Consider the following 124,386-nt stretch of genomic DNA (forward strand, 5'->3'; position numbering starts at 1 on the left):
GCTTGAGGGTTGAGCTTGATCAAGGTCGAGTTTTCCGAAATTCTCTCGCAAAGTTCGACAAAACTTTCGATTTAAGTTCGACAATTATGTGTATGCGAGAAACTTAAGAATCAGCGCTGACGCCACCTGGTGAATGAGGAGTGAAATTTTTGGTGGGAATATGAAAGCATGAAATGCTTTGCAACGGAGCCCCCAATTCCAAATCTTTGCCAGTCCGTCCGTGTTTTAACCGCTACATTTGGCAGGGTGACTGACGTCACGTGACACGGGGTCTCGTGACCTATATGCCTATTTAGTCTACTCGCTAAATTCACCTGGAAAACTGATGTAACGTACCTATACATCAATTCAGTTTCCGAGCTAAGTTTAGCGGGAAAATTGATATCACGTGACTTGACCTCAGGAGACCGTTACACCAATTGACCCTTGTGGGTGATGGCGCTGCAACATGGCGCTGTGCTCCAACCAAGCCATTGCTAGGACCGTTGTTTTTGCAAATACACGGGGGCTTGACGTGAGGCTATATTTCTTTGTGATAGGAAAGGAAATATTTGCTTTTTGTGAGCGTTGTTTCTTCTGAATACCTAACCACGAAGACATTTTCTATCGTCTGAGAGACATACAGCAATGATAAATGCCTAGAATAAGGTTTCACAGCCGGTTTGCCTCTTTATATGGGGTATAGCCAGTATATAAAAACGCAAACGAAAACAATATTCTTTCTTAAATATTTTAATTTAGATGGAATGGCTGCACAGTGGATCCAGTAGACGCTAGACAGGAAACCGTTTACCAAGCTGGCCTTGTATTGTACCGTTACGCGTAACATTTTTGGGGAATCGCAGTCGTTATCCTCGCACCGGACACGCCAGAGTCTACCACAAATCAGCTGAAGTAAAAATGCAGGACAGGTTTGCGGGTCAACACAGTACAGAACTTCGAGAATTTAAAGTATTCTTACATGCACTGCCTGAAAGCTCAGAAAAAGGGTCTCTCAAGCCCAGCGTTGAAGAGACGATGGAAATGCTCTTCCACTAAAAAAACTGCCAGAGCCTTCTGTGCAATGAACGACGCCACAAACTTCACAAGAACAAAACAAATAAAAGAAGCACGCGGCGTCGCTGTTTTGGGAGAGCGCAATATTTGAGATATATATAAGCGTGATAAGGAAAAGAGGCGCTTTCGTGCTCGCATGAACCTAAGCGGGAGGTTCGCGCGCGTAGGTTCATGTTCTTTTCCTTTTGCGCTATCGCATATTTAACCCGTACGTTGTTGATCACGCCCTCCCCCCCCCTACCCCCCCCCCCCCCCAAAAAAAAAAGAAGAAAAAAAAGAAGCCGATTATTTTTTTTGGGGGGTTGCCTTCATGCTTGTACGAAGAAAAATCACGTTTATTCTTGATCACGTGGTGCTTAAAGCGTCAGTCAAGTCGCAGAGACGTTCTTTCACGCGTAAAACTGGTGGTTAGCCTGCGGTTAAGCGTAAAAATGTTTAGAGTATAGCGTCCTTAGACAAAGCCTTGTAGCGTGTTCATGACTAGGGCGGGACGTAGCCACTCACCCACATTGCTGGTTGTAACCACGGCCTCCGTTGTGAGTCCCCAACCTCCCGAAAAGAAGGAAGGATAGGGACGACAGTCAGGAGGCGAGGAAAGCAGTCCTGTTTGCGTGGGTAATGTTCTCACTTAATGAGGACGCGCGCCAAAGCTTGTAGGGTTCTCGTCCGATTTCCCAGGCCCCTGGCTCCGGATGAACGTGACACAGCAAACGCATAGCTCTCGGCAGAAGGGGTTTATTCCACTCACATTCTGCTGGGGGTTTCGGGATCGGGAGAAGTGATCGAGGAGGCCTGGAGGGGGTGCGCCGCCACTGTATGCTGCATGCTGATCGTCCGTGCGGTGCTAGTCCACACCGCATCCTGTGGACGTCGCCGTCGAGGGTCAAATCCGGGGTCTAAGTCCGGACCATGTCACCGGGCCGTCGCCCGAGCCGGCGGCGCGGTCGCCACCAGCGCGAACGTCCGTCGTGGCCCGTTTCCCGCGCAAGAGTCCGCTTCCTATTCCCCGTCGTCCGAGCCCTCCCCGCCGTTCCCGCCGTCACCGCGTACCAGACCGACCGGAGCCTCTTCTTTTCCATCTTGGGCGGTCTGGCTCTGCCGCGGCACGAGCAGGGCCTCGGGCGCCGACGCTGTCCGGGAGGGGGGTCCTATGATGTCCACCGCCGACACCGCCAATGTCTTCAAGATGGGTCCCGTGCGAGGAGGCGCTCGGGAACCAAACCTCAAAGGCGCCGTCCTTGCCACGGAAGGGACCGAAAACGAGTCTCCAGGCGCCGGCGTCCGGTTGTCGACCAGAAGGGGGCTGACGGGACCCCACAAGCTTGCACTTTTTTTTATAGAAAATTGGACACTTTTTGTTGTCGTTGTGCACAGCAAAAACGTGTCCAGTTTTTAACCATCTACTATACTTGTTTTCACCTCACGAAAAAAGAAAGTTTTGCGCCATGTTCATAGGCCGCGCGAAGTAAGTCGTACAATATGTGCTTGTCGGAGGAAGAAGCGATGCTTATGGCGTTTGAAGTGTGTATGTGTTCAGAAGATGACATCTCTCTAATCTACAATCCACCTACATATGTCTTATCTCTCCGCGTAAAGGGGGGAATTGATAGTACTGCGCGTGGAACCGGACTCTATTCCCTACCGTTCTTGAGGAGAACACGAGTTTAAGGGTGACGCTAATTTGCCACTCGTGGTGATCTACGTGTTCGATTTTTTTTTAAACTTCCGGCTGGAAGTTTGACAAGTTTTTGTCAGAACTTCGATTATTTTGTGTACGCACGTACATTGGGAACGACCTGGTGTCTCTTGGCCGAGATGGGGTACAGAATTTTTAGAAAAAAATAATTATGCAAGCTTTTTCGAGATTGTAGTGTGTAAAGATTGATAGTTATTGCCTAACCTGCCGTTTTGTCCCATGTATTGCAAACAAGTTCTTCTCATGCGAAGAGCAGAAGGCTTATTATTTTTCTTTGGGATGTTGAAAATAATACACAGGACAAACGAGCAGGTGCATCAACCATGCACCGACTCCGCGAGCACCAACTGGAAGTTTCAAAAGCTTCGGCAAACTCTTTCACCCCATTGTCGTTCACTACCTCGTGTGCAGTGGCTGTGCTCCGAGTCGGCGAGCAAACGAGGTTTTTGGGAGGGAACATTAACAGGTTTCGCAGAGAAATTATAGATTCCTGCAGCATGAATTCAGTTAATAACAGTATTTCGGCGCCTTGGATCATTTTAACTAATGATGAAATAGGATTCCTCACTCCGGAATTGGCATAATTGCGTTTCATCTTCCATCCGACATTGCACTTTTTCTGACACACTTTTTCTGTCCCCTCTCTCCTGTATTAACTATATCACTTTCTTTTTTTTTTTTTTTTTTCTGGGGAACGGTGGGCAGAAAAGTGCTCAGCTAGAAGACTCACGGTATCTTTTTTGTTGCGAGTTGAAGGAAGAAGTGTCCGTCGTCCCTTTGTCTTAAGTGTGTTATTCTTTCTGTAGTTTTTGTCAATAGCCAACACGCTCCCAAGTTTATATTTTAATTTATATTGTGCAAACAAATGTACTATTTAAAATACTTAGAAAAAAACATTTCGAGCCAACTTTTTATTGCAATAAAACTGAAAACCGATTTCGCGGCGAAATTTTAAAGCCTTTGCTGGGTTTCTTTTTAAGCTGCACAAAGATTATTGAGTCGGTATGTGGGTACTAACACCAAGTAGAATAATCGAAGCGTGTGAACAACTTCCTAATGCTCTTCGAGTAACACCATACTTTTCGAGTGTCACCACACTTGACATACTAACGTCACGTTGATACAGCAATTAATTGCAAATGTTCAAGCGAGCTGGACAAGAATGGCGAAAGACCAGGCGTATTTCTTCGGTCGCGCACCAGTCATGTACCTGTCTTTGGAGATTTGTGTGTGTTCTTTGTCCCCCCGTGTTCCCCTTCTCCAGGGTTTATTTTCGTCAATAGCGTTACGTGACAGCGTGACTTCGCGGGATGTCACGTTGTCTCGCTGCCCACGCGTATATGTCGCCAATGCATTCTGCATTTGTGACGCCTGGGCGGAAGATTGAAGGACCCTCTTAATTTTTGTTTCTATTGTACACAGTGCCGGATGCTCGCAACGGGACATTTCGGTTCAAACCGATAAGCCCGCGCTTTCTGGCTATCTCCATTACCTCTCCCGATGAGCACGGCGCCTCTCACCCCCCCCCCCCCCCCCCCCCGCCCCCCTCCCTCCCCGTTCCTCCTGCAGAGCACGCTCGCGCGAAAGCGAAAGGAGGAAAAAGCCGACGTTTGTTTCAAGAGCGTGTCCGCTATCCCGTTCTGCGGAGCGAGATCGGCACGGGCGGGCAGCCACCGCCCCCTCGTCACGCGACCTCCAGGCCGGCATAGCGGGCCGGTCCATCCCGGCCTCGTCCCGTGGACTACGTAGTCGAGCACGTCGCAGCGACGCCCGTGCTTGGGGAGTTGCTAACGTCCTCCAGCTACTTCTCTCTCTCTCCAGTAGTGCCGTCAACCATACTACAGAGAGGTTGCTCTTCGTTTCGCGGAGCTGTGGAGGCGACTTGACGCTCGACAACTTGTTGCGGAGTGTTGTGTGGCCACGCGTCTACGGGGTCATGGAACTCGGGACGTTGAGGCACCACGTGGTGCATTTCTTCTGCTCTCTGGTGAGCGCCCTGGTTGCTTTCTGCGAGACGCTGCTGCGAGGATGTGGTGCCGTGCAGGAGACCGGTAAGTGCAGCGTCTGTGATATCGCGGGAGTCCATGGAGAGCCAACAATAGACAAGTTCAAGTGGGTGTGTGGGTCTTAGTGCACTTTTTATTGTGTGTGTTTGTACTTCTGCGCTGTTCTTCACATTATGTGTATCGTACTACTAACTCGCCCAGTTTACTACCCAATTTCAAGTTTGAGTTTCTCTAAAGCCTTTGTCACACTTCTCGTACATCATAGAAATAACAGTGTTTCTTTGTAGACATGATGACGTCATTTTCTGCGGACATGCCTTAAGTATGCTCGAAACATGTTGGCTTTATACACATGCATATTTTGCGCATGCGTGCAGGTAGTGTTTGAATAACCAATGTAAAAGCTAAGACCGCCATCCGAAAAATAAACATGTCTCAGAGAGTAACTGCGAGCTGTTTCCTGTATGATGGATTAGTTGTGGGGTTACGGCTTTAGCCTTCATGCCTGAGAGTAACATGTATAACGGGATCATCAACCGCAAGCGTTGACGGACGGCGTAGAGAAGCTTTCGTAACTTCTTTTAAAACCCGCCAAATAATCCCTCGATTCCGAGTTTATCCGCTTTGTTTTGGGTGGCGCGTTGTCGCTCACCTGCCTTCGGCAAGCAACTCTACCCCTCGTTCAACCCGGCTGACCGTCCAATCGAGCGTTACTTGCTGGGCGTCAATGCACAATCGGTCTTGCATCGCGTGCTTGTATGTGTGAGTGGAGAGTGAGGTCAACTCTATGCTGGAGCGGAGACGATTGATCACTCGAGCGAGCGCATGACATCAATTCCACTAGCGTCTGGGAAGAGTGAACGACGCTTCATTAAATGGCATAACATTTGGCGGGCTTTCTGGATCACGTTGTTTACGGATGTTAATTACCCGGAAAAGGTTTTCCCTTTATCTATCTATGCTGGTGTTTGTGAGTACATTTCCTACTAAATCTAGTATTTTCTCCAACAAAACAGGTGCTCCCGTTGACGTATTCATTGCTAACGAGGTGAGAGCGATTTAGTTTGGTATGATAAGTTTAGACTTTTTTTTATTAATTTGTCATCGGTTCGCGTAGTTAAGACTAGGTGTTTATTTCGGTCGCCCAAGCGTAATCGGTCACTAATGATAATTTGGCGCGTACGTGCTGCCGCATTTAAGATTTCTTCCTAACCTGAGGCCAAGTAATAGTGAACTGAACGATATAAAGGGCAGAACGCCGCAGATATTGGACGCTCAACATGGGAATATTGTCTGCATCGAAAACGTGTACTTTTTCACACATAGATTTTATGTTTTGTGGCTTTTAAATTTACGTTTCTTAACCTTTCTACCTTTTGCATTTATTAGTTCTATTTAGCGCGATGTTAGAGCAGGAAGAGGCACTGGGTTATTGGGTTCGTATCTGAGGCTTTTAAAGTGACTTTCACGTACCCCACCTAGATGTCAAGCCACTGGAACTGGTAATAACAAAACCTCATTACGAAGAGAATGCATAAAGATAATAAGGATACGTATTTGTGGATACACTGCGTAAAACCCACTATGGCTTCATAAAATCAGGTTTCACATAATGTAAAAAAAAAACAGTTCTCACATAACGTAAAAAAAAAAAAAAACGAAAAAAAACAACAACATGTAGCGGTTCATGCAGCGTTTCAAGGTAGTAGAAGCCTTCGTCCCGTCCCAGAAAAAAGAAACAAAAAGAAAACGACAGACGTCAAAACAGGACATTATACAATAATACCCCCTTGGATCGTGGTGTATTTTGTTCTCAATTTTACTTCAATCGCGCAAGTTTTATTTTAGCGACGTGGTACTTTAGAGCTCGGGAGGTTCCCGTCATCACCTTTCAATGACTTCAGTACCAACGAGAAATCTTACGTCGAGCCTTTTATGAACAGTCTACTGTATCACTGGGTTCTTAAAAATTAATTTGTGCCAAAAATGTGCAAGGGAAACGTGGACTAAACTCGAGTCCTTAAGTCCAGCCCGTAGCAGTCCTGAAGAGTAAAACGTCAAAAATACCATTGTAGTCCTCATTGCGCACGCCATCCTTACGGCTAACTGTGAGAGTCTTCTGACCATGGAGGAAGGGAGGAGGTACGTTAATGCTGCGGTGTCCAGGAACTGAGCAAATTTTACCGTTAAGTGAAAATGCAAGGGCCGTTCAAGTTTGACCGATACCTTCGACCATGCAAAATTTCCCACCAAGTCTAGCGTAATGAAACTTGTGGAGGACATTAACCTAAATCTTTATATATATCCCGAGCTCAGAATGGAGTGTTTTGATGCATGCGCAGTAGTTCCAGCTCTCATTGCGGCGAGCAACGTTACGTAGATGTTGAGCGAAGGTGCACAATCAAATATCTGGTGAAAGAGAAAGGTAAACTCGACAAAATTTCGAAAAAAAAATGCAAATGGGGTATGCGAAATAAATTATGTCACGCACATGAGTGCGCGAATGATGTCAGCAGTCGGATATGGACGACAGCCGGTGACCAGTGAACCACACGGTAGCGATTGTCTAACAAAAATTACGTGCGTGGCCCCGTGTTTTTTTTTTCTCAGGATTTAGGTATTGTTTGAAAGCAATGACGCAACGGTGTTTGAACGCGGATTAGGAATACTTCAATCGCTCACAATTTTCGTTGTAGTCATACTTTAAATTTCCTCAGTAGGAAAAAAAAGACCCATTTTTCCTTGAACGACCCTTGCAGTTCGTTCCCGAGTGAAAGTTATAAATGTGTTTCTCTCTTTTTCATTTTTCACTACTTCTTTCTAGTATAGCGTATGAAACCAGTATAGGCACTGAAAAGCGTGTTACTCGGTAAAATATTACATTTATATGCGTTTTTATTATTTCGTGAGTAAACTTTTTCCTTCATCCGAATTAACGGAACGAAGCCACATGTTAACCAATGCGAGTATAATGCGGGAAAGTGGTGAACAATTTAATGTAAATAGAAATGTCGGGAGATAAACAAAAATGTTACTCAATATTAAATACTGCGTTGGGGCACGCGTGCACAAAAGTTATTATTTTCGTAAGCTCTATCGACCGCACGTACTTGGGATGATAAAAATCCCAAGGGCAGCGCGGAACTGCGTTTCAAAATGGTTTTCCTATTAGTCTCCGATCCACCAATAGAAGTCTCTCACTGACGTCTTTTCTCACTGTAAATCTTTATCTTGACAGCAAGGTCCCTCTGGTTTCATTTCACCCTTGCGAGGTTGATCACGAAAAAGAAGTCAGGGCGATACAGGGAACGAGTCGTTTGACATTAACGTTGACCATTCCTGTTTTTGTGTATTATGTCTTCGAAAATAAATAATGTTTTAAACTAAAGACTTAAAGTTTCAGCAGTCTACATTTCTATATTTCTGTTTGTTTATTTTTAATTTTTATTGGATCATTCAGCACTTAATAAAATAACTGTTTTACATACGTTAGGAAGTACCTATTAATTTGTGCTATCGTTCACAGTCAATGGGTTTAGTTATATTTTCTTGACATCTAAATACGTAATGTGCCTAATTACGCATGATTTGGTAACCGGATCCGAAAGAACAAGGGGGCAAACACACGCCTCACACCGGAATTACGGTATTCGAGACGTTCGTGTTTATCCCCTTGTCGTCCGTTCGTCTTCGGTATAGAATCAACGCTAACTAGCTCGCGTATTTAATAACTTTTTCTTCTACCTAAATACACCTTCCAAAGGCACCGTGTTCCAAATAAATTTTACGCACGATCAGGCATGGGCGTGTGTTTCCATGTGTCTGTACGCCTTCAAAGAAGTGTACAGACACGTAAACACACACACATGCACACACACATATGCACACACTTACGTATACGCTGGCACGCATCGTTAGCCTCTGCATAGCTGTTGGGCAGAACTCGGATGTATCACGTAGGAACCCCATAATCACTTCAAGACCGTCGCACCTTTGAAAGTTCTCCCCACTGTTTTTTTGTTGTTTTCTTTGCATGGCGGCTGCGGGATAATGTCATGACCCCATAGACCGATTATGCTGTAATTGGAATTGGCAATGATGCATTCAATAAAAAATGGGAAACATTTCTTTTCCAGTCCGTAGATTTTTACAATCATATACAATGAAAATATTTCTGATTGCATGTAATTTGTAAATTTGTTTCGTTCTCATGGTGGACCGTTTAATACAGAACTCCGCTGTTTTCTCAAGGGATATCAACCAGCAGAGTGTTACGAAAACGGGTAATTTTGAGCTTGAGGAAACTATATCTTTTTTTGCTGTGTTTATTTTGAATTGCTGTATTGCTCAGTTTTATGCCGACTCTATTGAAAGGATGTAAGAAGCTCCCTAAAATTTTTTATCTCTTTCAGCTGGCAGCCGCTCACATGCATATTATCGTACATATTTTACAGATGGACGGAAAAGTTAAGATAGTGTCACGAATAATCGTGTCATGTGCTGGCGCCGTGACTTTCTTCCAGGTCACTAGCTGTGTTTAGCGAAGCACTTAAGTTTAGGTAATACTGTTCAGGGTTAAACACTTTAAATAGATGAAAATATGCAAATGATGTAACACATCGCACTAATATAATAGTTTGAAGTTACAAACACTTGCTTATCATTCATCGCAACTATGTTTTGTTATCTGTTGGAACTGTCGTGAAAACTAAGATGACTGCCTTATTCGTGAAGGAATTAGTCAGGTGACAAGAAACTCAATTCACGGAAGTTACCAATAACCACTGAAGTGGGCTTACCGAGATCGTGAAAACAGTTTAGGCGACTGTCGAACTCGTTGCATTTTAAGGGTAATAAAACGAGCACGAGGACGCCGGGAAGCTGAAAAATTATATGCAACTTAATGTTTACTAAACATACTCACAATTATACAAGACCTAAGCGAAATGCATTATAGGGCTCTTATGAAAAAAGAAACTAAATAAACGTTGAGTCCCTGCGCTGTGACAACACCACGTAGAATGATCGAGGGCTCTAGCATCCTCCTTTTCTACCGTGGAACGTTGTGAACGAACAGATTCCGATTCGGCAGTCTGACGTCCCTGCGAGCTTACATCTTCTGTCGTATCACTGAGCCGTGCACGGCGTCTTGTATTTAGCGGAAGAAAGCTACAGCGCCTGGTTAGAAACGCGTTCTACAGCCCAGTAGACAAAGATGGGAGCTCGCGGAAGGCGATTACTGAAATTGTCAATAGCACATCTCATAGTGTCGAGAGACAAAAAGCGCGACAACGACCGATATGGTTCCACGCGTAAAAAGAGACGCCGCATAAAACTGCACGGGAACGTTACGGCATCACGTGTCGGTTTATCGGGCCGAAAACCTCATTTCGCGAAACCGCGCGCAGCGAGAACGGAAAGGCTGCGATTGTTTGGCGACGACCTCGAACGGAGAGACAATTGGCGGTCCGGAGGAGGGGAGAGAGAAGGAGGGAGGCTTTAGGCGTGTGCCCGGTTTGAAAAAGGGTCTTCGCCGAGGGTACGTGAGTTGCTCAATGATGACGCTGTATGGAGGGAACAGGAACCGCCTCCGGGAAGACTGTGCATGTTGTGGCGCGAGCGAGACGCGACACTCGCGCGCATCTTGGTTCGGCACAGCACAAGTGCCAAATTCCTAAGATTACCATGTAGCTAACATAGCTCAAGATAACTGGTAACTGTGATTATAAACACCAGGATGCCTTACATGTGATTACTCTGAAGTGTAGCTTATTGAGCGGCTCTAGTCTTTCGATTTGACATTGTTAATTCCGTGGAACTGCCGCTCTTGGCACAGGCTCGCGCGTCGCACGAAATGCGAGTGTTTACGGCGGGCTCCTTTGCATTCCCCGATGTTCGTGTCTCGCGTTCGTCCTTGTACCGATCCGACCTGATTTTGAGCCCGAGAGGGAAGCCTTACCTTGAGTCCCCGGACGCGTGGCAGCGTGAGGCCGAGAGCGTCGACGGCCGTGAACTCGAATCGAATATACCGGCCTTCGATGACTCTTGGCACGTTTCGAGCCGGGTGTGTTTTTGTGCGACCCGCAAGATTCCGTTAGTTGTGTACTTTCCCAGAATGTCGCGAAAGATCTGTTCCGAAATCTGTGCCAAACAACGCCGACGGGTCGGCGATGGCGTAGCCAGTGTTGTGCCGACACCACGTAGAATAACCGAAGCCTGGATACTAGAAGTATGACGTCGTCGTAGTGAATTCGAGAGGAGACGTAGGATGGACATAATGGCTGCGTTCCGTGCCCAATGATTGAGTCGAAGGGCGCCGGGCATCGAACTATTCGACAGTGGTGACGTTCAAAGGAGGAAGAGGACCGTGTTCGGAGGATTCGATTATTCTAGTTGGTGTTGGTGGTAGACGTTGCCGAAGAAAATAAGGAACATGATCGATTACAACTGCATTAACTTCCTGTCAAAGGTGCTATATTATATTACTTGGTTACTCGGCCTACAAAGTAATAAAACATTCTAGACATATGTGCTGCACCCCCCCTCCCTTCCCTACCCCCCCCTCGCCAACGTCTGACATATGCATAGAGGCAATCTGGTGCACGGCAAACAAGGAATTACTCACGTAAAAAAGTTCACGTTAGCCTAAGATTTTGTCTCTTTGGAACGCAAACCAGGCAGGATAATAACCAGACATGGTTATGGTCTATCTTAACTTGTGTTCGTTTTTTTTTTCTTTACTTACAAAATGATGGGGTTTATGGCTGCTTCCAGTAGATACCTAAACAGCCGAGTCGCTCCGAGGAACTGTCGGAACAGCCCCACAGTTTCAAGCGCCGCGCCGTGCAGTCATGGATAACCGTGATGTGTCCAGGGATTGTGTGGGATGGGATATTGTACATTAATTTGCGAAGCAACCGTTACTTTTTCAATGACTTTCGTAAGGGACGTAATTACCGACGCTGTCGTCTTCCGTTTGCACACATGTTTAATCAACGATAACACCCGTAAGTGGGAACTTTTTGTTTATTGAAAATAATGACTTACAAAGTACAGAATGTTTCGTAAGTCTAGTCGGGGGGGGGGGGGGGGGGGGGGGGCAGGATTTATATCAAGTGCGTGAGGATAGCTTTTATAGGTGTTCCCACTACACGCACCATTGTGTTTCGTGGCGAGGAACTCGCGGGAATTATATGTACTTTGTAATCTGCACTTGCCCTTTGCACTTAATTTGCGTACCTGTACCTGGCCATTTTTCGTGCTTTTTTTTTTTTTTTTGTCTTTGTGTGTACTTCGCTGAAATATGTGTAAGATTCACTCTCTGAACACTTCGCTTACACCGGGAAGAAAGTGCGAAGCTGTATTAAATTACAATTGTGTTTGAAAAACTCAATTTTAAGTGTTTATATGCAATCTTCAAATGCATTTTATAGTATGTAAATAAGTACTGAACTTAAAGGGCAACTCCGCTCAATTCCGAAGATTTCGGGATAATGAGTGATTTCGAATTAAAAAGCCCTAGTAAAAGACACTACGTCTTTTGCTTCGCGAAAAATGGGATATATATTTTTAAATCTAATTTTAAACACGAGCGGAAATCGAAACCGAAACTTCGGCTCCGTCCGGCAACATTGGCCTCGGGCCGCCAAGTACATGGCCATCACGTGGTACGAAAGGTCACGTGATCCTCAACCCAACGACGGGCGGTATGCTGGCGGGCGGGCGTGAGGCAGGCGCGAGTGTCGTCTGCACCGCACTCTTCGCCACGTTTTGGTGTCTACGGCATTCGACGACGTCTGCACAACTGCGGCATAAGTCTGGGACTCTGCGCACGTGGTGTCCATAGTGTGGACGAAACTCCGAGAGGCAATAATCACAAACGGTGAGACGACGACGGTGGTTGTGACGCGGAAGACGGCGGTAACGGCGGGACCACGGCGGGCGGCCGAACGGCTTCCAAGAAGCGCGCTGCGCAGGCGCGTACGTCAATCACGTGGACACCGCTGAGCGCTGAGAGGCAACGGTGCTGACGTCACGCGCTACGCTCGATCGGAGAAGTAAAAACAAGCAAAAAGGGGCCATGTAGATGGCGTTTAGCTCAATGTTGGCTCCGCCCATGCCGTAGCCTTGACTGCGTTGTTGGTTGCGCCTGAATTTGCCCGCTCGAGTCAGCCGATTTCGGCAACTTGGTGATTTGCAAAGTTTGCCGGACCGTTTAAGAAACATTTAGACAGAACTGCGTCGTAATATTTGACGTGTGGTCTTCCTAGGCGATACTGAAGAGGACTGCATTGTTTTTTCAAAAACCAAAAATGAAGCGGAGTTGCCCTTTAAGATACATGAAATATGACTGAAATACCCAGGCTTGATCTAAAAGGGGCCGTAAAAATCGGCGCCTGCTTGTAGAAATCTAAGCACTTCGTCAAAGGTGTATTCCACAGTTCGGTTTTATCTTGCAAAATTACAAACCGTAGCCCTTTTTCTGTAAAAAATAAGACCAAAATAATTGCCAGAGTGAACGGTGGACGGCGACCCAGACGAGCGAGTCGAGTGACGGGTTTTGTTTGGCGCAAGTTTTGATAGATGACGCTTCCTCCTTATCGGGACTAGGGACCTTAATCGTGACTTCTCGCGACGACCGAGGTCGATTAAAATGATACTATTCTTGTAATGTACCTTCAATTTAAAAATAAACGCGGACTATAATAGAAAAAAACTGGAAGTAATAAAAATAAAGGAAAACCCGATTGCATAACTACAGTGCTAACGGCGCTCTTGCTGCCGACGTTCGTCTGCGTGTCGTCTGCTTTCTTTCGCAGATCGGCTTCATCTTCCGACCGACGTTGCCTCCCTACGCCATCTATCCATACGCGCGCCAAACGCACCTTGCCGCTCGACTTTGCCGTCTGCGTCGCCGTCCGCCGTTGACCTTGCCCAGTGTCTTGGCGCTATTTCTGTACATAAAGGGAGCTACGCTGTGTAATTTTGCATGTTAAACCGACCTGTGAAATGCACCTTTGACGCAAAGTTTAGATTGCTACGTGCAGACGACGATTTCTACGCCCCATTTTAAATCACCCGATATATACAAGTAGTTTGACTACTTACATCTGCAACTCTGCTCATCAAACGGTTGCAGACGAAACACCAGCCAACACGAACGCCGCTGCAACTTCAAAAGCACTCAGAGCATTAATTGTTACAGTGATAATTGCTTTTTTTATGCTACGTTTTTTGGTTCGCTCTGTACTTTTTTCCCCTTTGTTCTATGTATGCCGTATTTCTGGCAGGCGGCTATCACGTTCTTTTCGTTTGTTGAATAAAGCCCGTGAAATCATCCATGTAGACCAAATATAGCGCACCGATTGAGCTGCATTCTCGTTCTCAATGAATCTTAGCACCCGGTAGATTTTCTATGTGATGCTTGGACCTTGTCGTTCATCTGGAACGTCTTAAAACAAAAAGGAGGCCCAATAACGCTCAAGGTACGGAGCTGTCAGACATTCCTAATGCATTTCCAGGGTATTTTTTTAATAAACGTTTTCTCGAGTGTTAAAAACGGGAATAAATAATAATTAAAAAATGTCCAACTAAAAAAAAATTAAAGCCTGAATATCAACGTTTGAAACTTTCAAAGAACGAACAGTTGTCTTAGATTAATGTGCACAGAGCAAATTTGCGAGGGTGTGACAGTGTGTCTCACACGTGCTGTGTATGTAAGCACAAGCTGTAGCAACGCACGCAGTATAATGGCTGGTTTGCACTTGCGACTGCTTACGACCAAGTGCGTTACAACCTCTTACGATCTCTAAGGAGAGTGCACACTGGCGTCATCTATCAGGTAGCCGCGGAACTCTTGAGATTTCTATATATTTTCTATTTTGTTTGGCCGTAATTTCTTTTCTTTTGAATTAAAAAATCTTTTGACAATGTTGTAAATGTCCATTTTTTATGGATAGCATAAATTTATTTTTGCTATTACTGCAAATCCTTCGTTCTAGTGAAATACAGTTCCAAGGCCACCCCATAGGTGGCTCCAGCGTGCCATTGTGTTCTCCCGTCGTAAGAAATAACGAAAACTCGGTTGTGAGCACACAGAAGTGTGTGAACCAATCTTAAGGCCCAGCTAGTTTGTCGTTGGCAAGAAATGAAATGGTAGAAATATCGCTTGTTCCTTCATGAGCTTCATGTAGGGATTGGTGGCCCGGAGCGCAGGAGACGGATCTGCAAGGCTAAGCAGAAAACGTTAACGATCATACATTCTAATTACGCAAACTGACGAGATTTCGCCTTGTCGAATGTTTTTTTTAAAACATTTTTTGTGCGAAATATGCCACCATTTAGACCTGGATTTATTGGCTGATTGCTCGATGTTGATGAATTTTTGATGTTGATGAATGAAAGACAAAGGGCTTAATCTGGACGTTCCTCCAACCAGCAACGTGACATTAGAAAAGACGTCCACCATTGTTATCTGCTATACTTGAACCTCTAATATAGCACCAAGCCATTGTGCATATTTCTTATCAGCGTAGCTCTACGCTGATGAGAAATATGCACAATGGCTTGGTGCTATATTAGAGGTTCAAGTATAGCAGATAACAATGGTGGACGTCTTTTCTAATGTCACGTTTTTAGGGCGTGCCTTGTCCCTAATATCCAGTTTACATATACGGGTCTTTTGTCAGTGATTTAGTTAAGGACGATGACGGAACGACTCGTTCGTACATTTTTGCGAATTATCTTTTAGACACGGTGTTTTAAAATTATTGAGGCGTGAGCGTAGACGCACGTGTTATCTGCGGACTTGTCTATAGATTGTAACGCATTATGCATTCCTGCGAAGGAAACAGACCTGGAGTGTAGCAATACTCAGTTGTGTTTAGGAACGAAAGAGAACCATAGACCCCGACAGCCTAAGAAATGTAGGTCGGTGCCTGTTATGGTTCGCGTGTTTTGCTTCCTGATATGTTGTTCGGCGTTCTCATCTGCCAATCCGACAAATGCGTTGTTTGCGAAGCGACACTAAGACGCCGAGGACTCACAACGCCCTGCGTGTCTCAAGTTGGCAGTGACCAATGAATATTTTTCACGTAGAGAATTTTGAGTAAACGAGTAATTTTAAGGGAACTCGCACGAGGTTGCTCTGCTCACAAACGGACCGAACCAAAAGAGCAGCAGCATAGTCACCCGACGGGAAGCGCGTTTAAACCAATAGTGCGCCTATCCGATATTGGAGGAACCGTGTCCCTGCAGCCCTTCCAGCAGACGCCAATCAAGAGCTGTGTCGCACCAGGCTTGTACCGATAACGATAGCGTTGCGATGTTTGTTTTGTCTCGCTGCCGATAATCGCGAACACGAGTGCCAAGCGCGAAAGACTGAGTCAATCGCAGAAGAGAAAGTCTTGACGGCGGAAAGTTGCCATGATCTGTCGCTTTACCGTGATGCAAAAATTTGTAGAACAAAAAGAAAAACGAAAGAACAAGGTGAAGAGTGCCTGCGTTTAGCTTTATTCGACGCTCGAGGTGGGCAGCGCACTCATACACCGTAATAAATCCGACGCGTCTACTTTCCAGTGAGGCACTTGCCAGACCTAATCGTTGCAATCAACGGAGGTACTTGGCAAATGATTAGGCTGAATGTATGTTTAGACCAAACAACACAGCCCGTGCTGGGACAATGAGCATGCGTAAGCACGTGAAACGTAATGCTCAGTGTGCTAGCTCAGACTGTATTTTTTTTAGGTCTACACATAATTCCAACATCGCCATGCGCCAAGCTTCGTTCGTTGATTGCAGCGATTGGCTTTCCGAAGTGTTTTGTCGTAAAGCAGACCGCACTGCATTTCTGAGTGTGTAGCTTAATGTAACTTTATTGCCACAAAATGTTCTCGAAAACAGATCTGCAGTTGAGTTAAGTTGGTGATCACTGCAAACCGCACTCTGACGAAGTCTAGTATCGCAAGCGAGATGTGTGCATGATAACAAGCAGCACTAATAAGTCGCAGGCTTGATTTTCGCTTTTTAAATTGAGGGAAGAGAAGCAGAGTGTTTGTTTCGTTTCGTCGCAGAGATTGCTAATGTAACGTGTATCACGATGGCACATGCATGATACTAAGGTAACGATTGCCTAATCCGGGCGTTATCACTTTTTTGGAGTGCGGGTACATCGTAACTGATAGTCGTTTGCAATCACTGCACCCACGCCAATCGCCAATTTCTGACATGTGAGGTTGCACTTCATAAATCGCCACTGAGCCTTTTACACACAAAGACGACACCATGTGGCGGATTCATACACTCCGTCGCGTGGGGCCACGGTTTGATGGGGCATAGCCTCGGTAGAATCGATTGAAGGGATAGATGGATGTAGATGGCTGAGCCTTTTTAATTGGGCGGCAACTCGTGCCACCGACTAGCACTGCGGAAAAAGCGCAAACTACGTGCCAACAGTCCGTTTCGTCGGGGCGATCGCAAGATTACCATTCTACTTGTAAAGAAAGCGTGAAAAGGCTGAAAATTCGGGTGAAACGAATCGCGTCTGTGTACTGAAGAATCTTCACTCAATGTTAATTTCTTAAAAGGCCGCACTAAACAAGGAAAAACATAGTAAAACACCAACGGTCCGAAGATATCGTCTGCTAGCGAGTATAACAAAAGCCTTTGGACCTGCTTATTAAAAAGGTTTACTATCTCAAGGGAGTGAATCAGCTTATCTGAAGGCTAACCCGGGTGTTGCAGAAACAGATGCTGGTGAACTGTAAACAATGCGATGTTGTAGACCTTAGCAGCCTCCTAGATATTATGTTTTACGAGGAACGAGTGTTGCAGGCCAAACATGCAGTTTTTAATGGACGGAAACGACAAATACTCTCTTAAGTTTCGAAGGTTACAAAACGTTACTTTGTTCTCGTCAGCATTTCGCGTAGTGCAAAGTATTTTTAAATTGGAGGAGTTTACCTATAAGTAAACAAATATTGGTGGAGATAAGAAGTATTCGTGATCGTTGCTAAAACGACCTCGACTAAACGGGATGCCGTTGCGGCGGACACCCTTCAAGAAGGGTGTTGCCTCGCTACACGGTAGCACAAATTGTCACACCCTTTGCCCACTTTTTGACAATGAAGGGTGTTCAATACATCATTATATTTTACGATTGGGAAGGGTGTATTAAGTCAAATTAAGGGTATTAAAAGGGTGTCATCATAGGTGTTATTATCTGGAATGGCACTGTTTGAGCCTTAAAGGGACACTGATAGGGTATTTATGCTTCCCAAGGTTTTTAGTTGTACGTGACATATGAGAGCCCAACTGCCCAGAACAGAATTTGCGGCTCGAAATACGGTTTCTTTCCGCCCGAAAACCGCCGATCGAGAACTGGCCGGTTTGAGTCGCGCTCACTCTCTTTCCCGTTGTCACGGTCCGGTTTCTAAGGTTTCGACGCGGCCACTAAATTTAATCAAAGTCGTGGGTCATTGAAGGCACACAGTCATTATATAAAAAAAAAACACACACACAAAAAAAAAAACACACTTGAAATTCATTTTTTGTGGCTTCCAAAAATCTGCAAATATGTTGAAAAAAAAAAGGTTGCACAGACAATCGGAAGCATTTTGTGCGTTCACTGCATAATTCTCAACATGGCGTTGTGTCACGTTTCGTGGGACTCGCGGGTGGCAGCGGACGGCGGGCGTTGGACCTCTGCTTCAGAACTGTCGTTCACGGTACCGGCGAATTCTGTCTTCCTTCGAAAGAGAAATTGTGAACCGATCAAAAGAACGGATATTCATCTGGTACGACTCGCCCGACCAGCAAGCCGATCGCACAAAGACGTCGCGAACCGCTGTCCCCTTCTCGTGGCTGAAGACATCGCTCGCTGAAACGTTAAGCACGAAGTGCGTATTTCGAATTGAATGCGCACGTGTACGGTTTCTTTACGAGGTTCGAATGTGGCTTATGCGTGGCGCTGCCCGACTTCAAACCGGGAGTGCATGTATTGAAGGTTAATCGACAGCAAACTACCGGACACACAGTCTACAGGCTTTATTACTACGCATGAAAGAGTTCCTTCAGTAACTCCGTGGAAAGACGTCCGGTTCACAAGCAGGGTCACGGGTTCGATCCCCGGTGTGGGTGTACCATTTGTTTTGTCAAGCATTTTGCGATGTTTACATTTCTTTTTTAACAATTATCACTCAAAAACAATTGTTGTGGACGATACGTCGTTGAACCAATTGGTGTGGGGGTTCCATTTTTGACACCTGCGAACTCAATGTAGTCACTTTCCACAAAAAGTAAGGAGCATATGAATCGGGTAGCGTCCGCTTTCCGAGCTTCGCGTAACTGTTCTACAGGGATTGCAGCAAGCCATTGATCCTGACCCGTTGATCTTTCGGGAACTTGTGCACTCTGCCGCACAATGCCACTTTCAGATGCAGGACATTTGGGGCAGCTCTTCGCGCAACATCTTTGGAGTATTCTTTTCGGAGCCGATCACGGGAATTCACCACGGGCACTCACTACTAATTGCCAACACTTAAATGTACAAAACAACTAATTTTTAAGTACAGAACAGCGAGCGGAACAAACAAAACTGGAAAGGAATCGCACGGCGAACGGATCCCTGAACGAATTTCGTATGCTACGTGAGAAGGAAAAAAAAAAAAAATATCCGGTCGGGTGCAGCCACGTGACTTCCACCACTCCCCCCACTCTATTCTTTCCACTCCTCCATGCAGTGCGCGAGTTTCGGTTTCGGTTTCGAGCTGTTGCGCTTTTTGGCTTTATTAAAAAGATACGTGACCCTGTAGCAAAATATTAATTGGCTAGTATTCCGACACCTTCATAAATCGCCTGACAAAAAAGAAGAAAAGAAATTGGGGGTGTCAATTTTCCTTTAAGTTTGGAAATGTTCTTTTTTGTCTGTGAGAGTACAGCGACACACATAATTTTCTTTTCAGTGTTTTGCTGCTATTCGACGCCCTCAAGCCAGTTCAATCGTGCGTGTCGGCTGCTTTAACTGCAGCTTAATCATGAGCAATGATGATTAACTTCAATGACATAACTAGAGCGTACAAAACTAAGGGTTAAAAGAAAATATTATCCAGGCGCGGTATCACCGTAAACATAACCAATTAAATTTTTGGAAAAAAAAAATACCAGGTAGATGGAATCCACCAAAAATAATTTGATGGCAACAATATTAAATAACGAGTTAGAAAGAATGAAACTTCTAGCGAAATTACATCCCGAGGAGCAGGCCTAATCAGCGGCATTTATTATTATTTTTTGTTTAAGTGTCTTCTTGCCAACTTACATGACAACAAAACAAAAACAAACGGGAGTTGCTTTTTTCTTGTGTGCCCCACCATATGCAATATGGCTAAGTGCCAATGGAAGAAGTTACAACAGCAAGGAAGTTTATTTTATCGCATGAAAATTAAACTCAACGCCAAATGCCAGCCATTTGGCAATGGCTTGTATTTGTAATCAAAGTATTCCTCCAATAGTTTGGAAGGACGTTGACTCGAACTGCATCGTGACTGCCCACTACCAGCCACAACTGCATTATTGCGATAGTACGCAGTCAAAAAAAAGGAGGGGATGATTAACCAGGCTCTTGTGATGTGCCGGCCGGTGACCTGGTGGGCTTACCGTACAAGGCTTGAGCGTTTTCTGAACCACATGGTGTGCCTAAGACGCAGGCTCGTGGCTCACCGAGCACTCTGGTGTATCCAGTTGGTGTATCCAGCACCCAGTTCACCAGTCTGGTGTTTACCAGGCTATATGTCAGGGCTTTCAAACTCAAGTGAGTATGGGGCCAGATAGCTTACCCCCGAAACGTTGAGGGCCAACATAGAGCAGAAAGAGAAAGGGGGGGGGGGGGGGGGAAGGGGGCGCAGGCATAGTGTCCACTATGCATCACCTCGCTCATTCTCCGAACAAAAGAAACGCGGGCCTGAGCCCGAAGCCAAATTTGGAACATTCACCGTTATCTTATTAAAAAGTTCTAGTTGATTTTCTAAAGCTATGAATGGAAAAAAAAAATGATGTGCATTTTGACCCGTTTTTGGTAACTGGTACCATTAAGCTCCAAGTATTCGAGAGCTTTGTCGGCTGTCATTTTCCCAATAGAAATTTAAAAAAAAATCACTTATAACTTTTAATAAGAGAAGGGTTAGTTCTGATACCTTGGCATCTGGTTCGGGCCTCTAGCGGTACACATTTTGGCGGAGAATGAGTGTTTTACAATGACAAGTATATTTTTGCAGTAAACAAAAAAAAAAAGGAAAACCCTGTACATTTTTTGAAGAGATTCTGTATATTAGGAAGGAAAAGAACACAAAAACACCGGTGTTATTCACCCTTGCAAAGCAGCCGAGTCTGTCAGCGACACCCAGATATCTACTAATGAAGGGATCTCGTACTATTTGCCTTTTGTAAGATAGCCATTTTTCCAGTGCCGTCTTTAGCTTTGATATATTCAGCCAATTATTACAGGTTTGTACATAGCGTGATTATAAGGTTTAGCATACCCCAATCGAGCCTACACGCTGTCGTTTTTCATTACAACTAAAAAGGAAGTACACATTCGTTACTATGTTGTGCAATTCGCTTGGTAAGTGTCCGAGTTCAATATCTCGAAATAAACTCGTTTCTTACGGTAATGTTCGCTTTCGTGACAAGTTTTATAGAGAAATTAGAAGAGAATACTTGTGTTTTAAGGGTACCTAAGACCAAACAATTCACGATCTGAAAGGATAGAGATTAGTACCAAATATGTTAAAACGTCATAAGAGCAGGGCTACGTTTCCAGTGGAAATAAATGGATGGCAAGACGTGATTGCAGCGCTCGAAGCAGGGCAACGGGAGTACGCACATACGGGACACTTTCGGGCCGTCTCCCATAAAGCGACGGACCGCATGCGGCCCGCGGGCCGCGTGTTTAAGACTTGTGCCCTATGGTATTTCCATCACACCCTCTGTTGGGCACACCAGGCTGGTGTGCTGTTTTACGTCAGCAAGTCTAATGGACACAGCAGATGTTCGGGTGTTAGCCAGGGTTTTCTTGTGCATTTTCTATTAGGGGCGCCAGTATTAAGTGGGAAAAAGTAACGGTTTCTGTTTGCACAAAAGAATGTGCGATAATTAATTACAATAGTTGCGGACATCTTAAGAAAAGTGAAACGAGTTAATTCTGCACCCTTTTAAGCGTTCTTGCTCTGCAGTCAATGTGACTCTAACATTAGCCGATAAGAACGCTGAAGAATGAACCACGGCTTTAGAAGCTTGAACATATTAAGCCAAAACCCGAGTTTTAAAGGTATCAGTGACCATAGGTAGGCTAGCTCATGCCCAGCACAAAATTCAATGTAATTGAAGGCGAACAGCAACAGGAAACGAAAAGTAACTGGGGTCCGATCTTGGTCACCACAAGAGCGAGATCTAATTTGGCTCCCGCGGAACGAACTAAAATAGCTTTCGTAAATTGTTCGTTCGCTAAGGCAAGCGAAGAACATGGTTCGTTGGCTACGAAGTGCCGTTTCCAAACGAAAATGAAACGAGAAATTACCGTACGTTGTCTGCTAACAAATGAAAAAAAAAACGAAAAAAAAAACAAACTTCATCGCCTGCTGCGAACCGAGCGCCATGGCAAGGTGAGATCGGATGAAGGCTGACATTTTTATAGTTTTTTATTTTGCTTTGGAGGCCATTGACAACTCCCGCTTCGCTCGGAGATATCCATAGTTTCCGCCTTCGTGCACAAGCTGACACCGACTGGTGGATGAAGGTGTACTAAGGTCAAGCACATCAGTGGCCGCGAGACCTATCTCGGTGTTTGTACGTCGGTGAGACGTTCTCACCAAAATATTGCCCGATTGCGAACACGTGAACCGGTCAAACATGTCTCACTGGTTGATTACGCGCCAGCACTGACGCCACGTCCAGTCGGCAGCTGGGAACACTCTCGCTTTCACCTTGTTCCAAATCGGTACCCTCTCTTGTCATCTTTGCGCGTCTTGCATTGGAACGCCATGAGGACACACCAATCTAAGAACAACATGGATAATTCGTACGGAACAACCGATGACGAGGCAACCAAGCCCGCGCCGTCAGGTTGCCTTCGGGGAGAAACAAAGACGCGTGAACTGATTTGGGGGGTAAAGAAATGCACGTTGTGCGCATAGAACGGACAAACTTGCACGCCGCATTATTTGTCATTCTTATCCGCTTGTGCGGGAAACTGATTTGGATACGGCGGTGTTGTAATACGGTAGAGTCCCGAGTGAAATTAGTTGAGAAGATTCTCACCCCCATTCTGCCGATAATGCGATTGGAAAATTTCAAAGACACGGCCGGTCCAGCGAGTTTTTGTTTTAACTTGTTGGCATCGAGGCGTATCACCTTTGGTTCACTGTTTTCGCGGCAACTTCTGGTCACTGTTGTCTGGGTTGCAATGAACACTATCGATGCAAATGCACTGAGACAGACAAGACAGTTCCAGTCGTGATGAACTGATCAACATGACACCTGACGCATTAAGATACACACACACACAAAAAAACACTGTCTTGGACAGAAATCCGACACTGGGATCAGTCAAGCCGCATGGGAATCGCGATGTCACTGTGTCCATCGTATTTCTTTTTTTGTTTTGTTACTGTTGCCTCATCCAGTCAGGCGCAGATAACTCAGTTGAGCTTGCGCTCTTGGCGTGTGTTTACACGTTTGAGTGCGTTCTAGGCATTCATTCGCCGACAAGGTGAAGTGGAGTACGATGTGGTGGCATACCGATTGAATGGGGAGCCTTCTCCTGACCAGGAGAAATATGCCACTGGTTTTGAGATTGCTTCGCCAGAAATCCTGAGGTGGCCAAATTACTCATTTATTGTAATTAATTTACATTACTAAGTTCTTTTCTAAAAACGACTAAAATGTAACAAAATTATATTACAAGTTAGCACTACTAGAAAGTAATGAATTATGATTAAAAATTGCCGCGTAAAAGTAATGAAATTACTTTCAAATTACTGTTTCGTATATTTTAAAGGAGGAGCTAAACAAAAAGAAAGAACGCGCTCTGCTCTGAATTTGCAAAGTAACAACCGTTAATCCCACGCCAAGTCAGTGGGCACAAGCCACTGACTTGGTGTGGGGGGAACCAACATGCCCTCCCAAACGAACCGACTGCCCATGGGTCTGTTTGTTTTGAGCTCACGTTTTTTTGCCCCCGAAATACCTACTGCGCACGCTGTCGATCCCCGGACACGTCTAAGTTCGGATTGCCTTACTATTGTTTATTCCTGTGGGCTGTGTCTCCTTTGTGTGAACTCCGGGGCAATATAATCTTCAAGGGGGACAAAAGCCATGTTTGGGGAAGCCTATTCTTGGTCGCAGAAACATAAACCTAGCAGGATTTAGGTGGCAGGACCCTCTAGTTCGACCTAGAGTGCCTTCAAGCAACGCGCACATGAAGGCACCCAGACCGGCCGTCACACGAGGCAGCGGCCACAAACGAAAACCGCGTTTGTTGTTTCCTTTTCAGTATTTTCTGAAAAAGCTTTTACTTTTTTTTTTTTTTTGCAAATACCAGAACTGCTTTGTTTTTTTGTACATTTCCGGGAAAATTAAAAACATGCCTGAAATGTCCAAAAAATAAGTACGATTTTAATTAAATTACCGCCACTAGTGTAATTTATTACTTTACTAAATTACCTGCAGTAAAAAGTAATGAGATACATTAAAAATTATTCCCAAAAGTAATTTAAATACTGTAATCCGTTTACAGTAATTTCATTACAGCCGCCTTTGCAGAAAACCAACTGCTGCAACTCGTGGCGAGCGACTGCTCCCTCTTGATAACGTGCTGCTTGGTTGGATGGCGCCGTGGAGATGCAAACATTAAAACAACTTCACTTATTCTTTTAACAAGTACTAAAAACACGTTAAAATGAATAACAAAGGCGCTCTTGTGTTCCATAGAAGGAAAGTGAGGCGCAGTATTAGCCCCGAGAAGTTCGCGTGGCGCCCCCTTACGGTGAACCGGGTTGACGTCACGGCGAGGAGAGAATTTTTCCCCGACTCGGCCCGCTCGCCCTGTAGAGGCTGTGACGACGCTAGCTGACGGCGCGCTCGTTTCTATTTAATTTTTTTGGCGTGTTTTTCTTAGGAAGTGTAAATTTTTATTTGAACCTTTATTGAGGTACGGCCTGCAGCTACAGGCGAAGCTTCAACAAACATTTTAAACATGGTTGACAGGGCAGGCAACGCATGAATCACAGCTGGTATATGAAAATAAAGAAATATGGCCACAATTGCAGGAGCATCACTATAGATTTACATCTCGCACAATAAATGCTGCTGATGGTCTGAATGAATTGGGAGGTTATGTATACTATTTTTTTTTTTGTATCTGTTTTTAAACAAGATCGCCGAAGCAGAAAAGCTGCATGCTGCTCGAGCAACATGTTAAATACAGTCTGGGCCATCAAGAAAAAATCACAAGTAAGACAGCCCAAGTGCAGGGGCAAAGTAAAAAAAAAAAAAAAAAACAAAAAACAAGGAACATTTATTATATACAGTGCTTGCATTTGAACTTTGATGGATTCGGATAGTATTTCAATGGACTACACGGGTGGTATTTGTGGACTTGTTTATATCAACCCTCAAGTAATGTATAACAAACGTAAGCGAAGGTGTCTAGCTCGTTATTAGCCCCTTAAAATTGAGATTTTACTTAAATCGAATTGTCCTGAAGTTAAAATATCAGATGCTTTCCTCACGCAGACTGTCGCCCTTCACAGGTTCCACATTTTCTGCTACTAGTGCTGCATCTTCCACTGGACAGACGTTCGAATGCTTGCTTTTACTCCTGTTTTCCTCTGTTGTCAGAGAGTCCAGCTGTAGGGAGTCTGGAGGCTGAGGAAGCTTTTGGGGACCTGCAGCAGTGTCTCTTTTAATTGGAAATAACAATTCAGACTAAACGGTGTATTTTCGGAATAGGCTGGAATAAAGAATGTCAGGAAAAAGTATAAGCATTCCACATTACGGAAATATTGCCGTGGATAGTTTGGCAGTTAATACATATCATACAGAGAACTGGGGGCAATTCGGCCGTTTTTGCTGCTACCATACAAACTAATTTCCAGTAAGTGTGCAGCTTCTAAGAAATATGCCTGCATACGTGTATAAACTATATAATTAATTCACGAAGAAGCCACATTTATGTAAAACAACCCTGTTCCACGAGCACTTCAAAGAAAACATCTGCGAACCAGCGCATGCAGATTGGCACCGCAGAGTCAGGGTCGCGAGCTAATTTGCCGACCACCCAAAGGCCCATGATATAAATGCCACTTCAAATGCATTGAAAGCGGGATGTAATATTGTCTTAAATCATGAACGTGCAAGGAACAGAATTCCAGCGTCTCAAACGCTTGCGCCATCGCTTCACTGACCTCTCGCAAGATTGCCTTGTGTCGTGTGGACGGACGGGGAGGCTCATCGGCGGAATTGCCTCCGCCGATAGCTTTCGGGATTTGTAACGCAATTTTAAAGGTAAAAGGGACAAGCAGGCTTATAAAATGTACGGAAGCACGTCAATATCGGCCTAACTCAACTTCTTGCACACCAGGTAAACGAAGTGCAGTTCCACGAAGAGCTTGCGGCACACAACGCCAAACCAGGAAACCGGTGCTGGGAGGCGAGCCGATGCGAGATCGCGGAGCGGAGTACTCCCCCTGACGTCACAGTACACCTCACCCAATCCGGGCGCGGCGACCGCAGCGACTCTTGTGCTCGCTCTCGGGGCTAATAGTCCCTAAGTTAGGATGCACCTCCGCGAAATGTCTCGGAATGTCGAGACAATAATAATTATTCTTACTTGCGAGTAACGCGAGGCCCCAGCCGCATCGAAGGGATTTCGCGAAAATCCGAGTTCTCGCGTGTCTGTGGGCTTTATGGCGAAGCCGACCTTCGTATAGCCCAAAGTGCGGCGAGCGACTATCGAAGCAAAGCGTACGAATGGACCCTGGGCGTTAAAATACCATAACAACTCCAGCCGAAATTGTGCGCCCGTGCCGCGAAGTGCGCTGGGAAGGAAGAAGAGAAAGGGCGTGTCAATTCTTTGGACATACTGTTATGGTGGGCTAGAAGGGTATACGCGTGGTTACGAATTGCTTCCCCCAGCGGCCGAGAGCGGTCCTACAATTCATACCTCTCCCGTCCCCTATCTCCTTATGCTACCATCGGTAAGCTCGAAGCAGTGCCGCAATGACTAATACTGCAGTAATTTACTGCTCGTACAACATACAAAAGTCAGGGTGTTGGCTGCGGAAAGGATAACAAAATTTTCAGAGGACAGGCGTCAAGTATCTTCGGAACATGTTTGCTTCGTAAATATGCTTGTTTGCCGATAGACTTTGTGTCACCAACGTTACAGGAGCATCGTAGAAGGAAGGCAGACGCCTGACACAGTGTGTGCAGACTGTCTTTTGTACGGTATACAATCAGTGACCGCGGCTCAAGACCAGTTTATACTGGACTCTAAATAAAGCGGAAGAGGCAACTATTCATAAACGAATATAAAAGGTCGTGTTCCAATTTACGGCTGAAGAATAGCTCTACAGAGTGGGATGAAATGCTGAATCTTCTGATCGTTTTACCGTTTTTTTATGACCCTGGAGTGCAAGGTGGCACTGCCTCCAGCATACCGATGTTTCCTTCGCTTTATGGGCATGAATGTCGGGAGCGCTCTGTCTCTTGGAATAATTCCCTTTGTTCCTTCTAGCCCCATATAGTAGTGTGCTGCTTCGGGGTAACGGAAAATTCTTTTTTTTTTTTCCACATAACAATTCTAATTTGTTTTCCAAAGAAATATGAATAGGGATTGTTACGTGAGAAGATGCTTTCCACTTGACCAATAACAGGAATTTGCAAGGCTCACAGTTGCCTCCATGATACGTTTTTGCTTTATAACCGTTTTCTTTCAGTCAGGGCCAGAGAACGCTGACGTAGAAGTTCACAACGTTCTTGGAGTCGCCGACGCGGCGACTCGTCAGCGTCGTACGGCTGATTGGTATGATCTACGGTAAAACAATGGCGCGTGCCCACGCATTCGACACAAACAACTTTCCGTATCGGTGCGGTGTCAGCTGTTGATTAAGTCAGACGAAACAAAAGGCGAACCTGGGTGCGTGCACTGCATTTTCTTTCCCGCAAAAGAGGAGGGTAACCTTTTGCGGAAGTGTCTTTTATATGCGGCCATAGTTACTTCGAGTTCAGTCAAACATTCAAAAGATCTTAGTAGCATTCAACAATATTGCTGACGACGTGAAACAAACTTGGAATCGGAATGTACTCAGAGATTTAACGAAGAACGCCGATGCTATTACCGTTTCATTCGGGATATCGTATGAAATAATCTAACTAAACTTACTTCTAGTGATTTGACTTTACGACGTGATTGAAAAGATTTTCATCCACGTTATCAAACCGCTAACATTGTGCCAGTTGCATGGGTGGTAATTTTGGCGCACGCCAGCGCTTTCTCACGTTCCTCAAGTCCATATAAAATTGACTAATTAATTTGTTTTCGATAGCGCTCAGCAAGTTTATAATTAAAACCATATGATTATTTTTATGCTTGAAAAAGCCATTTAACAAATTTTACTTAACTATTTTATTTAACGTGAAGAATAACCCCCGTATTATGTCCCACTGGCCGTACAATTCTCTAGCACATATCGCATAGTGTACCATTCCTGATTTTTTAAAAAAAATGCATATATATTGGAATTCAATTCAGACACACTGTATATAAAACGATTATGCACCTATATGCGGGTTTCTTCTACCTGGTAAGCAATACAAATTTTAAGATCGTTCATAAAATTCGTTTGTTTATGACGCGCTTCATGCCAGACGTGTTGTAAGAACCATTTGATACGGTCATTTTTTTCTTAATACATTTTTAAATTAATTCCTGCGCGCTTTATTTGACACCATCTGATGTGGAGTATGGTTAAACAATACAAAATATGCTTTCTAAAATTAATTTCTCTCAACCAAAATTACCCCAGAGAAGCTTGCGCGGCTAGCATAACATTCAGTTCTAAAGCACACATGCAGTTTGATAACGCTTTGCACGTCGATGACGTCTTAGTATTGTTGCGTTTGTCGAGATACCGCAGACACAACAAGGAAAAATCCAAGATTTATGTGAAGGCAGTGGCCGACGCTTATATGTCCAGTCACCTCCTGTCTTCATTGGAGGTGGCGCAATTTCAACAGGAAAGATCCTTGTAAAAGCGATACTTGGTACTAATAATTTCAGTTCAGGAAAACCGTGACACCGCAGAAAGGCGACAACACTATATGGAGTCATGTACCGCCACATGTGACGATGATGCGATGACCTAGTTTACACCTGACATATTATTAAGAAATTAAGAACCCTTATTTTACATTTTGATACATAAATGGAGGAAACAAGAGCGAAAAGCTGTCAGAACAGCTTGACGTAGACCCTTGCTCCCTCCAAGTGGCATATACAGAAGTCGAAACAAAGCATGCCGCGAAAAACACAGAGAAAACCGATATAACATAGTAAAATACAACAATCAAACAGGTCTCACAAATCGATATATTCGTTCTCGCCCCATATTAGTTCCCTTCGTAATTCCTGAATTACGATAGAAATAATATTAATGCTCTTTTTTAGGACAAAATGTGTATTTCAGTGATTGCGTTGAATAGCTGTTGTGACACAATGGCACAGTCCAATGTTCCGCCGACCGAGTTGGGTAGGAAGTTACATGTTGTTTTAACTCCGCAAGGTTTACTAAGCTATCCCCATTTCTTTTATTTCTAGTTTAAAACTGATCGCGAGTATATACTTGTACAAGTTGTAAACAGTAAGTATATATTTTTGTATAAATAGACCCTGGCTGGCTAGAGTCGTAAGACGCACTCTCAGTGAGGCGCACATATTTGTTTTGCAATACGAGCATTTCTTTGAGACTTGTGCAGGTGGTTGCGCCCCAAATTAGATGACAATAATTCATGTGAGAAAGAAGTAAAGTCTAGTACACAAGAAGCTTAACATTTCTCGGTAGATTAAAAGGGTTACGAGAGGCTACTCCAATGACCTTCGACAATCTAGAGCGTAAATCATTTGCATAATTTTCCCAAGATAAGTACTGATTGAAAATAGTGTCTAAACTTTTAAAATTATCTACAAAATCTGTATCCTTTGCATTAATACAAGACGCTTAGTTGTAGAAATCATTTTATTTTTTTTGGCCGAAAGTTGATTGCCTTCGTCTTTGTCGCATTGTTGTTTAGGGCGTTATCTGATGACAATTTTAGCAGCGCTGTTAGGGTCACGTTTGTGACATACAGAGGTGTTAACCAGAGCAATGAAACCAGCAGAGTAACAACACTCCAGCCATTTTGATGGTTCAAATCACTGTTGCTAGTTTATCTGAAATCGCAGGAAGCGTGTTTCCGTCCTCCAAAAATGTTAAAACAGTCCGCGACAGGCTGAAACGATATATACACTATAGTGTCTCTAATACCGAGGCGCTCGATCTAGAATGGGTAGTAAAAATTGAAGCCTGCATGTAGCAATCAAAACTTTTGGTCAAATGTGTATTTAACAGGCCGGCTTTGTAATGTAAAACTACAAAACATAACTCCCTAAAAAAACAAAAAAAATAAGCGGCTCTAAAATTTGTTAGGGTTACCGGTGGATGGCGACGCAGGCAACCGAGGCGAGTGGTGGAGCGCGTATTGGTAGATGGCGCAGCATTTTATCGAGACTGCTCGCGACGACCATGGTCCATTAGAATGAACATAATGCTTTTTTTTTTGCAATGTACATTGGTTTAAAAATTAATGCGGACAATAAACTCAAAACTTAAAGCTAAAACTACAACAACAACAACAACAGCGGTTGCATAACGACGGCGCTCTTACTACCGACAGATTTCTCCGGCGTGTCGCCTGCTTACTTTCGCTGGTCGACTACGCTTACCGACGCTGCTCACGACGTCATCTGTCAATACGTGCGCCAAACGCGCGCCGCCCCTCAACTCGGCCGTCTGCGTCGCCGCCCGCCGTTGATCCTTGCAATGTTTTTGGCTTGATTCGAATAAAGAACGGGAGCTACGCTTTGTAATTTTACAAGATAAAATCGACCTGCGAAATATACCTTTGACGAAAAGTTTAGATTGCCACGTTTAGGCGCCGTTGTTTACGGCCCATTTTAGATCGAGCCTGGTTATTTCAAACGCCTTAGAAACTGAATTTCCTAAAACCATACCTAAAATGCGGGCAGGCGCATTTTCGAATCGTAAAGATTTCCAAATACGCCCATTTTGCACCAAGCACCACAACGGCAGAGCCCACAAGAAAACCGGGGAATGGAGTGTCATTACTCTGGGGCGTAGCAGGTGACTCTATAGTCGGTGACAGGTTGAGAGTTCAGGGGAAGCTCCTCCCTCTTTCCACCTTAGCAGAGCGAACACTGGAGTGGAGGCAATCTCCACTACAGCCTTCGCTGTGCTAAAGTGGAAAGAGGAGAGAGAGGAGAGCTGCCCCCCAAAACTCCTAACCGACGGTTAAAACGGAGCTTGTGAACGAGGGTATTATTAACAAGGCATTTCGGATGATGCCGGCCCAGTGTTGTTGAGTATGCACAGCTTAGCTTTGCTGGGCGGTTATTTTGTCCACCTGGTCTCACCACTTGCAGGTTGTATTCGCAGGCGCTTTGCGACGCTGGCTGAGTCCGTTGAGGTGTTTGATGGGCAACCCTTTTTCGGGTGGTTTGCGCAACATCGTACGCTGGAAGCCTCGGTGAGGTAGAGGGCGTTTGGCTATAGTCATAACTAGCCTAGGAAACGCAATGAGTTGGTTTATTATGTTTGCATTTTTTGCATCGTCATTCGTTTACTTGCGCTCTTAACAGGCAATGCCACTATCTCATGGCAGTGGAGGCATAAAAAGATGCACGGTACTCGACCCGACATCCGTTCCTAGAGCTGCCACTGAATATAGGAACCCTAGACACCTCAGACGGACAGTTGGCGATTCTTTATTGCATTATCATAATAGCCTTCAAATGCAAGCCTTTAATCTTTGTTGGTGTTAGTCTTGTGGTAGTTGATCAAACCCGTTTGCTCTACTGACGTCTAACCCCTGGTTAGCTGAGTTGGTAGAGCGTTCCACTGGAACTGGCGAGGTCCCTGGTTTGATACCGGGACCAGGCTGATTTTTTTCGCTTGCGCACCAGTCACCTAGCTGTGTTTGAAGATTTGTGTTGGTGCTTTGTTCCCCTTCACCGGGGATAATTTTTGTCATTCTTGTCTAGCTCGCCTGCACCTTTGCATAGTTGAATTATCAGCAAATAGTTGGCGTCGAAATTTACGGAGTGCGCCGATTGGACTGATCGCAACGACGACGTTGCTGTTTGTGTGCTTTTCAACTTTGCGTTTGACGAATCTAGAGTCGTAGGAGTCTTTTAACTTGAGAGTCAAGTTAATGAGCATGCACCTCCGATAAACAAAAGAAAACACCAAATTTTGTTGCGGAGAGCACTAAAAGGTATGTTCAAGCTCCAACAGAGTTTTGTCGACATTCTAAAATGAGAATTGCTCGACTTTTTCAACCGCCACAAGCAAGCGTTGTCAGTGCTATTCAAGTTTACTAGTATAACGAGTAAATGACACGCAAGGAAGGCTTATACGCCGTTCCAAAAACAAGGAATGTTATGCGTAGCGAAATGCGCGTTGCGAGTAGAAAGGGATCAACGGGAGGCCGAGTCCGCTGGATAGAAGAGAGCGAGAGTAAAATATAAAGCGAAGAAAATGTACGCAACCCGAGGGCGTCCATGAGGAAAAGTGCGCTTGGGCGCGTTTGCTCAGGCGGCATTTCCTTTTAGTCGGAACGCTGGCGACGCGGGCCACTCTACGTGGAAAAGCGTAATTGCGGGAACTCGCCTCGCCCAATGGTCATCGTTACGACACAAGATCGCGATGGATCAGTCCGAAAGTCGCGGTTGCAGCTGCCAACGGCATGAGTCACAGCGGTACAACCTAGGGGACAAGGCCCGCACCATTACCCTCGGAACGTCATCACGTGTGGATCAAAGCGGTGCCGACTGGCTTTGCGTCAGCAAGGTACTGTCAGCACCGTCTTACAACGAGAGCAGCGCTCGCAAGCTGCGATACAAGGACAACTGCGTCTTGCCGCTTTGCGGCGTCTCTCGTCGAACTTTATCACGTTTGCCCCTTGGGGCGGGTCGAGGGGGCTGCTAAAGATGACGTCACACGCAGGTCTCGGCTTCGAGGTGCTATTGGTCACAGGCGCTCCTCATTTCTCGGAAGAAAACCAGAAACAAAAAGGAAGGACTGGCAGCGGGAGACTTAGTAAATGATCAAAATATGCACGCGCACTGATTTGTTATTTTTTTTTCTCTGTCCCGGGCTTGACGAGCATCGCACCGGCGTGCGGTCGCAACATAATTGGCGCGTGATGCCCGCGAAACATCCCTGGGTGGAAGTCGCGCTGCACTGGCAATATTGTTCAGCCCAGTGGAGGCAGCAGACGCCATTTTAGAGGAACGTCGTAATCTTCCCAGAAATTTTGAAGTATACTGGGACAGCACACCCATGTCGAAATACAAACTTTTCTTGAGGAACAAAAATAAAAGGAGAGTAACCCGAATTCCGGGCAGAATGACCCCCCAGGATGAAGCGAGCAATGGTGAAAAATATGGTGTGGGCGATCTTCGGGTTATGTGGCTGTTAAGTTTTATAATAAAAATTGTAATAAACACCGGCGTCCCCTCTATAAACCACATGAAATGAGAACTCACGCGACATATCGCGGACACGGCAAATTCGCGTTCCGGGGTGCGATCAACATGCGCGAAGTCGCTACCAAATCCCGTCACGGGAACGAATACCGGAGGACGCGGGCGCAGGAGATTCGCGTCGTTTCACGGCGCGATAAACACTTGGGAAATCGTAATGCGGAGAGTAAGGCGTCTGCTTCTTTTTCCGGGGTTGTGGTGACGTCAAAGAGACGCCGAGCTCTGATTGGTTCTAATCAAAAGATAGGGGGTAGACCTCAATGTTCTCGAGGTCTACCCGCTCTCCTTCAATCTCAGCCAATCGGAGCCCGGCGTTCTAACGTCACCGGAACCCCTGCAAAAGCAGACGACGAGCTAGCGCTCCGCATACATGCGCTCGGGTATCACGGGAACCGCCCAAGCAACACAGAGTTGGCCAGTCATCGGCCAATGGCTGGCAATGGTACTTGGCCAAGTGGCCAGACAGTGGCTAGAGACTGGCCGGTGACTGGCCTTTATCTGGCCGTTGGCCAATGGCCACTGGCCATCTGCTATCGGCCGAGCATTGGCCGATGAATGGCCACTCCCTGGCCACTGGCCAAAAGACCATCGCCAGACATTGGCCATTGCTCGGCCGAAATCCGTGCTGCTTGGGCGATCTCGTGCGCGTGCATCGCATACGCACAAAACGCTGATAGGGCAGGAACCAACTACGATAGCCAACGTGTTTTGTTATCGAAGACTCTCTCGCTAACACTCAGCGTGTCTACTTTCCTGTGGTGTATGTGGTTTAGCAAATGATACAATCCGCGGATGTACTGGGGAATGGTCACCAGCGCTGATCACAGTGAGAAAAATGTCGAGTCATTCAGCTGTGGATGCATACCTGGCGTTTGATATTCCGTAGAACAGAGCTCCTGCGCATTCTCAGACCTCGTTCCACAGCCCAGTGTACAAAGATGACCGCGGTCAGAGGAAGTCGTTGGAATGGTCTATACGCCGTGCAAGTTTGTCTACCCTCTGCGCGCCTCGTTTTTTTTTTTGTTTTTTTTTTCATTTACCCTTCACATGCAATCACGTTATTTTGTTTCCCCCAATCTGAGCCAATGGTGGCGTGCGCGTGGCTGCCTCGTCATTGGGCGCTCCCTGCGGATTATCTGCCTCGCCCTTTGATCGGTGTGCCCCTGCTTGCGTTCCGACGCGACGAAGACGCCTTTCGGAACACTTGCCGTTCGAATAGTGTGCGCACAGTGAATTTTACATGTAAGGATGGAGCATCGCGGATGAACAGTCACACTCACATGCACACAAGAAGGAAACAGACTCGCGCTGACTTACAACTCAGTCCTATATTTCTTATGATGAAAATAATCCCTGGAGAAGGGGAACAAGAGGGACAAAGGACAAACAGAAATCTCCAAACACAGCTAGGTGACTGGTGCGCGACCGAAAAAATCCGCCTGGTCCGGGTATCGAACCCGGGACCTCTCCATTACAGGTGGAGCGCTCTACCAATTGAGCTAACCAGGGGTTAGACATCAGTAGAGCAAACGGGTTTTATCAGCTGCCACCAGTCGAACACCAACAAGGGTAAAGCTTGCAATTTAAGGTTATAATTAGAATGCAATTAAATGCAAAGGTGCAAGCGAGCTGGACAAGAATGATGAAAATAATCCCTGGAGAAGGGGAACAAGAGGGACAAAGGACAAACAGAAATCTCCAAACACAGCTAGGTGACTGGTGCGCGACCGAAAAAATCCGCCTGGTCCGGGTATCGAACCCGGGACCTCTCCATTACAGGTGGAGCGCTCTACCAATTGAGCTAACCAGGGGTTAGACATCAGTAGAGCAAACGGGTTTTATCAGCTGCCACCAGTCGAACACCACCCTTGTTGGTGTTCGACTGGTGGCAGCTGATAAAACCCGTTTGCTCTACTGATGTCTAACCCCTGGTTAGCTCAATTGGTAGAGCGCTCCACCTGTAATGGAGAGGTCCCGGGTTCGATACCCGGACCAGGCGGATTTTTTCGGTCGCGCACCAGTCACCTAGCTGTGTTTGGAGATTTCTGTTTGTCCTTTGTCCCTCTTGTTCCCCTTCTCCAGGGATTATTTTCATCATTCTTGTCCAGCTCGCTTGCACCTTTGCATTTAATTGCATTCTAATTATAATCTATATTTCTTCTTCCTCAAATCTTCAACTTCTTCACCTTTGCCGTTAATGAGAACAATTTAAATGTTTACACTCATTAACGGCAAAAGTGAAGAGGTTGAAGATTTGAGGAAGAAGAAATATAGGACTGAGTTCTAAGTCAGCGCTGCGAGTCTGTTTCTTTTTTGTGTGCATGTGAGTGTGACTGTTCATCCGCGCTGTTCCATCCAAGCATGAATTACCAACTTGTCCAAGCAATCACATGATCAAACTTACATGTAACACGAGCCAGAAAACTCGACGCCTCCTCGTGGGAAGCTCAAAATTTGACTGAATGTGCATTGGGGTGGTAAGTTTTACGTTCCAAAATTTGAAAACATAGTTATTTTTTTTTTTTTAATAATTGAGAATAGAAAACTTGTTTAGGTCAATGGTGGGCGTGTTTTCGCGGACGACCTAACTAGCGATGCACCTAACTGGTTGCGTTATTTCCCGATGGGCACAGCCAGCAGACGACGCACTCTGTTGGCTGCTAGCTGCGTCTATCGAAAAGGGATGTTGACCCTTTCACTCAGTGTCAATTGCCGAATTCTTATGCCTGACTCAATTGGTGCGGTTGTGCTCGCGATTTTATTTGCCACGCACAACACAGCAGTTTATGCCCACGCTTTGTCGTCACACCAACTACGTCGAACCATTTATAGGAAATGTTGCAGTGTAAACAGCCCTATCCACTTTGCCGAACTAAGGGGACGTTACGTGATATGTAGCACAACTTAAGCATTATCTTTAGCAAAAATGTGATGAATGTGGGTTTGCCAGGATCATACTTGAGAAGTAATCCATTACAAGTAACGGATAACTTGTAATCCGTTATTTTTTAAGTAATTTTGTAATTTAGTTATTGGCAGGTTACTTTTTTAAGTAATTTGTAATCCAACTTCGTTACAAAATATTGGTAACGGATTACTTTAATTGCTCGTTACTTTTTAAAAATATGAGCATAATACAGTAACTGAAGCAATACGAGCAGAACATTCAGGAGTATAAAAATATCAAGTTCAACAAAATAGAAAACACCAGAAAGGGGAATATAGCTGAAAAGAAAACACGATTTTTTGTATGACCGGTCACTATAACCACTAAAAAAACGGGGAAAGCATGCACAAATATACGAAAGACAAAGATCAAGTAAGACCATGCCGAGTAGGCTCTCCGTCGCCTTCCGTCCTGTTTTTCTTCTCCCGAGCAGAAGAAACTCCCTGCGTGTTTATCTGGTTCTGTCTTTTACACGGTTTCACACTTTCCAACTTCTTCGATCTCTTTGACCTGCACAGACATCAAACGCGGGTCCGTACTCCCTCGAATCGCGGGTTCACAAATCGCGTAACAGATGTATATACCTCGCGCAAGGGCGTCGAATTCTCTTTGTCTTTGATGTGCGCTACTTTATTATAGCACGCTCTTGAGACACGGCTGAAAAGCGCCCGGCGCGAGGCTAAGAGCATCGTCTTCGAGGGTGCGGACGATACTTCTTTTGGTTTGCTTGGGAGAATAGCGTGTTGGTTTAAGTCATGTTTGATGACACAGAAATCCTGGGGGGGGGGGGGGGGGGGGGGGGGGCAATGACAGCAGATTCGGCAGGGAAATCATAGAATCATTCGCCATGACCACAGCAAAAAACAACGTGTCAAACCCTTCCCTCCTGCTGACAAAAACTGAGGTTGAATTTTTAAAATCCGAGATAACCCTACCACCCTGACTTGCACTTCGCCGTGTCTTATTTTTTCTTCTCTCCCCCTTCTCTACCCTACTCCTACTGGGTATAGTCGGCTGCTCGCTGTTGAAAGTTTACTCGTCTGTTGCTAGTTGAAAGATGTGGTCGCATTGTCCCTGTTTTAATTGTTTTATTCTTTCTTCATCCATGATTTCATTTGGTTTACTTGCCTGGGCATGGTGGTCAAGTCCACTCCTCACTTTACAGTAAACTGTCGACATAAAGGGGAGAAAGAGGGGGGGGGGTTAGGCCATCTAAGGAGTGCTGTCAGAGAGAGGGAGAGAGAAAGAGAACGCGTAAAAGTGGTGTGCGCTGTGCTCCTTTATTGTTTGGTGAGACCGATGGCCACCGCTTCTCTCGCTCTCTATGCCCTCCTCTCCCCTGGCCTCCACGAATATTGGTATAAAAGTGAGAACCGATGAACGATCGATAACACGTAACCGCCACTTTTTCTCTGACTGGTCGAGTTTTCGGTCATGGAGTGTCCGTCGTCTATACGGTCATCTATTAATGAGATGTTCGAAATTCGAGGCATTAAGGAGAACGGAAACCTAGAGTTTCAGTGCATACTTTGCTTGCCAAAAAAAAAAAAAAAAATTTTTCATCAGCAAGAACAACAAACTCAAATCTACGGAAGCACATCAAGGTAAGCTGGGACACCTGCATTCTGCATTGGCAATACATTGTAACGTTAGAACCAAATTTTTCTTTTCTTGTGAATAACAGGCGAAACACCCGAGTCGAAACGGAGCTTTCGTAGATCGCTTCTTTAACTCCGAATCTTGTATCAGAAGGGGAGGCAGCTACAGAGGATGCCAATCGCTAGTTTTGTCTGCACAGTTCCATTGATCATTTCAGGAGGCCTTAAGCTAGCGGGATGGCGGGTGTGGTTGCAGCTTTCGGTGCCTCGTCAGCTTACAGGTCAACGGAGTGCACCTACACTGTTTCTCTCAAATACAATATTTTATTTTTAAATGAACTGCTAAATACGGGCATGTGAGAAATGAAAAGTAGTGGTTGTAGAACATTTTTGAAAAATATCAAAATTGTTGTTTTCTGCATAAGTGTACGAAAAAAGTAACGTGAAAGTAATTCGTAGCGTAACCAGTAAAGTAATCCCGTTACTTTTTGGTGAAAGTAATTTGTAATGGTAATCCAGTCCATTTGAGGCTTAGTAATTTGTAATTGTAATTCATTAGATTTTTTAAGCAACGAGCACAAGTCTGGCCAGGGTAGGCTTGAAGTATTGTTCGCAGCGAACAAAATGTGTGGACGCCGCACAAAGCAAAGGAATGTTACTGAGGCAGTAAGTGGAAATGGAGGTCTTAAGACATGAAGATGTTATTGCCTATAATTTGTTTGTGTTAAGGGCCTTGTTTCACTGTCTGCACCAATCAGATACACATGATACGACATTTAGGTCATCTTCTAGAAAAGGAACATCAAAATCATCAGTGATTTCGCGATCTACAGCACAATCATCCCAAAATATGCCGAGACATGACGAAATACACGAGGGTAAGTCGTTAAAATAAAAGGAACAGCATAGGTCGTAACCAGAGCCTGGATGGAAACCGGACGTTACAGAACAAAAAAAATTTGAATTCTTTAAATTTACAAACTGAGAGCGGTATGTTAGACACTTAATCCACGTTAGTTCGGTAGGGTCAAGGTTGAGTTTGAATCGGTTCGGGAGCAACAGATTGTGGGAAACTATAAAAAAGATCCCAGCAGAAGTCGAGAAAAAAGGTCAACCTTGGACCGTCGTCAAGAACCAAAAACAAACTGTTCCTAAAAACCCGAAGGTGCGTCTCACAGAAGAGATATTTATTTAAACCCTATTGCGAAGAAAAAAAAAAAAAGAAAAGAGCTTTGAGTGGAAGAATTTAACAAGGTGGCAATATTTACCTTCCATGAGTATTAATAAAAAAAAATTAATTGATAAAAATACAGTTAATACAAAGGTGCTAGCGAACTGGAGAATTACATATTGGACAAGAATAAGCAAGCTGAACAAAATAGTTTTTTTTCCATTCCTCAGGGATTATTATTGTTATAAATTATTTGGTCCATAATTGACGATAAAACCTGACACTGGGAAGGGAAAGCGTAAAATCAGTAATATACACAGGAAAGATACGAGGACAGATGCTGTTTTCCCCTTTTTTGGTTTCTCTTACGGTTTTTACTTTACTTATTACCACCCCAGTGACAGGATTAATTGACCTTCATGTAAACACCGCGACACTGTTAGCGAGAAACAACCATAGTGGGCTTTGTTTTTTTCTTAGTCATGGCTTTCATAAAAACTAGTAAATTAATGGAAAGTGCTCAGCTGGAGTACTAATCTCAGGGGTAAATTTTGATGCGTGCCCTTTCAAAGGAAAATGCGAAAAAAGCGCCGAAGTCGTGTTCGCGCTACAGTGTCGTGTGGCGCATTTGATTACTTGACAAGCATAGTTTATGGACCTGGTGCATGGCTTGAGTGGCTTAGCGATCTCATGACTGCTCCACCGCCATATATGACTTATACTTTAGAGGCCCCTATATCAACCAGTTCAATATAATAAAAATATAGCGCCCTCTCGCCAATTTCGCGCATGAAAGATATTTTAGAAGTTTTTATGGACTGTATATTCAACAATAAAACATTACAAGTGTCGACAAAGTCTTGAAGCAGTTGCAAAGAAAAATTGGTCAAGACGTTCTAGCTGGGGTGTGATGACTTTTTGACGCAATGCATCTTATTATTATATCATGTCTAATCTATAGAATGTCCATGAAGCATGGCGACAGAAATTTTATTGAGATGTGGTGATGGGATGTTTATAGTATTTGTAACATCTGTACGCATAGATTTCGGTCGAAAGGACGTCTGTAGAATATCTATAAAAATAAATACCTTGTGACTTTTAGACATCAGTAATTTATGAATAGGATTTCGACTGACTGCCTTATTTTGCTTTGTAAGGGGCACATTTTTTAAACTTTTCTCATTCGTTGACTGAGTATAACTGTACCATGGGGTTCGAATGAAGTGAGAACAGTGACGAAACTTCGACACCACTACCAGCGCAGGTTTCAAGCTTGGGCTGTGCTTGGCGAGGCTCAAACACACCGGAGTTCTGCGTGTTTGAACCTCGCCAAGCACAACCCAAGCTTGGAAGCTGCGCCAGTGGTGTGCTCCAGGTTCCGTCACTGTTCGCAGTTCATTTGAAATAGGTGGTAAAACAATACAAGTTTTTATCCGGAATTGCTTAAGAGGTTTGTTTTTCGTCGGTTCTTAATTTGTTGTTCAGTTCTGGGTTCACAAATTTATTTAAAAGTAGGGTTCCAGGCATAAACAAGATGCAGATGCATTCAGAGATACTTTTTCATTGTCAACTAAAAGTGAAGATGTTTTTTCTAAAACAAGAAACAAAGCCGGACAACACTTCATTGAGCCTGCGATGCAATCCTAATTCTGCTGCCATGGCTTGCAGGGTCCTCGTTCTTGCTGAAGAAGGCCGTGTCCCAAGGGATCTCGGCGTGGCGCTCGTGCTCCAAGAACCGTCGTCTAGACCTGTACGACCTGAATGCCCTGGACGACCCTTTCAAGAACGGCTACATCTTCCCAGAAATCGAGTGGGAGCTGGAGGCGCCGCAGCCAGAACACAGGATCCGAGAGGTGCGTTGAAATTCCCGCCAGGGATCTCTGATCACGTGGTACCGGGCCCGAATAAATGCAAACGGAATAACGAAAATAATCCCTGGAGAAGGGGAACAAGAGGGACAAAGGACAAACATAAATCTCCAAACACAATAACAATAAAAATGTGTTTGGAGATTTATGTTTGTCCTTTGTCCCTCTTGTTCCCCTTCTCCAGGGATTACTTTCGTCATTCTTGTCCAGCTCGCTTGCACCTTTGCATTTAATTGCATTATAATTATAACCTTAAATTTGCAAGTTTCACCCTTGTTGGTGTTAGACTGGTGGCAGCTGATAAAACCCGTTTGCTCTACTGACGTCTAACCCCTGGTTAGCTGAGTTGGTAGAGCGCTCCACTTATAATGGAGAGGTCCCGGGTTCGATAGCCGGACCAGGCGGATTTTTTCGGTCGCTCACCAGTCACCTAGCTGTGTTTGGAGATTTATGTTTGTCCTTTGTCCCTCTTGTTCCCCTTCTCCAGGGATTATTTTCGTCATTCTTGCCCAGCTCGCTTGCACCTTTGCATTTAATTGCATTATAATTATAACGGAATAGCCCGTTTTTTCCCATGCATACTGCACTCCCTGGAGACCCCTGAGAACTGATAAAATTTCTGAGTGGAAAGGAGGTTACTAGGCTGTGCGACTACTGTGCTAGCCCAAATACATTATCAGAGAATAGATCTTACTCCGCGGCTATCTAATGGCCTTGGAGCCGACAGCGTTTGCGTAGTGATAACGGCTGGACACGAGCAGTCTTGAGGTTCCCACGTTGAACTGGAAGAGGTGGCTGCCGCCATCTATCGTCATTGACAGCCTTCGAGGCAGCGGAAACAGCTGTTTCTGTTGAATCGGCGTATTCTGTATCCCGGTGCATCGGTGGCAGCCCTCTACCTCGGCTCAGCATCAAAGTATGGTGCCAGCTTAGTAGCCCTGGACCGGAATTGTAGTTTAATTGCTTATCAGCGGTAAGTCAAAGTAAACTAATGGCGTCTCAGTTTTACGATCGGAAACTGCTAAAATTATGACGAGGGATATAAACGGATTTCCAGAATTTTTGTAGATCCCGACACTGCGTGCTATCTACCATACATGCGAAAAAAAAATACACAAGAAAACTTGTGTTTGTCATTTTAATAAACTTAAGGAACACAATGTGTCATGCTTGCATGATGCATACGTTATGACTTCTTATGCTTGGTTGCGAAATGCTTTGGGTGGTTCCCGGTGCGTTGCTCTCATGACACATTCATGCAGTATCGTGGCCGTTACCAAAACAAAATAACTTGACTGGTTAGTTCGCCGGAAATTGCAGTTTATATTCGTTGCTGTCCTGCAAAATAACGAAATACCGTTACCATTCTTCCTAAAGGTCCAACGAACGTTACTTCTGCGTTACTTTTGATTTCCCCTTTGTTTTGCTTCTATAAGCCACGGACATTAACTGAGACACAAATCAAATATTGTAATTGATTTTACGATGTGTTATATTGTTTAATTTGTAGATTTTAAATGATCGACTTTCTCAAGCGTAATACTTTTTTGCCCAAGGTGGGGTTGATAGAATGCCAATTAACTACATTTTTTAACGGAAATTCTGAACAGCGGATTTATCTAAGAACTGAGAACAAAATCTCCGATGGCCGACATATTCTTGCCGTCCAGACGGCAGTTGGTTCTAGTGAGGCGGATGTGAGTCTACGACACGACGAGAATGATATTCGAAAAGCATCAGGGCCCTCTTGTTAGAAAGGCCTTCCTATGTAGTGGAGGCGGGTGCGGGTTTCGAGCCGCCAAGGAACTTGTGGCTTGTTTTGAGCCGAAACAATTGTAAAACTCTAAAATGATCCCGAGAAAAAAATACGAAATTTTTCTTTTGCTGTCTAGTTAAGAGAATCATAGTCATTTTAAATTCAAACGAGCACGTCAGTACGTTACTAAAAATCTAACGCATTTCAAGTAACGTCATTCTCGTAACGCATTCCAATACTGACTCATAGAATGCCGCAGTTTAACAGAATGAACAAGTTTAAATTTATTAATGACCCCTAATATTATAAGATCACTCAGTGGGCTACGTTTTGTAATTCAGAAGTTAGCTGTGCGTGTGTACGGTCGTCTACTACCGCAGGCTCCCTCGAGACATACTTAGCCCAGCTGCTTGCGCTTCTGTTTGCCACCACCTCGTGAACGCCGAGCAAAAGGCGCTTGACTACAAATCGCACACTCAGGGTCGGGATACGCGCTGCGGCGCAAGGTAAATTTAGATAATTGTGATTACGTTTTATTAATTTTGGCTAAGTGTACATACTTCTATCTGCTTAGTACGCTGACGCATTTCCTGATATTGGCAACGTGTGCTTTATGTAGCCTTGGCTTGAGTATGAAGGCCTTTCGTCACGCTCGGGCGCGTTGCTTCTCGCATGAAATCCTGCCCATAAACACATTCTGTGCTGAAGAGAAAAAACTATTAGTGCCCAAGTGCGCCCAGAACGGCGGTGAACTTAAAGCCAAGATAAAGAACTGTAAGGCGACGTTTTTTTTTATTGAGACTGAGCCTTAGAAACCACAATTGTACATTGCTCAAGACCAGCGGTAAGTATCTAAAAAAATATAGTAGGAAGTTTTGGAAGCGTGGTTGAGTGGTCCTTACTTCCAGCGCGTTTTTGTTTGGTGCGGCTTTACATTGATCGGCAGCTGAGAGGTCGAGACCGTGTGCAGTGGTAATAAACAAAGCGATACTTTTTACTGCGTTGAACATTTCTTCGTAAGAAGTAAGCGCAAGAAGGCGGATTACGACACGGGTGCCGGTCCTTGTGCACACGCTCTTTTTCATATTTATTGTCGATGTTCAGCGTCTACCAACACTAACCCGAACTTTGAAATTGTGGGTGTAAAATGGAAACTTTCCATAAGGAAAATAATTCTATTTGAATAACCTCCCTTGCACAAATTTTCTTTCGTTCTTTTTTTTTTTTTGGGGGGGGGGGGGGGGGTTGAGGAATAATTGGAAAGAAATAAACGATAAAAAGCGTAAAGCGAGAAATATTACGTTGGCTTCGAAGTAGGTTTCTCAATGAAGTAAATTACACTCAACTAAGGTGAAAAGGAAGCAAAATGCATTTTTTTTTTTTTTGCCGTAGCACGTGGACGAGTTCCTCTGCTGGGGCTGCAATTCTTCGGGCGAGAGTCTCCTAGTCTGGGTCGCCAGGGAGCCCGGAGGAGCGGTCAGGGCCTGCTTCAGGCTCAGGGACGCCGATGGCCGGACGTGGGGCCTGACCAGGGCTGCGTTCGCCGACGGTTCGAACCAGGAGTCGCGGCGCTTCTCGGCGGGGAGGCTCCACCTGACCTGCCTGCAGCCAATGCGAAAGTGGAGGATTGCCTTCAACGGGCACTTGAGGTACGGCAACAACAAAACAATAGAAAACATATCTGCGAGATTCGTTTCTAAACAGTGTGGGTATGATGAAAGCATCAGTGCCATCAGAAGGGACCTTCAATGTATGCCACTATACTTTCGCAAAGAAATGTTTCATCTAAAGCTGATCCATAACACAAACTCGAACAATACAAGAATGCAAGAGTTGGAATTTTCATCCACAATATTTTATTTCATAAGAAAAAGATCACGCTCAACTGCTGAACTGATGCTTTCAAACACCCGTTTCTTTTTTCGCTTAAATTTGAAGAATGTAATCGGCTAGCCAGATCATAGTTTCAATGCTGTCGAATGACGCATTTTTCTTTTCAATCTTTGATAAACGAAATTGAATAATGCTTTTCCCTGATATTGTGATTATTTCTCTTTGTAGTAAAGTTTAATATTGTTTGTATTTTCGTGTGAATTTTTCGTTGTGTACATTAGGTATATTTGAGTGGAGATATCACGCCATGTTACTGCGTATACCTGTGTGTATATTTAAGTGCATTTGTATACGTTTACCATTTTCACTGCTCTGTCATAATATATGGACCTCGGCACTTGTGAAAACAGCAAATAAATAAATGAATAAATGAACAATAAATCAAACAAACAAAACAGCACGAACACACACAAACAAAAAATAAAAGTATAAACATATAAAAAAATAAAAATAAATAAATAGATAAGTAAAAAAATGAATAAATAAATATATACACGCAAGAACAAGTTAATAATCACACGAATAAAGAGTATACAAAAAATAAAAAAATAACTAAATATCTAAATAATTAAATAAGTAAATATTACATAGTATTACTTGGATTAGAGGCCCAGCATTTTGTAACTACGTTCATTTACGCACAGTCGCAAGCATGTTGTCACACCAACGCCTCATGCTCGAGCTACGCACGCGTGAACGTAAATTTAGCTGGACTGTACCTGCACGTGCATGTCCACAGAAGCAAAGAAATATGGCAGGGGTCAAAATGCCATTCATAATGTTTCCAGCGTTTAGTTCAGCGTACAACATATTATTGTGTCGGAAAGCCAAATATGGAAGCCCGTAGCGTAGCACATACAGACAATGAGCTCTGAAAAGTTCCTGCACAGAAAGGGCGTATCGATGCCGTTAAGACAAACGTGATATGCGTGCGTTCTGCTGATCTTCACTTCCTCGCCCATGCCAACATCTATGCGCCAAGAAACGGTGGAAAAGGAGAGGAGAGCACATGGGGCCGTGTGAACGCCAATCTCTGGTTGGTGGGATCAGTGCGTACACCCAAAGCTTGCTGCCTTTGCCACCACTCCACTCGTCAAAGACGCGAAACGCCGGCATCCACAGTTTGGCTCTCGCATTCGAACGGGTTCGACGAGCGCGGTGTAGGCAAAGATCGCTAGTTCTATTTGTACCCACTAATCATGCGAATCAGAGCTCGGCGTTTTGACTTCCCCAGGCGCTCCCGTTTCCTTCTTTCCCTCAGTTTCTCGGCGCATTGGTCGCTCCGTCGCACACCAATCCTCCCTCAAAGTTTTGTTTTCTGTCACCAGAGTGTAAAGCTTGCCGAAGACTGACTCCACATTTTATGTGCCGTTTCTTTAGGTATTTTTCTTTTATTCTTTTTAACTGCCTTGAAATCTTGAAAGAGGACGACAAGAAACAAATTATCTGGTTCACCCGCCGAGTTATTCGAAAGATATGATACCGAAACTCAGTACAAGGCTGCACAGTCACTGCGTTTGTTCCCGCTCGAGCTCTCCCATCGGTGTCTTCCCCCAAGGGAAGACACGTAGGAGAAGAGTCTAGCAGCCAGTGCCAGTTTGATCTTGAGCGTGTATCGAGGATTGAGAAGCATCGAGGATTGGGGAGGAAGGTTGAGTAGTGTATCGAGGTTCGAGAATTGAGGAGCGATAGTTGGCACTGATATAGCCACCACTGGCGGCTTAAATAATGTCGGCTGTGGTTGGTTATGCTCACACATGTTGCGTCGCCGTTGGCTAATCATCCGGCTACCCGATTGTTTGCGGAGCGACAATAAGATTCCAGGGGCGCGCCACACCCCGCGTCGTTCGGCCCGAGAATTCAAATTAACATGTTTCAAGGTGCTAGCTGCTTTGTGGGAATCTATCAAAATCAACCATGAATGTGAATGGGGCCAGCTGAACGTGAAAAACACACAAAGAAAAAATATAACATTCGCACCGCTGGACTAGCAACGGTGGACTAGCACCGCTGGCATGTCCCTCGACAGCTTTTTGGAATTAATAAGTGTTTACCTGAAGGTGACGGTGGTGTCCTATCAAGATCAGCAGTATGTGCAAAAAAGCGGTGTTTGCATCGGGTCTCGAGTGGCTCCTTAACTCAGCGATGTGTTTCTCGCAACATGCGGATTCGCTATCCAACGAAGCATGGAAGGTCCCTGGATTGAAGTCATCTTCCGCTACGCTGATAATTTTTTAATACTTTGTAACATGGAGGTAGAAGAACAAGACAACGGTCGCCGTGAGTATGTCATGAGGTGCTTTGAACAGAGCGGCTCAGGACTTGAGTTCACTCATGAACTACTCGTAAACAAATCTATCAGATTCCTAGATCCTGCCTTAGACTTTAAAGTTGGCCGCGTCTGCTGGCGATACCAAGCTCGGTTCTGCAAAGGATTTCTTCCATTCGAATCCAGACATTCAAAGAACGTCAAACGTGAGGTCGCCACTACGGCCCTAACATCAGCCTTAAAGAAGTCATGCGAACACCGGTCCCAGAAGAGTTTTGACACACAGATATCCAGGCTACTTGAAGCTGGATATTTGGAAACACTACTAGTATCAATATGTGAAAAGATCTCCCAGAAGTTGAAGCGCTGACAGGAAGGCATAGAGCAAACAACAACAAAAAAAAGTCTGGATATTCCGTCGTGGTAGCACCATATCTCCATGGCATCACTCACCGGCTAAAAAAAATTGCAGGCCGGCAAGGGGTCCAAGTGATAAGCTTCGCGCCGAACAAAGGGTATACAATGTGCGGCAGGGTAAACGAAAACCAACGTAGGCACCATGATGCATGTGACATCGCACACAAAAAAAGGTACGCCTAATGTCAAAAATAAGTAATTTATAACATTCCATTAACATGTGGAAGGTGTTCTATTGGGCAGGCAGGGCGCCCTATTAATGATAGAACCAGGGAACATGCCACGTCTCTACGAAACTTGACAACAGCAGGACACCTTGCAGCCCATTGTCGCGCATGCCCATGCGAAGCAACGTTGTGCAACGTAAACATCGTGGGGCGACATAAAAATCAACTCCCCCGTGAACTACTGGAAGCCCTAGCCATCGAAGGAAAAGGCGGGGACTGTGTTAGTGCCTCTTCCGTTGCACTACACGACCCAGAGACGATGTTCCTGCGGAATGAAATGAATTCCAGGCAAAAATAGAAGTAAAAGATCGCTTAAGACGGAAGAAAAGGGATGAGAACATTCCGACAGCAGAGAGGTCAATGCGTTGAAGGAAAAGAAATTTAAAATCAAATGTAAAAAAATAACACGTAAACCTAGTGTAAAGAATTTAAAAAAATCTAAGTTTGTGTAAAGAAAAAGAAAACCGATAGCAATGATTAGCAGAAAAGGAAAAAGTGGCATCAAATGTTGCTAGTCCAGCGGTGCGAATGTTATATTTTTTCTCTGTGTGTTTTTTTATGTTCAGCTGACCCCATTCACAAGCAATAAACCAACTTGCTCAGCTAAAGCCTGTAACAACAATGAACGCGCGACTTTTAAACTGGGTCGACGTATCTCTCGAAGGTGCCTCCTCTCCAATTTCGTCGGCTTGCTCGTCTTTGAGAGATGGTAGTCATGGTGGAATATTATGCACAGTCGTAGTTTTTGTGTGCTATTAAGGATACTTTATCTAAATTTAATGATAATGTACTACGTGTATATATCCTGACAGTGTGAGCAAAGTAGGTCAAAAATATGTCCCCTTAACCCCCTCAGCGGACGTCAGCTTTGCTAGAAGTGGCACTGAAGATTGTTGCTGACTCCTGACAGCTGACGAAGGCATACGAGATAATGAAGGAAAGTGTGAAGCTCGGTCCTCCGACCTGGAAGTTCCAACGTGTACGTTGGCCATGAAGGTAGAGTGGAGTGAAATAAGAAATGAAACTGCACGACGTTAACGCCATCTCTTGGCGTCAACATCGGGAATTACAGTCACTGACAGCCTAATAAATGCAGGTCGTGGCTTAATATATGTTTACGTTCCTTGCTTCGTAATTCGCTATTTTGTGTCCTTATCAGCGACTAGCTCATTCTCATTGGCTTGGGAGCAGTGTTACGTCGTTGCCCTTGAAGCAGAATTTTAGCCGCTCCTTCCAGGACGTCTGGCTCGTACCGGGAGTGTACTCCGCAATTCAACCTTGCGCCACGATCGCTGAACCACCCAGTATTTTTCAGCATCACTATTGATACATGGTGGATTTTCGGTACATCATTCACAAGACCGGTGGACCCCGGAAGTGCAGGATCAGAGCCGCGAAGCAGGCGAACATGTCGCTATGTTTTGTTCCAGCGTAAGTCCAGACGCAGACGACGCTATACAAGTTAATGAACCGACCAAGGAGCGTCAAAAGCGCACGTCACTGGGTCTTTTTTGTTTATGATTAGTTCAGCAACTAAATAACACGTAAAGAGATGTGGCGAGGACTACGTTGGTGCGGTTCTGACGACGTCTGATGGTCCACATCGGTTCCCCCTAACAGCATTACGTTAGGGGGAATGCGGAGCGCAATTTCGTCTGCTTCTTTTTGCAGGGGCTACGGTAACGCCAGGAAGACGCCGAGCTCTGATTGCTTCTGATTGAAAGATAATGGATAGACCTCAAAGCAAGCTGCTTTCTGGTCTATTCACTATCCCTCCACTCGGAGTAAAGTAGAGCTCGGCGTATTTTTGACGTCACCACAAATCATGCAAAAAGAAGCAGACAAACTTGCTCTCCGCATTCATCCTTCCGGAAAACTGCTGAATGCTTTAAATGGAGTGCCATGACGATGTACTTTCGGTACTGCCAGCTTGGAATCTTCGGGTCGTAGCGTCGTCTGCGGTCGAGCTTAGAGTAAAACGTATAGTATAGTCGGTCATATCGGCCAGGATATTCGTGTTACTGCCATTCCGCCAAACTACATATAAAAACAACAAAAACAACAAAAAAGACCGCATTAAGTCCTTAGACACACAAACAAGACATTAGAGCGCTTTTTATTTGCATGGTCGGTTAGTACATTTAAGCACCTCCACTTCAATTTAAAGCGCCATTTAGTTTCACGAAGTAGTCTTATTTGTTTTATTTATTTAAAAAAAGAGAAGTCACAACTATTCTGCATCCCTGGAAGCATTTCGTGTCATATCAGATTGAGGAATATGTTTTACACTTCGTGAAAACATTTCTAAATGTAATTATTAATGTAATATTTTTCTCAAAATATTTAAGATTTGGCATTCCAGGAACGCCAGAAAAATAAAAACTGTGTAGATAAATTTGAGAGCTGCAGATACTAGGTTGTGTTTTAAGTGTTCTTCGTAATTCATGTCAGATATAACTGGTTTGTTTTGCATCAAGAAATAAACAAATCATGTAAAGTGTGCCGATGAAAACAAATATGGCCCAATCACGTGGTGAATTTTTTTTCACTTTCATATGAAATGCTAAAAAAACAAGCAAATTAGTCGTTAGTTGTTTATACAGCAGGAGCTTAGTCTGCCAGAACATGGCGACATTGTTACCCGTTGTAGATGAGCAATTTAGCCAGTGCGGTACAACCGCTAGCCTGGGGTCTTTAACGTGCACCACGCAGTAGTGATACACGACCGCACGCCGGTACGATGCTCATCCAGATCGAAACGGGCAGGGGTGGGGCTCAAACTGCTCGAACCCAGGATCCTGGGTTCTGCAGCGCGAGCTTTCGCTCCACGCGCATCGAGCTGGGTGTGCGCTTTAGCCCACTCGGCCACCGATCCCCCCATATTAAATGCTGTCGCATTTAATATAGCATCAAGAAAGTAATTGTCGAAAAAGAAAACGTGAAGGTGCTGACACAGCGTCGCGTGCCTGGAAGGTGGAGACTGGAGTTAACGTTCGCTGCGTTTCTCATAAAACATAGTTCTGCAGGCTGTAGCACGATTCCGCCGTAGCAGGTCTACCGTCTCGATTCCACGCGCCTTTTCCCCAAGTGCCAGAAAACCCACTGAGAAAAGTCCGTGTCTTGCTTGCCCGAGTATCAATACTCCTGTGCCCAATTATCCCTCCTTGCCAGTGCTCCAATCCCCTCGGTCAGCTCTGATTTTTTATTTATTTATTCAAGACGCATTTCCTTCCCTAGTGATTCTTTATGGGCTTCATGCTTGTCAACAAAACAGAATTGTAGGTTGTTCATTTACATGGGAGGTATTCACTGGACGCCATATTTGTGGGTGCTGTTTAGAGCGCATGCTCAGAACGAGGTCACATTAATAGCCTGCTAAGACCGGCAACCTTGATGGTGCTAAATGCACGCTCCAAAAGGACTGCGGAAGTTCGCCGTCAGCACGCGCTCAGCAGCAGCGCACACGGATATGGCCGCCAGTCAATACTCCCAATAGAAGCACACAGAGGTTTCTGGGAGCAATAGTTACGCTTCTTAAATACAGCAAAATCGCATGATCATCATGAAGAAGTCCAGAATATTCAGCTCGCTGTTGGACAACCCTTATGTTTTCTGGGTGACTTTACGTTTTTCAGGGAGCACAACGGATTGGCAGTTAAGAACTTAGTATTTAGCATATCACCAAGCAGTTCTGCCACTTTTTTTTTCTGCAAGCAATAGTTGAATGAATACAGCACCACGGTGTCCTTCCCTTTTGTGTTCTTAAGAATTCCTCCTTTATCTGTCGCAGCCGAGCCAGTTCTGGAAAGAACTAGCGGTCGAAACTGTCTTAAGCAGAAATACGGTTCACTGTGACAGATGTGCATGTGTGTTCGACGTTTTTCGAAGAGATCAAGACTAAACAATATAGCGAGAGAAATTGATGAGTCCCTTTTTATTGCCAGTTATGAAAAGAGCATGTGTGTTACTGCCCCGTCGGTGGCCTTGGCGGGGGTCGAGTTTGATTTTACCAAAAGATGCGGCAAGTTTCTCTAGGCGCGCGTCGGCATGCTGGGGGTGTGTTATCGGGTTGATTGTTTGGTTACTATCTTCCCGTTTCTTGCTCGCTTCCAGTTTCGTGCAGAATTAACATTTTCAGTTGCCAGACAATGCTGTGTTTGAGCGCCCCTCTAATCCTTTGTTTTTCCGAGCGTTTAAAAAAATTATGATAAAAAGATTTGCTCAACTGCAGTACTTGTTGAAGAAATTGAAGTTACGTGTTATCCTTTAGGACTAGAATATTTGAACAATGCACAAAGTTGCAGTGCTTTGGAGTTAGCCGGGCATGAAAAGCGGGGGGAACCTAGGCGTAGATAGCGGGTGAATTTGCAACCGCCGGTTTCAGACGGGGGTTCGGGGATTTGAATATTTTATGCACCTCCTGTTTGATTTATAAAAAAAAAGTAAAAGAAAAAATTCTGGAATATTTTTATGGAATTATTTTTAGTAAAATATTTGATAGTTAATAGGATCTTGCTAATGCATGCGCATATATGGCGTGAAAACTACTCTGGTATACCTTGATTCAATAGTATATACACTTTGCCTTCGAATATAAATACCGCGACAAGTGCAACAGCCTTCACACCGACTGCATTTCGGTGCCTTTCCCTTTGTTTCAGAGAGAAGACCGTTGATGGAACCGGAGAAACACAGCACGTCGAGCTTCGAATGTTGTGAGTGCTCATTTAGGGTAGATTCTTTCGAAGCGTCGTTGCCTAAACGTAGAAAGATTTCCGTTAACATACCTCCAGGGGACAAAAATAGCAAATTCTCTGAACTGCTGTAAAATATAGAAAACGTCTCAATAATATTTTCCATATATTAGATAACTTCAAAAGCAGTTTCCTTTCGTTCCTGGGAGTTACGTTTACAGGCGATTCGCAATGCGACAGTGAGCATGGCGTGAAACGTCAAGGTGAGTCTCTCATAGCAGATTATTTTTTGTTATCTAAGCCTATTTACAGCCACGTCATTAGCCAAGCTTCCTCCGTAGATTGCAGCAATCGGCTCTCAATTTCAACAGATTTACAAAAACGGAGACGCACCAGATTTTTTTTAGTATCATAAGTAAACTGAGGACGATCAGCGTTTGACGATGTCCAAAATTTGTCAGGTAAATGTGACAGCAGGAAGATAAACACGAACACAACGGATAGAAATGGACAAACACACAGCTAACTATCAACTAGATTATGATTCTTCTTTTTCGTCTTTAAACCTAAGTACTTCCTCTCCTTCGTCCTTCATCCGAAGTAGTACCTCTTCAGTTCACAAAAATTACACTGTTGTAAATAAGTTAAGGTCAAAGCAATTCACCCGCATATCCTCCACACAGCTCGCGGAGGCCTGAAGCACCGAAAATATTGCTTTTTTTTTCCTCTTTGAGGGCAATCGAGGTGCCGCTAACAATCTTTCTTTTCTATTTTTTTTCTATCGCCAGTGCGTCAAGGATCTCGTGCGAATACGGATTCCAGTTTCGCGCAAGTGCTGATAGACTGTTGAGCGCTGGGCTGCCTTTACTAGCACGGCAATGGGCTGATATATGTCCTGCTGCCATGGTCTTCACAGATCCTACGTGCTCTCGTGTTCTGTCATTGATGCACCGTCCGGCCTGGTCAATATAACATTTCTTGCATGATAATTGTTTCTACGATCACATTTCCATCGGATTGAACTCAGTGAACGCGTGGCCTCAGCTTTCTTCTGTCGTCGCTCTTGGATAGGGTCAGCCATATCACTCGTGGAAAGAACCCCATCCATCGGCAGAACGGCAACTAAGCTAGGCCACGTTCCAAAGCGACGCGGGGCTCTGTCGACTTTGGCTCCGCACCAGCTGTGCGACGCTCGTATTGGCCCGAAGCGCTGACGTCAGCACGAATCACCCTGTCCCTGTCTACCCACCGCCATGGTGAGACACTGAATGTGTAAACACGATATCCCCTTACCCACCCACTTTCCTCGCGGCATCATGCATGGCGCTGACGAACGGACTGACACCGGAGGGTTTTTGTGAAAACGAACGTTCTAATGCTGACCCGCTAAAAAAGTGCCGCTGAATGAATCTTTTCGCTAGAGACGACCCTTGTGCGCAGCGTCAACGCCATTACCGAAGTGTACGACCACGACAGCGACACCAGTGCAGAAGCCCGCGCCCTGTTTCTGGCCCAGGGCTCCTGGGGAGGACTTGCTGGAGACATGCCGAGGTAGGCTTGACATTGCTGCATGAACCCTGTGTTTACATCTCAATAACCAATACATTAATTATAATGAAGAGGCAACAAGAACAATACTGAGAAACAAGCAAACAGCTAGGAATATTACAAGTAAGGATTAGGAAAAGAATACAGTAATATTGCTATTGTAGTGAAAATAAAAACGATGCGAATGAAAATGGCCATTTTTGGTGAAATCAATGGTTCTCTTTAGTGCACGTATGTAAAACCAATTTACAGCATCGCGAGCCAATCTTAATGTTATCGGGGCACGGCACGAAACAGACGACTACCGTACAGCACCAACACCACCCAAAATAACCGAAAGCCCGTGCACTAACATTTTGACGCCATCACAGCGAGGTCGAGCAGACGCGAATTGGTCCCGAGTGCTGAGTCAGCGCTCGGCTAGGCCTTGTTTCGTGCGTCGATCGTGGCTCGGCGTCGGGCCAGGGCACAATTAATTAGTTGGCGCCATCCTAGTGTGATGACGTTACATGGAGGTAGATGAGGGTCTTCACAAACTACGGTTAATCTAAAAGGCGTTGCCAGCGTTCCTGCGCAACGCTTTAACGACCGCTTGCTGCAAAAATGTTATTAACTTAATCAGCCCGGAGAGGTCTCCATTTGTCAAGTTATGCTAAGGCGGAGTTAGGGTTCAAGGAGCCTGGATTGGAGAAAAAAATGTATCATCTTCCTATTTTTGTTTCTTTCAAATCACATGAGCAATAAAAAAAAAAGTTTTCAGCCGATTGCCGGCCAGCCAAAGAATTGGTGTCTTTCTAACGTGTCCCAAACGCGGTCTCTTTGTGGGCTTCTGTAACACCAGAGGAAAGTGATGTACCCCGAAGCGGGGTTGTGCTGACACCTTGATTGAGGACGTGGTATTCCTGCACAATTTCAATGCCCGAGTATAATTTTTGAACCTAGAGATGGGTAGCCACGAGCAAGGCTTCGAGTCATCACTAGTAATGATATATATCTAAGGAGGAAGACAGCTTAAGGAATAATGGTTTGTTGTAAGGGTTTAGAAGTATTGCCATACCATCGATATGCGTGGGTTTTGTCGGAGAACGTGATGGTTCGAGACTGCATTCAAATTACAAGTGTAGGCTCATGTATACGCTAATTTTAAAAACTCCATGGCAAGTGAAATGAAACGTGAGGTTTTATAGTTTTCAATTTAATAAAAAAATTAATTAAAGTGGCTCACCGTCAAGAAATCTTATACTTTCACATTTGTCGTAAATCTTGCCACCATGTGGCTCCTTGATTTATCTAAAAAAATCGTCTTATTGTTGCATATTAGGGCCCCTAGTGTTACTTCTGATGTTTAAAGTTATGTATCACAGTTTATTTCTTAAGAATGTGGATAGCCTTCAATTGTGACTTTCGTTGTTAAGCTTGAGAAATCTGCAGTTGGGTTTGATAGCAGAGCACTCATTTTCAATTTCGTGACTGCTGCAAATGTGGGATGATAAGCCTTATCATTTGTTCTAAATTGCGCTGCACCAAAACGCCTATAATGAATTTCTTGACGCAGACACGATGCGTACGAGCAGCCGGTCAACATGTTTGGCACGCTTTCCGTGGCCAGCGAAGCCTCACCTTCAAGGGAATTGCGGCTGTGGGGTCTCCGCCAGCGGATGCGAGGTAAGCTCTACTCTAACACTCTATTTGAAAACACTTGCGACTGCTCCATGACCACCGATCATAACGCGGTAATAAAGAAATTGCCAAATGGTGTTTTGAGTGGTTCAGAACTGCGCAGCGAATTCGGGCAGACAACCATCATAAACGCATAGGACCACGTATTAAGGGGTTTTATTTTTCAATTATGAACTCCAATCGGCTCTGGTCGTGCGTTCGAACACAAGGAGCCGATTGAAAACTGTCTCTACAGATCACGGCATGATCAAGTTTTATATATCTAATCAGTAAGGAACAGAGAAGGAAATCAACGTCATTGGAAATGGTGCTCGTCACAGGTCACCCCTTTAGAAGTTATAAGTGCCCGTAATACAGTGTAGCGCACTCGATTATTCGTTCTTCCCCTGCATTCATGTGAAAGAGCTAGATAGAATAAATCCTTCCCATGACTGCAGGGGGGGGGGGGGGGGTGCCCTAATTGCTTCTTGCCGATCATTAAATTTTTGTTTGATCTAGAAGATGCCTGCCCTCTGCGATTCATTCAACCACGAGAGCGTTCTAAGGGCACCATGAAGTGACACGAAAATATCAAGGGCACAAATCTTTGGCGCTGCGATCAATAAGGCCACGCGTCTCAAATGTATTTGAAATAGAATCTTTGTTTATGGGGTACTGAAATTAAACTGAGCAGGTTTCCCTTTAAGGCTGGTTCACACACTTGCGGGTGCTTATGGCCGGAGAGGGTTAAAACCGCCTCTTCGGTTGCAAGCAGTTGCAGGCGTGTAAACCAACATTTATAGGAAGGAAGCGTTATGATAGATGCTGAGTGTCTTCTAACAGCTACCAATCAGAAATGATGACCTCTTAGGTCAGCTGCCCAGCATTGAACAACTCGTTCTTTCAGGCTCCTATGACAAGTATAACAGCAAGATTGCTTCATCCCAATGCTCGTATTTCAGGGCGACGAAATGAAGTTGGTTCTAGGACAAGCCACTACCTCGGAACTTTGGAGGTAATATAAAAGCTTATTCGCAGCTATGTAAAATGGGCTCGGCTGATTATGTAGGAGCAAGTAGACTGAATCGTCGTTCAAAGCAGGTCGCTTTATTGCATTAATAAAGTAGCGTATCTTTTTGACACAGAAATAATTTTATTCAACCATAATCTAGAAAGTCCTAACATATGTTACAATGTTGTGTTATTGAGCAAAGCTGCTGCGTAGACATGCATGCTTATACACATCTAAAATTGTTATCAGCGTGATTGTCTACTCATGTGCAACATAAAAAATAGAAGCAAGCAAAACAGAGGAGGTATTTTGGTGTTTGTGTTTAAGTTTTTACTACTAGCTTCTACAGCTCTATCTGCTTACACCAGGTGCCGTGAATGTTTGATGCAAATGGAAATGAGTGACTGTAAATATTTCGACTGCGTTTTACCTTGTATTTAATTGCTGCCACGGCCTCGTGCTTTAGTTCTAAGATGGGAATGCAGTGAAGTTAAAATTTCTAGATATCTGACGGCGAAATCACGTGGTTGAAAAATCAGTTAAGGGGAGACACCCCCTGGGAGGGTCAACTTTTGAACCCTTGACTTAAAATTAATGAAATTTACAGGGTAGGCTGGTGGTTATGTTAGAGGGTGCATAACAAAATTTCAGGTCTGTCGGTTAAGTGGGAAGGAAATTAGCGCAGCGTCTATCTGCCACACCCCTACATTGTTTAGTTAATCTATCGTTGGAAAACTATCACAATATTCAAGATTTTTATTCGCTAGATATGTAGCAGAATGCCTAGGAGGTGTGCCTATCGAAAGTTTTTTGTAAAAAGTCATTGATTTCTATCAATTTGCTCTTCTGTAAAATTGGTCAACTTTTTGGTCTTCTGTATCTCCGACAAAATGTCAACATTTTTTATAAAAGACATCCGTAAAGTGACAAACAAGCTCCATAGGCGCATTCCTTATTAAATTTCAGTCAGGAAAAGTGAAGAACGAGCCTTCCCTGTATTGCCATTAGCAAACGATAGATTGACTAAAATGGAATTTATACAAGAAAGTGGAACGGGGAAAAATGTGTTCAAAGTGCTCCAAACCCTACCTTTTCTTTAGCTTTGGTGGACAGAAAATAATTTATAAAAAATTAACTATGCAGTGTAAACTAGTGAAAATTGCTGGGAATACTTTCTGGATGTAGATGGATGTAAATATGTAATTTTTCAAAATCAATGTTTTCGTTTTCTGCAGAATTTTGTTTTCTCTGGGTAGTGTCCCCCCTTAAGAAACAGTTTCAACGCGAGTCGTGAATACACGACACGCTTTGCAACGTTCCAGAGTTTACTGCTGCGGTGTTGTATGAACACCGCTTGTTGAATTGACAAAGTCGTTGAGCAATGCTAACCAATCGGACGCTGTAATTTTTGTTTCTTTTGCAGAGCCGGATAGTTTTTCATGTGTCTTCGGAGAACGTGAACGGCGCCACGTGAGTTGTCCCTCTAATGCTCGTATACTCTATGCAACTAAAAAACATATGTTATTAAATTAGCGTGCTTTGTTTCTTCGTCGTGAGAATATTTTGAGGAGCGAAGGTTAGGATCTAGTATTTGGGCTATGAAACCACAAGTTTTGGAAGTTTCTGAAAGAAATATTTTTACATCACTGGCTCGAGTCGCACTGTTCGCAAGAAACGATTCCGGAGATGCGCAGCGTCCCCTATCCGTCCCTCCCCATCGTCCTTTCCCTTCCCCCTCTTATGTTCTCGATGTTTCATGGCAGCCCGACCTGTGGCACATCAGGAGTTGCTTGTGTCAGTTCATCATTTCGGAATTTTAGAGCAAAGAAGTCACGGCGATAACGGAACAGGGTTCTTGTGGCTTCGTTATGTGTTTGTTGTGCTTTCTTTGTGTTCTGAACTGACACTAGAAAGAGAGAAGGAATCGCACCGCTTCCAGGACGTACGGAGTGTACAAGTCGGTCCGAGCGTACACCGGAATAGCCCTCTGATTCCCCGCGCCGCACGGTACAATGGTGGGTCACCGAGAGTTCCTGTGGGATTTTTCACACAGCTCTAATGTGCGGAGAAACTTTGATTTTTACCTACAGAAGCTCTAAAACTTGAAGCAGGTTTTCTTGTTTAAGAATGGAAGTATTTAGAAGTCTTTTCATATTTTCGCTAAAGGTAATTGTATCGATTAAAATGTAAATAGAACTCTCAATGCTATATTTTAATGTTACGATGAATATATGCAACGACTTATTTTAGCCTATGTGAATACACTGCTAAAGGGCGGTTATGATCATCCAGCGCTCTGCCTCTTCAATTTGTCCCCGCAAAAAGCTTTCTATTTTCGTAAAAATGTTACGTCTCGTGTAATATATTATATAGTATATATTATATTTACTAGACTCACAAAAGCTTATAGAAAGAGAAGGTTCAGTAGCCCATACCATATGTTGTTCACAATGCTGCATCCATTGTGTGTTGCACCTTAAGATCTGAAGTAGAAGTTCTATCGTAAGCACGACAGCAAGTTAATGTCTCATAAGCGCGGCTAGCCGAAGCACGATGTGAGGCAACGAGCGCGTGGTGGAGTCGGAGCTTTTGCAGGTCTAATGTCGCAACAGACTATGGTGATCTGTTAAAGAACTGGTTTCAGACCTTGCCACCAAAGCATTGTGACGTGCATACACTTGTTTGAAGCTTAATGAGAGAATGTGAAGCACAAACCTACAAGTTTGTAATCTACAAGTGCAGGTTATAGCACAATGGAGGATATGCAAGTTTATTAACAGGTTACCTGAATCCACATAAGCTTTATTATATTCACAGTTTTTGACACTCTCGCTAGGTTCCTTTACTGGCGTGGAAGTGTTATAAAACACTACAGGAGAGAATAATTATGGGCACAAACCCGTTGAGTAAGAGCGAGAATACTTCGAACGATTGTTTTATGATTACATAGTCCAGCGTGAGATAAACGTCGAAGCGTGGCAATAGCCTTCCCGTGAAGGTGCGCTCCAAAAGAGGTCTGTTATTTCACTTTTCTGCAAAACATCGAGGTAGCCAATCATGGCGAAGAGTAGAAGAGTTCCAGCGTGTGACAATGCTCAGACTGCAATTTCACACCCACGCACACACAAACACACACACACACACATACGCACGCACATACGCAGTGGGGAGTGAAAGTAAGCATAGCGTTTTACTCGCCCATTGCCTAAGTTGTGACCGAGGAGTTCTCCAGGCTGCTGCGCAGATGGAGCCAGGCCAGGAACGGAGGATGACTCCGGGTAGGGAACTCGAGAACCGTGAGGTCGCTCGTATACACTGTTTACGTCTTTACCGAGCTATGTACATTGTCAGAGAGCACACTCTTGCAGCCGCTGGGTGCTTCTTTTATAGGGCATATTTCCCCCATATCTGTAGTAAGGACGTCTTGCAGTAAATTCCACAGCCAATGCTATTAAAGTGTCAGTTCCAAGCGTTTAAGGCTCGCCTCCATTCTTTCCCTCCCACACAACCAGCTCACAACCAGACATCCTTGACCCAGTAGCGCCGTGTCACCCTTAGGCTGCCCGTGTCATCGTCGAGTCTGGACGGGAGATTGGGACGCTTCTGAAGTCGAGAGCTCATCTGGCTGAACCATTAGACGTTCCTCGCTGGAAGAGGGTAATCCAGATGGCTCACTTAGGGTAAAGAGGCCGGCTGTTACCCTCATTGTCTAGGGGCGCCTTGCGGGTGGTACCATGCAATAGCGACTTGAGGCTTGGCGGTCACGTGCTTCTTGCTGCTAGGTTAAGTCGCACCCCTGCCCGGGGAAGACAGGGGAGGAGAGGGGGGGGGGGGGGGGGCAGAGGAACGAGGCCTCCACAAGACCTTTACAACACTGTGCACATCACATTTTTCCGATATAACCGTATTCTTGGCCTCATTATTCGCTGGGACCCTTCTATTGTCCGTCGAGATTGGCTGTCTTTGTGTTCCGCAGGCAGGTGAACTCACTGGTGTTTCTGTAAGTCCATCGCGTTACGCAATTACATCTTGCGCACGAACACCGGCTGAAACATCGGTGGTTTCGTATTCGCGACTCCAATCGTGTATAGGCGGCGCCACTCGTTTCCCGAAATGGCGGTTAAAGTGAGGGTCGGAGATGTGTGCTGGTATACCAGTTGCTGAGACCTGTCTAGTGTGCTGGCTTCACTGAGTGACACAAATTATTTCCGCTTATACGAGAAAGGTAGGGTGTCATGCGCATAACACCCTAGCTGACTGAAAACAAAAATGGTGTTTAGCGTAATATATCCTTGGGGAGGCACGTTTTAATTCAGGAAGAAAACCGAAACCGTAATCCAGTGAAACCGTGTTGAGGTTTAGCATATACGAGCGTGCGCCAGCACTCTGTGTTCGTGTTAGCGATGCGTGTTCCACAATGCGCGTGCGCGGTGCCCGAAATTTCGCTCTTAGATTGGCGTATGGCAGCGACGCGCTTGTGCATCGTGGAGCACGCAACCCTAACGCAAATGCACAGTACTTGCGTTTGCTTTGATACGCAATACTGCAACTGTCTAGTGATGCAGACTCACATGCCGGCTGCAGCACTCCATTAAGACAGTGAGGAATCTTGCTTGAATTCAGAAATGACTTTTCGCGAGCCATGATCGCGAGCAGTACCGCTGTGCCCGGTGAGGAGGAGACGCGGGGGGACTCTCACTAGAGCGCTTCCCGTTTCCGTCGCGAGAGGGCGAGCAACGAGCTGAAGACGCGAATAGGGACTCTCTGGAAGATTCTGCCATTTAAAACTGTAAAGAAAAGCCCCATTGCTGTTAAACAGGTCTTTTGAGTACAGGGTAGAAAGGCTTTGGAACGTGCTTTTTTTACGCGTTCTGATCTGAACTGCGAAAACTCTATATCGTCTGGGCTATGCATTTCAGACTTAAGCGAGGTTTTGTGATGGCACCAAACCTGTTCCTGCATGCGGTAGACCTCTGGAAGAAAACAGAAGAGGACGGGCACGCTTCAGGTCTGCATATGGAAACAGGTACGTTAATGTTGCGTGGGGCCGTACTGACGAGTCCAGCGAAGTGAATTAGGCAGCCCAATTCTCAAGGCGTAAAAAATTACATAACTCTCTTACTGCAAAAGCAGGTACTACTCTCAGTGAAAAACACGCAGCTTAGAGCTGTGAAGGTATAACACATTTGTTCTCATAATTTTTTTATTTTCACTTGCAACTGAAATGATGATATTGAGGCCAGTGGACAGTTAGAAACAAGCAGTGCTGGAAAGTGATTTACAGCCTTCTATGTTTTTTGGGGGGCGGTCGATGGGGTTAATTAGGTTCTTACACTTTACAACCAAGAGACTTCAGCAACGGGTTAAAATCATTGATTGAGTGAAAGTCAAATTTAATGGCTTTACCTGCCAATCCAACGAAGGATATCTGGCCCGCCGAGGTAGAGTACTGAGGATTAATTCTAACCACTTGGGTGTATTTTGACTTGCAACCGAAAGCTCGGTTACGCTGCGCCTCTTCCGCAATAAGCCTCTTTCAGATTGCGGGCACTTCGGCCGGGATTCAAACCCGACACCTGGAAATCCGTAAACCGGCGCTTTGTCACGAAGCAACCGAGGTGACTGTTGAGGCGCTAAAACTGAGGCAGCGCATTTGGACCAAATATTGTTTTTATGCATTGCACAGATTTATCCCAGACTGTAGACTATCACCTTTTTCAACGAAAATAGAAAAAAAAAATAGTTACACCGTGTTTACAGCAAGCTCCGGACCAGACACTCTTTGAATCACTAACAAGCCTGCGCCATGCGAGTTTTAGATTCTGATAAAGACGACGTAATACTTACCTTTTAACAGCTTGCCTCATCAGACATGTTGGAAGGTTACTTACTCCCGAAGTATTATCCCGACCTCAATACAAGACATGATTCACCAAACTGTTTAATTTGTGGCGCTGTCGAAGGCATAAGGAACGCAGCACTTGTATGTCGAACTATGCAGATAACCTTGAAGAACTTGCAAGAAGTAAAAAGAAAGTAGAACACGGTTCAACTCTTACGCTGGTTCATACACTTGCGTTTTTTTTAGGACCGTGCTCCTTAAAACCCCTTGAAATCTCTTCTGACAAAAAAAACTCACAAGCGCCCTCCATCGACTTGCCGTGAAACACGTGCAGTTTTCGTATATTTCCTATTTTTCTCGCATACCATTCTTTTTTTTTTTGGCTTGAAAATCCACTGAAAACTTTAGAAACGACAATTTCACATAGAAAGTACGTACATTTGATCTCGGAAATAGCGCAAAACGTTTGCTCCAGTGAAATGCAATCCCAGGGCCAGAGCAGAGGTGATGCAAGCGTGCCTGTGTGTTCCTTCGTGCTAAAGATATCGAAATATATCGGTCCTAAGCAAACCCAAAGATGTGAACGGGCCTTTACTTTAACAGTGGTGCTGGGAACATCACATAACCTCGGCTTCATTCTTTACAAATGCTATTCTACATTTGCTGTCAGCAACAGACCTTGACAGGATGCTCTAGCATTATGCACTGTGGCGGAGGCGATTAAAAAAATGAACGGAGCCGTTTGACAGACTAAAAGTGAATCCTTTATAGCTCAAGCCAGCGCCGCTCTCGTGCACCTTTTTCCAAGCTTTCAGCAGTGCATGAGTGTTGGCGTCAAACTGGAGAATCTGTTTGCAGCGGCTTTTGCCGATGCTACACGCACGACAATCATTGTCGTTTGGTCTGTGTTTTAATGCGGAAGCATTAACTGTCTCATGGAGTGAGCTGACGTCATCAGTTTGAAGCGCGAAAACGGCTCCTGGTTTCCGCGATCCCAATAGGAGCTATTCGCCTTCGGTTCCATTGGCTGGCGCGCGCGTCGACGGGGCTCCCAATGGCCGCTGCGCATGGCCCCCGATTTCCCGAAGCGCGCGCGAGCTAGTACGCAGCAGAAGACAAAGAAATCGGACGAGCAGACGACAAAGGGAGCGGACGAGCGGCTTGCATGCTTCTGCATTCACAACTCATAAGAGATGCTTAGGTGTACTTTAAGCTTTTTTGTGTTATATATGGACAACATAAATTTCTTTTTACTTTTTTTACAATCTGTCATACTCTTTACCTTCCTTCACATGCAAATATAGCAGTCGGAACATTTTCTTCAGCCTAACGTATCTTTGTTTTTTTTCGGCACCTTAATGAAATACGTTTATTCTTGTATGCGTAGCAATAGCTTTGTGTCAATGAGTCGTTGGGTTTACATTAGCATCAAAGGCATCGCCTATTCTGTTTGTCAGTGCGTCATTCTGATTTCTAAGATGTTTGGAGAAGTTGATCTCGTGGTTCTAGCTTCTTGCGTACTTGAGATTTTTGTAGTTAGTGCTTCGTCATTATGGGCCCGGTTAATGTGGGTACCTGGCGACATAGACAAACCATTTGAGGCCAAACTGGATGAATATGTGAATTTTTGTCTCGTTATAAAAAAGTCGCATTATGAACGATCCTTTGGAAGAGGGAAGGTGTTGAGGTGTCTATATTACCAAGACATGACCGTAGCTTCTTCAGCGACCAATCATTTTGTTACCACACAGCAGTCTAGCTCCATTAATCGAGAGGATTGGTCGACAGGCGGAATTATTAGAGGATTTTAGGGAACCCTTTTTGCCCATCCGATATGCTACGATTGGCCCTTCGGTACGAACTCTGCATGTGCGCGTCTTCTGCGGTAGCATGTAGTTCCTGCCGTAGAGCCCATGGTAAACCTTATCGGACGTGCAAAAACGATTCCCTAAAACTCTCTATCATCTGTAATGTAGCGAACGCCTATACCCCGTTACACTCTAACTCCCAGAGCAGCCAAGGTTACCATGCTTTGGAGTCAAAGAGGCAGCGGAAAAAGTGCATCGTCATGGTGCTCATCGTCACAGGCTAAATCAATCAGTCACACAGATCAAAAAACGTAAAATCAGGGTGCATTCGCCGTGCAGGATTGGCTCAGCCGGGGATAGAAAACGCACTAAGCATCAGCTATGTTCGGCCTTGTTAAGCAGAACATAGTCACCTGACGAATTCGCCCCGTATATTAGGCACTTGACCTAGATAATGAGGTTATTAAATTTGTAACGTACGCTTTTGTCACATTCTGAACTCTAGATGTCAGTGCCATAGAATAGCACACATTTCAGTGCAAAAAAAACAACAAAAAAACACGTGCCTATATTTTGCAGCATCGATCATCGATTGTGTGAAACGGGAGATTGGCGGCGAATGCTATGATATAAAAAGCAAAGGATTGGCCGCTGTGACTCTTGAGTTTTAGCGTTTGGGTTGGAAGCAATCGGATATGGTAAACATCAGCGGTACTTTTCTAGACTAATTGCAGAACGCTGACACCTGAATATGTCACCTTGTGTCCTCAGTGCACCGAGTGTACGACGTTCGCACGGAGCGTCTGAATGGCGAAACTGGGCTCGAAATCGCCGACGAAGACAGCTGTTTGGAGGTCGTAGAGCCGCTTAGGATATCCACGGACACGAGTCGGGGACAAGCGGTTCAGCTTGTGTTTCACAGGTGAGTGAGCTTGAGGCTAAGCCGCCGGTTAGGTTTCAGACAACAGACAACAACATAAAACACAGGAGGGCGGAAAGTGGAGCTCGTTTGTACCTAGTTGTGGTAAAAATATAATTAATCCATAATAAAGGTTAGGGCGGTAATATGGCATTGATAAAATGGGAACGACGTGAACTCGGAATTTCAGAACTGTGAGTACAAGTTAGCCTTTCCCAAAGCTAACACCGAAAAGGATGTTACAAAAACACCCTAAAGGGGATACTGACGTGCATTTATGCTCGCCAAGGTTTTTATTTTAACATGACATATAAGAGACCAAATACCCAGAACAAAAATTGAGGCTCGAATTTAGTTTTCTTTCCGCCCGAAAACCGCCGATTTAAAATTGGCCGTATTGAGTCGAACCCACTCTCTTCTCCGTGGTCACGTGTCGTTTTCTATGATCTGGACACAAACACCAATTATAGTCAAAGTCGTGGGTCATCGAAGGCACACATTCGATATTAAATATATAAGAAATATATTATATTATACACAGTTTCGTAGCTTCTAAAACACTGCAAATACGTGGACTGAAAAAAAAAAATGTTCCCAGCCACGACCTCCGTCAGCTCACTGCTCCTTCATATTTCTTCTTCCTCCCAAGTCCGATTTCGGTGTCGGCCTCGAGCAGTTCTATTTTTGACTTTATTACATATATACTATTCGCTATAAAGAGATGTTGATTTAGTAGTTGGGTAGTTTTGTGACACCATAATGAATCGTCTGGCAAAACATATATAAACCCTTTTTTGTGTGGATGAAGGGGGGGGGGTTGACCATTCCTTAAAGATGCTGGTGAACGCAATGGGGTGCGGTTGGTCTTAGCACGCTCCTAGGGGTACTTTTCTAGGGCCCTTAGGAATTCCAAAATTAATGAAAATAAATAGACTGTGCCGCTTACAAGGAACAGACACCACGTGCAGTACTCACTTGCGCAGAAAAACAAGCACAAATGCGACGAATAACGCACAGGAAATAAACTCAATCCTCTTGACTGCTCCACCTCCTTATATGCTCCACTGCATTATAAACTCCACAGCTCAAATACTCACATTTACAGACCAGCAACTCGTTAATTACAAAGGTTACAAGTTGCTTTATTTTTGTCCATGTTTCACGTAAAGCGTATCAAGATAGGATTTAAGGAGGAGAGGCGACAGCCCCCATAAGCCCATAAATGAAAACCTCTTCTATGAAAAAAATGACATCAACCAGATTTTAAAAATCCATGTTTAGTATTTGGTGAAATGGCAAATATTACGTGAACCAATAGATCTCGGCAATCCATCACCCTGGACGACACATCTGTCCGTGACTTCAGATATTTCTGCTGAAAGATCTGACGTCAAGGATCCGACGTCACCACTTAGGCCTTACGCATACAACTACACCTGAGCATAATATATCTAGGTTTAGGAAATGTACCTCAAAGTAATAAACGGAGCAGAAAAAAAAAAACAAAAAAAAAACGACAACATTAGTACATCCAATAGTTATTGGACATAGTCACTTAACGACCTGAGCGCAAACGGCTTGATGTGTGTGAAGTGCTGCGAACAGCCTTCAAAAGGGGTGTTTTCCTCTCTTCATCACATCACTCTTTCCTCACCCTCTCTACATCCTTCAAGTATGAAGGATCTTATATAAAACAGCATCCTATTTCACTATTAAAATGGGTGCATAACTGGAAATTAAGGAGCTGAACGGGTATAGCCATGAGTATAAATCTCCGGAACACCGGTTTTACATCCTTAAATAATTAAGGGCGTTAAATGTCTTAGTCCCTGAACATCGCCTCTACTTCCCTTCGCACCACAATTTTTTTTTCCCATTAAATACACATTCCAGACATAAAATGTAGCACCTGGTCGTGTCTGCAATCTGTGTTTGTTTTCGTTTAGTTCGGGCAATTGTTTTCGGGCTAAACTTTATTCACTGATAAAGTGAGTTTAACACTAACCTATTAGCTCATACTTTATGCTTTGCGTGTAGGAGCAGACAAATACCCAATACACATTTGTGCACAAAGTTGTGAGCACTGCTTGTGACCTGGCTCCACAGAGTATGCGACACTGCGAATCGTCCGGACGCCTTTTTAATCTCGAAAACTAATTAACGCTCAAGGAAGCTAAGTGAATTACCTGGTCAATGTGGAACTGAGTCAGAATTGCGCGATATGTGCTAGCAGATTAACAGTTTATGGACTGCGTATGCCGATTGCTGGAACTACTTCCAGAAACATCTAAAAATAAAATTAGCGCTAAAAGCAAAAAGGATCTGCGCATGATTTGTTTTGATTTCAATGATGGTACCACTACTGTAAGTCATTTAGGGGCCATTTTAAAAACTAGGTATTTTTCTTCTCAAGGAAACCTCTTACCTGGAAGCCGCAGACAATTATCAGAATACCAGAAAGTAAGTATTGATTGTTATTACAAATTGGGTCTCCCAAATAACTTGGCTGTTTTATTGTTTAACTTGTGTTTACCTTTCTGTAGTATCATCATGATGCATCAATATTATATGAGGGTTCGGGTGGTCACTGTAATGATGCTAGGAGAAATCTCAAGATTAAAACAGCTGAGAGCATCTACCCATAGTTTTGTTTGTTTGAACGTATTGATAATTTTGGAAGGTTTTATACATAATAAAAGCTGTCATAATACAAAAGAATGCCATTTCGACAAACTTCAAAACAAGTTATAATTGAACAAGCTCCAGCCGTACAAACTATTCACGCGAGAAAAACATTTGTAAAATTCGCCAGCAAAACTAGATTGTGCTCAATGCATTCACTTGAGGAAGCTTCCACCTAAGCAAATTTTTCGTCGAGTCCCTCGAAGTTTGTTCAAGTGGTATTCCATTGTAACCAGATGGATTCTAATATATCATTCTGAAAAAAAAAAAAATCGATTGCGATATTTTGATGGCGATTTCGTTTAAATAGATTCTGCTTTCTTCTAGAGGGTTCCATAGTGTGGTTGTAGCCCCTACAAGAAACAGAAAAAAAGATACAGGTTTACATTTTGTTATACGGTTTTGAAGATTTGAGGCATATTTAGTTGACTAAATATTTGTGAATGTTTCGAGGGAAGCTAAGATATGACTCGTTACTTGGTTCTGAACATTACAAAGGCGCCTGAACCTTCCGAAGTCATTTTAACCCGTGTCTTAGGTATTTGAAAACACTAGAAAACCGTTTAAAATGAGTCCAGTGTGCGCCATTTGTTTTAGCAGTAAATCTACTAATAATGACGTAAAGGTCATGACAAATAGCGAGTCCGATCCATTCCTAAACACAAAGGGGATCGTACCAGGATGGGCTCAAGGCTGCTAAATTAGCATTAACTGTCCGGCTCCTCCCTTCGCTGTCTTAGTTATGTTCTGAATATTGCATTCCCAGCTTGCGAAAATAGGAGCACACAAGGAACAAATAAAAAAAAAAAATTGTACACTGACGAGATTCCTAACCGCAAGCCGGAATGATGCTCCAAATCTCTTTTCTCAAGAAAAGCCATATTGCAGCTTATTCAGTATGAGTTTTTTCACGGTCGCATCTGTTTTATCCCACAAAGCCTCAGGCCTTTCCCCTGCTTCAACGTTGTACTTATTGTGATGGGTAACCGCACTGTCTTAAGAATATTAACAACTATGCACATAAAATATTCTAAACGCATTGACTTTTTGCTTTTTTTGTAACACGTTATGTAGGCAAAAAAGAATCCGAGCAAAAGCGTGTCGTATGTCTCGGAGATGGAGCAGCTTGGGACAGCCGAGTCTGCGGCGGGAAAGCTTCCTCGTTGGCTGCTCTGGCCGCAATGGCCCCTCTGTCCCGCGAAAAGGTGCTTGCCTTTCTTATTTTTCTACAAACTTAGACATAAGCAGATTCTTTTGTGGTAGACCAGAAACACACTTTGCGGCACTAACAAGAACAAGCCATCGCCGTATTTTTTAAAATTTATTTAATTATATATAGACTCTCGTCAAAACTACTATAGTGGTGGAAAGTGTTCAGTTGGGATACTAACCTAGGTGGTAAATGTTGATGACCTCTCAATTACCCTTTCTACGTAAAACGCGAAAATAATCGAAGTCAGCTTAGCATGTGTTTTCTGCTTTGCCAACCCCAGTGCGTGGTTATGATTAACGTTGGCCGCATAGGAGAGGCACCAGGCCCCGTGGCCACTTGTTCTGGCTTCAAGTTGAGGGGATGAGCGATGCCTATACACCTTTTCCACAAGGGCGCAGCCATCTTGAATGCCGTCACTTTTTGTATGCACTAAAACGTTTTTTTATCTCTCCACGTCATTGGAAAGTGTTTACAAAAAATGCGCGGTTGTCACACATCCTTGTTTGGCCTCACCTATACTTTCTCCCATATTTAAGATTGAAATGTTTTATATGTTTTTCGTCCTGCATACTACATACGGAACCGACGTGATTGAAAACGATAAGAAAAAAAAAAACAAAAAAACAAACGAATAACGTCTATGTTTTTTTAATTTGCTTGGTGACCACCATTGCCTGGCAAGCAAACTCTAGGCAAACTTACTTAAGTATTAACATTAGGGAGTGATTCTGTGTAGTATTTAGCGAAAGTGGACAAATCGTTTCATAAATTATTTAGCAGGGTTTGCACGTTACGTTATTGCAGTATATGCCGGCGGGCATCGCGATTTGCTGTTGCGTAGAAAGTCAAATTCGCCGGCGCAAAAAGCACGCTGCAAAAGGATTTTGCCCAATGGAAGCCATGTTTTTTAGATAAATTATTCTTGCTTGATGCAGCGTTATGAGGAACGGCGCGAACGTCTGGCATCACGAAAACGCGCTTTATGCAAACAAAGTAGTTTGCGGTTCCACGCTTTATGGTCCGTGCCGAAGGTGCGGTGCAGAGGAACATTTACAACACAGTATGTTTTTAAATCTCTCCCCCCCCCCCCCCCTTTTTATCTGATCGTTGCTTCTCAAGAGAACACGTTTTGTTCCTGGGGGACTCTCTCCTTCGGTCCAGGGGTGTTCATTCGGCAATAGAATTTGTGCCTCCTGTTCACAGCAATCGTCCAAACAAAATTGGTCGAAGCTTGGGAAAGAACTTGAGAACGACACTCCAGTAAGACTCAGAGCAGCTGCCAACATTCGGCGGTCACTCTGAGGTCATTAGGATCGTTTTTTTCAAGCATACCTACTGTAAAAACCTGTATAGTTCTACGAAACGTCGGGTTAATACCTAACATTTAGTCCATTCTATGCTCCTATGGTCGGGACACCTTTTTGAAGCAGTTCAGCAGCAAAGAAAACATGTTTGGGTGCCTCAATGATGGTATATGTAAAGTGGAACGCGCAAAACGTTTGTACATTAAGTAAATCCCGTTGAAACGTAATCTTTGACGTTCATAGCTTGCAAACACTTATTAGTTTTCCTCTTCGCGCAATGACAGACGCAGAAAAAGAAAGGAAAGAAACAGCTTTCCCCTCCTCAGCTCGCAACTAAAACAAGCGGTCACTTGATGTGACACTAATTGTGTACTGCTAGTGTTGATCATAGTCATGTGCTGGGGATGGCAAGGCATAGAGCAGGGCCTGAGCTTCAGACATTGTTAGAGTTCGGCTATTCTCATCTTTGATTGAACACGAGCCAATACCCCAACATTTGGCGATTTTGATTATCATGAGTCCGAGCGCTCGACTCGGGCTTATGACAATCGAATACGTCAAGGTGTCAGGTGACTCAGGGGCGAAGTCGTGATGTCATGTGATGTCACCTTGTCAGCAAGGCTAATTAATACTGGTAGTGGCGTTCTCAATTTAAATCGACTTGACAAAGTGAGTCACGTGACAACGCCACATAACGTCACGGGGCCATGCGACGTGAGTACTTGACAGCCTGTCTTGACACTATGATGCCACGTGACCACGTGACACATGATTAATCATAGCGCCAGTATAAAAGTGCCACAGAAACCGCAATTTCGAATATATCGCAGATTTGTGTATGACAGTTTCATTATTACGTTGCCACTCAGATGCCATTTTTTTTATTCTAAAATATTCCTTTCGTGTAGCTAACAAAAACAGAAAATTCAGAAAACCATGACTCGTTTTGAGCCGGTTATCAGTATACTTTTTCCAGTTCAGTTCAGGTTCAATTCAAAGATGGCGGGGAGATTCCGGTTTTCTCCAGATTCCGGAACCGAAACAAACGGTTCGGTTCCGGGTTTCGCTCTGGTTCACTCCAATTCGGTTCCGGTTCAGCACGCTGGTCCTGACCACGAATGATTTGGGACAGGCCGGGTAATTGAAATCAAACTGGAGATACCGTCCAGTATACGTGGGATTCCTGTACACGGAAAACATTTCCTTTTCGTGTTTCCATCTTAGGAGCACGTCGGGAAAATATAATTTATCGTCCTTTCACGTTCTACGGCGAACGTTGATGGCCAGTTAGATGAAGTTTGGGTGCGAGAAAAATCTGTCCACTTTCGGCTTTTGAAGAGTGTAGAAGCAGTAATCTACATGCTGCAAAATTACTTTGGGTAGTGGGGCGAATGACTGCAGGGCCTTTTCCTCAATGGGTTCCATGCACAGGCTTTGATGCCCGAGACTGGCTGTGATGACCGAGATGGGCGCCCCCATTGAAGTTCCACTGGCTTGCTTGAAGAGCTCCCCCGTCACACTAAAATAAATGCTGCTGAGAGAGAACTCAATAAGGCGGGCTATTTCTTCCACAGTATGCGCGGTCCTGTCGCTTAGTTTCTTCTATTTTTGAGGGCCTTTCTGGAAGTGCCATCTGCCAAAGGAACCGGCACACTAGTGAAAAGCGAAATGCCGTTGAATGACACTAGGCTTTCCTCAGCGCTCATCTTCAGTTTGTAGACGCGGTTCACGAAGTCGCCAGAGTTGCTCACACAAGTTGTCGTTTTTCTCTTTAGGGGAGAAAGAGTGTGCTGAGGATAGGGAAGATAGAAAAATATGGTGAAGAACTGAACGAGAGGACTGCCGTTAGCATAGAAGAACTGTGCCACCCCTTTGAGTTCTGCCTCAGCAGCGTCTACTTTAGCGTCAAGGGCGATTTCTTTAAGCATGTAAATAAAACCGTAATTTGTGAATACGTCTCCGTCACCACGATCAACCTGTGCATAAAAGTCGTTGAGGGAGCGGCCCAGCAGTCATTCGCCGCCGCACCCAAAGTGTTTTTGCTGTATCTGATGACAGCTTTTGCATCCTTCAAAAATCTAAAAAGGACAGATTCTTCTCGAACTTCAACTTCGTCGAAAGGGCGATCCAGTCCACCGTGGAACGTGAATAGGACGATACCTTACTTTTCCTTGACGTGCTCGTGAGAAGAGAACACAAAGAGTTACAGTTTCGGTGTACAGGAAACCCACGTATACTGGACGGCATCTCTAGTTTGATTCCAAACACCCAGCCTGTCACAAAGAATTGATGATCAGGGCACTGTTGTCTAAGGCGAAGACAATCTGCTCGTTTAAAGCGAAAAAAAAACGGGAAGAACAAATTGTTTGTGATGATCTAGAAAGGAACGTGTACACAAACAGCTTTATCTACAGCGCTGCCTGTCGTGAAGCACGATATTACCGATATCACCAGCTAGAAGCATGCACCCAGCCCCGCTCAGCCTCGAGAATTCGCGTACCCTATATCAGAAGAACAAGCTAAAGATACTCTAACCACACTAAAGGTAGAGTATCATAAAGATAGACCTGTAAATTTGAAGCACTCCAAGAGCTTTGCACGCTTGATGTTTTAGTGGAAACGAAAGTAACTTGTGTTTGAGATGTTACAAACAGGAAAATCCTTACAACACCTCAAATTTGCAAGTAAAAATTCAGATACATACTTAAACACTTTCATAATCACTGGCGCACCGAAGGACATGACTGGCATAGACTATCTTTGCGTCTTATTTTCATTGCTTACTGTGGTCCCCGGACTTCATGCTGCCGCAAGATTGTCCGTCTGTGGCAGCTTTTGTGATATTTGTGAAGCTACTGATGGAACTTTGTCGTTAAGTTTTGACCCTCCGTCCACAACCCTGTCCCGGAAAAACAGTCTAGCTGCTGCTGCAGTGACCAATTTAGGTGCGAGTAGCCGGAAAAACATAAATATTTGGGTAACCGGGCGGTTCCAATATAACTAACGGTGCGAAGCGGGTCATAAACTGAGCTGCCAGAATATCCGCTAGATATGCCGGAAAGACGTTATAAGCACAATCATGAGTTAGAGACAGGATTAGCGCTTGTACCCCGAGGCCAATTCACGGTCTAGGGAATGGCCTATTTTTTGGGACAATTTTTTTTTGAGCGATGGAAGCTATGCCGCTCTTACTGCAAATACTAGGGGAAATATTTGTTTTAAAGATGAGTTTATTCGCGCATTGTTGCTGAGACATATGCACTGTTGTTTTCACAGTTCAATGTTCCCGGCGCTGTGGTGCTAACTACCCGTGCCTATGCGGACTTCCGGGCGCACAACAAACTTGACGAGTGTCTTGCAGAACTGGCTACTTACCCCAAGTGAGACGTCTTTCCTACTTGCGTTTGCAATATTATCTATTATGAACCGTTACTTCGTCTAAATTATAAAAAAATGCTATCTTTTATAAGCAGCCTGTGAAATACACAGCCACATTTGGCATAATCTTCTTGACTGCACGGCGTCCACCTACTTAAGTGTCATTACGAAGTATCGAGTTGATCATAGACAAATATCATCCCGTCTCTTCATTCAGCTCCATGCTTGGTCCTTTGAAATACAAAGCCGAAAATTTCGAGGCCACAAAAAAATCACTACATCTCCACGTGGTGAATGCTGTTGATTGGGGCGGAGCTCTGGTGGTGCTGCTGATACTGATTTTATTGTTCATAGGTAGTGCTGGTGGGGCTGATTTTTTGTTATTGCTTACAGGTAGTGCTGAGTTCCGGGTTGCGTTTCGACTTCAATATTACTGCCCCAGCTCTAGCTCGTGATGGGGTAGTAACCCCAGCTCTTGAGTTACAACCACATCTCAGAGCCCCCTACTCGTCCCGCAGTCGTGGCCGAGTGGTTAAGGCGATGGGCTAGAAATCTATTGGGGTCCCCCAGCACAGGTTCGAATCCTGTCGACTGCGCAAACATTTTTTTTTTTTAAGAAGACAGATGGAATGGCAATCGATGTGAGCACGGACGCCGGACTGACAAGGCTAGACACCAAGGAGCTTCGCCCCTAAAAATCTTTACTCAAAAAATAAAATACTCGTTTTTAAAGAAACCTTGAGACAAGGTGTCTCAAACACTCGACCCAGGGCACTCTAGGACGCGACCCGCAAGTGTCCCGTGGCTACAAGGTGCCGTTGATATGTCGTGAGTGCTGCATGCGCCATAAATATTGACCTCTTGTCGTCCGTTCATTTCCAATGGAAAGGTAGCTTTGCTGTTATGATGTTTTAATATATTTGCCACTAATCTGTTTTTTTTAGATCAAGAATTGTTTTGTTCTACATACGTTTTTTCTCGTGATTCTGCTATAAAAATCGTTACATAAAACCAAACACTATATATATAGTGTGAAAAGTTTGAGGCGTATTGAACTTGAATGTTTTCCGAGTGAATTGAGTGACTTAGTAACGATTGCGTGCTTGGGCTCTTACTGTATTGAAAAAAATTACAACGCATTGACTGAATTATGGTATTTTAAGTCTTGTAATCACACTAGGTATAAATCCGAAGTAGTTGTAGGAATAAAGCAAAACTAAAGAGAGCACTAAAAAAACAACTATTTTACAAAAAAAAAACAAAAAAAAAAAAAACAGCGCCAGGTTTTATTTTTAGAAAATCTCGGGGTGTCGCTGGAAGGTTCGGTTGCTCTAGAACATATTTTTTTCCCAATATATATTCACTTCCCACCCCCCTCGTCCACTATATCTATGTCAGCGTTCGTCATTTTGGGGTGGGCTAGCTGGCCCCCACATTCAAATGAGTTCGATATCCTGCTTTAGACAATAGCGATAGTGTAAAAGCGAACATTGGTAAGGCGGTGTAGAAGAAAGCACTAAATATCTTGTAACACTTTTTACTACCTAGCTTTCTTTTCTCGCTTTTCTTTTCGAATGTGTTTTCCGAGCTATAGCCTATTTTATTCGATAAATTTTCTTTCCTTTCCAAAAGTAGGAGACTACTACAAATTTAATTTGATGTCAGGGTCTGTTACATCATCTCACCATGACGCTTGTTGATTTTTGGTTTGTGTTTTGGCACACGGACAGGTTGAACGGAGATCAACGGAAGGCTCTTGCGTCAAGGTACGTTGACGATTCTTCAGTCCTGCTTGCGTTACTAATATAAAAGTAAATGTCCCGTTGGCAAATGAAATGCTTTTATTAATGACTTGTTCCCTTATTCCAAATATTTTTCTCGACGTATATTTCTTATAGGTTGTGCGAAGCCGTTGAGCGCGCGAAAACGCCAGTGAATTTAGTGGCCGACCTGGAAGCTCAGCTGCGAAGATCTATTGGCGATAATTTCGTTCATCGTTCTTATGCCGTGCGCTCTTCAGCAGTGGGTAAGTTATTGGAGATCACCTTACCTGGTTTAAACAGTTATGTAATATGTTATGGTTGTTTATTTTTTGTAGCAAAAAGCACAAGAAGGCGACACTTAGGCCAGGCATAGTGTTGCGTAGGAGGCGTTGGGAAGTAAGAGCAATTCGGCCAGTGTTTGATTGTATATTTTAGTATATTTTTCCTCTGTCATTCCTTTCTGCTGGGGCAGTAAGATAAACGTAGTAGTGGCGACTTCTGAATGGCAATCGTAATCGTAATATTTTCTTTCTAGAAATTTTAGTTAGCATAATAGTCATTTGGGTAAGCTTTAATATTTTTTTTATTCCACCCAAGACGTGTGACACCCCGTCACACGTTTTCTTCTGTTTCGACCGGTAACGCCAACAGTTGAAGGCGCAATTTGATGCAATAAAAAAAAAGGCAAAATTACGCCGGTTAGTCACAGAAAACTTAAGGAACAGACGACGTGATGAGTGGCGAGCATCTTATTATCGCCCCCCAACCAATGAGATTACGTGCATTCAGCGATAAGAACGCCCAAGAGTCAATCACGAAGCGAGAAACGTGAAGCATAGCGTGCTACACCCTGCGCTTCTCAAGCTGGTGGCAGTGACTACAAAAAGAAACAACGACCGGAGAAAATAATTAACACCGAAAGAAGGTCACAGACGCCAACATCAGGTAGGGTGTGTGAGAGCTAGGTGTATACGTACGACATAAATGTGTTTGCATCGAAAATGAAACTAACTTTAGGCGAGGTGTACTGAATTTATAAAATTATGGTTATGAACCAACTGGTCCGAATCACTGCTTTGTTGCAATTACTAAAGTATGAAATGCTTTTTAGTGCCACCCCCTTTCAAAACTTTTGTCCGACCGTTCATGAATCTTCCGCTAAATTTAGCGGGGAAAGGGACGACATATGACGTCACGTGACCTATACACCTCCGTAAAATTGACGGCACGTGACCCATACGTCAGCTCAGTCTCCCCGCTAAATTTAGCGGGGAATATACCTCACGTGACACACCAATTCACCCACCAATTCCGTATAATGTATTTAATGCATTATAGTACTTGGAAAGTAGAGGCCACCACCAAATACTTATCCTTGCGTTTTATGTTGTTTTTTTTTGTACCAAGGGGAGGACTCCGAAGAGATGTCCTGTGCTGGTCAGATGGAGACCTTCCTTAACGTGAGAGGACTTCAAGAGGTGAGCAGCCGGCTTCTTGGTTCGCCCGTCGCTCTGTCGACCGACCGCTCGTTTTGTAGCGGAAATTTCTTTCCCGTTGGGCAGGCGTCGCTCTGCGCGGTAAAGTGCTGGGCGTCGCAGTTCCGTCACCCTGCTCTTGAATACAAGTGGTGAGTGCATGTTTTATTCGCAAATCCACTTGCATATTAATGTGCATATTGTGCAGAATACAAATGACGTAATTCGATATCTTTATATTAATCCAATTATGTAATTTTATTTCCTACATCGCAGTTCCGGCGAAATGTTTATACTCTCTGATTTGTCTCAAAATTGAGTTAACACGCACATTACTAGAGTCATTTGAACTGGTAACCCATATTAAAAGTCGCAGTAATTTTTTTTTTCGTGGGGGGGAGGGGGGGGGGGAGATTGCATTTTTAATGTTGGTCTGAAAGGCTTTGCCGGCAGCGCTGAAAGCCTAATGTCAGATGTTGTAATGCACGGGCAGTGAAGCCTTCTTCCCGACGAGTTAGAAGAACTTTGATGTTGTGAAATGAATGCTGCAAAAGCTCGTGCCAGCAAAACAAAAATTAATGCGCAAATACTGTGTTTTTAGACTGCCCGCATCACTTGCAAGCTATACGATATTGGTCGTATATGAGTTCGAAACTGCGGGCAAATTTGACTGTTTGGTTTGGCATAACCTTCCTGCGCCGTTGTATCAATATTTATTTTGTATTTAGAAATAATAATTAGCATATCGAGAAAAGTAAAGCCTAGGTATTCTGAACATATGTTCTGCTTAGGTCACTCAAATGAATTGCCTGAGTTCATTAAAAAATCTGCATCATGTTTAATTTTAGAAGGTAATCTGTAGCCCAGTGGTTCTCAACCATTGATATTTCGCAGACCCCTCGTGGATCGGCGTATGTGATGGAGGACCCCGTTTCTGGTGAGAAGGGAAAGATATAGGTTAATTATAATATTCATCCAATAACTTCATATGACTAACGGCTAATGTGAAGTATACTTCTCTCATTGACATGCCCACGAAAGAACTCACCACTCAATCTTAAAAAACAACTTTTATTGCCCGACTTGATTGGTGAGGCAGGGCAACGCGGACTCCTAGAATGCCTTCGCAAGCCCCAAAGGGTCCGTGGACCCCCATTTGAGAACCACGTTAAGCCGCTAGAGACATGAGCGAGGTAGACTCCAAACATCTATATTCTTTCCTAAAAAAAATTTTAACGTTAACTGAGAAATATTTATACACCTTTCAACAACCGGATCGTCCAAATTAAATCCTACACTTGCATTAAAGGAATTCAAACTTAAGCATAAGGTCCTCAAGAAATATTTTTCCCCCGATTAACAATTAATGAATGGAACTGTCTTCTATAAATGTAAAAAGAAACAACTGAAATGAAGAATTCCGAGGACACATAGGCACTTCTTATGAGTTGTGAAGGCGAAAGCATGAATGTCGTTCTTCCGCTTCCTTAGTTCGTCTGCTGCGCAGTGGCGCGGAGGGCCACGTTTCGCCGGCCGACGGTTGAGCGCGCGCTCTCGTAAAGTGGCCGCGCCGCGCTGAGCGGCCGCTTTCTAGATAGCCAAGAATTGCGATAATCAATCTTGTCAGAGTTGCCAATGGTTTCTGTGTTCTCTCTAATAAACGGGAAGAATCTACTTTTTTGAAAAAAACACTCGAGGGAGTCAGTGGCTGTAAGCAAGGATTAAACTCGACGAAAGACGAAAAGCTGAAAATGTATCTAGACCTAAACAAACTGGCTGCTTTGATACACCGATCATGGCGTTTCTTCATGCTCAATGTCAAATTACAGACTGCGTTTTAAGAGCTAAACATATTTTCGTCCTCGTCGTTTTAGGAGCTCTGTCCGTAGAACGTGGCGATTGGCTTTTCCAAGTGCTACACTAGACGGACGCTCCAGATTTCTCAAGTGTGCTCTGTGAATATCAAGTAGCCTAATCTTACAACCACGAACCTTGTGTCCTGACAGGCAACACGGGCAGGAACTGGAGGCACCCATGGCGGTTCTCATCCAAGAGATGGCTCAGGCGGACGTCGCCGGAGTCCTCTTCACATGCGACCCGGTCAGTGGAGACCCCAGTCGCCTGGTCATCAACGCAAACTACGGGCTTGGAGAGGTACTACGGGCTCGCAGCCATCTCGCTCTTGATGAATTTGAACTGTATTCCGTTTAACTTGAACTCCGACCACCGTCAATGCTACGAAACGGTATGCAGCCAATCAAACAGCATAAAGAAAGCATCGCCACCGCTGTCACCTTTCTGTGATTGCTGCCACCCATAGCCTCCTCTATACTCACAAAGCCTGGCGGATCGTCACGAGAAGTGGCGTCCGATATGAAAAAGGGGGAGCGGCAGGCAACGGATGAAAGGAGAGCCACGTGACTAGCGTCCCGCTGGGGCGAGACGCCGCAACACACTTCTCCCGAGCGAGCAAATGCGTTTCGGCTCCCCGCCGCTGCAAAAGCTGTGCGCTGACGTCCAGATTCCCCGAGAAATGGCTCTTTGATGCTCTGCGCCACCAGATCCTCGAGCTCCAAATCTGCGACCGGGCACTCTATTGCTCCGTCGTCAAACTGCCAGGCTTTGTGAGTATAGAGGAGGCTATGTGTCACCGGAAAAAATGTAGAGTTAAGGCGCTGCGATCCCGCCTTTTTGGTTTCTGTACTTGATTGCTTAGCCTGTGATAATGAACCTACAAATAAAACAAACGCAGTGATGATGAAGTTTTAGCGTTGCTTTATTGGCTATTTTGAATCCTATAGTGATGGCTGCGGATGGACTTCAAGTGATACGGAGTATGGAGTTTGAAGGGGCATCTTCAGAGCCTGGTTTAGGGACATCGTGTAACATCTGCGATGCTCTTGCAGTCCGTCGTGTCATCGCTTGCCGAACCAGACACAGTGACCCTGGGGCGTTCAGAGGATGGTCAGCTTACACTTCTCGAGAAGCACCTAGGAAAAAAACAGATGCAAGTTCGAGCTGCAGGTACGTTTATCCTGTACGCAATATAGGGTGGCTAAAGTGGACCTTCGCTTTGAAACGAGGCAGGAAAATTGGAGCCTGCACATAAAAAAGCCCCAAATTTCACCGAATGTGTGTTGGTGTGGTGGATTTTACTTTGGGAAATTTCAAGGCGTAGCTTTCGTACTTTAAACAACGAAACAAAGAAACACAATAATTAACGCGTAAGGGTTGGCAGACCACCGGCTTTGCGATGAATGTAACTTGTGGTTTTATCTATCGAAAGGCGATGCGGGCATAGACACACTTTGTTGTCTGCCTGCTGCGTCTATACCGGAAGATGCCACCACGAGTTACATTATTCGCTAACTTAGTCGCCTACAAACACGTCAGCCGGTGACTTTGGCAAGCTTTTGGTTTTATTATTTCCAAGAAGAGAACTACGCTTAGACTACATGAATGCGGATTTCGTAAAAGTCTGAGCTATCTATGTGCAGGCGCCGATTTTTCCGGCTTGTCTTAGAACGTATTGTGCTCATAGTCATCCTATATTTTTCTAAACGGAAGCCCACCAACAAAAAATAATCGAGGAGGGTATGATATATCTCTCGCAGCGCATGGTACAGAGGTCCAGCAAGCCAAAAACACGGATGAGTGCTGTCTCTCTGACGAAGAAGCTCTTGCCTTGGGCAGGGCTGCCTTGGAGGTAAAGCAGAGTTTAAAAAAACAGAGTGCTTTTCTCTGACGTCTTCGTATTTCAAACGAGATCAGGTCGAGCGGTTACACCCAGGGACACCAGATCTCGATTTGGAGTGGGCCATCGTGGAAGGAGAGCTCTACTTGCTTCAGGTATGGCACCATTAATCATCGCAGTCAATGTGGAGGGGTGACGGCGATTACTATATCGGGCTCTGATAAGATAACCGTGTTTTTCCTTGAAGCAAACACTAAACTACACATTGCCGAACTGCAGTCATAGATAGCGCTAGCAATCCAGACAGGATGGCAAGTTTTCAGAAGAAAAGATTATATAATACAGAACTCACCAGTGGTTTAGGGGAACTTTCAATTTATTTATTTATTTATTTATTTATTTTACCCTCAGGGTCGAAACATTGGGTGGGCGGCGGAAGTACAAATACGCTGAAAATGGTTAGTCCGGCACAGATCACAAATAGTAACTTGTTAGTGCTTCTTTAAAGAGAACAAAATCGCCAATGGTCGCAATGGGTCAGGGGGCAATAGAAAATGCCAACCAAGGAGCCCGCCCGCGAATGAGTAGAGATGAATGGCGAACGTTGCCGCGATGTGTTCCCGCAGCCTACCCGTAGGTGATGACCCTGTTCCAGTGTGAGGTAGTGTGCGTAGATTACAGAGTGTTTCCGGCTTCTCATTCTGGGTAGGCTGCGAGGAGTCAGAAGCGTTGATCGACAGCTCTGCCTCTCCATCCACTTCCTCCTCGCCCCGTGACTGCCCAACCCATGAGCACTTTCCAGCGAGCGCCATTAAACTGAAAACTTTCCCCATGTTTTGAGTTGCTCCCTTTCTTAAATATAAGCTCCCTAGCGTTAGGCGCTTCCTTTTGATTTAATAAACTTTGCATCTTTAGTTCCGGGAAATAAAGAAACACAAAATTGTTACTATGTTTAATAGATTAGTGATTGTTAACAACGCATTTTCAATAACAATGCTCATAAAAGATGCCCGTCCTTATAGAATAAATTTACCAGGGAATTTTAATTGGCCACCATATTATAACACACGAGGAAAAATACTAATATGATTCAGTGGTACAAAAATACGTAACTCCGTGTTTAGTTTTCTTCGAAGTTAGCATAAGTTTAGCCAAGCACTAAAGTACAACCATTTGCTTTCTTATATCACATTCACCCTCATAACCATCCTCTTGGGTGAGTGAAAGTTTTAGAGATGTTATTATTATATATCTTGCATATTTCTGTTTTCTTGTATTTTTTCTGGTTTGTTGCTCACATGTCTTGCTCATTTTACAACCCAAATGCCTCATTTGTATGGGCCCAAACTATCTAACTGGCTATGAATACATCCGTTTTATCAAAACAGATATTTTCACCTCAGTGATCATAAAACTAATTGAATTGAGTTGAAAGAGATCACAACGCACTCAGTCGCAGTCAAACACAAATGTGTGAACTAGCATTTAGCTATGATTCGGGTCCGCTTGCAGGCACGTCCAATCACATCGCTCCATCGTCAGACAGACTTCGAAGTGGAGCACAACCTGGACAACGGATTGTCTTCGGAGGATGAGTTTTACACCAGGGCAAACGTAGGGTGAGTTGACCACCTTCCGTTAAAACGTTTGTCGACTCCGCGTGCCTGAGCTATTGTGTTTACTACATGCAGGGAGGTGCTCCCAGGGGCCATAAGCGCTTTGGGGTTGGAGCTCTTCTTGCATTCCTTCAACATTGTTTTCATGGTAGGTGTTCCTCAATTGGTGGCACGGATGAATTGTTCTTTTTTTCTGCTAAAACCCAATGGTAAAATTCACGCTTGCCGTTTGTCACATGTACTGCTAACCATTTTGTTTTTGCGGGAAAATGCAAGAAATGAGCCTGTCCTATGTCGCCATTTGCTTGCAAATGCCCTGATTTCAGCTCTCCGCCGTCACTTGCTTTCAAGATCCGCACGAGCCACGGGCTTCGAGCACTGGCATATTTTATGCTGCTTGCATGACCAGTGGCTTTACCCCTTTCTAAAGTCCCTCAATTTGTTTGTGGGGGACGCTGCCTTCCAAATACGGCGGCGGCGGGAAGCAAGGATCAGGGGATAGGGTGTTCGCATGCGCATGCAGAGGCTTACTGAAAACAACTCCACTGCGCATTTCTCCTCGTAAAGCGGTTCCCGCCGGCCGCGCAGTGTTTCCGCATTTTTATTGTTGCATGCTTTGTCGTCTGGTATTTTTTTAAGTTTATTTTTTTGTAATCGCTTTGTATAAGTATTATATCTCGTGTGTCAATTGTTTGTATATTTAATATACGTTGAATATAATTTTTTTTTATATTCTTAGTAATGCTGGTTTTCGGTTTGCCTTTATTATACGTTTTTAAATATGTTTTTCCCTATTAATATTATAATTTCTTCTTTTTTCGTCTGCTTCGCCCTCCTCTTCTTCTTCTTCTTCTTCTTTTCTTCTTCTGCTTAATTTTATTATTATCATAAACATTAAAATGCCTATTAGATAACTTTTGTACTGATGACTACTTTAAAGAGAGAACTGAGTCTCCTGAAAGTTTATTAATAAATCGAATGAGACCTGCAGTACCTCCTTAAACAAGTAAATATTTTACGAGGTGGGAGTTTGCAAATTTTGTACTAGGTTTTTGCGCACAGAAATGAAGGTTTGGAACTTTGAACAGTAGGCCCGAGACGCCTAAAATTAATCTAAAACATTTTCTTATAAAAAATAAATGAAAATCGTCTTGATTGGAAGTGGGATAATTTAACATTTCAAGCACTATTATCTTAATAACAGTGAGTGTGCGAGCGAGATCTTGGTAATTATTCATAATATAAGACCTGAGACATAACCAAGAGCTGAGAATTTGACTTAAATGTTTCTTAATTTCCCCCACCACAGCCTTAGGTGTTACACTATGCTTAGCCATTCTTTTATTTTGTTTGCAACAAAAAACAGGTAAAATATTTTAAAAACAAACACAAAATTGAAGGGCGTTTACAATTCTCTGTAACGCCGAATCAAAGCGCAGCACTTGAGGAAGAGGAGGGGAGGGTACGGAGGGGAGGATATGCACCTTCTCCCCCTCCTCGTCTCGTGCTCCTTTCCCATTTAGCGGGGAAACTGAATAGGCGTTGAGGTCACGTGACGTTAATTTCCCCGGTAAATTTAGGGGGGACATTTTTCTGTTAAATTCAGAGGAAAAAGTTTTTCCGCTAAATTTCACGTGACATCCCATTCGTTTACTTGACGTCACACTTGACGTCATCTGTGGCGTCATGAGGGCAACATTTTCACCCTAAATTTAGCGGGAAATGTTTTCACTAAATTTAGCGGAAATATTTGATCGAGTTGAGTGGCGTCACCTGTGACGTCATGAGGGTAAAATTTTCCCGTTATATTTCCCCGCTAAATTTAGCGGAAAAATTTCCTGCCAAGATTAGCGGGAAATTTGACGTCATTCTGACGTCATGGAGTGTGACATCATTATGGGAAACGTCTCATAATGCAACGTGCGGTTACGCCGACGGCGACGGAGACGGCGACGCCGCTCAACCCGGAAATGGGCGCATAAGAGGTGCCCTCTAAAACAGCTATTGCTCATCGCCTTATAGGGGGTTGAGTACAATGCCCATTTTGCTCCGGTAAGCAAGCAAGCAAAACGTTATTTTGTATAGGGGCCTACGGTCCTGGTCCGACGGCCGTCTGGCCCACGTCTCGCGGATGGATTCCGCAGGGGGACCGGAGTGATTAATTAGTGTTTCTAGAGCGGTGGGTATGTCGGTGCCTGTGGGTGGAGCCAGCCATTCCTCAAAAAAAATTATCTGTGCGAGGGTTGGGGAAAGGGTGGGTGGGTTACAAGACCAGGAGGTGTGAGGGATGGAGGGGTATTCTTCGCATTTTGGACAGGTGGGGGAGTCGGGTCTTTTTTAAATGTGGTGGAAGTTGTGGTCTGATGGAAGAGAGTTGTTCTGGGCTTGCTTGACGAGGGAGGATTGTTGTCTAGACATGGTCTTTTGGGGGGTGAGGGTAAGTGGTCCGCGCTTCACGTTGTTCTTTCAACCGGTATGTTAGATGCGATAATTATTTAGGAGGCATTGCACGTGTAAGCTGTTCAAAAACCACAAAAATGAAAACCAACAAATCCGCTGACAATCATGTCGAGAAACAAAATGTCTAAAGATAACAACTCTGCCAACTTCTGTGAAAGATTACATGCAACGAATCTGTGATGGACGTGCTTACTTTTTTTCCCACCGTTACCTTTCCCGACGTTGCTACTATGATTTGTAGGGTCTTCAATCAAGTCTGAGCAAAATGCTCATATGATTTATACCTAACTCAATAAGGCTGGAGATGTCGGAGCCACGAAATGCATCTAAATTCACGTCTGTATTGTTTGAAAGCTGTGGCCAAAGCAAGGTTACAAGCGACCACACAAGTGGGGAAAGCGACAATACTGGGTGATTCAAGGAGAGACCATGCTCTTTAAATCGACCGCAAAATTCGGTTTCGTATCCTATCTTGCTACGACTTTCTGCAGCGTTGCCCACAGATGGTGCATTTTTTTCTTGTAAAATTTGCGAAGAGCGAGCTTACCTGAGGAAAAAGTGAAGAAAGAAAAAGGCTTAGCTCTTATGGAAACGCAGCGAAGCCATCGCTCTTCAAACAATACGGCGCCGTTTCGCACGGGAGACAAGAGATGGCGCAAGCGGTCGCGACGCCAACTGCCGCCAACGAACGAGCATACGACGCCAAGAGCCGGCGTCTTCAGCTGACAAGCAACTGCAGTTCCTTGTTGTTACTGCGCCTGTTTTTGTTTCTGCAACTGTCGCCGCCTGCGGAACGCGCGCCGCTTTTGAGTCGAAAAGATCGTCTGCTAAAGACGCCGGCTCTCGGCGCCGTATGCTTGTTCGTTGGCGGCGTTCGTTGCGCCATCTCTTGTCTCCCGTGCGAAACGGCGCCGTGTTGTTTGAAGGCCGGTGGCGTCGCTGTGTTTCCATAGGGGCTAAGCCTTTTTATTTCTTTACTTTTTCCTGAGGTAAGTTCGCTCTTTGCAAATTTTACAAAAAAAAAAAAACAACAAAACATCCTCTGTGGGCAACGCTGCACAAAGCGGTAGAGCGATATGTTAAGAAACCGAATTTTCCGGTTGATTTAAAGAGCCTGGCCTCTCCTTGAATCACCCTGTAGTTGTCGGCTATGAGGTGCAGATTTGCGAATCCTTTCACGCTCGGAAGAAAAATAACCAATATGCAGCCACAACGGCAGCCATTGACAAGCAAAGAGCACATGCGCAATCAGCGACAGAACTAGAATAGCAGAGAGGAGTTTCACATTTCCCACCGCTAGCGCGAACTTTCTACCTTGGATAACAATTCGGCGTCACTTGATCCTCTAATGCGCAGGCGCAGCCAAAGCACGAATGAAGGCAATTAACGAACGCTTGCTGAAGGTCGAGCACACGAAAGAAACGCTCTTCCGTTCTGATCCTGTTGATGACTCTAGACCCCCGAAGAAACCTCCAGGGTACACATCGGCAGCCGTTCTGTTTCTTGAGAAGTAATTTGCCTCGGGCCCTTGGTTTTCGCAGGAGCGTGTCCGTAAAGCCAGGATCTCAACGCTCTGTCCCAAGTCCGTGTACTTCAGGCCTTCCAGCGTCATCGTCAGCAGGAATTACATGATGAGCCTCATCGACGTAAGTATAGCGACCGGAAATAATTTTATTTCGTTTGTTTGACCCCTCGGTTTTGAGATTGCAGAAAACTTTCGGTGTTCGCATTCCAGGGCATGTTCCAGCATTCAGAGAAAAAGGACCTTCTCACCAAAGGGCTGTTTTTTGGAACGCTGGGACGGTGTTTTGAATCCGACGACGTTGTCGCCAAATTCCTTGAGAGGCACGGACGCCCACTGAGAACGGATCCCCTACGACGTGTGATCTTTCTCGTCTGGGTGCGTAACCGCTGCAACCGTTCACTCCTTCTTTCTTCTAGTTGTATACGTAGAAAGCATAAATGCAACACCGAAATGAAGTGTCTTTGACCTTTGTTTGACCTACATTATCTGCCCCTCCCCCATTTCCGAAACTGGATCAACACCTCCTAGGAAAGAAATCCGAAGCAATGCATTTTCGGCCTTACCCAAACAAGGCCTTTGCAGGACATCGATTGAACACCAGTGCTGCGTAAAGTTCGACTCAAACTGGTATTTAGTCAGTGAGAACACGCGTTCGAGCAGAATGTTGACACAGCTTCTCTCTTCAAGTTTTTGGCGTTCTTATGGTGACGCCGATTATTCTGCACAACGGCTTTGTTATTTAGGAGATTTTGGCTGGATGGTGCTGTACGGCATTGGATATAGGTATAGTCTCTCTCAATATAAGATATCGATTGGAGGACGCGGTTTATGCAGCGGTGCTATGGTGCTTAAAATGAATCTCCGACTGGCGTGTTTACCGGTTCCGGAATTGGGGTGTCTCGATTCTCGCTTGATGACGTCATACGAGTGTCATGCTGCCGCTGGCCGCGATCCTGGTGGCGTGACAGCAGTGGTGGTCGATGTTGCAGATGCTTTTTCTGCAATAGGTAGCTTTCCAGCTTGACACTTCATAGAAGGAGCTCCGATAGCCAGTACTTGGGACCCCGTAGCGTCAGCGACATTCGTGATTGCTGGTGTTTTTTTTTTTTTCGGAACTTTCACGACCAACCGCCATGGTCGCGGCATTCTAGAGCACGAGACTCTGGCTTCTGTGACGTCATTTTGTGCGACTTCCGGACTAGTTTTGGTGTATGGGCGGGATATAGCGCGCTGAACACACCAGTCGGAGTCGCTTATCAGATACCGTGGCGCTAAACACGCTTTGACCAAAGACACTAAATGTTTAGAATGAGAATAGAACCAAGGTGCGCTCATATTCTTTCCTTGAGCAATGTAGGATTAGCCAAAGCGAGTTCAGTAAAGCAGCCACTAATTGCCTCGTCGAATCGGTCTTTCATATTGTTGGAGACTACCTACATTTGGGTTTAACACTATAGAATGAACGGCCCAAATTAGTTTCCCTACACCGCCAGTTAGTGTTCCTCGAAGTTGCAATCAAGCGTATATTGATCAAGGAAACAATGAAATACTACAATCAACTCCACAAGTTTATGAATCTTTTGACTATGGTTTCGAAGCTGGCTTGACAAATTCTTACCATATTTTCTTCTTCTTGAATGATCTTAGAACGCCCGAAACTAAGTTGGTCGTCAAGTAAGAATTCGCCTTCTTTAAAACGGGAAAACCATACTTAAGTTTGCGATTTTACTCAGAAAAGATTCCCTGCAAGCCTTCAAATGTATAGAAATTGTTTTCGGTGCCTTTCTTTTAACGGGAAAAAGCAATTTTACTGCCGTATGTTGTTTGTATAAACCAGCCATCCCAAAATGGACAAAAACTGTTAAAGAGTTTACAAAAACAATCTATTGAAGGCGAACGCAGCATTTCACAGGAACATCGACTGCTAGACTAATGCAGATGGGTCCCTAGAAAGCGCACCTAGAGGAAGAAACGTTTACTACAAAAAGCGCGCCCTCCATAAAGAAAAAAAAAAGATAACGGTTACTCTTGAGCGAACTTTCGACTGTGAAGAATCACAATTATCGAAGTATACTTTGCCTAAGTGACTTAATCAAAGTGCTTTTTTTCGTGCTCTCAGGCCCAGCTTAAAAAGGGGGATTACATGAAGGTCGCTCAGGAGTCCATAAAGAACTTCGAGATTCCTTTGAAGGAGGAACATACTGCGCAGGAGATGTATGACATCATTTCACGGACATTTGTGCTCCCACCCGAGGTACGTGCAGAATGGAGAACTCTTGGGGAACCCATTGCACTATGGAACTTATTTACAGGTCATCCTGAACCTTTTGATTTGCTCGATGTTGTCTTCCTTCTACAATCTAATGGTCCTGCTGACCATCGGAAGTTTTCACGGAGGTAAGGAAATTAAGTAGCCTTACAACGCAATGCTTCTTAGAAATTTGCTCATCTCAGATGAACCATAAACCTCCTTTAGTGCTCAACGTTCCGCTAGGCTATAGACCAGCACACTGTTCCCAAACAAGTCAAAGTTTACCCATTCCAGCTGGAGGCACTACGTATGCTTAGAAACCAGATTTTCGCGAAGCGATGCATCTGCGCATGCGCTGTACCGGCAGCAACGCCACCGCTGCAGCGTGACGTCTGAGCTGCGCGTTTATGTAAAACGTGGTTTCACGTGACGTATTTCCGGCTCAAAATCTTGTCGGCTCAAAATCTTGCCTTGTTGATGAACTTTACCTTCATGTCATTTTATGCTCGGAGGCAATGTTTTCAAGCCCGCCCGAGTTGTTTTGCGTAGTGATCGACTCAGACAGCCAGGATTGCCGAGAAGAAAAAAGTATCGGCTGGCACTCATTTTTATACATACCGGTCTTTATTCGGGCTTTCGACTAGCCGTCTATCGAGAAGTCAACCTGTTGGTGCCGATGATCGCCCTAGTAAATCCCGCCAAAACAACTTGGAAAAAAAAAACAAAAAAAAAAAAACGAAGGAAGTACGGGTTTATGGTATCTATATATGGCCCGTACATACTGACTGAGTTTTGTGGTCGACGGAGTCGTTTACCATTCTCGTGCTTTGCATCAACACCAAAAGCTACGCCAATAATTAAGTGTCTGCATGCAAATGAATGGGGGAAGTGGAGGAGGCTGTTCATTAACATGGTGAAACGAGGCGTACAGGAAGGGAAATTGAGTTTTGTGGAACCACCTTGTACAAAGCAAGGAAACGATTGACTAATGTGTGACGGAAAAGATTTTTGAATTACAATAAAGTTACTGGACAGGAACCCCAGGGAATCCACTTTCGTAAAAGCCTGGCTCATGATTCAAAACTTTCTAATGGATCATATTGCCCTCAGCTGGCGGACGGAGAATGTAGCAAATTACTTGATAAATGAAATTTTATTTTCATATTTCGTTTTCTAAAGTATAAGAACTGCAACTTCCTGCTCTAATGAGAAATTACGAACCCCTGATTCTAATTATTGTAATAAAATGTTTACTTATAGTGATAAATATGAACGTTTACGTAACCACTACGTTGTATTGGCACCCTGAGGTTCAATACGCCCAATATTGCTATCTCAAAAGAAAGTGTTATAATTTCACATGCCACTTGTCTGAAAGGAAACAGTATAAAAATGCACGGCCTTGGAATATGCTGTGTACAGCAGCGTGTAAAGAAAAACGTAGATGAAAACAATTTTATAGTTTGGAGTATCCGTTTGCTCAATAGTTGCCAAAAACTCATCTATTTTCCTACATTGTAATATTTCAGCAGTGCTTTCAAATAGTTTTAATAAAGAGTTGTTTCTTAACAAAATTTTTACTATATAAAGTTTATGACGCAGTACTTGTATGGAAAGAGTCTTAGGTGCTTTGGCAACACTGCGCTTCAGACAGTTGTGAACCATGACAAAGTTTCCTTACGGAATTGTTTCATCTTCTGCAGACCTTACGCCCGAAGTGTTCGCCGATGTGGCTACACTTCTGTCCAAGTGCGAACAAGTAGAGAGCGCCGAAGTTCCGTCCAGGCTAAAGGTAAGCGATTTCTGCCTGTTTTTGTTAGTTGAATATATAGGGCGTTTTTGTTGTTCAGGATTGCTCTAAAATCGGCCGGAAAATCACAAATTCTTCCTTGGAAAATTTTTAAGTACTAAACTCCATTCTGGGATAAATTAAACCAAATATTCATGGTTAATGGAGGACGAGGATGCAGAGGACCGAGTTTGTGAGGTTTGTGCTTGTGGTGCCATCTCAACATAGGCGCAACGAGCGGATGCCCGCAACATCTACTTTCGACTAACGCGTCATGCGCTCGCTGCGCCCATCGGTTAATGTCGCCGCAAGCACCACCCTCGCTAACTCGTTCGTCTACATCGTCGTCTACCGTTGACCATAGTAACTGGAAAGTTTGTTGGTCTCGTTTTTCACAGAAAGAGTGCTACAACTTGAAATTTCAAAGGGTAAAATTCACCACTAAAATAAAATTTCGGTGAAAATTTAAGATTTCCCCGTTCAAGGATATATTTTTCTGGCCTACTTTAGAACGAACCTCGGCATTCAAAACTCTCTATAGTTAGAACTGACCATTTCAACAGGAACTCTCCAGTGTCCTGCGAAAATTCCGACCAGACTTTGGAAAGCTAAGCATTCAGGTGAGTTAGAAGTAGACGGAGATCACCTCAGGAACTGGTATCAGAAACACCGTTTTTCTAGGATGCCCGTGCCTACCTAGAAAAGAGCGAAGAGGAACCCAGCCGGCTGTACCGAGACCTTATCAAGAACCACGGCCACAGGTCCATCAAAGAGGTGGGCTAGAGTTATCTACAATGCTTTTTAGGCCAGTTTGACATTGGAGATACATGTAGAGACACAAAGAATGAGTGTTTAAGGTATTGCTAACTTTTGCGTCATTGGAATACTGGTTATGCGATTGGTTAAATATTTAGGAGAAACCCGGTTTTGTGACCTAGGGTTTTGAAACTCTAAAACAGAGATCCACACCTCTTTGGAGGCGAGTAGCGTCAGGGACTCATGCGACATGCTACAAGCACCAGAAGGGGCATCACCGATCAGCGTCGACGGCAAACGTGCATTAAATAAGACTAAAATGTGTTTTTTTTTATCAATATACCTTCGTGTAGTATTAACTTTGAATGTAGACTTCACATATCTGGCTCCCCTTGCGTCAGGTAACTCGCACTCTGACAATAAGCAACCTGCGCTTTCGACACATAGCAAATTGAGACATAAATCGCGAGGAAATAAAGAATTTGTCGGGTGGAACTGACGTCGTTCACCGCTGATTCATTGGCGACACTCTGAAATTACAACGATATATCGCACTGAAGCAGCTGTGTAATGGTATACGAATTGTCGAGTTCCTGGTGGTTGGTTCTAAAAGTTCTTCGGAACAAGTCAAGTGAACGCTGTTGTCACCGCTGTCTTGACGTCCGAAGGGTGCACCTAAATTTGGGAGTGCTTCACAATGCTTTATTAGGACTTTATAGTTTATGGGTCACGTTGTCCATACAAGGAGCGAAGAGGAGGGGAATGCATCGATCGCATTCAAGTATCTCCGAGCCTCGCTTGACACTCCGGCTTTAATGATGTCATTTGTTGCCCCACTTCTGATGTGGGGCGAAATAGGACGCTTAACAAACCAGTCGGAGACGCACCCCAGGCACCATGGAATAGCAATCTCCTACTAAAAAGAAGAAAAAAAATTTTTTATGAAGTGTTTGGTTAGGACAGGCGTGTCGTGAAATGCACGATAATCGAAAAAAAAGTTTTTTAGAGAAATATTGACGGCCCAGGGTTTATTTTAGTTGCGTCTGAATTCTGCGCGCAAAGTCCATGACTTCACGGAATGGTCATACACTCTTTCCACCTCAACGAGATGGTCATACAGTCTCTCCACTTCAACGTGATGGTTACAGATTCTCATTGCCACAGCTCTCCTCCACGCGGATGAAATGTCGAAAGGAAGTGATAGCGACTAAATTGCGTTTCGCGCCGTCAATATTGCTCTAACATTTTTTTTTTGCGCGTTAAATGCATTTATTTGACACGCGTGTCCCATCCAGGCTGTTTTAAAAAAAATTTCTGATTTTCAGTGGCTCTTTAAGTAAACTCGGGCTTGCCACGTTTCTTAAGTTTAAAAAGACTAATATGCTTGAATCTTCGATTTAGTTTGATGTGCTGACCCTGACGTGGGAGCTGGATCCTGAGCCCTTGATCAAGATCTTACAGGTGAGTTGGCCCCACTAAAGCCACTGTATATTCCCAGAGCATCAAAAATCCCAAGCTTCGGTTGAAAATCGCTTCGCGACGCTGACTTCGACGGTTACAATATGATTTTATGGAATTAATTCACACTTTTTACCACACTCTTAGAGAAAAGGGTATCGCTAGTCCTCCCTAAGGGGAGGAACGGTCTTGTAACCTATGTTCCTTTAGAAAAGGAGAAACTTTCGTCCATGAAGCAGGGGAGCAAATAGTTCCTCCGTCGCCTGCATCTCATTATGGCGGCCCTGATCGAGGAAATCGAGCTCAGTGAGGCTTAACAAGGACGCTAAGTCTCTTGTACTGTACGAGAGGAGCAGCAAATAAAAGCGTAACACGAGCTTTCCGCGGGCTGTGTTTATTTCCGAAGCCAGATTCACCCCGAAGGTACAGAAACTTCTGTTTCGAAAGCAGTTACTCAGTCTTCTCGTCGACAGCACTGCGATGTTAAACGGAGACAACCGATACCCAGTTACTTCGCGCCCTTTGCGTCTTACTTTTGCTGTTCCTCGAGTCCCAATTCCTTCGTCAACCGCACAGCACGGAGGAATGGAAAACCAATCCGTGAAACCAAAAGTCGCTCTCAAAAGAACGAACTCGAAGCCGCTGTTGATCGCGTCGCGTGAAAGAAGGTTAAATCGCTTGCCACCAAATGGCAGGGTCCAGCAGAGTAATTGCAAGCAGCTAGGCTAGGTGGCGCTACCTATAGCGCTACCTACCTATTGGGCGGTACCTATAGGTACCGCCCAATTCATGCCCAACAAAAATATTTTTATTTCTTCAGGCCCCCATTACACATCAAGATCTTCGGGAACCTCTGCGACATCTGCTATACACACACCTCGACACATTACGCATACTAGAGGCATCAGGTGAACTTACATTGAGCGCATACACGTACATGGCACATACAAACATAACTACAACGGCAGACCACCCCGAACACTACACCCGAGCTATCTGTTTCCGTCTTTTATACTGGTCGTTTTGAACGTACGGCATTTCTCGGTGACTCCCTAAGTTATAAAAAATATTCCCAGCATGTTTATTTCTTTCCAGCAGTGTCATACCTCTGAGAGAATTTTGAATGGCTCAGGGGAAGAATCTTATTAAGAAGTAAACGCTCGATCACGCCGTAATTATTTTAATGCCAAAAAATCAAGCCGCTCCAATGCGGTCTCGAAGGCATTAGTTTGTTTCCCCGTACGGCACGTCGTAGCCTGCATTTCTATTGTAGCGTTTGTTTTTCTATTTGGCTGCTATTGCCGTCTTGAATTAATCCCTGTAGAAAGGATATTCACACAGCTGGAAGTGATGCTTCACGGGCAGAAAAACCGCTTTTCGATCAACTTGAATGCAGTCAAAGCCGCGACTAGCGGCAGGTGTAAAGTGTACGGAGCTACGCCGTGGCGAGCTCGAATACTTCAAGCCCTCATCCCAGCGCGCCACTTAACGGGCAGTTTCTCAAGGAACAGTGGTATATTTAAACAGCAAAATAAAGGATAGCTTTGTTTTTTCGATTTTACCTACTATTTGTTTTTTGAATGCTAAAATTCCACACTGTAAATATACCTACTTTCCGTCATAATTTTGTATTGTTCAGTCCTTTCCCTAGAGCGCAATCGCTATCGGTGAGGAGACAACTGACAGTCACATTGGCCACTGTAGCTACTGCTCAGGCCAGCGTTCCAACATGGCTTTCCGGAAGTCGATCGATTGCACGTGCCTAATCCCTCAAGTTGTCTTAAACTTTTTAATGTAAAGCTAAATGACAACCTGGAACACCCCGCCCCCTCCGAGCACGGCCCGACCAGCGGCATCAATGCCCGACAGTTTACGTCATCTCATCTTGTTGTTACACCACTGATACGCGAACACACGGTCACATCGAAGATAATTTCAGTCTTCTGTTCACAACCCACAACACTGCCATCACGATGTTGCTGCTATGTTGCTGACAGGCAGAAATACAGAACCACGTTGAACGCCGGTTGGTACTCGGCATCGGAAAACAGAACCGCACTCAGCACGGAAGGCACCCATGTAGCAAAACCTGCCTGTCTTGGACGCAGTTCCTGCGATTTCCATAACGTCAAAAACATCGACGCAGTTCCGCGTGGTTCCACTACTGTAGTTCGGCGTGGGTCCCGCCATCCGGAGACGGCCATCTTACCTATAGGGTACGTAGCGCTGCCGGCACTGCTCCGGAACTTCGCTGTTTCTAGCGGCTTCGTTTGCTCGTTTGATAAAATTAGTGATAAAAATGTCAATGCAACCAAAATCTTCTGCACATTTGGACTAGAAGACGGAATTACAGGCGGCCTTCGCTGCCGCTGAAACTCAATCAACTCAACAACATTTATCGTTTTTCGACGTGCTCGAAAAACGAAACCGAAAGAAGATGAGTCGGGAGGGCGAAAGCTTTCTTTAGTCTGCCAGGAGAAGGAGAAAAAGTTTTCATTCCTCCCTGTTTCTCGTGACCGCTTGGGGGCACGTCAGTAAAAGGGAGGAAGATGAGCCGGTTGCTACTTTTTTCATCATTTTTTTCTTAGAGTGCATGACGTGTGTGTTAGTGCGCGCTCTGACCTTCAGCATCCTGGTACCATTAACACTTCATAGAATATAGACCCACTGGGTGCTTTTTACATGTACCGTCATGTTTTGGAGTGCCGGCTGCGTAATGGTTTAGGTTTCAGGAAGGGAATGGCGTTGAGGAGCAGCATACAAATTTAAGACAACATTTTGTTGTAGCGAAAACAACTTCCTCATACGTGTTGCTCTTCGTTGCTTGTTAAAATAGCACGGCCACGCAATGCGGGTGGAATGGCGCTGTCACGTAACTGAGGACGGAGGCGCGGCGTGGTTTATTCTCATGGCCGTCGTGGTTGGCGTCGTGGATGGCAGTGACGACTACCACAAGTTATCTGTGGAATAAGAGGGTAATCGCGGTTGTAGTGTCTATAACCGTTCAACATTACCCATAGCAACTGGATACTGCCAACAAAGTGAGATTTCGTATATAGGAGAGGAACGTTCGGAAACAACATTTTGAAGCAGACGGCACGAAGATTCTCCCTTCGTCGCGCCATTCTTCTCGGCACGCCAGGACTGCCCTCTTCGCTCTCTTTGCGGGGCACAGCGGACGAGAACTTCCGACTTTCCTCTCCTCGCGCCAAGAGGGGCGAGAAGGGCTTTCCATAGCGGTGACGGTGGCAGTGACAGCCCACGAGCTCAAAATATCTCCAATGTGTCGCCCGTAAAGCTATTGCGTTAAAGGAATACTACAACAACAAAATTTTGGGCACTCATTTCCTGGTTTATACGTGTCCCAGGGAGTAGTACCACATCGGACGCCTTAATCTATTGTTGAAAAGAACACGAAAAGTAATCTGAAAACGAAACACACGATTAGCAAATGGCACTTGGTAGATGTCGCTAAACCCTGGTTTCTAATGTCCGCCTGGGAGCATTGACATCTAGTGACGATGCGTGTCTCGCCTAGAACTGGAGCCTCACTGGTGCCCCATGCGTACAAGAATGTGCAGTGTGTGTAAGCTTACCTTTTTCGAGCTTGCAGTTGCTCGCACTTGCCCGCACGAGCAGAGACATTCCGCCGCCCAAATGCCCTGCTTGCAATCGTTTTGTCGACATCAGCTTCGCGCCACAGCTTTGCTCGTACCGAGGCAAGTTACATCACGTTTGCACCGGATCCCACGTGCTATCCGCTGGCTGCTCAAGAGCGCTTGCCAGAGAGGAAGGTTTATAAGTAAAAATGCAGCCATCATGCTCAAAATAAAGACATGCAACTGTCATTTACGGGTATTGGGGATCATATTGAGCCAATTTCTGAACACGACGGGTATATTTTAAATATCGTTGAAGCGTCCCTTTAAAATCAGTATGACGGGAGTTTAGTCCTATTGTGTTTTAAAGCATTCATTTTTTAACGCTACCCCCCCACCCCCAACAAGCAAATTTGTTTTGTCCGTTGTGCATTTCCTGCCGGGTTTAGCGGAGAAATCGATTTCACGTAAACTATGCACGAATTCAGTTTTCCCGCTAAATTTGCGGGAAATTTGATGACACGTGACGTGACGTCACGGGACCTACAAACCAATTCAGTTTCATCGCTAAAGCTAGCAGAAAAATTGTCGTCATATGACCTATATTCCAATTCTGTTTCCCCGTTAAATTTAGCAGTAAAATTGAAAATTTAAAGCTCTATGGTGCTTTTCATGCATTATAGGACTTCGAAGAAAAGGTCGCTGCCAATCGTTTTTATGAAAAGCCTATCCTTCTCTTCAAGCGATTACGTCTTACATCTGCCTCCCCCTCTCCCTCTATTTGAGGCTTGTGATTCAGCCAAGCCCACACCAGCAATAATAATCAGAACCCGTGAAGAAGCTCCTCTATCCACGTAGCGCCACTACACACGCAAGGCGCCAACTCGGCACTTGGGTCTGAGCCCGACGCCGACTGTCCTTCGACGCATTGATTGGACGCGGTGCCCAGCCGAGTGCTGGCTGCTGATTAGTGCCTGAGCACGATCTCACTGTGTTGCCTTCGGAACGCTAGTACACGGGCTTTAATTATCTTAGGTGGATGTTGCCCAAAGCGAGACCTAGCGCTTAAGGCCTAGGCTCTGATGCTGTGCTCAGGAGAACCATAGCGGACAGAGTGCGCCAGAATTCTTCTTCTGCGGACTGGATTACGGATCTACTTGAGGTACAAAAACCTAGCGAATATTCGCGCGTCTATTACCACTATCTTCCGGCCGGCTGTATTTCACCAATGTTCAAAGCCATAGCCTCCTATACTATACTAACACAGCGTGGCAGATCGCCACGAGAAGCGGTCGCCGAAATGAAAAAGGTAGAGCGGCAGACAACGGGTGCGAGGAGAGCCACGTGACTGGCGCCCTGCTGCGGCGAGTCGCCGAAACACACTTCTCCCGAGCGAACAAGTGTGTCTTCGGTTCCTCGCCGCTGCACAAGCTGAGCGCTGACGTTCAGGTTCCCCGAGAAATGGCTCTTTGATGATCTGTGCTCCCCGATCCTCGCGCTCCAAATCTGCGTCCGGGTACTCTATTGCTCAGTCGTCGAAATGCCAAACATTGTGATTGTAGAGGAGGCTATGTTAGAGCTCTGGGGCGTATACGCTTTTTGTGTGTTTCTTGTGCTTATATCCTGCTCCCGCCAATGTGGCTGAACATTCGCTACATTCACCGCTGATATCAGCCTACCAAACAAGGTCGATTGACTGGACACATTTCGTCAAGCGTATGCTGATGAATGTCTTACTTTGGGAACATTGATCTTCTCTGCAATGGGCGAGTGGAGCAACCAAATATCGACAGCGACCTTTATTGTTTAAGTCCGATCATGTATAGAAGGCGACGGTTTTAAATTATTTAGAAAACATTAACCAGGCGTTTCAAGGGGTGAAGCTGAACCCATATTTTAATTATTTCCCGCCAAAGTGTACGGGAAAGATTATTGGTAGATAGGTCACGTGATGTTAAATTCCCTGGTAAATTAGCGGGAAACTATATTGGTGTATTGGCCACGTCGTCACATTATGTGTAATAAATATTTCTCTTGAAATTTACCGGAGAATTGAATGGTGTAAAATTATATTTTCATGTCAGGTCACGTGATATCATTTCCCCACCAGATAAAGCGGAGGAACTGAATTGCTCTATAGGCCATGTGACGTCAATTTTCTCGCTAAACTTAACGGGGAAACTGAATTGGTCTGTGGGTCTCGCGGCATCAGGTTAAGTGGCATCAATGTTCCCGTTAAATTTAGCGGAGAAACTGAATTCGTATGGCTCGCGTGATGTCAATTTACCCGCTGAATTTAGCGGGAAGTGCACGGATGGACGGAGGGGCGAACGGGCGGACGGACGAAAGTTTGGGATTGGAGGTTACCGTTTAAAACCATTTCATGCTTTAATAAGCTAAGCTTAGGGTATCGGCACTCCACTACTCCATGGCAGTGAAAAGGAGGCGCCTCGGTCGACTGCTACTCCGCGCAGCTGGTGGCCAAAGGGAGAAACTTTATGAAGATATAGCCACCAAGCGATTGGCCACGAGCACTGCGTCACAGCTCGGAGAGGAGATCGACCATTAGAGCTCGAGATCGGGTCCAACGATTCCGGTCGTGGGCCGTCTCAGAGTTTACAAATTTTTCTATAGGATGGCACCACCTGTCAAACCAAGCCTCACTGCCCTGTGAATATTACCGGATTCTCCTGTTGGCGTCGCTATTTTGGTGCTAAGCGCTGAGCGGGCGCTATTGTGACAAGTTATTGTCTAATAATGAGACTTCCTCAGCTTGAAATAGAGCGCCAGGAAGTTTCGGCGGTATCGATTTGGCCTACGCGGACCGCTTTTACATTTCTGAAGGACAGCAAATTGTTTACTGCGGCTTGAGATGATGCTTGCGATAACTATTAACCACGACTTTAAGCACCGACTTGGACAATTGTCCTTCTTCCGAAGAGTAGTTCATTTGGCGGCTCTAGTCCGCGGTGTAAGATATATATATCGGTGTGCACACCGCGCGCGCCGTGGCTGACAGTGAATGTCTTCTTCTCGCCTTGGTTGCGAGCGGTGCCACCAGATGGCTCCACGATATTCTGCTAATGGCATGTTACCGCGGGCCCAGGTTCCCATGATTCTCTTTGAAAAAACTCTTTTTTCTTTTTTGAACAGACGTTTTCCGGGCGCGCCACATGTACAAGTTGGCACTTGCGCTGCTACGCGCGTTGCTTAGCCACTGCTTCGTCGTTGATCATAGTTTTGTGACTCAACGGTGGCATTTATAGTTTTATGAACGAGTTGAAGCAGAAAGGCCTCATGCGCGCTGTTTAAGGCAGCGTTCGTCAAAGTCAAAGCAAAAGCTTCAAGCAGAAAGATCGAGCACCTGTGTTCCACGGAAACTAGGCACCTTGTTTGTAATGTTTCGTTTTCTCTTCTGAGTTTTGCCGTTCGCCGGCTGTGGCTACTCGGGCACGCGCCTATAGAAGTTTACATAGTCGTTCGCGGCACAGCGTTTGCCGTGATGTGTGGCCTAACCGCTTGACACCTAATATATATATATATATATATATATATATATATATATATATATATATATATATATATATATATATATATATATATATATATGTATAAATGAACATATGCAGATGAATGAACCGTACTTAATCCAATGAATCAAAGTTTTCAGGAACCCGCCGGAAGCGGTTTTTTTGGCTTTCGGTGGGTTCTTGAAAGCTTTGATTCTTTGATTCATTGGATTAAGTACGGTGCATTTATCTGCATATGTTCGTTTATATCCTCCTTGGAGACCACGTACGATGGTGTGAAGTGCCCGTGTTCTATATATATATATACCTTAAACCATGCTTTACGTTGTTCACGCATCCACAGTACCGATTCAAATGAACATTTCTGCCGTGCCAGCATTGCGTCTCACTGAAGCGTCACGTCCCGTTTTTTTTGGAACATAAATATCTTAATGCGAGTAAACCAATAAAAAAAATTAACTGTTGCAGATGCGGCTTTATTACAAAAATACTATCATTATGCTCCCATCGTAGTGTTCTTTTGAGTTGTCTGGGTTACATCTGACAACACATGTTCGCATATCCGTGAAAGGGAGACCTTTATAAGTCTCCCCCTCACGTTGGTACGCTTCGGTTGACATTTATTTCCCGTTGTTAAGAGTGGGAAAGAAATACTTTTGTTATCTCCATGAAAACCCCCGAAATAATTGAAGATTTTACGTTAAACCTACGTAGCAGAACGGATCTCTCCCGCCCCCGACGTGCCGTTTTGAACGCCAATAATTCTAGGCATACTAATGTGAATGGTCTCCTTAACAGACATGCTTACACACATATCTCTACCTCATGCTGTAGGACGGAGCTTCGAGGGAGGAGACTACGACGAAGGAGTCAGCTCCTGCTGAGTTGATTACGCCACTTAACTTCTGGAGAAGGTCAGTACAAGCCAAAATGCACTACTTCTTTCATGGGAGTCGCGAGCTGTGTTATGTTATCTCTTCCAGACATGCCTTGCGGATCTTGGTGCCGCAAACGAAGCGCGCCGTGGCAAACCGAGAGGGCGGCAAGGTTCGTTTTTTTCCATCTGTTAATATTCAAGCTGCTTTGCACAGCCGTTTCCATCGTAACATTTTTGAAGCACGTTTTAGGCTGTAACTTTCCCTACAGTAAGCTATTGCAATATGCTCAACTAGACGTAGTCCCCCGCCAAACAGTAAGCTTCAATGTCAGTTACATTGACTCACATTGGGCAGTTCTAGAATAGGGGCCCCTACGTATGGAAACTTTCTAATATCAAATCGGTCTCTCCTTGCGTGAAGCGGTACAGGAGGGACGCTCTCAATTAGGATCGCGAGCCGATTCGTCGATCAATTAATGTCATTTGATGAAACTAATTTTACAAGGTTTTACTTTGTGGCGGGGGAAAAAGTCAAAGTATGTATTTAACGTATTGCGTGAAGCACGCAATGATCAATGTGAATGACGAGGCTGAAAGTTACAGAACAAAAAAGAACATTACGACACATAATTTAAAATGTTCAAAAACGCGAATGGAAACACGGACGAAACAAGAAACATGTACGACATGGAATGGCGCTTCTCTGAGTTTTAATGCTTTAGCCTTAGTACCTACATGACAGCGAAAAACTGATGCCGTCCGTCTGCGAATAAAAGAGACAAAGGGAAGCGGGTAGCGTAGAGAGGAGGAAAGCAGGGAACGACAAAAGCGAGAGGGAAGTGACGTCAAGGGGCGGAAGCCAATGAGCGCGCGGATGCTGGGGCTAGTCGGAACTTGCAACAGCGTCGGGCAGCGGATGCCTCTGCTGTGCAAGGCGGGCGAACGAGACAGGGGGCCGGAAGCAGCGCCTAGCTCGGCTGGCCGGAATACGGCGCAAGCAGCAAGCAGCAGCGGGTCTGCGGGCGACACAGGCTGGGGCGAAGCAGGCTCGCCGAGCCCGCTTCGCCGCAAAACAATTAAAGGAAGATCCTTTGGTGGATTCCTAGGGAATGCGTTACCACGACCCTTGGGAAACGTCACACACGTCTTCTTTTGGAAACGCTAACACTTACTTCGTAACGATGCCATAAATTCCACAATAATAGAGGATGCAAAACAGAAAGGTCAGAGGGAGAAGTGAAGGGGTCAGCGTCAGCGCTTGCCAAAGGGGGGGGGGGGGGGGGGGGGGTGCAGGGCTGCCAACACTGGAAGTCAGAATTTACCTAGCGGACGCCTTTATTTTCTCTATTCCGGCTGAAATTTTCCTGGCTTGCATAAATAATAATATAATACTAAATATTCGTTGTTTTCTGCATAACTTTCATTTTTTACGATGAAAGATGTACAGCCTTTACGCCTCGCGTGCGTGCCGCAAAAATTAGTTTATCGGGCCAAAACCGTAGTAGCCACACGAAATCTGGCGAGGGGAAGTACCGCGGCAGAATCAAACTCACGAAGGCTACTCTATTTACGCACTAGATATTATGCGCGTCATCCGAAAATGGTACTGCTTCTATTACTTTATTAGCGCTTTTTATAATAGTCAGTCCAAATAAAAAAAAGTGTAACAGAAGCAATGGTTCTTCAACTTGAACAGATGACACGCGACAGACAGTAAGGACCATTCCGTGAACGGCACTCCACGAAATAGTATTAGTGATGGAAACTCTGTATCTCCAAACATCGCAGTATTTCTCCTCGCGCTCAAGCTTTTTTTTTTTCTTTTTTTTTTGAGAAGGCTGTGCGAAGCTTTGACAAGCTTCGACCTGGCTGGCTTCTTACTGCGCAGTTTTCACGGGGGTGATGAAAACTTCTTTTGCTAAAAAAAGTTGTTTGTGCGCTCCTCAGTGTTGCTAGATGGTCGCACAACAAACCGCCAGACCGCTGGAGGGAATAACCCAAATGTCGCCAAAGCCGCTAAAATTCGATGTTATGTCGAAAAAAATGACATATAAAAATTCCAGGTATATATGGTGCCCCACATTTCCCTAAACTAGAAAGATTTTCCTTATTCCCACAGAGACCTCAATATTACCTTAATCTGAAAAAAGTCCTTCGGGTTGGCAGCCCTGGGGGCGTTGGAGTTTCCCTGGGATCATGATAACGCATTGCTTAAAGATCCACTGATGGATCTATTTTAATTTTATTGCAGAAATATTCACTCTGGCAGTTTGTCGTTCACCATACCGATAAGTAAGCCATAAACCGATAACGTATTGGCAGGTTCACATGAAGCCATCTAAAAAAAGCTATTTTCTTATTGAGCAGAAAAATAAACGGCTTGCTCATATACTTTTCAAGCCTGTTGAGCTTCAACGATTCCTGTCTCCGTCTTTTCATACGATCCTCTTAGAAACTTCGTCGTATTTAAAAGCGGTTCGCAACCGCAACGATTACAATGGCCCCCGAATGGACACGCACAGGGATGCTGTGCTCCATCGCCCTCATTACAACAACGCCGCGTCTGCCCACTATAAACACGGCCGCAACTCAAGGGAATATCATTGACCCTTTTTGTAGCATATTCCGTGTACCTCGTAACATTTTCCTTGGAATACGGGACACACTTTTTTTTTTTAAATGGCCGAATAGATCCTGGAGAGTTTGCAAGGGGCTGAAAATACAACATTTAATTTGTGCCTAACAGCTACCTTTTTCAAACTGTGCGACACCTTGTGCCTGTAGGGCACAACATGCACTCGTATCATTTCTTTCTGCTCTTGACATGTTTGACGATATGGCGAACGAGAGATCGGCTAATTTAATGTTTTTTTTTTTCTGTAATCAGTTGTAAGTAGCGCTTCCCTTGTCGCACATACTTGTTATTTCGTCCTTGTTGCGGTTCGCCTTTTTTAAATTTAAATGATATGAACGAACTAGACCGAGCCAAAATTTTATCACAGCATCTAATATTTTGTGTGCTTCATTTCTCATGTGTCACTATCACCTTAGTACTATCTGTAGGCTGCGAGCAGCGCCAGAACGGCAAAGGCCAGTTAATTATCTGGAAATTGTGTTATAAATGAAAAGAAAGAGTCAAGAAATGGAACGAACAATAAGTGATTATATTTAGACTTACAGCTGAAGAATGCCTCTGCATAGTATAATAAAACGCTCAATCCGCCCATTCTTGGTAGGTGTTAGGGTGCACTGCTTCACGCATTCCGATAACAGGGAGTTTTAGTAGACCGTGTTTCCCCCTCCGCTAGCCCTCCGCTATGAAGAAACCGCCAGTGCGCCTGCGCGCCGATGGCCTTGGCTGTAGAGTTCCGGGTAGTGGAGGGGAAAACACAGTCTACTAAAACTCGCTAATGCCGCGTTGCGTTCGTTAGCTTGACTTGCGGGGCTGCTTTTGACCTCGCGATCATCAAGCCTCCACACGTAGAGCACCACAGCGGTACTCTAATGTTCTCGAGTGGCGGTAATTCAATTTTGTCCTATTCGTGAAAACATAGTTTTAATTTGAATATTTCGGGGCGAATGTCTGCGTGCAGGCATTGGTCGTTCGGAGCATCCACATCTTTCGGCTAGCGCTCAGAAAGCTTGGTCGCAAGATGGTAGAAGAAGGCCGTCTTCCGGACCCCGATTTGGTCTTTCAACTGGAAATGGACGAACTACACCGGCTACTAAAGACGCGATCACCAGCGCTCGTCCTTAGGTAGGTAATGTGACGTTGTTTCATTCGATTAAATAGCTTATTTTGAATGCGAAACCATTAACTATCCCATGGAGTGAAGCCGGTGGCGCCTGAAGCCGCAAAAAACGCGAAATAAGTGCCCATTCTCCCATTGGCTGAGCAAAACGGCTCCTAGATAGCCATTGGCGGCCGCTTCACGAGAGCGCGCGCTCGGCCGCCGCTCTCGTGTCAGGCGTTTCCGGAGGGTGTTGGGGGGGCTGCGGCCGCTTCTGCTCCTTTCGGCGCCGATGAACGTGCCCGCGCCTGAGGCATATATATGTCGGCGGCGGCTGCAACCTCGGCAGTAACGCAAAGTGGCCGTCACGCCACTACACCGCAGACAAATTAAGCGAGCGGAAGAATGATATTCATGCTTTCGCATTCACAACTCATTAGAAAGTGCTTTGGTGTCCTCGCAATTTTTTTTAGAAACGTTAGTCAGTCGCAGTTAGTGCTGAGTCGGCCCAGTGCCGGCTGGAATCAGTGGCGCTGAATGGCGGCTTAGAGCGATCACGTAGTTAATGACGTAGCTGATGACGTTACCGGGAGTTTTGGAGAAAGACGAATATGGCCATCTTGTGGAATGACATGGTCGTCCCACTAGGAGCTACCACTCGAAAACTACAAGCGACATGATGCTGCACATTTAGGGCTGCTTGATGCCCTCTTCGACTTGAAGTGCCGGCTACGCTCTAACTTAAGACCTTTTCACATATGCACGTAAGCGTTAACTCGGCGCTATTAGTTAGCACTGGAAACACCACTGACCGTGGTGATACAGGGCTAAATTCGCGCTGTATTAGAAATACAGCGCTAATACAGAGTAGCATCAGTGCCAAGCTACGTTCAAGTCAGCGCCGCATTAGCGCTGTTATTAGAGTTGATTTAGCGCTGCATGAACCGGCCTGGTGAAATTAATAAAATTCAATCTACGGACGGTCACCTTATCTTGCACTAATAAGGTCTCGAATTGTTTGGGGGCACATTATAAACAGAATAAATAAATAAATAAATAAATCTTATCGCCTCCCCCATTGACCTGACTCACCCTAGTCGTGAACTTTAGTCGACTTCTCGGAAAAGGCTCAAATAAGTAATTCTTTAGTGTGAAGACCTCTGCATGTTCCGCTGAGAAGGAGTGGTGTTCTTTTCTGCAGGGCCATTCGTAGGCATCGGATACACCCGACTTTAAATCGACTTCGGTTCCCGGACATTGTGCGCGGAATCCCACGTCCCGTACGTCCACCTAATCGTTTTCAATTAAGTGTTCGCTGTGACAAATTTGTGCTTGATCGCAGGTGACCCGAGTAGACAGAGCAAAGAATGGCAGCGTGGTCGGCGATGTCAGTGTCAAAGGTGAGCTGCGTGCAGGTGGGCGGATGAAAAATAAAGATATAAAAATAAAGGTGTGTAGAAGGTGTGAAGATGGGCCAGTCGGTGAATGATCAGAGAAATAAAAAGAGCGCAAATATGAGTACAAGGAGATGCAGAAGACAGATTTTCTGTTCTCTTTTATTGCATTTTTTATTCTTCTTTGTGTCAATCTTTTCCTGTCTCTTGTGTCAATATTGCTTGTTCCGGAAGTTAACAACAAGCCTTATGCTTAACATTTTGTTCATATTTTGTGCTTCTTTTTATATATTTAAAAGGGTGTAGCACAAATAAATTGAACAGTGTTGTTGTTTCTCTATAAAAAAAAGTGAGAATGATACGTGTACCCTCCCAAAGCTTTATGACCTACCGGTAGACCATTCCATACTCCTGTAAGCGTTTCGAGCGGTTCGTGAAATTTGAATAGCCCCTCATTTCATTAATATTAATTTGTGGCAAACTGCAAGTTGATAAAAAAGGAATCAATACAGACCTCACGGAACTATCTAAAAGACATCGCCAATGAGCACCATGCGTTCAGCTTAGGACACCTAATATTTTTTTGCAAGGGAACTAACCAAAACGATTGTCGGGTGATCTCTTTCTCAGTCCGCTTCCCAATAACAAACCAAGCGCATGACTCCACACAGGGGCGTATAGCGTTTATAAAACCGATGACAGTCGTAGAACGACAAAGAGCTTGATCCACTTTCCTGTCTCAAGTGAAAGACGTCTGTTTTCATTACTTTCCTAAAATATGCTTGTGCAATGCTAAGAAATTAGCTTTAGGCATGAGTATAGAGCCAAGCCGTTACAAAAGGCAGCGGGTATTAGCGTATTTAGGAGAGCGGCAACTGATCCCGGTCGTTAGAACGCTGCATGTGCGATTGTCTAGTTAAAAGCATCAAAAGTTTATCACCACGCTGTAGTCACGTTTTCCGCGTGCTTTAGATGAGATGACAGAGAGCAAAAGTCGATATTCTGACCATAACTGACTGCAATGCAGGAACCCCGGTGAGCCGAGGCAGTGTCACAGCCCCGGCCAGAGTTGTGAAGACACTAGACGCCGCAGGAAGTATTGAGGTAAGGTCCATTCTTTGCAGCTTTGGAAAAAGAGAACAGTGATAGAAGCTTGAATTGCAACAAGACTTTATTCTCGGTGTACTAATTAATTTGTCTGTCTGGAGCGGATTTAAACTCATTTTGAAGCTATTTTTAAAGAAAGGTCTTGCCCAGCTTTGCACAGGTCATATGAAGAATCATTTAACTAATTCCTTCATTCTCCTCTTTTTTCTTCCACTTGGTTTTTTTTTGTTCTCTGCCTAGTCCCAGATGGTTAAAAAAAGTAGATCTACATACACCAGCTCGCATGCGCCATCACGTGTTTATGATAATGCTCGCCAATTTTCTGACAAACGGTGCTTTGGGAAGTGACAAAATGAAGTGAACATGCACAGATGTGACGTATTCTGCCATATAGTGGCTTTTTTGCACGTCACACTAGGGATCAGAAAGGAGAAACGTCGCTATTCTTAACTTCATTTTGAGTTCGTAATCTACAAAACAGGGCTCGGCAGAAAGGAGCCGGTATTGATGATCATAATATTCTGTTCTGGAACTAAGTATAGCTTTTGTTGCACACGTATTTGCAAACTCAGCAATAGCGAACGCGTCACACTTTCAGCCACGACGTACACTCCTCGAGAATTGGCACGAACAAGCCATTGCCGTTTTTTTTCAGTATTGAAGAACTGTCCTTAAAATTGCTATAGTGATGGAAAGTGCTCATTTAGGCTATAACCTTAGTGGTAAAAGTCTGATGCCCGCGAGTACTCTTCCTAAAAAAATGTGACAAAGCGTCGAAGTCGTGTTCGAGCTAGCAGTGCTGCGCAGTGTGCGCGATAGACACACAGGATTCCGAGAACCTTGCCAATAAAAGAAACATCCTTAAAAAGCACGAACTAGAACTAACGCCTGTACTAACAAAGTGTTGGGGGTTCGAAAATAGAAAAACTTAAATAAACTAAATGTACACGCCAGCCACACACGCACACGCACACACGCACGCTCGCACGCCAGCACGCACAGAGAGAGCCACACAACACACTCACACACGCCCTTACACTGCCTAAGAACGTTACGTGAAATGTTTAAATTCTTCAAACAACTAACCGTATTTTCCGGAAGATAATCCGCACCCGGTGTGTAGTCCGCAGGGGCGAATTTGGTGTCAAAAATTAGTGTTTGCTGAGGTAGTCCGCACACGGTGTGTAGTCCACACGCCGTGCATAGTCCGCACCTTGTGCTTAGTCGCCAAGGAAATCTTATACAAGGCACACCTTGCCCAATGTATGTTTGCTTAGCTCACGAAGCAGCTTGTATTATACAAAAATCATCGTTACCATGTTCTTTCATTAACAAAATCCGTCAAGTCTCTTCCTAATGAACGATCTTTAAAAGCAGAATTCCTCTATGTTCGTACCTCTATATAGCCCCACCGCGTAAAACTTAAAATTTCAAACATGTGTAGTCCGCGGACTAGTCCGGAAAAGATTGTAATGGCATTCCCTAGGTAGAGTGACATCGCACAGCGTTCTATATATGGTCAGCAAAGCCGAGGTTGCAAATGCTTGCATGTTGCCTCGAACGACGCCTATCTGGGCCGCGCGAACAACCGATTTAACAACTATCCTTTTTGCGTGTTTCATGATATTTGGAGGAGCGCGCCTTCAATGCAAGACTTTCCAGAAACCGAGGCTATAGCTGCTGGCCTTTCTATGTCACTTACTGGACGCTAGTGCAGAGCAGAGATTGTAGAGCAATCCTGCGTCAGCTTTGTGAGGGCACGCGTTTCAACGTTTTCGCCTAATCTCTAGCCAGTGCCCTGCGCTTTGGCATCTCGGAAGTGTGACTTCTAGGAACTACTCGCTTTATGCGCCTGGACTGTGCGAAGTGCACAAGCTGTACGCTGTTTGTTTTAAAAATTATTTCCAACACAGATTCAAACAGGCACATATCAAAGGATTTCTGAAATAGGCCACTCTCCCTGAACACGCGCGCTAATTATTAGGTCAATGTTCAAATACTGGATTCCTATATTTGCTATGATTGTTGTGTAAGGAAAATAGAGTCAGGCGACTTCCCACAGCCCGGGGATATCCTGATAACCAACGCGACTGACATCGGCTGGAGTCCCTACTTCCCCCTGCTGGCTGGCATCGTCACCGAAATCGGGGGACTGCTCTCGCACGGTAAGAGAACGTCGCCTTGGTTTCGACCAAACTCGAATCTCTGGTTACTCATGGGGCACTGGATGTCCCACGATTTTTTAGGCGCAACCAGTTCTTGATGCTTAAGAGATAAGAGCTAGAGATAACATACTATGACGTGGACGAAGTCTGAACGCAGACATACTTAAATTAGGCCATGCAATTAACTGAGACACAAAAACGGGGACTTCAAGTCTTGAATAACTGAAATTTGAGGCCCAAGACAATGGATGATTAAACAAAACCAAATAGTTTGATTTTGATTCAAGATAATAAAGCCTATACATGTTCAAATGAGCGTAACCCTTTTGCGCTTTGTTTTTTAGGGCTCATTTTCGAGAATGTCTCAAGATAAAGGCAACGCTGCAAACTGATTCGCTCAGGCGTTTTTTTTTAAAGTTGTATATAAATCAACTGGGATGCAACTTTACACGTCGCATTGTAAACGGGAATTTAAAAAAGGATGTTTCGGGTGTGAATACATAACGGCGCATAAGGGAAAGTTTTACTGCTTATTTACAGCAAGTAGGTTCAACAAGCATATAGCATCGCACAAAGCAGTGTTTTTACATGTGCTAATCGTGAAGCTTGAGGCACGAAAATTCTCAGTCACCACCCTGATGTAACTGTTGAGAGGATTTAGCCCAGGCACTCCTTTTTTCCTATTTTCCGGCGTTTCCAGGTCCACGTCCTCCCTTAAGGCTGGTTAAGACATTTACTAATGAGTACGGCCGATTGCATTACGACTGTATGCGCTCCACTGCGACGTTGTATAATAACACTTGAGATATCTTTCCACCTTGTGAGGGTGGAGAGAAGTAGGGCACATTTGTGTTGCGCGTCTCAGCCACTGGGGAGCAGGACCGCGGGCGCAGAGATGCTGTCCGGTAAGGAACCGAAGCATGGAAACACGTCGAAGTTGAGTGTTTTTACGGAACGCCATAAAATGCTGCCCCTGTGTTAGATCCTTCTAAAAAAAGTTGATGTAGTGGTTTCAGATGACACTCTGCAAGTATCTAGTTTGAACCATATGTGTATTTTCACAAATTAAAAGTTAATAACACATTTTATTTAATTGGCGGACTAATCGTTACGATTAGCCCTTTATACAATGTCCGCCTGGCCGTATAAGTCACCTGCAAAAACGGCCTCATAACTTTTACAGATTTAAAAAAAACAAAAAAAAAAAACAAGTGTGTAATGCTTAACGAAAACACCCTATATAGAACAGCGCTTATAGGTGCCATAACAGAAGTCAGCTATTACGTGATAGTATTTTGTTGATTGTTGCCGTTCAGCCTCCAGTCACCAGCACTGTCTTATCACAAGGTTTATTTATGCTATACTTGCACCACTTCCGGCCGTCTCTTACAACTGATTGACTTGCTGAACTGCTTTTTTTTTTCGAGCCTAAGAGTATGCCTTAGAAACCTCGACTGAGAGAAAGGGTAGTCATTTTGGTCCTCATGTCTGACTCGCACTGTACAGACCGCTGTGCTCGAGAGTAGTAACCAGAGTGATCAAGTGACTTGTCGTAGGTTACATCCTTGCTGTTGTTCACTGGCCGTCCTGGAGAGTGAGGCAGATCAAACAGGCGATGGTTCAGGCACTTCCTATTGCGCAGCATTTCTCGTGAGATTCAAAATAAAAGTCCAAAAAGCGATCATGATGTCGGTTAAACGCTTTGATAACCTTTTCGTGACTACTTCACGAGCGTTTTAGAAGAACCCACCACTGACCAAACTATTTCTCTATAAATTGCTCTGTCTCCAACAAGTGTAACTGTGGCGTCAATATTGCTTCACAACTGTCGAGCGTACCGACACGCGTGTACCTTTGATTGCGTCTTTGTGTTTGAAGGTGCTGTGATTGCGAGAGAGTACGGCCTGCCTTGCATTGTTGGAGTCGAAAACGCCACAGACATCTTTGTGTCAGGTAAGTCTTTACTAGTAACAGTGGCAAAGATATTTAGTGGTGAAAGAAATTTAAAGATTGAACATAGCATGCCTTCAACTACTACAATCTGCCACTGATAATTTTTTTTTTATTTTTACTTTTCCTTGATAGCCGCATCGCTGCACTATTCATATAGTGGCATGCTCTCGGGTTTACATTTGTCTTTGGGACTGGAAATGAAGCAATGGTGTCTTTTGTGTCTTTTCTTTTGAAAAAAAAAAAAAAAAAAACGCACTATTTCACCCTATTTGGAGATCAGTAGGACGCATTTGTATCATTATGTTGGTAACAAGAAAATCTATTGATGTCTTTTTTTCCAATAAAACCGAATGACGACTTTGAACCAAGGTCAAGCTTTATGTATTACAATGTTTCGAAACCGTGTCGGTCTCTTCTATAGCGGCAACTATGGTTGTGTTTAGATAAACACGACGGAAATGCATAAAACCGTTAAGGGTCTAATCCCACGCACTTTGTTCCCTCAAGAAAATATCGAATTATTCGTCTAGAGCAGGGGTGGCCAGGCTGACCCGGCCTAAGAACCGCAAACAAAACCACGAAACTTCCAAGAACCGCAGGAGGGAGGAGGCGGGGGGGGGGGGGGGGGGGGAGGGGACCGAACTTTTTTCTGGAGCTATAAACACTCGAACTACTTTCAGTCTATCCGAGTCAAAAGCAGTTCAAGTGTACTTAAAGTAGCACAATACAACCAAACCACAACCTGTCTTTTAATTTAAAACGTGTTCCACTTTTTTTGGGGGGAAGTGCTCGTGTGACCGGGAGGGAAGCGGGGAGGTGGAGTGGGGACGAGGTTTGGGAGGAAGCCGCGAGCCGCACTTTAACGCGCAAAGAGCCGCATGCGGCTGGCGAGCCGCAGCCTGGCCACCCCTGGTCTAGAGGAAGCCGAATAACAATGCCCGGAATGCTCGGTTTTGCACAAACCAGTTGATGACTCACTGGGTGTAGGTGATTAGAACATTTCTCTCAAGGGCCTGTAATATGTGATCGTTAAAATTGGTACAAAAAAAGCGAGTCATTTTTTCGAACTTCAAAGTGAACGAATACAAGAGTTGTATCCCTTGCATTGCCTATCCTCAAAGCTCGCGCTCATTGACTACTGGGGCGCCATGGATCTACGCAGTCCTGTTAGACCACGTGAATCAGTGACCTCTCTATAAAAGTCACTTTAGAAACTGAAGGGACGCGAACGTATAAGAGCTGAGTTTTAGTTGTAGCTCCTACTTCAGGGTGAGCTTGCTACCTTCGATAGCATTTCGGAGTCTCGTAATCCTCAAGTGCTGACACGCATCCCTAGCAGGACGGAAGGCAATGAGCGCAGTGAAGGCGGTCGTGAGTCCAAAGAAAACGCCCTGCCGTTTTCGACCTGTCAGTGACAATAACACGGCACTGGAACGTATGCTGATAAAAGAAAGCATGCAGACGCCCCGCAAGCTGATGTATACACTTGGACGTCTTTTTGTTACGACGGAAGGATTATCTCCAATAGATTCCCATGCTGTTCATGGGATCTGCTGCATGCACTGCCCCCGCCCCCCCAGACATACACACAAACACACACATATCTCCGAATGTAAGGGCGTCATTGAAGCTCCAGTAGCATAACTATGATGAGCGTTAATTCAACCACTGCGCAACCCTGAGGCTGAATATTAGAATGTCGACGAACAAAGCATGAAAATTTATATAAAAGTGCCACATCAATATTTTGACTAATGCCCCTCAGAAGCCTTCTGCATATTAATGACGCGTTTCATTCACTCCAGGGAACATAACTAGCTCAATTTGTGACTCAAACTTCCTATATGTGACTAGCACTGACATCGCATAAACCGCAATGTGGTGACTTTGCTGCAGAACGGTCACCTTCTGGAGCATTTGTATTGCACAGCTGAATGTGTTTTAGAGCGCAACTCTTTCAGGCGCCCGTCTCCGGCTTGAACGGCGTCGCCGTCGACGTCGAAGTCGCCGTCGGCGTAACCGTAACGCGTCGGCGTAACCGTAACGCGTCGGCGTGACGCGTCAGCGTCGCCGTCACCGTCGGCGTAACTGTAACCCGTCGGCATAACGCGTCGACGTAACGTGTCGGCGTGACGCGTTGGCATCAAAGTCGCCGTCGGCGCAACCGCGCGGTGCATTATGAGAAACGTCCCATAATGCACCCCGGTGACGCGCGCGTTTCATTATGGGACGTTTTCCATAACGCACCGCGCGGGTGGGAGGAGGGAAGAGGGGGAGAAGGAAGAGAAGGAGGAGAACAGGGGAGGAGTAGATGAGGGAGGAGGGGCATACCGTCCCCTCCGTCCCCTCCCTACCCCCTCCTCAAGAGCTGCGCTCTAATTCGGCATTACAGGGACTTGTAAACGTCTTTCATTTTTTTTCTTGGCAAGGACACACGTGAGTTACTACCAGCATGGTGAGTTGACATCACGTGCGAGCTATATACGCTAGGTAAAATAAAGAATCAGATTGCCACTCTAGTAGAATATGAAACCACTGCTCCTGGACGATGATAGGCGTCCCGAAAACAAAATACCGTGTCGGTTGAGAAATGTGCACGGGCTCTTAACGTTAAATCCAGGTTGAAAATGCCAACCAACGTAATCATACTTCTGTCGAACATGTTTGCGTTCAAGGGCTTCTCTGCAATCCTAGTGTATTATGGCGTTGGCACCCTAACTAAAACAATCAGTCGTTAAATGTGATCTGCACTACGCTATATTATCACACTTTTAATTTGGAAGGAATTAGTTTTTAATGCGAATGTTTTTGTGGGGTTCAATTGGCCGACGTGATTGTGCAAGAAGCCGACAACGTCAAGCTCTGATAGTTGTTAGCTGTGTACTGTCTGAGTGGTGGATGCATGCTGCAGGAGTTGATTAAGTCAGGACCAGTCCAATAACAAGACACAAGATAAAAAAAAAACGATGTGATAACACTCATATGCTGCACTAAGGTAACCGTTTGGACGCCACAATATAGTAATGAAACGAGGAATAGACAATACCTTCATTTTAAAATTTGTGATGAAGCTTACAGAGAACAGCGATAGGCAGCAGACAAGACGAATGTCAAACGTCCAACTAAAAATTCAGACGAACACTAAGCTTTAAATAAACAATAATGCCTTTAGTAAAATGAGAACCTTGCTGCAAATAAAAAAAATCCTTCAGGAGTTAGACGAATACCTAAATACGCTGGAGGCGGTGCCACACATTTAACTCGGTATTGTATGTCTGCTCGCTATGATGAAGGAACGATTTACGTTTATGAATTAGTTAAATAATGTAACAGAGAGGCGAAAGTAAAAATAATTTTCAGTCGTAGCAAAAAAGTAAAAAAAAGAAAACTCCCGGGGTTGATCGTTTTCTGTAATGGTATTACTGTATTGTGCATAGAAAACAACACATTGATAAGTCCTTTTACAACGTTTTGTGCTCACGACTGCGTTTCTTTTACTATTTCGTGTCCTGTCGTTCAGGGGACACCATTCTTCTGGACGCCACTCGAGGTACCGTGGGAACTGTCAAGACGGACGCCTCCTGAGTCATCGAGATGTGTAGGCAGCATTAGAGAACATGGAAGAAAATAAACTTGCTCAAAATAAAGATTTTTCTATCAGAAACGGTTCAAGCGGCTACATTTGTACGCATTAACCGCTGAAGTAAGGCAGGTCGTAGGGAGTGCCAAAAATGTGATGAACGCTACGCAGCCTACTTGATAGACTGGCTGATGAGAATACAGAACCAATTACCAAGCTAGAAAATTTAACATAAGCCAAGCCCTGCCTCTCTTAGATTGTAAAAAGCAATCCGAATCAATCAAAAAAATGCACGATACATTAAAGGCTGGACACTACGGAGAGAATAGGCGGAAAAAAAACCCGACGAATTTAGTCCATTATTCTTGGCTCGCGTTTCATCAGAATGGTGGTTGTCGAGCCACACAAAAAGCGGTCGTACAACAAGGTCAAGTTTTTTTTTTTTTTTTTTGCTGTTCGCAGAGCATTCGCTACATGGCGTCTAGACAGGGACGCTGTAATATGTTTCTAACTTGTTCTCAACTGGCATATCACCCGCTTTTATATTAGTGTACGATACTCTAGTAATGACTTGAAGGTGAACATTTGAGAGAAGTCTCTCTGGTTGGGGAGCAACAATAATAATAAATAAAATATACAACAACCAAATCCTCGCTTAAAGGCGGAACCCTGCGTTTCGAGACCTGCTCGGTCTCTTCTTCAGGGGTTGACTGCGGCTACGGCCTTTGAGGAGCAGTATTCTGTTTTTTTCTTTTTCTACGGCAGTGTCTATCGTTTTGCATCGGTGAGGTGGCGAAGTCCGTTCTCATAGCCGGTCGGCAGAGTGCCGAGGGATCTATTTATGTTTTCTGGCGTCGTTTATATATGCCAGGATTCAATAAAAAGTCTATGTCTGGCATTGGTCTCAACAGCCAGCATGCTGGTGTTGGCAAAGTCGATTCTGTGGTCCTTGACGTCGCAGTGCACAGCTACGGTGCTTTCTTCATGACCGAAGTTTCGAACATTGTTCTTATGCTGGCGGATTCTCTCCTGAAAGTTCTTCGTTTCCCCGATGTATGCGACCGGGCAGTCCGCGCAGAGAATTTTATAGATGTCGCCTTGTGCTTTTTTGCTAGGCGGGCGATCCTTTGGACGGGGCATGAGACTTCCAAGCGTAGACATCGGCTTGAGGGCCACCTCGATTCCTTCTTTGGCCAGTACACGTGCCAGCGCCTCACTTGTACCTTTTATGTAAGGAACGCTGATGCGTGAGGTAGGACGGGTCTGTGTACTTGCTGGGAGTTGCTGGTGTCGGCGATCTCGGGCTTGATTGCGCGCAATGCGGCGGATGAAGCTGCGTGTATAACCGTTTAGTTGTAGGTCGGCGAAGATGGTGTGTTCTTCTTTTTTACGGTCAGCTTCGGATGAGCAGATATTTTTTGACCTAGATAAGAGCGTTCTGACCGCTGATGCCTTGTGACAGGCTGGGTGATTGGAATGGAAATGTAGATAACGTCAAGTATATGTGTCGGTTTTCTGTAGACAGAAAACTGGAGCTCTTCAGTTTGTCTTCCCAGTCGAAAATTAATTTCAAGGTCCCTTTCAATGTTGGCGTGGTAGAAGCTACAAGAGCGAGCTCCGGGCTTTTAAGACCTGTTCACACATACAGAGGAGCGCTAAGTTAGCGCTACATGAGGGGATCGGTGGCCGAGTGGGCTAGCGCACACAAGTTCGGAGCACGTGGACCGAAAGCTCGCGCTGCAAAGTCCAGGGATCCCGGGTTCTATCCCCACTCCTGCCTGTTTCGATCTGGATGAGCATCGTACCGGCGTGTGGTCGTGTATCACTGAGGCGCGGGGCACGCTAAAGACCCCAGGCTAGCGGTTGTACTGCAGCGGCTAAATTGATCATCTACAGCTGAGAGAAAATTCGCCCGTTGAGGCACACTAAGTTCAGGTTGTATAAACATACCCACAGCCAAATTTTCCTTTTAAACAAAGGAAAATCCTCACTGAGTTCAGAGCGAAACCGGTGTGTCTTTGAGTCACATCTAAAGAAGAAGCCATTCATCGTGTTTAACACTTCCGTCGTGTGCGCCCGCGGAACAATTGTTCTGTATGGATCATTTTGAGGCGCATGAAGATGCTACGATGTAAACAAGAAGAACGGGTTTCTAGTACATACACTGTAAATAAGCAAAAATTACTCTCTCAAGATATTTAAAGGTAATGTCAAAGTAATTTCATGACTTTTGGAAAGTAATTGTAATGTAGCGTCAGACGTTTAGTCTGTGGTAATTTGGAATGTAATTTATTTTTATCTTCGCAGTTTTAGAAAGTAATTAGTAATGTAATTATTTATATTTGATAGTAATTTCGCCTTCTCTGTTTATTTTAGACGACTATGATCAGTTACTGCCAGCTTTCTGAACGGCGCATGTTATGTTATCACGGTTGAAAATATGATTTTGCTCAGAGGGATTCTACAGCGATTGTTTATATCACAACACACTAATAAGAAGTATTCTCCAACTTATGTTTTACCGTTTTACTCTATCTAAGTTGATTTTCACATTTTCAAATACGTTAAAGAATAAACTTTATTTGAACAAAAACACTACAGCAGGAAACGAGTTTCGGTGGGCAGCGCTCACTCTACGCGAGGGGTCAAGGAGAAAATAATGGATACATTGCAAAGACGAAGAGGTGAATCGCACTGAATGATGCAAGGGAAGGGTGACGATCACACTAGGGATATATATTCTGCGATACAAGCCTGAAAAGCGAAATGTAATCTGTTTGCCGGCGGCCGTGCCATGTTGCGTATTGCCGCGAGCGCAGCTGACTAAGTAGGCAGCGCGCTCGTGGCCTAACGGTTATTGCGCGTGCCTTCCACGCCGAAAGCCAGGGTTCGATTCATGGCCGCGGGTTCGCATTTATGTTGACTCTTATGTATTTTTCTGGCAAATTTGAGAACCGTGTTGGCTGATTCGGTGTTAGAATGTTGTCCACGCCGAACCTTCCACGCCGATTGTTCCAGAAGCCCACGCGTGTACAAAAGAGGCTCCGCGTGGCCAGCCGGACTCAGTTTCGCCTCAGCGTTCGACCCTGCTGCTTCACCGCCTTCGATGCCCGCGACGCTCTGTTGCTATCTTTCTTTCTTTTTTCTCAAAGTCGCCGCACTCAAGGTCTACACCCGGAATACGAACTTCTACCACCCAGGACTAGGCAGCCAACGAGGCCGACAATGGCCAACCAGTCGCAGAGGCAGGCCTCTTCTGCTTTCATCTACCTGCCCGTCGCACCACGGACGGCTGCTCCGTTTCACGACGAACTCCACGATTACGTCAAAAATTGGATCGACCAATTTGAACGCGTCGCCCGCCACGATTGCTGGACCAATGAGCAACGGCTGTAAAACGTGTATTTCTCGCTTGAGGGGACTGCCAGGTACTGGTACAAAAATTACGAGTCTTCATTGACATTGTGGGACATTTTCAAGAGCCAGCTGAAGGCGACATTTGTCAACCAGCGCCGCCGAGAGAGAGCCGAAGACTTGCTTCGTACCAGGACTCAAGGCCCCAACGAGAGCATGACCGGCTTCGTGGAACACGTTCTGCGCTTGAGCGCCCGCGCCGACCCTCATGCTACAGAAGAGAAAAAGGTTAGAATCCTCATGCGGGGCGTGAAAGAAAACATCTTCGGCGGCCTTGTTCGTAGCCCTCCGACAACTGTCGAAGATTTTGTCACCGAGGCGATGAACATCAACCGTGCCCTGCAAGCCCGAGCCAGTCACTACCATCGACCACCCGGCCTCGCTGCCCTCGTGCTGTCTAGCTTCGACCTAGGCTCCAGTTTCCCAGACATTCGCGAGGTAATTCGAGACGTCGTCCGGGAAGAGCTCAGGAAGCTGCTGCCCGCTGCCAACCAGCCCGCTTAGCTATCGATAGCCGAAGTGATACGCGAAGTTCAGCCGGCAATTCAACCGGAGGCTCCTACCTGCGTAGCAGCACCCGAGGAGCCCTCCCTTACCTACGCGCCAGTAGCTCGGAGACCAACACCAGCTGCACGGCAGTATTCCACGCCGCCGCGACGTGAGCCAGAGCCGCAGGCTTTCCGACGTCAGGAAGGGCAGCCCCAGCACGTCCGTACTGAACAACCGGCGCCTATGAAGACGGATGTGTGGCGAACGGCCGACGACGCCTGCTGTGATACCACAGTGGTGAAGCGGACCACATCTACCATCGATATCCCTACCGCCAGCTGGGCCTACGAGGGTTTGCGCCCAGCGACCCTCGACCACGTCTTGGAGAGCGACCTCGGTATAACGAGGACTACCTCCGCCGTTCGTCATCCCCTGAGTCGTCTCCACGTCGAGGATTCCGTTCACCGTCTCCGCGCTGCTCGCCATCGCCCTTCCGCCGGTCTCGTCCAGACAGCCCGTCTCCCATCGCTTCCCGTAGGGAAAACTAGGCGCGGCAATGCCGGGAGGTGGTGTTGCCGAAGACGAACGATGCCAAGATCCTCCAAGATCGTCCGAGCTCTCCCACTCTAACGCCGCAACGCCCCGAAACGACGTTTCTGCTAGAGTATCGAATAGCCTCAACGTTATCATCGACGGCCACGACGCGACAGCACTCGTTGATACCGGAGCAGACTACTCCGTTTTGAGTGAGAGACTTGTCGCCTTCGGTAAGTTACGACGTCGTGGCACGGACCGCAGATACAAACCGCCGGCGGACATCTCATCACACCTGTCGGCAGGTGCACTGCTCGCGTTGGGATCCACGGTGAAACTTGCCCTGTGAAGTTCGTCGTTCTGCAAGACTGTTCAAGGGACGTCATTCTCGGAATTGACTTCTTGTGGGAATACGGCGCCATCATCGACCTTGCAGAGAACAAGCTGACGCTTCGGAAACCTGTCCCATCGGCGGAAAATCGCAAAGCGACGTTAGCAGCAGTGTGAGTCCTTGACAAACCACGTAAACCTGCCGCCGATGTCGAGTGCCTTTGTGCCCGTTGGGACCGAAGAAGACACCTGCGGTGTAGCACTGTTGGAAGGAAGGGTCCAACTTCTCGTTGCACGAGGGATTGGCAGTGCCAGAGGCGTAACCGAGCTCTAGGACGGGCGTACCGTAGCCCTTGTCACCAAGTTCCGGCAAGAGTTGCAGCACCTTACAAAGGGTACAGCTGTGGGCTACATCGAGGAAATTCAGGACTCAGCCGCGATCACCGTGATCTCAAAAGACGCCCCTCCGTCGCAGAACAAGACAATCACGTCATCAGAGCTCGACATCGACCCGTCCCTTCCAGCCCCACAACGATGACAACTCAGTGACCTTCTCGCCGTGTTCAGTCAGTGCTTCTCCAGGTCGTCGAAGGTGCGTCAAACGACGGTTGCGAAACGTCGAATAATTACAGATGACGACACACTCCCTCTGCATTGGCCGCCATACAGGGTCTCCATGAAAGAAAGGGAAGCCATCCAAAAGCAAGTTCAGGAAATGCTTAGTGACGACATCGTCCAGCCCTCAAACAGTCCGTGGGCTTCCCCAATAGTGCTGGTGAAGAAGAAAGACGGAACCTTGAGGTTCTGCGTGGACTATCGCCGGCTGAACGCAGTAACAAAAAATGACGTCTATCTGCTGCCCTGCATCGACGACACTTTGGACCGGCTGCACCACGCCCGATACTTTTCGTCGATGGACTTGAAGAACGGGTACTGGCAGACTGAGGTCGACGAACGAGATCGTGAGAAGACGGCCTTCGTCACGCCGGACGGACTGTATGAGTTTAAAGTAATGCCGTTCGGGCTGTGCACAGCGCCGGCAACCTTCCAGCGCGTTATGGACACCGCCCTTTCCAGCTTGAAATGGCAAAGCTGTCTCGTCTACCTCGACGATGTCGTGGTGTTCGGAAGCGAATTCGACGAGCACTTGAGACGACTGCGAGCCGTGCTGCGGGCCTTCAAGGCTGCTGGGCTGACACTGAAGCCCTGCAAGTGTCGGTTCGCCTATGGTGAGCTGAGAATCTTGGGCCACGTCGTAAGTGCTCGGGGTGTAAGGCCTGATCCTGCAAAGACGTCCGCTGTTGCCGAATTCCCGAAGACATCAGACAATAAAGGCCGTTCGAAGATTCCTTGGGCTGTGCGCCCAATACAGATGTTTCGTTCGTGACTTTGCGCAAATTTCTGCACCGCTGACGCATCTGATGAAAGACGACGTGGAGTTCCAGTGGGGAGAGGAGCAAGAGCAAGCGTTCGACGAACTCAAGCGAAGGCTCCAGTCGCCCCCTATCCTCGGACATTTTGACCAGTCGGCGGAGACTGAAATCCACACGGACGCCAGCAATACTGGTCTCTGTGCGGTACTCGTTCAACGACAAGAAGGGGCAGAGGGAGTAATCGCTTACGTAAGCCGGGCGCTGCCTAAGGCAGAACAAAAAAAATGAAAGCCGCTTACAACTCCCTGTAACGCCGAATTAGAGCGCAGCTCTTGAGGAGGAGGAGGGAAGGGCACTGGGGGGGGGGGTTAAACTAACCAGGGGGGGGTCACGTTACCTTGGGGGTCACGTGACCCCCAATGCCGATGATGTCATCACTGACGTCACTGATGACGTCATTTGACGATGACGATGCGGGTACCGATGACGTCATTAGTGACGTCACTGATGACTTCACCAGTGATGATGACGATGACGATGCGAATGTCGGTGACGTCATCAGTGACGTCGCTGATGACGTCATCAGTGATGATGACGATGACGATGCGGATGCCGGTGACGACATCAGTGACGTCACTGATGACGTCATCAGTGATGATGACGATGACAATGCGGATGTCGGTGACGTCATCAGTGATGATGACGATGACGATGTGGATGCCGGTGACGTCATCAGCGATGATGACGATGACGATGTGGATGCCGGTGACGTCATCAGTGATGATGACGATGACGATGTGGATGCCGGTGACGTCATCAGTGATGATGACGATGACGATGCGGATGCCGGTGACGTCATCAGTGATGATGACGATGACGATGTGGATGCCGGTGACGTCATCAGTGATGATGACGATGACGATGTGGATGCCGGTGACGTCATCAGTGATGATGACGATGACGATGCGGATGCCGGTGACGTCATCAGTGATGACGATGACGATGTGGATGCCGGTGACGTCATCAGTGATGATGACGATGACGATGTGGATGCCGGTGACGTCATCAGTGATGATGACGATGACGATGTGGATGCCGGTGACGTCATCAGTGACGATGACGTCATCGGGGGGTCACGCGACATCGGCGGGGGTCACGTGACCTCGAGGAGGGGGCCACGTGACTTCGGGGGGTCACGTGACCCCCCACGAGGTCACGTGACCTTGGTGGGGGGCTCGCGCGGTGCATTATGGGACATTTCCCATGATGCACCGCGCGGTTACGCCGACGCCGACGGCGACGGCGACGGCGACGCCGACGCCGACGGCGACGCCGCTCAAGCCGGAAACGGGCCCCTAAGAGCTGCGCTCTAATATTCAACGACCGACAAAGAATGTCTTGCTGTCGTCTGGGTGATCACGAAGTTCCGTCCGTACTTGTGAGGGATCCCGTTTCGCATGGTCACAGACCACCATGCCCTCTGCTGGCTCGCAAACCTCAAGGATCCGTTTGGACGCCTCGCCCGCTGGAGTCTTCAACTGCAGGAATTCGACGTGACCATTGTGCATAAGTCCGGCCGCAAGCATAATGACGCTTACTGTTTGTCTAGGGCTCCAGTCGAACCTCCCATTGCCGGCGTCGACGACGATGACGACGAATGTTTCCTAGGTGCCGTAGACATCAACGACGTGGCAGGGCTACAACGAGACGATCCTGAGCTGTGTGCCCTGATTGAGCATCTTGAAGGACGACGAAGTCCTGTTCCTCGTGTCTTTTCACGAGCCCTGCCCACCTTCATTATTCGACGAGGTGTGCTTTATAAGAAGAATTTCGGAGCCAGTAATTCGCTGTGGCTCCTGGTAGTCCCTACAAGCCTTTGAGAAGAAATCTTTCGAGCCTGCCACGACGACCCGACTTCAGGACACCTCGGTTACAGCCAGACACTAGCCCGAATACGTGAAAAATACTACTGGCCCAAGTTTCCGAAGACCGTCCATCTCTACACACGATCGTGCCATGAGTGCCAGCGACGCAAGGAACCGCCGTCAAAACCAGCAGGTCTCCTTCAGCCGATTACCCCGCCAACCAAGCCCTTCCAGCAAATTGGAATGAATTTGCTGGGTTCTTTTCCACCGTCGACGATGGGGAACCGCTGGATAATCGTCGCCTCCAATTATCTTATTCGTTACGCCGAGACGAAAGCCCTTCCGTCGGGGACTGCTGTCGAAGTCGCCAAGTTCTTCGTCGAGTCCATCGTCCTCCGGCATGACGCCCCCGAAGTCCTAATCACAGATCGAGGGCCATCGTTCATGGCACAGTTGACCCAAGAGATTCTTTGTCTAAGCCACACGGAGCAACGTCGAAAAACTGCAAACCATCCGCGGACCAACGGATTGTCGGAGCGACTCAACAAAACAATCGCCGACATGGTCTCTATGTACGTCGACGTGGAGCACAAGACCTGGGACAAAATGCTGCCCTACGTCACGTTCGCCTACAACACAGCAGTGCAAGAGACCACAGGAGTGACACCCATCCAGCTGGTGTATGACCGGACGGTGACGACTATGCTAGACTCCATGCTGCCGCACGAGTCAGTCGACGACGGGAGCGATGACGCCCAGGTGTTTGCTCAACGGACAGAAGAGGTCCGCCAGCTAACAGCTAGCCAGACTACGGATTCAACACCAGCAACATGTCGACGCCGGCCGCTACAACCTTCGCCGGCGTGACGCCCACTTTCAACCCGGAGATCGGGTATGGGTGTGGACACCAATACGGCGCCGCGATCTCAGCAAGAAGCTTCTCAAGCGCTACATCGGACCCTACAAGGTTCTTCCCGACGGAACTCGACCATCAAGAAGACGTCAACCGCGACCTGAAGTAGTCCACGTCGTACGCCTCAAGCCGTATTACGAACAATATAACTTTGGACTCTCGTCAAACTGTGAACTGTGGCTCGCGATGCTACTGTCCCTTTGTCGTGAGTTTGTGTTTTCGGTTTTTGCTGCATCGGGACGATGCGTCACGGGCATGTTGAAGGTTCTCGTTTATTCTTGCTCCGGGCATAATTTCTATCGTTTATCCCTGCGTTTGTTTTCCTAGAAAGGGCGTGTTCATTCTCGCCCCGAGTGCGCTACGCTCGAACCTTCTCCGCCGAATCTTCGAGATAGCGACGCACTCTAGATAAGAGTCCGCCCGCGACCTTGTCGAGTCAGTTACGCCTCAGCGTTCGACTCTGCTGTCACGCCGACTTCGACGCCCGCGACGCTTTGCTTTCTTCTCTCTCCCATTAAACATTTCAGTTTTCCTTAGTTATTCTTTGTTTCGCCTTGTCATGCGTGACAATATAAGGTTGGAAGCAGTTCATTGTTATGAGCGCTAAAGATGCAAGTCTTCACACAATAAAGTAATCGGAAAAATAACGGTTACTTGTTAAAGTAATGTCCAATTACTTTTTCCGTCGAGTAATCAAGTAATCTGATGGAATACTTTTTAGCCAAGAGTAATTGTAATTGTAATCGATTAGTTTTTTTTAGTAACGTGTACAAGACTGGTTCTATGCAAGAAATGCGGAGGAAGAGTGTTCAGAACCTAAGACACACGCGAAATGATGGCCAAGAAAATTCGCCTGTCCCTCTAGGTTCTCTGGACAGACCTCATTTTGGGTGAAAAGCAGGACTA

General features: G+C 45.2%; 1 protein-coding gene across 1 annotated transcript; it reads left to right on the forward strand.

Moving 5' to 3' along the window:
* The first annotated feature begins 4,374 nt into the window (after window positions 1–4,374).
* On the forward strand, window positions 4,375–114,646 carry LOC120843974 (putative phosphoenolpyruvate synthase). The gene is made up of 40 exons (XM_040215506.3): window positions 4,375–4,803; window positions 41,019–41,203; window positions 44,367–44,623; window positions 52,442–52,495; window positions 53,915–54,025; window positions 55,578–55,687; window positions 56,644–56,696; window positions 58,117–58,163; window positions 61,613–61,719; window positions 65,115–65,265; window positions 67,676–67,722; window positions 69,019–69,149; window positions 73,738–73,841; window positions 75,570–75,605; window positions 75,738–75,865; window positions 77,010–77,080; window positions 77,165–77,229; window positions 79,084–79,231; window positions 79,984–80,101; window positions 80,692–80,783; window positions 80,849–80,926; window positions 82,284–82,390; window positions 82,463–82,535; window positions 86,389–86,493; window positions 86,583–86,747; window positions 88,492–88,626; window positions 88,685–88,769; window positions 90,327–90,415; window positions 90,976–91,032; window positions 91,094–91,186; window positions 92,570–92,629; window positions 100,590–100,669; window positions 100,739–100,802; window positions 104,226–104,389; window positions 105,565–105,643; window positions 105,706–105,763; window positions 106,785–106,861; window positions 108,927–109,029; window positions 110,908–110,982; window positions 114,503–114,646. The coding sequence occupies exons 1-40, from the start codon at window positions 4,689–4,691 to the stop codon at window positions 114,565–114,567; spliced, it is 3,942 nt and encodes a 1,313-aa protein (XP_040071440.1). The 5' UTR covers window positions 4,375–4,688; the 3' UTR covers window positions 114,568–114,646.
* Window positions 114,647–124,386: the final 9,740 nt, after the last annotated feature.

This window comes from Ixodes scapularis, unplaced genomic scaffold (assembly GCF_016920785.2).
Source record: "Ixodes scapularis isolate PalLabHiFi unplaced genomic scaffold, ASM1692078v2 PGA_scaffold8__174_contigs__length_109621045, whole genome shotgun sequence".
Lineage (NCBI taxonomy): Eukaryota > Metazoa > Arthropoda > Arachnida > Ixodida > Ixodidae > Ixodes > Ixodes scapularis.

Bases quoted from the DNA above. Each gene is read 5' to 3' on its own strand.
- LOC120843974 (XM_040215506.3), top strand. From the start codon at position 4,689: ATGGAACTCGGGACGTTGAGGCACCACGTGGTGCATTTCTTCTGCTCT. The intron at 44,624-52,441 runs GTACGGCAACAA...CCTTTGTTTCAG, and splicing joins GCCTTCAACGGGCACTTGAG to AGAGAAGACCGTTGATGGAA. The intron at 65,266-67,675 runs GTGAGTGAGCTT...TTTCTTCTCAAG, and splicing joins GTTCAGCTTGTGTTTCACAG to GAAACCTCTTACCTGGAAGC.